Source organism: Humulus lupulus, chromosome 2, assembly GCF_963169125.1.
Source record: "Humulus lupulus chromosome 2, drHumLupu1.1, whole genome shotgun sequence".
Classification (NCBI taxonomy): domain Eukaryota; kingdom Viridiplantae; phylum Streptophyta; class Magnoliopsida; order Rosales; family Cannabaceae; genus Humulus; species Humulus lupulus.
The window spans coordinates 160,340,928-160,485,106 of NC_084794.1; the positions used below are offsets into that span (position 1 = coordinate 160,340,928).

The window sequence follows — 144,179 nt, forward strand, 5'->3', positions numbered from 1 at the left end:
TAGTGAGAATATTAAGTACTAACTAGCAAACCATGAGAAAAAAAGTGGAAAGTGAGATGGAGTATTCTTCTTTATGCCATTATAGATTATAGATAGCATAGAAAAAATCCAATTTGGAATATAGTTATAATAAGTCAAAACCAGAAAACAAGGGAGAACATTCATCAAATCTGAAAATGACATGGACGTATAAGCACAAAACATAAATAAGCAAAATATGAAACAAGTCAAAGCATATAATGTCAGGACAAGGCTTTCTATTTTTAATTTTTTATTATTAATTTTGTCGTTGAGCCAATATGTTGAGATCTTTCATTTCAAGTCTGTCTCTCCTAAGTTCATTGTATACCCACCCTATATTTTTAACAACCACTTGCAGTTTCTCCCAAAATAGATGAAAATTTCAGTCACTGCATTTTTGGCTTCTTTATAACAGCTTAAAGCAGCTGACTAATGGCATTAAACATCTCCAGCTATAGGACCTCGGAGGTACTTAAATATGACCCCATTCTTTTAGGTGTTTCAGTCGAAGGAGTTTCTAATTGAGAAGTCCCAGATGATCCCATGTCATGCATTTTCAAAGCATCATTAGATCTTTTAGAATTGGTAGTTGCCACTCCTTTTACCACAAATTTATTTGTATTAGAAACACCTGTTAACTTGCAGCATCTCTATTGTGGTGCAATTGTCCACCATCAGCAGTTTGTCTGTTTTCCAATTTGCAACTAGTATTGTCATCTTTATGATCTGCCAAAAGTAAATAAACGTTATTCTTTGCATAAGATGTTTTGTTATGTGATAGATTTTTCTTAGGTAAGAATAATTCTATCTTAGTTTCCAAATCCAATAATGAAATTTCTCAAGAACAACTTTATTAATAACAATGAAAGATTTACAAATGAGCATTAGAGTGGCTCAAACTCTCCTAGCACAGCCTTTCAAGAGGGTTGATCTCTCCACCAAAGCTTAAATTATAAATCAAGTATCTTTAAATCCTTGGTTTTGAAATTTTAACCACTAAGCTTTAAATTTAAACCACAAGGCTTAAAATTTAAACCACTTGCCTTAAAATTTAAACTGCATGCCTTAAATAACTTAAAATATGAACCACTAAACTTAAATGGCATCAAAATTTAATCCACAAGGTTTAAGTTTTAATCATTTAGGCTTAAACCATAAACATAATCTCTTTAATCTATATAATGTAATGTGTAAGTCTAATCCAAAATCTTTATAATTTTAAACCAAATGGCATCAAATTTTGAACCACAATTTATAAATTTGAACCATAAGGCTTAAATGGCATCAAATTTAAACTACAATTTATAAATTTTTATCCATTTAGGCTTAAATTATAAATGAAGTATATTTAAACCCCTAGTTTTGAAATTTTAACCACTAAGCTTTAAATTTAAACCACATGGCTTAAAATTTAAACCACTTGCCTTAAAATTTAAACTGCAAGCCTTAAATAGCTTAAAATATGAACCTCTAAACTTAAATGGCATCAAAATTTAATCCCAAAGGTTTAAGTTTTAATCCTTTAGGCTTAAATCCTTTAAAATTTAAACCATGCATCTTTAAAATCTAAACCACAAACCTTTAAAATGTAAACCACAACCCTTTAAAATTTAAGCCTCAATCATTTAAAATGTAAACCACGATGCTTAAAATGTCAACTACAAGGCATAAAATGTAAAACACGTCTCTTTAAAATGTAAATTACAATCCTTAAAATGTAAAGTACAATCTTTTAAAATATAATCCATAAGCCTTAAAATGTAAACCCCAACCTTAAAATATAAACCACTACACTTAAAGTGTACCCCACCAGCCTTAACATGTAAACAACAAGCCATTAAGATTTATGATTTTCTCTTCAAATCACTATTAAGGCAGCAAAAGTTGCAAAATTGTCATCCATTTTATTGATAATCGCCCTTATAGTGGATTTTTGGCTTGGACTCTTGTATAGTTTAGTTAGTTATGAGCAATTGTCTACACTGTTTGTAAATTTTATATTAGAAACATTGATAGATATTTGGTGTTTGTGAGACTCATCATTTCTGTAATAGAAGCAAGACTACTTGTAACTCTCTTTGTTGTACTTCCTTATTCTCCAAGATGATTTTGAGGTTGTTCTAGGGTCAAGAATTTGGTCTGAATTAAGTGAAGCTTTTGCCCTTTTAGTATGTGTTTGTTCTTTTGTTTGTTGGTTCTTCACAGCTAGTATCATTCAAGCTTTCAATCTTGCTTTGCTCCTTATAAACTCAATCCCAGAAACTTAAAAGTGTATTTGATTGTCTAAATTAGGAAATGGTATAATTCTTTTAGCATTTGACATCATAAATATTGTTTTTGTTGACAAAACAAGGCAATTATAATGGTTATATATGCATAAGATGACAGGTCATGTCCCATTTGCTCATGAGTATATTATTTTAGCATACGATATGTGCTTGATAAAAGTAATCCATTTGAAAAAGGTTTATACTCCAAAAAATAGTGTAGATAAGCAAAATATAGGATTCCAAACTAGTATGGAAGAGAGTAGCTATAGCCTATTTCTGTAGCCATACATATAATCCAAGTGTTTTTGAACCTTAATGTTTTAAATTTAAACTACTAAGTTTTAAATTGTTGGCAACTTGGTCTTATAGAAAGAAAATAAATATTTCTACAAGGCAGACATATGTAGAGTTTTTTTTTTTTTTAGAAAAATAGAAGTGCAATTAGAAGAAAAACAAGTCTAAGAAGTTTCTCCTAGGAAGAAATAGAAACCTGCTGAACCTTCTAATTTAAGAAAATACCATGAAAGTTCAGCTTAGTATTAGAGAATAATAGTAGTATTATGTGTACCGTTTTATACTTATATTCCTAATAAGTTTATTTATCCTATCTTTTTTCTTTGGTATAGTTGTGCATATTTTTCTAGCTTTTTCATGTTGTTGTTTTTTATTTTAATATAAAGGATGGTGGCTGTTTTGTTGATTTTCTTTCTATATTTTCTTCAAGGAAGTTTATTTTTTCTTTACTTATCAACGATTTATTTAAATATATATGTATTAGGAACCAACCACTAGGAAGAGTTAGGATCTATCTTTGCCCCAATTTGAAATGGAATTCTTGGTAGATTGTCTCATATTAGTGTCGAGGCTAGCTAAATTATCTGAGTTCCTTCGATAATAGATTCAAATGTTAAAGCATTTAAATTTAGTGTGTAGTCAGTTTAATCTCAATTAGATATTGGCCTTTCTTTAAAATTTTATTTTTGATGTTGACTTTCATTTTCTTGTAGGGAGTTGCTGAATTTATGTTTTGTTTACATAATTAAAATTTTGGGGATCTTATTTTTATAGGAGGAGGTTTTGAGGCTTAAATATGGAAGAGTTGATGTAGTTCCAACTAGTTGGGTGATTTTGGATTCCCTTATATATCTTAAGAATTAGCACCATTATGCTTTGTTATTGATTTGGTTTATGTCTATTAGAGCAGGGAGTTTTAAATTAGACAATTAGAACTTTTATCTCCCTAGAGAATCTTCTTAGAGAACATACTTGTAAAAAGAGCTTAGGTACATACTTCTTCTCTCTTAGGTAATGTTTTTTTCTTACCTTTTCCGAAATGAATGGTCAAGCTGAGGTCTTGAAAAATATGAACATCTTGTCTATGAATACCTGTTTCTTACTGTTCATTTGTTCAAGTAGTTTTATTATGCAAAATAAAGAATAATTGAGTAGCTCAAATCATTGTATGTCCTTCTATGAATTCTTGTGCATGTGGTTTAATTTTGATATTTTTTTATTAACAAATTTTTATTATTGTTTATGTTTCATTGCATTTGTTTTGATTGAGCATTATTTAATCAGTAATGTTAGATACATATTTATTATTATTGTTATTTATTTATTTTATTTTATTATTAATTGTTTATTTTTGTTTATGCATATTTCATAAATGTCTTCCAAATCTTCATTTAACAAAGATAAGAAATCATTATCAATTGTTCATCCAAAATCAAACGATATGTTTCAAGTAAGTATTTTTTATGGTTTTTTACGTATTTAAAAGTTTTATCATCTGTAAATTTATTTTTTTTAAAAAAAATTTTGTTGCTATTAATAATTCTTTCTATAATTAACATATGTTTTTTCATTTTCATTTATTTGTGCAGTATTTAAATGAAGAGAAATTAATTTTTGTGCATTCCAATATTCGAGCTCAATGCTATTGGAGTGATATTGGATGCATTCAAAGTTTTCTTAGTAATGAACTAAAACAATCTTGCCTTGGGTTCATTCTAGACTTGGATGCATTACTTGAGCCATCGCATATGATCATGCATTCTCTTCTTCTACATGAGGATGGCAGCTCTAATGGGAATGAGCTACATCTAAATTTTGGAGGTAACAAGACAAAATTTGGCATTGAAGAATTCATAATTATAACAAATTTAAATTGCAATGAAATTCATGCTGACATGGGGTTACCAATGATAATAATCGATTACTTGTTAAATATTTCAGTGGAAAATCATCAATATCTAGAAATGAGTTGAAAGATTTCGTTAAATCTAGAAAAATAGATATTGATGCTGAGGATACTGTTAAATTAGTGAAAGTATATATTGTGGAAAATATATTAGGTAGTAAAAGAGGAGATAGGTTAGTAGAAAATTTTGTCATGAGTTTAGTTGATGAAGATCAAAAGTTTGAGGCATATCCTTGGGGTCACCGATATTTTAATGAAACAATAAAATACCTCACAAGCGCCCTAGATTCATCAAAGACAGGGTATGAGCTATGCGACTTCCCTATATTTGGGGGTTTGAAGTTATTCCTTTGTTGGCGTCATCATTTGCCGTTCATGTTGGTTCAAAGTTCCCCAGAATTTTGAACTGGAAGACAGGGAAGAAGAGTTGTCATTTAAAGACAATTTGGAAAAAAGTTTTTAAAAAATCAAAGGTAAAAAATTTGTTTTTATTTCTTATTTTTTTTAACTTTCTCTCTTATTTTTTAGAATTGTTGTATTAATTTTTTTTATTTTGTTTTATGTATAGGTTTATGCTCCTTTAAACTTTTCTAATGATGAAAGAAATTCATTTCATCATGATATGTTTTGTGTCTCTTCAACTTCTAAAAGAGGGAGAGAAGAATATGATCATAATTCGAAAACCAAAAAGAGCAAAAGTTATACTTCAAGTAGTTCTAATGAAGAAGTTATTTCTTTGTTGAAGGTTCGTTTTTTATTGTTTCCAACTTATGTCCTTATTTTTGTTTTTTGTCTAGTTTGCATTTTGAAAATATGTTGTTTACAATTTCTTATATATTTTACTTTTTTCTGTGTTGTTCATTATATATTTTTGCCCTTCTAATTTTTTTCAGGCAATCAAAGAAGATAATATTTCTTTGTTGAAGGTTCGTTTTTTATTGTTTCCAGCTTATGTCTTTGTTTTTGTTTGTTGTATAGTTTGCATTTTGAAAATATGCTGTTTACAATTTCTTATATATTTTACTTTTTCCTGTGTTGTTCATTATATATTTTTGCCCTTCTAATTTTTTTCAGGAAATCAAAGAAGAAAATATTTCTTTGTTGAAGGTTCGTTTTTTATTGTTTCCAGCTTATGTCTTTGTTTTGCATTTTGAAAATATGTTGTTTACAATTTCTTATATATTTTAGTTTTTCCTGTGTTGTTCATTATATATTTTTGCCCTTCTAATTTTTTTTCAGGAAATCAAAGAAGAAAATAATTCTTTGTTGAAGGTTCGTTTTTTATTGTTTCCAACTTATGTCCTTGTTTTTGTTTTTTATCTACTTTGCATTTTTGAAAATATGTTCTTTACAATTCCTTATATATTATAGTTTTTTCTGTGTTGTTCATTATATATTTTTGCCCTTCTAATTTTTTTTCAGGAAATCAAAGAAGATCATATTGTAATGAAAAAAGATATTACTGATATGAAAACAAAGGTGAATGACATTGAGGAGGGAATGAAACGTTTCTTTGATTTTATGGAGGTTTTTATGAAGAAACATGATGCAAACAAGGAAGTTCCTGGTGAAGGGCAAGGAGAGGGAAAAGAGGAGAAGGTGAAGAACAAAGATCGGAAGTCTTCTTCTCAAGAGGAGAAATTCTTATTTGAAGATGATTTGCATCAAAGTATGAATGTCTTCAACACTGTAGAATGTGTTGCTCCTTTAGCAATTATTCCGGTATGATTTTTAATCTATCTTTGAATTGAAAAACCTTTTATTATTTTGTGTTTTATCTTTTTACAAAATGTTTGTTTATTTTTCTTAAGTTGTCTGTCTAATTCTTATTTTTAGGTTTTCAATGTGGAACCAATTCAAAATGATCTTGAAGAATTTACAACAAATAAAATTGATATTGACCATGACAAAGATTTTGAGACCACTCCAACTTTCAATATTTTATCCCAATCATCAGATGACCATCATGAGGTTAAGAAATTATACTCAAGAAAGAAAAGGGAAAGGAAACCAAGCAAATTTGTTTGTTCTCCATATACCCATAATTTGTCAGCAATTGTTTTTGCTTTGTCCAATGAACGAAGAAAAAAGAAAGAACATTTCATTGGACAATTTCCTTTTGAGAGCGAATTTGATGATATGCCTTCAAAGGAGTTGGAAGAAAGATTCATGTCATGGTATAAACTTGGTCTTAAGAAGTATAGGTAAATTGGTTTACTTATTGAGTATTTACGTTAATTATATTGTTTTATATATTAATACCATTTGTTTTTGTTTTGTTTTTTTTAGGTCTAAAAAAGAACCATTCTATCCATTTTATGCAACAATGCCTGGGTTTGTATATGGCGATCAATGCATTAATTATAAGAAGTGGTTCCATGATCTATATGACAAGAATGGCCTCCTTGATGATAGTGTAAGATTAAATTTCATTTTTATCCTATTTTATACTTTATGAAAATTTGTATTCTTTTTTATACTTTTTATGATTTTTCTTGTCCTTTGTTTTTCATATTGCAGCATATTTCAATATCACTTTATTATTTGAGAAGGAAGGCTATTTGTCATAGTTGCTTGCCTTCATTTCAAAACTGTACTACATCGGACTACATTTTTGATGCATTTCTTAGGCAAGTAGCAGCTAGTGAAGCTGAAATAGAAAATTTTAATTGGAGTAAGGAAGTGATTATAATTGATAGAATACTTGGCAAATCAATCTCGTGTGGGAAGTCATGGTTAGATGTCGATTTTGTATATCTGCCATTTTTTATTTTAGGTGGAACTCACCTAAATCATTGGTGCTTAGGTGTTCTTGAGATTGATAAACGAAAAATCTTTATTTATGATTCTTACTACCAAGATGGTGATGAAAGCGTAAGAAATCATGTAAAGAAATATTGCCAACTTCTTCCATATATTTTCGACTTCTTATGTTTCCATGAAAAAAGAAAAGGATTTACTTCAGGTTGTCAGGAGTTTGAGTATTCATGGGAACAATCTCCATTTCAAGTTAATATGTAAGTTTTTAAAATATAAATTAGTATTATTAATTGTGGTTTTTATTTATTATTAAAAATCTTCTGATATGATTTTATTTTTTATGTTTGCAGGACTAATTGTGGCATTTATCTCATAAAGTTTGTTGAATTACTGATGGCGGGGAAATCAGTTTTTGAAATTGGACCAAATAAAGCATTTTCTATGCGGAAGAAAATGGCAATAGAATTGTGGGTTCATGGAAACGTCAAGTACATGAATGAAGGATACGAAACTCCGACTGAAGATGTATGCATAGGTTAATTATAGAAATGCACCATTGGTTTTAATTTCAAAGATTATAGATTTTAGAGTTTTTCATTTTGTTCAAACTTAGAGCTTTGTAGTTACAAAATGTAAACAAACAAAACAAAAAATACTTATAGTAATTCAATGGAAATTTTTGCCTATTTATCTTTCATTGAGAAGTATAATTGCTGCATAATAATTGTTTCGGAAAAAAAGATAATTATCTATTATAATTAAAGTATAATGTTTGAAATTTAAACCACTAAGCTTTAAATGTTGAACCACACAACTAAATGACATCAAATTTTGAACCACAAGGCTAAATGATATCAAATTTAAACCAAGATTTATAATTTTTTATCAATTAAGCTCCTTTTGTAATCCAAGTATCTTTAAACCCCAATGTTTTTCATTTAAACCCCTAAGCTTTAAATTTAAACCACTTGCCTAATAATGTTGAAACACAAGGCTAAATGACTTCAAATTTTGAACCATAATTTATAAAAAAAAAAAATCCATTAAGCTCTAATTATAATTCAAGTCTATTTAAACCACAATGTCTTAAATTTAAACCACTAAACTTTAAATTTAAACCCCTAAGCTTTAAATTTAAACCACTTGCCTAAATTTTTAAACCGCAAGCCTTAAATGACTTAAACTATGAATCATTAAACTTAAATAGCAATTAAAATTTAATCCACAAGGTTTAAGTTTTAATCCTTTAGGTTTAAATCATAATCATAATCTAATTAATAATTTCATTTAAAGTTTAAATCCTTAGCCTTTAATTTTAAGTAAATAGGCTTAAATTTTATTCCAAGTTTCTTTATTTGTCAAAATTTTAGAGCTCATGTTATGATTGGCAAGAAAAAAAAAATTATTAAAATAAATGTATGATCTGTGCACCGCGGCCCTAATAAAATAGTGCCGCGGCGCGCAGAGAAAACAAAATTCAATATGTCCTTTTTCCCTGCGCGCCGCGGCTCTGCTGTTTCATAGTGTCTGTGCGCCGCGGCGCCACCCCGAGCCAGTTTTTCATATATATTTGAATATCTCATTTCTCTATTATTTCAAAACATCTTATTTTCAAATTCTATTCTTTTATTCTATACTTTTGATCATTCATCCATACAAATTTTGAACGGAATTTAAAAAAAATTATCCATTAAGTACTATTTTTAATTTTAGTCCTTTTCAAGTACAATGTTTTAAATTTAATCCAATAAGCTTCAAATTTTATCCCCTTGCCAAAAAATTTAAACCACAATTTATAAATTTTTATTCATTAAGCTCTATTTATAATACAAGACTCTTTAAACCATAATGTTTTAAATTTAAACCCCTAAGCTTTAAATTTAAACCACTTGCCTAAAAATTTAAACCCCAAGGCTACGTGGCATCAAATTTTGAACCATAATTTATAAATTTTATCCATTAAGCTCTATTTATAATTCAAGTCTCTTTAAACCCCTAAGTATTAAACTTAAACCGTTAATCTTTAAATTGAAGCCACTTGCCTAAGTATTTAAGCCACAAACCAAATGGAATAAAATTTTGAACCCCTAGGCTAAATGACATCAAATTTTCAACCACATAGCTAAATGACATAAACTTTTGAACCAAAATTTATGAATTTGTATCCATTCAGCTCTATTTATAATCCTAGTCTCTTTAAACCACAATATTTTAAATTTAAACCACTAAGATTTAAATTTAAACCCCTAAGCTTTAAATTTAAACCACTTGCTTAAAATTTTAAACCACAATATAAATGGCATCAAATTTTGATCCCCAATGCTAAATGGCATCACAAATTTTGATCCATAAGGCTAATTGGCATCAAATTTAAACCAAAATTTATAAATTTTTATCCATCAAGTTCTATTTATAATCCAAGTCTCTTTAAACCAGTGAGCTTTAAATTTAAACCCCTAAGCTTTAAATTTAAACCACTTGCCTAAAAATTTAAACCATAAACCAAATGACATCAAATTTTGAACCGCAAGGCTAAATGACATTAAATTTAAATCACAATTTATAAATTTTTATCCATTAAGCTGTATTTATAATCCAAGTCTCTTTAAACCACAACCTTTTAAATTTAAACCACTAAACTTTAAATTTAAACCCCTAACTTTAGATTTAAACCAATTGCTTAAAAATTTTGAACCACAAGGCTAAATGCATCAAATTTTGAATTACAAGGCTAAATGGAATCAAATTTTGAACCATAATTTATAATTTTTTATCCATTAAGCTCTATTTATAATCCAAGTCTCTTTAAACCAAAATGTTTTAAATTTGAACGCCTAAGCTTTAAATTTAAACCACTCGCCTAAAAATTTAAACCCCAAACCAAAATGACATCAAATTTTGAACCCCAAGGCTAAATGGCATCACATTTAAACCATAAATTTATAAATTTTTATCCATTAAGCCTTAATTATAAATTAAGACCAATTAATCCACAATATTTTAAATTTAAACCACTAAGATTTAAATGTATACCACAAGGCTTAAAATTTAAACCACTTGCTTGAAAATTTAAACCATAAACCAAATGGCATCAAATTTTGAAACACAAGGCTAAATGGCATCAAATTTAAATCACAATTTATAAATTTTTATCCATTAAGCTGTATTTATAATCCAAGTCTCTTTAAACCAAAACCTTTTAAATTTAAACCACTAAACTTTAAATTTAAACCCCTAACTTTAGATTTAAACCAATTGCTTAAAAAATTTGAACCACAAAGCTAAATGCATCAAATTTTGAATTACAAGGCTAAATGGAATCAAATTTTGAACCATAATTTATAAATTTTTATCCATTAAGCTCTATTTATAATCCAAGTCTCTTTAAACCAAAATGTTTTAAATTTGAACGCCTAAGCTTCAAATTTAAACCACTCGCCTAAAAATTTAAACCTCAAACCAAATGACATCAAATTTTGAACCCCAAGGCTAAATGACATCACATTTAAACCACAAATTTATAAATTTTTATCCATTAAGCCTTAATTATAAATTAAGACCACTTAATCCACAATATTTTAAATTTAAAACACTAAGATTTAAATGTATACCACAAGGTTTAAAATTTAAACCACTTGAATGAAAATTTAAACCACAAGCCTTGGATGGCTTTAAACATGAGCCTAATGGTTTAAAATTTAGACAACAATTTTTAAATTTAAATATCAAGGCTTAAATGGCTTCAAATTTAAACTACAAATTACAATTTTTTTATCCTTTTAAGCTTAAATTATAAACCTTGTATCTTTAAACCCCTAAGTTTGAAATTTAAACCACGAGGTTTGAAATTTGAACCACTTGCCTTAAAATTTAAACCCCTAAACTTAAATGGCATCCAAATTTAATCCTCAAAGTTTAAGTTATAATCATTTAGGCTTATATCATAAAAATTGTCTTTTTAACCATTATGTTTAAAATTTAAACCAACACCCTCTAAATTTAAAATTCTACCCTTAAAATTTAAAACATATTTTTTTATTGGTTAAAAATTTAGACCCCAAGTTGTGATTGGCAAAAACAAAAATAAAAAAAAATTATATATTTTGTTATATGTGTTCAATGTGTGTCGCGGCCCATATATATACGAGCCGCGGCGCGCAGATACATGAAATTGCTTTATTTTAAAGCCACCTGCGCGCCGCGGCGCTATAATTTCTTTTTTGCTGCGCGCCGCTGTAGAGTCCAAGAACTTTACTTAGCTAATTTTTTAGTAGTATTATAGTATGTTTAGCGTTATCTTTGTTACTATGGATTTTTGGTTCAGACCGGGAATTATTTGGACACTCATAGTAGTACTTATAGATCTTCTAAGTTTAACCTATAGTTTAAGAATATTAAGTATAACCTAAGGTTTGATTAATGTGACTGATATTAAGGATTATATTTACTATATTATAAGGTTTAGACATCAACCAATAGGATTTTAAGCACATGTTATGAATGGTGATTAAGGATTAAAGATTTTTGAGGATTAAATATAATAAGGAGTAAAGTTTGAATGTTATAGGGTCAGTCAGCAGCTTTGAGTACGTTGAGGGCTTAGTCAAGGCTGTTTACTCCATTCAAACTTAGCTAAAAATGTTTAATTTTGTGTTTAAATATTCAGCGTGTGCCGATATATCGCAGCTATAGGGGGCGATATATCGCAGCACGTAGATACGGAAAACACGAGACGATGCACGGTCGCCTCGGGCATACTGGCCCAGGCGATATATCGCCTACAGGGGGCGATATATCGCCTCCTTCAGCATGGATTCAAACTCTTTTGAATTCATTTCCTTTCAGCCATTCAAACTCCTTCAATAGTCCAGCATCTTTTGAACGAGTCTTCAGCCTCTGCTGAACGATTATTCAAATGATTTTTCACCTAAAAAGCCATTATTTTTATTCAAGTAAAATCAAGATATTTTCATTCCCAAACTCTATAAATAGGACCTAGTACCCAGCCATTATTCACCATTTGCTCTAAGTTCAGAAGCTGCTAGTGTTAAGTGAGTGTGAGAGTGTAAACACCTGGTTTGGGGAAAAACTATAAGCTTAAACATCATAAGCTTATCAAACACTTTGGGAAGTGAGTTCTATAGTATTTCGGTGAAGGTTAGATTGATCTTGCAATCTTTGAGGTAAACCCAAAACTCTAGTTCCTTTCTGTATTTTATGTTATTTCCTTTCTCAAAACCTTCTACTCAGTCCCCTAACCTTATTCTTATTTTGGTTAGGGAATCCAAGCTCTTAAGCATATAAGTCGGTAAGTATGTTTTTTTTTATGGTTTAGTCTTTCCATCTCTTTCATTTCATCTCCTTTCTTAGACTCACTCTTTCTTATGGTTTTAGGAGTGTTCCAAAAGTCCCAACTCAGTCCATAATCCCGGTAACTTTGGTAAGGAAAATAGGCTAGAATATATATGTTTATGTTTATGTTATCTTATGTGTTATGATATGATATGGGTATGTTATGAATATGTTGTGCATGTGTATGTTGTAGGCTTGGGCATATGCCCTATTTGACTAACAAGACCCCAAAAAGATTGTGGGCATAAGCTTATTTAGCTAGTAGGACCCCACTAATCTCATGGGCATAAGCTTGTTTAGTCTATGGGACCCCAAGTAATAATGGCCATTATAATAAGTGAATTATGTGTTATGATATGTCTTTACGTTATTATGAAATTATGTTTATGTTTATGACTATGTGTTAGATTTTTCCTTGCTGGGCATTAGGCTCATTCCTTTCTGTTTATGTGCAGGAAATAAGCTTTAGAGGTGGGAAGATTCGTGACGCTTGGAGGATGTGTATCGATGGTGAATGGAGTCAAGGGGCCGAGCGTTATTCGATTCGAGGATGTAGTCTCCTTTTAAATTTTTATGATTTTATGTGTATTTTCCGCAACAAATATGTAATGTCTTTCATTTTTAAATCATCTTTTGTTTTAAAACAATGGGATCCCATAATCCTTCTTAGTATTCTGTTTCTTTGTAAATAACTCTTATTTTTCAAGTTACTCAATAAATTATGGTATTTTTGTAAAAATGTAAGTTTTATGTATAGTTTCAATAATGGTCCAATTAGTCTAGATTAGTGGGTCATTACAGCCGCGGCGCTATGTTTAGACAAAAAACCCACGCCACATTCTTCCCATGCCCAAAGTGTGTATAACCACTTACGTATTTGTATTATTTTCATATTTTCAAGTGCTATTTTAACCTGTAAGTTTTCCTATCCCAACTTCAGTGTTTCCACAAATCATTCTTAGCTCTAAACTCATTATCTTCTTCTCCATTTTCAACATTTCATTTATAGCTTTGGTTCGACCCTCCGTTTATGAGGACAACCATTATTCTTTTAATCGTCCATATTCGAAGTTATTAGTCTTAACTAGAGGAATTTGAGATGAAGTTGAGCTTCTAACAAGGTATTTTCAATGTTTCCTTGCAAATTTATTCTGTGTTTTTTTTTTGCAAGCTTAACTGAAAATTAAAATTTAACAATGTTAACAGATGCAACTAACAGTAAAATATATTCTGTATTCTTTTCATTGTATATATATGTATTCCTTGTTTCAGTTAACTTATCTATTTTAATGATTTGATTTAGTTCATTATCATGCATTGTATCTGTTTTACAAAATATTTCAACTAAAATTCAATTGTATAGTATTAAGAATAAGGATTTTTTTATTCTTTTGTTGAATTGATTTTCATGCCTTGTAAGTTTTTGACAAAATGTCTTAACTAAATTGCAGTTTGTATAATCCTGAGAATATGCGATTTTGATTCAATATTATTATATTAATAGGGCATTAAATTCCATGATTAAATGTATGAAAATGTATTTAATATTATGTGTTTTATTTATTCTTTTTTTTTATATATATACTTTAAAGCCGGAAGTGTTATTTTAAAATCATGTTGTTTATATCTTTTGCTTGTTTTTTATGTAAGATATGGCAAAGAAAGCTCGTATCATGAAGAAGAATAGGAAATCAGGTTATTATTATAAAAAATTGAATGTTTTCAAGGTAATTTTACATTGTTTATTTATGTTTCTTTTTTTGCTTTTAAAAAAAGGAAGATAATGTTTTGGATTTAATTATTTGTTTTTTTTTATGTGCAGAATTTAAGTCCAAATAAGATGATTTTTGCTAAGAATCAAATGAAAGTTAATTTTCAAGATCATCAACTAAATTTCCGTTGTATTGAGAATTGTCTAACTGATGCTCACTTTGAAAAGTTAAAGGATTCATGCTTGGGATTTCTCTTAGATATTGATAGTAACCTATAACTTTGTTCCATGATTGTTCATTCTCTAATTCTTCATGAGGCGGGTAACTCTAGTAGACAAGACATCGAAATGAACTTTGGAGGGAAAAGAGCAAAGTTTGGAATTGAAGAATTTGCTCTAATAACTGGTCTAAATTGTTCCCAGCTTCCTACTGATGTTGATCATAGTGTTCAACCCAATAGATTAATGGAAAAGTACTTCTCCGGGAAATCATCAATCTCAAGAAATGACTTGAAAAACCTTCTCATGTCTTCAAAAATAGATGACGAAGATGCCATTAAGATAGCTAAAGTACATATTGTGCAAAACATTTTAGAAAGTAAAAGAGGTGACAGGTTTGTTGATGATTTTGTTATGAAATTGGTTGATGATGAACAAAAGTTTGAGAATTATCCATGGGGTCGTCATTCATTCAATGAAACTATTGGGAGTATTTCAAGTGTTTTGGATTTGCAAAAAAACAACTATGAGTTATGCGGCTTCCCTGTGGCTTTCCAAGTGTGGGGTTATGAGGTTATTCCATCATTGAGATCTTTGTTTGGCGCTCGTGTAAGTACAAAAATCCCTAGAATCTTAAATTGGAAGTCAACTAAGGTGAATAATCTCTGATCAATTTGGTCTAAAGTTTTCCAAAAATCAAAAGTACGTATTCATATATATATTTAATATTGTTCTTCAATTAATTTCAATTGTTGTACTGTTAACAATTTGTTTTGTTCATTGATTTTCTTATTTTTATGTATATAGGTTGATTATGTTTGTTTGTCTCCATCTAGTACGGAAAAAGAGTCATTACACCTTAATGGTGTGTTTACTAACACAGTAATTCTTGAAAGAGGAATATACATGGATGCAAACAATCCCCCCTCAATGATGAGTAAGAAGACAAAAAGTAATTCAATTGATGAAGAAATTATTTCAATATTGAAGGTATTTTTATATTATCTACTATTTTTTCATAATTTAATGATGTATGTTGTTTTTTTTTTCATTTTTGTTTAGGACTTGCTGTTTATATTTTAGTATATTTTTTTTTCTAATTTGTTCTATCACCTATGTTTTGTTTCCTAGGAGCTCAAAGAGGAGATCATTGAAATAAAAAAAAATATATTGTTGAAATTAAAAGTGGAATTGGTCATATTAACATATGCATGGCACAAATTGATGAGAGAACGAAAGATACATATGCCATGAAGAAACAAATAGAAGATTATGAACAACTAATTAAGAAATTTGTGAAACAAAATGATTTAAAGAAATGCATACTTGAAGAAGGAGAACAAGTGAAAGAGAGAAGCAAAAAACGATTGAAATATGTGCAAGATTCCAAAGTTTCAGAGAAAACAAGAAAGTTATCTGCGCAAGAGGATTTGCAAGCATGCATAAATGATTTGTTAAGTGGTGAAATACTTCTAAGTAGTCCTGAATGTGTTCCTCAACCAAAGGTACAAATTTAAAATATTATCTATTTTTCAATAAAGTTTTGTGTTAAATTTCATTTAATTATCATGTTCTTAATTTTCATCTTTTATTATTTGTAGGAATACATGAATTTTGCAAGCAATGCCCCTATTGAACAAAGAGAAAATTATAATAAGAGGAGCATACATGGCAAGCAACCACCAAATATTTCTAAAATTTTAGAGAAAATAAAAAAAAACCTTCTACATTGTTGAGATCAACTGGCGAGATTGTTCCTAGCAATCCAAAATGCATTCCTCCTTCTCTGTCAATTGTAAAAAGTGCCCCACAAGTATAAACTTTGAATTTGATTAAACTTGCATAAACATGTGTTAATTTTTTTTTATTTTTAATTGTAGTTGCTGATTTTTTTTCATATGTAGGTTGTCAATGAAAAATTCTATCAAAAGGAAGAAAATATTGCAAAGAACTTTATCGGAACAGAAGAACAAAAAAAAGAAAAAGAAGTGAAGCAAATGAAAAGTGATCATGACGATTCAAGTGCAATCATGGCTTCCCCCCCATCTATGACAACTATTGTGGAACCAAGTGAATTGCTTTGTTCTTCTGTGAACTCTACAGAAGCAAAGAATACTTGTCATTTCTTAGGTAGATTTCCATTTGAGAGTGAATATGAAGTTATGCCTGATCCAGAAGCAATTTCATTCTTCTTGGAGTGGTACACTCATGGTATGAATAAGAAAAGGTAAATGAATTGCGTTTGTGTTTTCTTTTCAATTTTTTTTATTATTTTATATATATCTTTTTATAAATGTCTGTTGATTTTGTAGAAGTAAATCATCTCCATATGCTGCATTTCATGCCAAATTAAAATCACCTTTATCATTGGGAGGAATAGAAATTGACAACAAAAAGTGGTTCTTTGATTTGTGTGATGCAGAAGGTCTCATCAATAACGATGTAAGATTTTATACTATCTAGCATTTATTATTATATTGTGCATACTTAAGATTGTTTTCATTTTCAATTTTGTTATGTTATATTTGGATTATATATTTTATGTTTTTTTATATATTTTTTTGCAGCATATTGATATATCTTTTTACTATTTGCGAAAGAAGGCATTGTCTCATACTTGTTATCCTTCATTCCGGAAGTGTACTACAACAAGTTGTGTTTTTGATCACTACATGACCCTAATTAGTTGTGATGAAGCTCATTTAAGTAAGATGATTTCAGATGTAAAAAATAATGATCAACATAAAAGGATAAAGCATCCATGTCCCAAAATGAAGGCTATTATTATTGATTTCATTCTGGGAAAAATATTGAAATTTGGAAAGTCATGGTTTGAAGTTTACTTTGTTTTCATGCCATTTCTTATTCCACAAGGAAGGGGGATTTATTTAGATCATTGGAGCTTAGGAGTTTTACATATAGATAAAAAAATTATCTATATCTATGACTCATTTAATAGTCCCAATAACGAAGATGTTGAAACACACGTGAAGAAATATTGTAGAATTCTTCCATTCATTTTGGATTATTTGGGCTTCCATGAAAAACGTAAACATTATGCCCCTAAGTGCGAGGATTTTAGGTTCTCATGGGTTGAAACTCCTTTTCAGAATAACACGTGAGTTTGTTAAGATTCAATTACTTTGTACGCCGCGTTTTTCTTTTCTCCTCAATTTTTTTTGTTGAATTTTGTTTTTACCAATTTGCAGGTTTGGTTGTGGTATTTACGTGATAAAAATGGCTGAGTTGTTAATGATGGGGATGTCTCCATTCAAAATTGGTCCAAACAATGTTGTTGATATGAGAAGGAAGATGGCCTTAGAATTTTGGGATCATGGGTACAAGAGGAAGCACGGTCATGAAACTCCAGCAGAGAACTTGTGTCATGTGTGATCACAAGAACAAAATATGATTCTCAATACTTTTTGTTTTAAGAAAGTTTTTATTGCTCACTGACCCTCGAAATCAAGAGTTGTCGAACTCTGACCCACTTATATGTTAGGTAGATATAGTTATTTTTCAATGATAATGGTAACTTTGTTCTTGTCAATAGAAAGTTAGAGAAGATATGGGAAAGGTTTAGTCACGCCCCACTGACCCTTTGCTACTAACATAAGTATTGGAAATGGGAGATGTGGTCTCTTCAAGGGACTCAAGTACCAACTTTTGTAGAGGAAGGATTCAGCTTTTTTTGCCGAAAGATGGGAATTTTTGTGCTTGATATCATAAACTTACCATATGAGTTTACCAATGAGAATTACTTCCAAAGTGGTACTATTAACGCCAAGTCTTCAAGTGCTTTTGTAAGCAACTTGTCTTTAATGAATGAGGTAGTTTATATGTATCCATATTTAATAATGAGATGTTTATGCCAAGTGGAGCAGAGAATGCTTATAGTGAAAACTATATTACGATATGATTATCAATTGTGTAAATTTCTTCTCAAACCAAAATCTCAAATTTGACAGGAAGAAGCATATATAGACTAAACAACAATTCCTTCTTTAAAATTTTGTCTTCTCTGTTCTCCTAAACAAGAAACATTGCATAATGCTAGGGTTACTACTAGTTATAATTCAAGTCTCTTTAAACAACAATGTTTTAAATTTAAACTACTAAGCTTTATATTAAAACCCCTAACCTTTAAATGTAAATCGTTTGTCTGAAAATTTAAATAGCCATTATTTTTCTTGAACAAGTAACATTGTAAACTCACTAAGGTTTAAATTTAAACCACTTGCCTTAAACTTTAAACCACAAGGCTAAATGGTATCAAATTTTTATCCATTAAGCTCTATTTATAATCCAACACTCTTTTTAACCAACTATGTTTTAAATTTAAATCCCTAAGCTTAAAATTTAAACCCATTGCCTAGAAATTTAAACCACAAGTCTTAAATGGCTTAACCTATGAGCAACTAAACTTAAATGATATCAAAATTTAATCTACAAGGTTTAAGTTTTAATTCTTTAGGCTTAAAACATAAACATAAACATTCTCTGTTTAATCATTACGTTTAAAATTTAAACCCATATCCTTTAAATTTAAATCAGAAGTTGTGATTGGAAAAAAAAAATAATAAACCATTAAGCTTTAAATGTAAACCACTAAGGTTTAAATTTAAACCACTTGCCTAAAACTTTAAACCACAATTCAAAAGGCATGAAATTTTGAACCACATGGCTAAATGGAATCAAACTTTGAACCACAACTCTAAATGGAATCAAATTTTAAACCACAATTTATAAATTTTTCTGTTAAGCTCTATTTATAATCCTAGTCTCTTTAGACAACAATGACTTAAATTTTGAACCCCAAGGCTAAATGGCTTCAAATTTTGAACCATAATTTATAAATTTTTAATCATTAAGCTATATTTATAATGCAAGTCTCTTTAAACCACAATGTTTTTAATTTAAACCGCTAAGCTTTAAATTTAAACCACTTGCGTAAGAGTTTAAACCACAAACCAAATGGCATCAAATTTGAAACCCCTTGGCTAAATGGCATCAAATTCTGAACCCCTGAGCTAAATGACATCAAAATTTGAACCACAAGGCTAAATATCATCAAATTTTGATTCACGATTTATGAATTTTTATCCATTCATGTAATGACCCACTAATCTAAACTATTTGGACCATTAACGAAACTATACATAAAACTTACATTTTTACGAAAATACCATAATTTTATTGAGTAACTTGTAAAAATAAGAGTTACTTACAAATAAATAGAATACTAAGAAGGATTTGGGATCCCATTGTCTTTAAAAACAAAACACGATTTAAAGGAAAAGAATTACATAAGAAGATGCGGAAAATACATATAAAACCATAAAAAATTAAAATGAGACTACATCCTCGAATCGAATAACGCTCGGCCCCTTGACTCCATTCACCATCGATACACATCCTCTAAGCGTCACGAATCTTTCCGCCTCTAAAGCTTATTTCTTGCACATAAACAGAAAGGAATGAGCCTAATGCCCAACAAGGAAAAATCTAACACATAGTCATACACATCAATTTCATAATAACGTAAAGACATATCATAACACATAATACACTTATTATAATGGGCATTATTACTTGGGGTCCCATAGACTAAACAAGCTTATGCCCATGAGATTAGTGGGGTCCTACCAGCTAAATAGGCATATGCCCACAGTCTTTTTGGGGTCTTGTTAGTCAAATAGGGCATAAGCCCAAGCCTACGAACATACACATTCATAACATATTCATGACATAACACATAAGATAACATAAACATAAACATATAGATTCTAGCCTATTTTCCTTACCAAAGTTACCAGGATATGTGGACTGAGTTGAGACTTTTTGGAGCACTCCTAATAACCATTAGAAAGAGTGAGTCTAAAGAATAAAAGAGATGAAATGAAAGGGATGGAAAGACTAAACCATTTGAAAAGCATGCTTACCGAAACTTATGTGCTCAAGAACTTAGTTTTCCTAACCAAAATAAGAATGAGGTTAGGGAACTGAATAGAAGGCTATGAGAAAGAAAATAACATAAAACAATGAGCTAGAGTTTTGGTTTACCTCAAAGACTTGAAAGACCAATCTACACCTCAACCGAAATACTATAGAACCTCACTTCCCAAAGTGTTTGATAAGCTTATGATGTTTAACTTATGATTTTCCCAAACCAGGTGTTTACACTCTCACACTCACTTAACACTAGCAGCTTCTGAACTTAGAGCAAAAGGTGAATAATGGCTGGGTACTAGGTCCTATTTATAGAGTTTGGGAATGAAAATATCTTGATTTTACTTGAATAAAAATAATGGCTTTTTAGGTGAAAATCATTTGAATAATCGTTCAGCAGAGGCTGAAGACTCGTTCAAAAGATGCTGGACTATTGAAGGAGTTTGAATGGCTGAAAGGAAATGAATTCAAAAGAGTTTGAATTTATGTTGGAGGAGGCGATATATCGCCTGGGCCAGTATGCCCGAGGCGACCGTGCATCGTTTCGTGTTTTCCGTATCTACGTGCTGCGACATATTGCCCCCTATAGCTACGATATATCGGCACACGCTGAATATTTAAACACGAAATTACACATTTTTAGCTAAGTTTGAATGGAGTAAACAGCCTTGACTAAGCCCTCAACGTAATCAAAGCTGCTGACTGACCCTATAACATTCAAACTTTACTCCTTATTAAATTTAATCCTAAAAAATACTTAATCCTTAATCACCATTCATAACATGTGCTTAAAATCCTATTGGTTGATGTCTAAACCTTATAATATAATAAATATAATCCTTAATATCAGTCACATTAATCAAACCTTAGGTTATACTTAATATTCTTAAACTATAGATTAAACTTAGAAAATCTATAAGTACTACTATGAGTGTCCAAATAATTCCCGGTCTGAACCAAAAATCCACAGTTACAAAGATAATACTAAACATACTATAATACTACTAAACAATTAGCTAAGTAAAGTTCTTGGACTCTACAATTCAGCTCTATTCATCATCAAAGCCTCTTTTACCCTCAATGTTATGAATTTTAAACCATTAAGCTTTAAATGTAAACCACTAAGGTTTAAATTTAAACCACTTGCCTAAAACGTTAAACCACAATGCTAAATGGTATCAAAATTTTATATAGTAAACTCTACTTATAATCAAACTCTATTTAACCAATTATTTTTAATTTTAAAACCCTAAACTTTAAATTTAAACCTAATTTCTTTATTGGTCAAAAATTTTAGACCAGAAGTTGTTAGTGGCAAAATATGTATATTTTTTATTTTAGGTATGAACTGGGCGCCGCGGCCCAAATAAATTAGAGCCGCGGCTCGCAGTGACATTATTTGCCATTTTTTGTTACATTCTGAGCGCCGCGGCTCTAATATTTAAAGGTTCTGTGTGCCGCGGCGGGGTAAATGGCACCAAATTTTAATCGCGATTTTAAAAAATTTATCCATTAAGCTCTATTTATAATCCAAGTCTATTTAAACCACTAAGCTTTATGTAGAGTCCAAGAACTTTACTTAGCTAGTTAGATAGTAGTATTATAGTATTTATATCATTATCTTTGTAACTGTGGATTTTTGGTTCAGACCGGGAATTATTTGGACACTCATAGTAGTACTTGTAGATTTTCTAAGTTTAACCTATAGTTTAAGAATATTAATGTTAACCTAAGGTTTGATTATATGACTGATATTAAGGATAATATTTATTATACTATAAGGTTTAGATAAGGACCAATAGGATTTTAAGCACATGTTATGTATGGATGATTAAGGATTAAGTATTTTGAGGATTAAATTTAATAAGGGTAAAAGTTTGAATGCTATAAGGTCAGTTAGCAGCTTTGAATACGTTGAGGGCTTAGTCAAGGCTGTTTACTCCATTCAAACTTAGCTAAAAATGTGTAATTTCGTGTTTAATTACGGAAAACACGAGACGATGCACGACAGCCTCGGGCATACTAGCCCAGGCGATATATCGCCTCCTTCAGTATATTTCAAAAGTTTTTGAATTCTTTTTCCTTTCAGCCATTCAACCTCTTGATAAGTCCAGCACCTTTTTGAACGAGTCTTCAGCCTCTGCTGAACGATGATTCAAATTATTTCCACCTAAAAAGCTATTATTTTTATTCAAGTAAAATTTAGATCCTTTAATTCCTAAACTCTATAAATAGGACCTAGTACCCAGCCATTATTCATCTTTTGCTCTAAGTTCAGAAGCTGCAAGTGCTAAGTGAGTGTGAGAGTGTAAACACCTGGGTTGGGGAATCATAAGCTTATCAAACACTTTGGGAAGTAAGGTTCTATAGTATTTCGGTTCGAGGTTTAGATTGGTCTACAAGTCTTCAAGGTATTTCCACACTCTAGTTCATTGGTTTTATGTTATTTTCTTTCTCATAGTCTTCTACTCAGTCTTCTAACCTCATTCTTATTTTGGTTAGGAAATCTAAAAAACTTGCTCATAAGTTTTTGGTAAGTATGTTTCTCAAAGGTTTAGTCATTCCATTCCTTCCATTCTTTTCATTACTTTTTCTTCAATCTACTCACCCTGTTAATACATGGTTTTAGGAGTGTTCCAAAAGTCCCAACGCTGTCCTCTTATCCCGGTAACTTTGGTAAGGAAAATAGGATAAAATCTATATGTTTTATGCTTATGTTATCTTATGTTATGAAATATGTTATAAAATATGTTATGAATATGTATGTTTGTAGGCTTGGGAATATGACCCATATGACTAACAAGACCCCAAATAGATTATGGGCATATGACCTACTTAGCTAGTAGGACCCCACTAATCTCATGGGCATATGACTTGTTTAGTCTATGGGACCCCAAGTAATAACGACCATTATAGTATGTGTATGTAATAAGTGTTATGTTATGTCTTTATGTTTATTATGAAATTTATGTATATGAAGTATGTGTTAGATTTTTCCTTGCTGGGCATTAGGCTCATTCCTTTTTGTTTAAATGTGCAGGAAAATAGCTATTAGTGGCGGTAAGGTTCGTGGATGCTTGGAGATTGTGTATCGATGGTGAATGGATTCAAGGAGTCGAGAGTTCGATTTTCGAGGATGTAGTCTTGTTTTACCCTTTTTATGGTTTTACATGTATTTTTCCGCACTTTCTATGTAACTCCTTTTCACTTTAAATTATGTTTTTTTTTTAAAGACAATGGGATCCCATATCCTACTTATTTTATGAAAGTAACTCTTATTTCTACAAGTTTCCAATAAAGTTATGGTATTTTCGCAAATGTAAGTTTTATTAAGGATTTGTATGTATAGTTTCGTTAATGGTCCAAAAGTCTAGAGTAGTGGGTTATTACACTTTAATTTTAAACCGTTTTGCTTTAAATTTAAACCACTTACCTAAGAATGCAAACCACAAACTAAATGACATCAAATATTGAACCACTAGGCTAAATGGTATCAATTTTAGAACCACAAGGCTAAATAACATCAAATTTTGAACCACAATTTATGAATTTTTAAACATTCAGCTCTATTTACTATCCAAGACTCTTTTACCCTCAATGTTTAAAATTTAAACCCCTAAGCTTTAAATGTAAATCACTAAGGTTTAAATTTAAACCACTTGCCTAAAACTTTAAACCACAATTCAAATAGCATCAAATTTGGATCCCCAATGCTAAATGACATCAAATTTTGAACCACAAGGATAAATTGAATCAAATTTTTATACATTTAGATCTACTTATAATCCAAATTTCTTTAAACTAAAGTTTTTTAATTTAAACCACTAAGGTTTGAATGTAAACCATTTTCCTAAAACTTTAAACCACAATGCAAATGGCATCAAATTTTGGACCACATGGCTAAATGGAATCAAATTTTGAACCACAAGACCAAATGGCATCAAATTTTTATATATTAAGCTCTATTTATAATCCAACTATCTTTAACCAACTATGTTTTAAATTTAAACCACTGAACTTTAAATTTAAATCACAAGGCTTAAAATTTAAACCCCTTGCCTAGAAATTTAAACCGCAAGCCTGAAATGGCTTAAGCTATGAACCAATAAACTTAAATGACATCAAAATTTAATCCACAAGGTTTAAGTTTTAATCCTTTAGAATTAAATCATAAACATACTCTCTTTAATCATTACATTTTAAATTTAAACCCCTATTCTTTAAATTTAAATTTAAACCTAATTTCTTTATTGGTAAAAAAATTAGACAAGAAGTTGTGATTGGCAAAAAAAAAAATTATATATTATTAAGGGTACTAACTGTGCGCCGCGGCACAAATGCATTAGAGTCGCGGCGCACAGTGATTTAAATTGTCATTTTTTTCTTTCATTCTGAGCGCCGCGACTCTACTGTCTAAAGGTGCTGTGCGCCGCGGCGAGATAAATGGCATCTAATTTTGAACTCAAATTTAAATTATTTTTATCCATTAAGCTATTTTTATAATCCAAGTCTCTTTAAACAACTAAGTTTTAAATTTAAACCGTTAAGTTTTAAATTTAAACCACTAAGGTTTAAATGTAAACCACTTTCATAAAACTTTAGACCACAATGAAAATGGCTTCAAATTTTGAACCACATGCCTAAATGGAATCAAATTTTGAACCCCAAGGCTAAATGGTATCAAATTTTTATCCATTAAGCTCTATTTATAATCCAACTCTATTTAACCAACTATGTTTTAAATTTAAACCCCTAAGCTTAAAATTTAAACCCCTAAGCTTTAAATTTAATCACCTTTCCTAGAAATTTAAATCGCAAGCCTTAAATAAATAAGATTAATTGATAAATTTGTCATAATTTCTAGATGATAATCTATCATCTTTTATAACCTTTTTCTGTCAAATTCATCTCTCACTAATATCAATTCCTATTTTTCATAAATTAAATACATAATAATACAATAAAAAACAAGATGTACTTTAATAAATGTATAAACATTCTTATCCACAAGTCCACAACGCAAAAAATATGTATAACATTGCATCTTTATAGTCTTTAGACTACAACAGATAACAACAGTTCATGCTTTCATGCATGATGCACTGAACTCAAGGACAATAATCAATCTCAATGATCATGATATGTATGCAATTCACAACTCAATGTTATCCTTCTTTTAGAATTGGTTGGCTTTTACAATTCTTTCTATTATGTCCCAATGTTCCGCAATTTCCACACTTGACTGTTCGAACATGCTTGGGAAATTCTCCTGTTGACGGAATTCTTTTTTTCTTGGGACGTCCTTGTTTTACTTTGAATTTTAGAGCTTTCATGCTATCTCCTTTAATTTCATCTGGGACACTCCAATCAACTTTATCTGGAAGAGGATTAATTGATCCTGCATATGTCTGTTTCAAAACAGAATTTTTATACCAATTTGAGCAAAATTTGTACTTGTCCAAGTACTTGCTTTCAATTGTTGCAATAGCATGTGCACATGGAATTCCCTCTAGTTGAAATTCATTACATGTGCACATATGTTGTTCCAAGTCGACAACAAACACTTGATCACCATATGTGACACTAGATTTCATTGCATCTACCTGTGAAACAATACAATTATTAAGCAATAAATTTAAAAGCCGAACAAAAAGAAAATAAACGTAACTTTAATAACATACCTTCATTCGAAATGCCACATCAAGTTTGATCTCTATTTCATCATTTGCCCATTTTGTCACCTCAACAAATTGGTTGATTGCTGCTTCTTTTCTTGTTGAAAACCATCTTTGAAGCATCTCTCTTATAGCTTCTATTAACGACATTATAGGCAATTCTCTCGCATGCACAATTGCTGCATTTATAGATTCGGCAATGTTACTTGTAAGAATGTTATACCTTTTCGTCGGAAAGAATGGCCGAGCCCATTTTTCTGGTTTTGCTTCCAAAAGATAAGTGGTCATTTCAGGGCTAATTTTCTGTAATTCAGCCATGGCAGAATAATATTCTTGAGCTGAGTACGCTCTTGAAGCAGTTTCAAATATGGCATGCACATGTAATCTCCTAAACTTAGTCCTTAGATTTTGCTTCAAATGATAAAGACAAACTCCATGATACACCAGGATACACTTGTTCAACTGCATTTTTGATGCTTTTATGCCTGTCAGATACTATGCACAAGTTTTCTCAATCTCCTATTGCTTCTTTTAGTCTTGTAAAGAACCATATCCATGCATTGTCATTTTCTGAATCCCCAATTCCAAAGGCGACCGGAAAAATTTGATTGTTTCCATCTTTAACACAAGCTGCATACAGTGTACCTCCACATTTCATCTTTAAAATGTTCCATCTACCACTATAACTGGTCTACATTGCTTCCATCCATCCAATGAAGCACCAAAAGCAATAAACATGTATTTAAATCTGTAAAATTTAAAGAAAAAAACAACCAATTCCTAGAGATGTAAGATATGGATTGTAAACAGTTAAGCCCTGAATATAGGAATGCAAATCATAAATATTATTCATACCTGTTTTCTTCATCTTTACATACTCTTGTGATAGTTCCAGGGTTGGCCAACTGTAGCATATACAAATATGAAGGCAACAATCCATAACTTTCCTCATTTGACCCTCTAACACCATCAGCTGCAAGTGTTTTTGCTCTCCATGCATTATTGTACGTTACACCTACCCCATGTTCATCTCTCATGTCTCGTATTATTTGCCTTGGTCGATAGGTTGATCCTGGGTCACGAAACTTCTCTTTGAAGTAACTACTGATGACTTTTGCACTTGCTTGTCTATTTTCAAAATTTCTGTGATTTAAGGAGCATGTGTGGTGTTTATAGTATTTGATAACTCGAAAGTAGTCTGATACTTTTGAGCTTCTTGCACGTACATACCAGCCACAATTCTCATCTATGCATTTTGCCCAAAATGCTTCTAAACATGATTTTTGAATTCTGTACTGAAAGTGTTTCTTGATGGCTATTTTCGCAAGTGTATGTTTTAGATCAGTCTTATTCTTGAAAACATAATTGACTCTTATGTCTTCAATCTCCATATTCGGCAACACATGCAGAGGTGATTGAGCTTCTTACCCGTGTTCTGTAATTTTGTTGGATTCTTGTGTTGAAGCGCTCTTCATCTTGCTAGTGCTTGCAGTATTCGTATTGGGGTCTATGAGAGTCAAACTGTGACTTGTTGCATTGCTTGCTAAAGCAGATGGAATGCTAGCTTCTCTTGGCAAAGAAATGGTTTGATTTCTCTATTATACTTCAACGATGAGAGGACATTTTTTCAACTCTTCCACAGTCTTGTTCAAGTTTAGATAAACTTGTAAATTCTCATCACTTTCTATCTTCATTCCTTTGCTTGTATCCATATTTGCATCAAAAATCAAGTTTGTTGAAATCAATCTTTCATTCAATCTGAGCTCTTTGTATATCTTGTTTACCAGTTCCACGTACTTGATATCCTTTTCCACCATCAATATTTTCACTTCATGATCAATATATTTGTTGTTTGCATTCCATCTTCCGTTAAAAACTACAAATAACATTATCTTATCCATTTCCTGCAATAAAAAATAACACAACCATGAGAGCTTATTCCTTTATCTTGGATAGAAATTAAAAAAAAAAATCAATTCAATATACTTTTTGCCTTAACTTCACTCAACTCAAGGCAAACACAATTTTTGCAAAACTAAGTGTCAATAATATTTGTGACTCAATAAGAAGAATCGAAGTAATGCAAAAGATGTTTATCGTGAAGATGAAGATAATAATGTTATTTTACAACAAAATTTAAACCTCAAACATTCAATGGCTAAAAATTTAAACTAATACTTTCATAATTTACAACATTGTTCTTAAAATTAGGATTCAATTTGTTGAACAACGAAGACATATTTTGAGGATGCTGGAAAAATCTTTGGCAAGAGAATTGGATCTCGAAAAGAAAATGACAGCATTAAGACAAGTTGACGAAGTGCTAAATCAAAGGTTGGTCTCATCAGAACAAGAAGTATACTACATGGGAGATGAAACAGAAGATGTTCGGGAAAGATTGTTTGTGGTGGATAATATGGCTGTGGTTTCAGTGGGAATTTCAAAAGAGCTGTTCGGTCAATTGCAGACACTCCAGCTAAGTTTGAAAAGTTCAGCTACTCGGCTGAGATCAAAGCTCGAAAGCAGCAATGCAAAATTTAATGACTTTCTTGTTGCATAGACAAACGAACTAAAATCCAATTTGAGAGATGCTGAAGATAAAATAATTCTTGCCAATTCAAATGTAATGACCCAACTACTCTAGACTTTTGGACCATTAACAAAACTATACATACAAACCCTTAATAAAACTTACATTGCGAAAATACCATAACTTTATTAGAAAACTTGTAGAAAAAAGAGTTACTTCCATAAAATATCAAGTAGGATATGGGATCCCATTGTCTTAAAAACAAAACATAATTTAAAATAAAAGGAGTTACATAGCAAGTGCGGAAAATACATGTAAAACCATAAAACAAGACTACATCCTCGAAAATCGAACTCTCGACTCCTTGAATTCGTTCATCACCGATACATATTCCCCAAGCATCCACGAATCTTACCGCCACTATAGCTATTTTCCTGCACATATAAACAAAAAGGAATGAGCCTAATGCCCAGCAAGGAAAATCTACCACATAGTTCATATACATAAATTTCATAAGAAACATAAAAACATAACATTACACTTATTTCATATACATACTATAATGACCATTATTACTTGGGGTCCCATAGACTAAACAAGTCATGTGCCCATTAGATTAGTGGGGTCCTACTAGCTAAGCAGGTCATATGCCCATAATCTATTTGGGGCTTGTTAGTCATATGGGTCATATGCCCAAGCCTACAACATACATATCATAATACATATCATAACATAAGAAAACATAAGATAACATATAATAAGGACATAACATATAAATTCTATCCTATTTTCCTTACCAAAGTTACCGGGATAAGAGGACAGCGTTGGGACTTTGGAACACTCCTATTAACCATTATGAAAGGGTGAGTCTATAGAAGAAAAAGCCAAATGAAAGGAATGGAAGGACTAAACCTTGAGAAACATACTTACCAAAAACTTATGTGCAAGTTCTTAGATTTCCTAACCAAAATAAGAATAAGGTTAGAAGGCTGGTAGAAGATTATGAGAACTTAAAGAAAATAAAACCAATGAACTAGAGTGTGGAAATACCTTGAAGACTTGTAAGACCAATCTAAACCTCGAACCGAAATACTATGAAACCTTACTTCCCCAAGTGTTTGATAAGCTTATGATGATCAAGCTTATGATTTCCCCACCCAAGTGTTTAACTCTCACACTCACCTAGCAACTTGCAGCCTCTGAACTTAGAGTAAAAGGTGAATAATGACTGGGTACTAGGCCCTATTTATAGAGTTTAGGAATGAAAGGATCTTAATTTCACTTGAATAAAAATAATGGCTTTTTAGGTGAAAATAATTTGAATAATCATTCAGCAGAGGCTGAAGACTCGTTCAAAAAGGTGCTGGACTTATCAAGAGGTTGAATGGCTGAATGGAAAAAGAATTCAAAAACTTTTCAAAATATACTGAAGGAGGCGATATATCGCCCCCTATAGGCGATATATCACCTGGGCCAGTATGCCCGAGGCAGTCGTGCATCGCTTCGTGTTTTCCGTATCTACTTGCTGCGATATATCGGCACACGCTGATTATTTAAACACGAAATTACACATTTTTAGCTAAATTTGAATGGAGTAAACAGCCTTGACTAAGCCCTCAACGTATTCAAAGCTGCTGACTGACCTTATAGCATTCAAACTTTACCCCTTATTAAATTTAATCCTCAAAATACTTAATCCTTTAATCACCCATACATAACATGTGCTTAAAATCCTATTGGTTCTTATCTAAACCATATAGTATAATAAATATTATCCTTAATATCAGCCATATTAATCAAACCTTAGGTTAACATTAATATTCTTAAACTATAGGTTAAACTTAGAAAATCCACAAGCACTACTATGAGTGTCCAAATAATTCCCGGTCTGAACCAAAAATCCACAGTTACAAAGATAATACTATAAATACTATAATACTACTATCTAATTAGCTAAGTAAAATTCTTGGACTCTACATCAAAAGCCTTTACTTTGGGTGAAAAGGTCAGATTGCTTGATAAAGAGCTGAAAGAATTTGTGTTTCTGTTGCTGAATGCAAAGTATTCTGCAGATGGGAGTTAGGAAGAGCTTAATGCTCTATGTTCCATAATCAATGAAGTACCATCTTGCACTTCTATAAGACCAAGAAAATCACTAGCAAAAAGTATATATATTGTGTAGTTGGGAAACAAAGAAAATCGTTAAAACTCACTTACTCATGACATATCTATAAAAGGAATTAAGAATGCACTTTCGAGTGAGTTGTAAAGAATCATATAATAGTTTTTAGTTACCATTATTATTACATATAATAAAAATAGTTTATGATCTTCCAAAAGTAAATAGATGTTATTCTTTGCATAAGATTTTTTTGTTATGTGATAGATCTTTCTTAGGTAATAACAATTATATCTTAGTTTCCAAATCCAATAATGAAATTTCTCAAGAACAACTTTATTAATAACAATGAAAGATTTACAAATAAGAATATGAGAGGCTTAAACTCTTGTACCCTAGCATTTCAAGAGGGTTGATATCTCCACCAAAGTTTAAATTATAAATCAAGTATATTTAAACCCTTAGTTTTGAAATTTAAACCACTAAGCTTTAAATTTAAACCACAAGGCTTAAAATTTAAACTACTTGCCTTAAAATTTAATCCGCAAGTCTTAAATAACTTAAAATATGAACCACTAAACTTAAATGGCATCAAAATTTAATCCACAAGGTTTAAGTTTTATTCATTTAGGCTTAAATCATAAACATACTCTATTTTAATCTATATAATGTAATGTGTGAATCTAATATAAATCTTTGTAATTTAAAACCAAATGTCTTAAAACTTAAACCACTACTTATAAATCTGAACCACAATGCTTAAATGACATCATATTTAAACCACAATTTATAAATTTTTATCCATTTAAGCTTAAATTATAAACCAAGTATCTTTAAACCCCTAGGTTTGAAATTTAAACCACTAAGCTTTAAATTTAAACCAGAAGGCTTAAAATTTAAACCACTTGCTTTAAAATTTAAACCGCAAGCCTTAAATGGCTTAGATCAAATGTTTCATGGCATTTGTTTGGTCAATTGCAGACACTCCAGCTAAGTTTGAAAAGTTCAGCTACTCGGCTAAAATCAAAGCTTGAAGGTTCCAAGGAAGAATTGAAGGCTAAAGAAAATTCTTTGAGCAAGCTGGAAAGGAGCAATGCAAAATTTAATGGCTTGCTTGTTGCATAGACAAACATACTAAAATCAAAATTGAGAGATGCTGAAGATAAAATAATTCTTGCCAATTAAAAAGCTTTTACTTTGGGTGAAAAAGTCAGATTGCTTGATAAAGAGCTGAAAGAATCTGAGTTTCTGCTGCTGATTGCAAAGTATTCTGCAGATGGTAGTCAGGAAGAGCTTAATGCTCTATGTTGCATAATCAATGAAATGGAAAATGTAATTGCAAATTCTGAAGTGAGGATATGTAAAGCAAAAAGTAAAGCTGAAAATGCTGAAACCAAGTGTCCAATATGGGGATTAATGAAGAGCTGGGCCTTCTTAAGAGTGGTACTCATGCCTCTGACAAGGTTGATTTCCTTGAGAGGCAGTTAAGAGAGTCTGATATTCAGCTACAATGTGCAATAATATATGCCAAAGCTAGTCAAGACAAACAAATCCTTCTGTATTCTACAATAGCTGAGCAGTGAGGGCAGAGAAGCCAGACAAAGGAGTTTTCATTGGAGGGGCGGAATATTCTTCCACTGGAGCATTACTGTGAGAAGTGTCGAAAGGCATTGAAGAATAAAGAAAGTAAAAGAAACAAGAGAAAGCTGAAGAAGAGGATTGATGTTTTTGGCTGATAGCATTTAAAGAATAGAAAGTGTTTGATAAAAGCTCTGATCAAGTAATGGATTGAGCTACTGAGCTTTGTATTTATAGTGTTTCATTAATACACCAAAACAATATTTTAATAGCTGTATCCTTACCCAGTTGTTCATTTAGGTAAACAGTTACATAAAAACAAACTCTAAATTAATTTAACAGAACCTTAGTATAATATCTAACATAATCATGCCAATCAAAGTTCAAGCTACAGACCTTCAACTTTAATGTCAGGATAAAATCTAATTTTTTGTTCAAGTGGCAGCAGGTGTTTGTTCAAGCTACAGACCTTCAAGACCTGCTCTATCAAGTACAAACCTACAGAAAATATAAAATCAATTAAACCAACAATTTTGGACAAATAGGCACAAGAATAATGATCCCAGAAATGGCCAGCACACATGTCAAACATCAGACAAGTTTAAGAATTTATTCCAGTATATTTAATTCCAAATCAAAGAGCCAAATGTAGCATTAAAATAAAAATATATAAATTTGTAAATCATATAAACAAAGATCAACAAACTCTTTTTTATACCAGAAATTTATAGTTTACATAGAGGCATTTTATCAACAATCTCCTAGCACTATAAATTTGTGAAAATGAAGAAAAACTCTCCATGATAATGATAATGATCCCAGTGGCAGATTTTTTGCAATAACATAGTCACAGTTTTATTGAGTAATTTTAACAAACACTTAGGAGGCATTTTAAATTATGTATAATATGGAATATTCAATTTCATTTAACTTCACTAAATTTTTATATACATATGAATGTTAATTTATATGTACGATTGCAACAAACACATACAGTTCAAAAAATTAAAAAAAAAAAAATTGAGGAAGCAAGAAGAGAGAAATTTAGTCTCAAAAGAAAGAAGAACTTACCAAGCAGATTTGAGTGGCTGTGGCTGTGGCAGAGGAACAGAAGGGGAAAATTGATGAACAACAGTGTAATGGAGATGGTGGAACAGCAGTGCAGTGGAGATGGTGGTGAAAAATCGATGAGAGAAGGAGAAATCAATGGTGGTGGAAAATCGATAGGAGAAGGAGAAATCGATAGTGGTGGAGAAATTGATGGGAGAGGGAGAAATCGATGGTGGTAGAAAAAATTGATGGGAGAGGAAGATAACTATAAAAGCGGTACGAGTAAGAGAAATATAGGAATCACAAATATAAAATGGTGTATATTTACTTAAGAGTTTGATGCTGGGTATATTTAGTTAAGTATCTCTACAAACGGGTATATATGAAAAAGACCCTTATTGCGGCCAATTTCATCTCTCGTTAGCTGTGTTGCTCATTCGAAAAGCCCACTATATTTCGCGATTCGACGGCGTTCTATGAATGAGAAATTGCCGACTGCTGGTACTCTAACTCAACAGAGCTGCGAAAGAGAAATGGAAGTCACCGACAACCACGGCGCCAAACGCAAACGGCATGAAAACGAAACCATTTCCTCAAACGACATCGACCTTTCCCTTTTGGAGGCCGTCGAGAAATCCCAAGGCTCAGTTGAACTTCTCGATCTCCGAAGCCTAAAGAAGCTCGTCCTCTCCTTCGAGCGCCGTCTCAAGGACAACATCGCCGCCCGCCTCAAGTTCCCCCAGCAGCCTGACCGCTTTGCCGATTCAGAGCTCGAACTCCATGAAGAGCTTCATAAGCTCAGGGTCCTCGCCGGTGGTCCCGAGCTTTACCCTGACCTCGTTAGTCTCAATGCCATCTCTTCGATTCTTAATCTTCTTGGCCATGAGAACACCGACATTGCCACCGATGTCGTTCAGTTGCTTCAGGAATTGACCGACGAAGACGTTCTTGAGGACAATGACGAACCTGCTCGGGTCCTTGTCGATGCCCTAATTGAGAATAATGTTCTTGAGCTTTTGGTCCAGAATTTGCATCGGCTTTCGGACACTGATCCTGATGAAATGGCGGCTGTTTACAGAACCTTGGCCACGATTGAGAATTTGATAGAGGTAAAGCCTGCCGTGGCCGAAATGGTGTGCGAGAGGACAAAGTTGCTGAAGTGGCTTCTGGGGAAGATAAAGGTCCGTGAGTTCGATGGTAATAAGCAGTACGCGTCGGAGATATTGGCCATTTTGCTACAGAATAGTTCGGCAAACCAGAAAAGGTTGGGGCAAATGAATGGCGTCGATGTTTTGCTTCAGGCGGTGGCCATGTACAAGTCAAAGGATCCTAAGAACCCCGACGAGGCCGAGATGTTGGAGAATTTGTTCGATTGTTTGTGTTGCTTGTTGATGCCATTGGAGAACAAGGAGAGGTTTGTGAAGGCTGAGGGGGTGGAGTTGATGATTATTATCATGAAGCAGAAGAAGTCAGCTTATGGGTCGGCCATAAGGGCGCTTGATTTTGCTATGACTAAGTACCCACCTGTGTGCGAACGTTTTGTTGATGTTCTGGGGCTGAAAACGGCATTTGCTGCATTTATGGGTAAGGCAAGTACTTTTCCTTTGCTAATTCGTCCTCTTCTTATGGAGTCTGTTTAGTAGAAAAGAAATGAAAAAACAGAGAGGTAAGAATATAGGAATTATGTTGTAATTTGTATTTGAAGTTATGTTGTCTCGTATAACATAATCGTAGATTTTATTGTGCATTTGTTGTAAAAAGCACAAATAAACTTTGGCTATATGATAATTGGATTAATTATGCCAGAAAAGAGGTAAATTCAGCGGAGAAGCTCTTGCTATAGAATTTCTTATACATATATATTTACATATATACTAAAAATTTGTATATATACTTTCTTTTAAGGGATTTTGCCGATCCCTAAATTCTAATGTTTATTTAGCAGCTACGTATGTTTTTCTTCCTTGTAACAATGTTTGAGACGGGAATGATGTTATCTAGTAGACTAGTTGCTACAGTTAAAAAATCGATTTCCTTTTTTGATTGTCTAGCGAGTGAGTTGTCCTTTTAAGCATGTGCTGTCATATTGCATTGACATACTCTATCTTCATATGGGTAGAACTGAGAATTATATAATTCAACTTTTTGAAAGGCAGATCTTCCATTGTCGTGAAGTTGTATAATAATATGTAACCAGTAGACCATATTGGTAAACTAATATCTGTTTTGCTTTATCAAGTTCCCATTAGTGCCATTTGGTTGTCCTTCATGAGAAATGTTCTTTGGGAAGAGATGGATGTCGACTTTGAAAGTTGGAAATTGGTTACGGGAACATTACTAGGGGATTTTAGTTATTTTTAAATTTTAAACCTAAGATTGTAAAATAGAGCTTTATTTGGCTAATGACTACAAAGATTTCATTCTCTGTTTGATGTAAAGGAAATTAAAAATATTCCATTCTCTATTTTATGCAGGGAATGGCAAAATTTTATGTAATTTTATTTTTGTTTCTTTCCTACTGTCTGCATGTAATGTTTTTCATTAATACAAGCAGAGGCTTTGTTTCAAAAAAGAATGACTTTGATTTCCCTGTGAGGTTCTTATGTTGGAGGGTGATTTTGAGTAATTATGCTGTCCAAAGTAATACTTGGACTTGGGATCCAATGGTGCTCCCTATAGGTTTCTCAAGATGCCCTTAGAAGAGTCTTTTAACTGCTGCCTTAATTTTATAAATTTGCTAGGCTTTTGGTGGGTGTTGGGACATTTGTTTGTTTTTGGGAATGTAATATCTTCCTTCACATCGTGCTACACAGTCCTTTATTATCTCGTTAGCGATTACAATTTATCTGTGTCTTCTATCGTGCTTTATTGTGTCTGTGTCTTCTATCATGCTTTATTGTGTCTGTGTCTTCTATTCATGCTTTATTGTCTATTGAATGGTTGATAGGGTGATTCATGTATTATTGATGGGTTTACCGGCTTGGTGCATTTTGGCATTGTGCGTGCTACAGAATCTAGACTGTATTGGAAATAAAGGATGGGGATAAGCAAGAAGGTTTTTTACACTTTAAAAAAGAAAAGAGTCTCTTTAGAAAAACAGTCCTGTTTTTTTTTTTTTTTAATTAATCTAGCGACTTTGTTTTTGCTTTTTGATTGATTCTTTGTCCATGATTTTGGTGTTTGCAAGCTATAATGAACATTAGATAAGGAAATTAGTGTAGAACATAGAGATTTTCATTTTAAAATTGTGGATTATGAAAATCTATTCTTTGTTAGTGAGGAATAGAAAAGCTACATATGAACTCCGTTGGATTTAGGAGGAGTTGCTTGGTTATGCGATACTATCAAGGTCGCAGTTATGGGAAGTTCATGGGATTTAAGAGGTAAATTCAAAGGTGTTAATTATGTTCTTTTGGTAGGGATTCTAAATAATAAAAGGGGACCTCTTTTGGAAATTTAAAAAATTCAAGGAAGAAACTTTAAGAATAAAATTTTCCTAGGAGAGAAAGAATGCCACGATTGGAGGGAAATGTTAAGATGCCTTCAGGGATTTTTATGGAGTTTTCCAGTACAGTCAGGGATTGTGGAAGCCATCACCCAGGCAGTACTCACTTTAAGAACATTGATATTTAATTTGAAGATACAAATACAAATTAGAAAAGATTGTATTAAATATTAGGGAAATGTTGGAGACTCCTTGAAGCATAGTAAACAAGAAACTGAGTGGGAAGCAAAGTAGAATAGTCCAAGTGATTATGCATAAATAAGGTGACTTTGTGATGTGAAAACCATTTGGAGAAGATGAAGTTGTTGAGGCACGAGAAGTGCTTTCTTTCAAATTCCAAATTTGTAAATATTACGGAATGGAGATCCGGGGTTTAGAGAGAAGTTTCTATGAAATTTGGGTAGGTGTGAAAGGAGTACTCGTAGACCCTTGGAATAGGAAGACCTTAAAGCATTAGGAGAAAAATTGGGAAGCCTCTTGGAATTAGTAGATGATATTCTTCATATATCATTTTTTCAACGTGCTAAGATCAAGGTTCAGAGCTTTCACCCACTTTTATTTACATTTATGTCTTTTTTAATACGTTATTACTACTTTTAGTATAGCATTAAATGTAAATAAGGACTTTTTATATAATTAGATTTTTAAATAATAATAAAATAAAAAGGAATTTATTTTTTATTTTTTCAATAAATATTAAATGAGCATATTAATAAAAGATTTATATTTGCATCAACTATTAAGCACAATTGTAAAAGTTGTGCCAAATATATCACAATATTTACATTTTTCATTGGAGATGTTCTAAACTGGATTAACAAATTGTAAAATATTAATAAAAGATTTATATTTGCATCAACTATTAAGCACAATTGTAAAAGTTGTGCCAAATATGTCACAATATTTACATTTTTCATTGGAGATGTTCTAAACTGGATTAACAAATTGTCATTTGTACTTTGCAGATTCCCACTAACAAAAGGAACAAGAAAGGGCGCTATCATGAGGACTTGGAAGAAAGACTTATTTCACTGATTGCATCATTATTTGGTAAGCAGGCAAGTAAACTTATATGTATTTAAAAAGATTAAGCAGGCTCGTGATTGGCAAGTTTTGCCACCTTTGCTTTTGCTATTGTATAACTTTATTTTTTTTTCCCGTAAAATGATAACAAATAACCCTTATTCTCTATCATTCATTGTTTAATCTCTAATAGCATGATTAAGTTAAATGAATCTTCATTTGTTGTTGCAAAGTCAATAAGTTTTGTTTTTTATGATTTGATTTATGCGATGCCCTTATTAGTGTGAGTGAGATTGATATTTATCTTAATTATTTGGACCTCTTTCATTATGGGCTACAAGGAATAAGAGAGGCTAGTGTTTTTCAGAAAGATTTTGATTAGCTATGTACTTTACAACCGCATGCCCACATTAAGTTAGCTTTCATATAATTTTGAATATATGTGAGAAGCATCAAATACAATTGAGGCTTCTAAATGTCCAAATCCAGTTATATGAGATGAGATTAAAAATACTATGCCAAGTATCTCCCTTTTTCCTCTGTGCTACTATTATTTTACATCTTTGTGATCTCTCCATGAACTACTTAACATTTCTATTGTCGCGAATTTTTTGTATGTTATGATAGATCTTTACAATCTTGCTTGCCTTCACATTCCAGGTGGAATTTTGAGGGGTTCTAGAAGAGAAAGATTACTTGGTAAGTTTGTGGAAAATGAGTGTGAGAAGATAGACAGGCTTATGGAACTCTATATGAGGTGGAGTGTCTCATTAATTTCTCTCGTTTTTTTTAAAATTTTTGGAATGAGATTTTTATTTTTTTAATTTCTGTCCTTTTTAATTCTGTCTTTCAAGATATTCTGATCGAGTTAAAGTAGAGACTGAGCGCCTAAACAACCTTGAATTTGATGATTTAGAGGTTATTTTTCATTTTAACTCATTATTTCTTATGTGAACATTATTTAATTTTTCATGAGACATAGGTATGATTCTTCTAAGTTGCAGATGGATGAAGAAGAGAAGTACAACATGAAGCTAGAATCTGGACTTTACACTCTTCAGGTATGTATTTGTTACTTACTCTGATTTTTCTTTTGGGAAACTGGGCTCCTTAGAAGCAAAAGCCAAATTGTTTGAGCTACTACTCTTGAGTACTGTGATGGTTTCTTTAATACTAATGTGGCTACTTGATCTTCACCAAGAGGAGAAATAGAGTGGAAATGTGGGAGATATGAGAAATATTTGATTACCATATCTCTTTAAATCAAATTCTTGTGAAGATTCCTTTCCTATAAATTCTCTCATCTCCTCATGTCCATGATAAGAAACTCTTGATCATTATGATTGGCCACCTATCAAATATACTCATGTTAGATGTAGCAAGAACAAGAATGATGTGGACAAAGGGTTTTAAATGTATGAAAACATAGTTTTGTTAGGAAATATTTTGTTATGTTGCAAGAGGTTAGGTTCAGTTGTTGGTATAAATAAATTGACAAAAAAAATCTAGGATCTATGGCCCCAAGCTCATAGACAAATACATTATCACTAGTGAACATTAGGGCATAACATGAAGTGAAGACCACCAGACTCGTCCACATTATAGTCACACATTATTTGATGTGAGAGAAAGGATAGTTATCGTCATGATGAAGAGTACTCTCCTGGCCATGTTTGTAAAAATCAAAGCCTGCAAGTGCTCATTTTCGGATGAAAATTGCCCGATTGATTAGCTAAAAGGTTGAAGATGATTTGGTTGAGATGAATAAGTGGGAGAAGATTGAAGGCTCTGTGTTGCTTTTCATGAACTCTATGGTTTGAATTACTTATCCCCGTACTATGAAAATTTGTGGAGAAAATGGCCCATAACTAGTAGCGATATTGGTTGATTGTGGGGCAACACATATGATAGGGTATTCCTGTAACACAAAAACAGATAGAAGAAGGAATAAGGGAATAATTGCATTTTTTAGGATCTCAAGAGCCTGAGTCTCCTAATTACAACTTACTCCAACAATCCATTCCTCTCCATAAACTCTCACTCTCAAGGGTACACCATACAAGTCTTTACCTCAACCTTAGTTTACCCCAGCCCATACAACAACTTACGTGCTTCTTCCCCTCCTGTTGCTGACTGAGCAACCACCTCACCATTCCTCTTCCCACGTGTGTACACATAGGTAAGTGGAGGCCTATCCAATACCCACTGCCCAGTCTCACCTTGTCCTTAAGGGTGAAATTGAGGAACTTGTTGCTGGATGGTCGGAAAGTCTTCCCAAGTTGCTTCAAACTCCGGGAGATTAGTCCATTTGACAAGGGCCTGCGGTGGGGTCTTGTGTGTCCCTAGGCGCACATCCAATATCTTCTCAGGAGTCAAGATCCACTCCAAGTCTGCTCTCAGTTCTGGCGGTATAGCTGAAGCTGGTTGCTGCGGTCCCTATGCAGCACGAAATAAGGATACATGAAACACTGGACAAATAACCGAGTCTAGAGGGAGCTGGAGGCGATAGGCAGCTGTGCCAATGCGTGCAAGAATGGGAAATGCTCTGAAAAAACGTGGTGCTAGCTTCTCATTTCGGCATTGCGCAACTGATTTCTGTCGAGAAGGACAGAGTTTCACATAAACCATGCTCCCTAGTGAAAATTGGATGTCTCGGCGCTTGCGATCAGCTTGGGATTTCATCTTCTGTTGTGCCCGTTGAAGATTAAGTTTGAGTAGTTCCAACACATCATCCCAAGCCTTGAGATGGTCTTCAACTGCTGAGACTTTCGTGCTACCATGCTCAAGTCGGATCAAAGGTGGTGGGTCTCGGTGGTAAGTGTTTAGGAAAGGGGTCATCCTTACCGACGTGTGGTACAAAGTATTTGTAGGAAATATTATTGGGTATCACTTTTAGAATAAGAAACCTAGCTGTATATTCTGTATAGTTTCCTGTTATCCCCGTTTCTTTCCGGGTGTCCAGATCCACACTCTATGCTCGTGGGTCGCCCGATTGAGAGTTAAGGCCCAGATCGGGCCCATTTGACGAGAGGAAAACGGATGTTGGCAGTCCAAGTCTAGGCAAGGCCCAAAGGGCAACCGGGAGTGCGGACCGGGACCACCGTCAGGGCAGGTGGTATGAACCCGGGGCCGCTCACCACGGTGTCCATCGAGGTGCGGCAAAGAAGGTCGCGGCTCCCAAAACCGAAATGGGAGCCGGGATCGCTATGGATAGACTCGGATCCTAGTAAACGGTCCAGGACCTTGGTGGACGGAGGGGGACGTTGGTAAACGAACCCAGGTCGTTTGTCCGAGTTTGGCGAGATAGAGTGTCCAAGATACTGACATCGTCCCATGAAGTGTGGGGGTTGTCCCCACGCTTAACCTGCAGAAGAGACTACCTTGGGATTGTACGCCGTTGGTTCAGACCTGCGCTGCCACTACTCTGACCGATCTTGTCCCCCAAATCTTCTTCGTAGCCCCGAATACCCAGACTGAAACTCCAGTTTGTCGCATGTCTTAGAATAAGATATTATTTGGTTTGGCCCAATGGGCTTTGATTAATGTACGTTTCATATTTTAATCCTTTGTATTGGGCTCCCATCAGAGAAGCTAATGATATTTACGCCCTTATTGGGCCTGGGTTAGCTCGGCACAAGCCCAGTTTACTCATATGCCTATAAATACGAATAGTGGTGCACTGAGAAGGGATCCCCCAAATTTTTCTTATAAACAGTTACTCTGCTCAAACTTATAGAAAACTCCATTGTCAAAGGTTCTCTAAGCTCTAATACAACTGTCTCGTGGACTAAGGTTCATTAACGCCCTAACCACGTAAAAATCTTGTCTTTATTCCTCAAACCCTTTCTTCTAGGTTCTCTAATCTTCTATTATTCTAGTTTTCGAAAAACTCTCTAAATATTTCCATATTTAGATTTTTGTAGGCTTATTTTGTTACCCTATTATTTGCTGTAATTATGCTAGGATATTCGGTATTAACTACCAAATATCTTCTTATTCTCTGTACAGAGCCTATTTAAAGGCATAACTCTAATTCAATAAAATATAGAAGCATTATTTCCACATGGTACCAGAGCCTAAAAGCCTAGCCCTAAAGCTGCCATTGTTCTCTGTCTGTCTTGTTTTTTCAGCTTCTTTCTTCCCTCATGGCCACTGTAACCCATCCAAACACTCAAAATCCCATTGCCTTTGTCACTGATGACACCTCAGCCGATTCCATTATCAACAAAACCCCCTCTGATGTCTCTTCCACATCCTTTGATCACCAAAACTCTCCAAATTACCATACACAAGCTGAATGGTCAGAACTTTCTGCAATGGTCTCAATCCGTGAAGATGTACCTTCGAGGACGTGGACACTTGGGATATCTCACTGGTTTTATTCCTACTCCTCAGGCTGATGATCCCTCTTATGCTAAGTGGGAGTCCGAAAACTCTCTCATCATGGCCTGGCTTATCAACTCAATGAAAGTGGACATTGGTAAGACTTATTTATTCCATTCTACTGCTAAAGAAGTGTGGGACACTATTCAGGAGGCTTTCTCGGACTTGGAAAATTCTGCCCATGTTTTTGAACTCAAATCCCGACTTCAGGGTCAACGACAAAATTCCCTTACGGTAACACAATACTATGACATCCTTTATAATTTTTGGCAAGAAATAGATCTTTTTTATGTTCCTGAATTGAAATGTTTTGCTGATGCTTCTTCTATAAAATAATACTTGATCGAGAGAGACTTTTTGACTTTCTCCATGGCCTTAATCGAGACCTTGATGAGGTGCGTGGACGTCTCTTAGGCAAGAATCCTCTTCCCACCATCCGTGAGGTTTTTGCCAAGGTTCGAAGGGAGGAGAGCAGGAAGAGAGTCATGATGGGACCCCAAGTCGCTGCTGAAACTGATCAATCTGCTCTTGCTGCCCGACACATTAAGGATGGTGTTGACCCTCGTGGAAACTGACTTGAATGTCCATGGTGTTCCCACTGCAACAAGGTTGGTCATACCAAGGAAAAATATTGGCAAATCTATGGTAAACCAGCTGATTGGAAGCCTCGTCCCTCAAATCGTCCCAACTATGACAGTCAAGCCTTGGTTGTTGCTCCACTAGAGCTTTTTCCATTCACTCCAGCTTAGATTACTCAGCTCCATCAGCTTCTAAGCACTGCTCTTGCTGTCCCTGCAGTTGATCCTTCGTTCTCCTCCAATCCAGGTACTTCTGCTGCCTTCAATGTTCAAAATACTGCTTAGATTGTGGACTCGGGGGCCTCGGATCACATGACTGGTCAACCAAATCAGTTCACTACTTATACTCCTTGTCTCGGTACCCAAAAAATTAAAATTGCTGATGGTTCCCTTTCATCTGTGGCTGGTAAATGAACTATACAATTATCTCCTTCTCTTGTTCTATGAGATGTTCTCCATGGTCCTAATCTCTTTTGTAATCTTCTTTCTGTCTGTAAAATCACTCATGACCATCAGTGTTTTGCTTCTTTTTCACTGGTTTGTTGTACTTTTTAGGATGTGTCCTCGAGGAAGACGATTGGGAATGCGAAGGCATGTAATGGGCTGTATTACCTTGATCCGTTTCCTCCTGCTCAAGTTAGTAAAGCTTTTGTTTCTGGTTGTATTTCTTCTAGTGACAATGATATTATGAGGTGACATTATAGATTAGGCCACCCTAGTTTTTCATATTTAAAGTACATATTTCCTAAGTTGTTTTGAGATAAAAACTTGAGTTTATTTCAATGTGAAATTTGTCAATTGGCCAAACACGTGCTGCTTTTTATTCTATACCCTACAAATCCACCCAACCCTTTACTCTTATTCATAGTGATATATGGGGATCATCTCGAATAACAAATACTACAAATACTAGATTGTTTATTACTTTCATTGATAATACACGTGTTAGTTGGGTATTTCTCCTTAAAACTAAATCTGATGCTGCCATGACATTAAAATTTTTTCACTCAGATAAAAACTCAATTCAATGCAAATTTACAAGTCTTACACACAGATAATGGGACTGAATATTTTAATTTAATCTTGAGTGATTGTCTTTTATCTCATGGCATTGTGCATAAAAGCTCGTGTGCAGGCACACCTTAACAAAATGGGGTTGTTAAACGCAAAAATAGTCATCTTTTGGAAATTGCTAGAGCCCTAGTGTTTACAAATTTTGTCCCAAAACATTTATGGGGTGAGGCTATTCTTACAGCCGTATATCTCATCAATAGAATGCCCTCTCGAGTGTTAAAATATAACGCTCCTCTCTCAGTGCTTCTTAAAAAATATCCATATACACCACTTGTTTCCAATCTTCCCTTAAAAACGTTTGGATATATCTCTTATGTTCATGTTCTTGGTCCTAATCGTTCTAAGTTTGATCCCCGAGCTCTAAAATGTGTTTTTTTGGGATACTCTTCTACCAAAAAAGGTACAAGTGTTACCTCCCTTCTACTCGACGTATGTACGTCTTCTTAGATGTTACATTCAATGAAGAACAACCTTTTTATGCCAACTATTTACTTCAGGGAGAGATTGTAAGTGATGTTTCTAGTTGGGATACTTGTCTTCCTAAGACTACTCTTGAATTCTCTTCTGAGCAACAACCCCAGCCGTCACAACCTCAGTCGCCCAAAACTAAGGAACTCCTAGTTTACCCTCGGCGACCAAGAAATCATCAAGTAATACAGTCAACTACTACTTCAACATCTCATGACTTTGACTCACAGACCAATCCTGATGTAAGTAATTCTCCACTTGACCCTATTGAACCTGATATTTCTAATATTGAGTCTTCCAGTATGGTAGAACCTGAGTCTGAGTTACCAATTGCCAAAAGTAAAGGTGTTAGAAGTTGTACTCAACATCCAATGTCAAGATATGTCTGCTATAGTAGACTGAAAGTTTTATTTTTAGCAAAAGTCGAGCAAGTAGTGATTCCCAAGACTATTACCGAGGCTCTCACACAAGAAGACTAGAAGAAAGCTGTGTATGAGGAAATTGGGGCACTAGAAGCCAACATGTTGTGAATTTTCTAACGATTAAAATATGCGCAAGTATACACAATCGACAACAAGTAATACAGTGATAATGTATCAAAGTTCGTCTCCACAGGGACTTTTCAACTAAATTAATGTAAAATCAACCAAAAACAACTTATAAAATAGTAACCAAACAAAGGAAAGAGTGGGTAATTAACTCTGAAAATAATTTTAGACAAACAAAGGAATTAAACCAAAAATCAGAGATTAAAATGACAAAATACTGGGTGGTTTTCAGATATAAGAAAAATGGGTTCGGGTGATTAATTCCCCTCGGTTCGTTCCAGTTGTTACAGCAATGGGTTAGCAATTATGACAGTGTTAACAAATTTCGTAAAACCCAGCAAGTTTTTCCCAAAACGTGCAATCTAATGTCTATACTCCCCTTCTATACATTCCTGCATGAAACCAGATTATAAACATTCAATTAAGCATCAAATCTGACGTTATGCAAGGTAGCAAAACATTCCTATTCTACTACTCACAATCACCTAAAACTAGATGAATCTCTTGCATCAATTGAATGGGTTCAGCTAGACTTCCCTCTTCCAAGTTAGATCTAGCTTAGCACATGCTAAAAATGGCCAATAATTAACATTCAATAACAGTAAAGCACATTCAATTGAACAAAGACATAATCACTTAGCCATTGCATTTGTATATTGAGTTCACACTTGAGGGTTCATAATCACCCTAGCCCTTAAGAAATTAGTTCATAGTTGCAAACTTAAACATGAAAATAATACAGAAGTAATCCATGGAGTTTGCAGAAATTAGATGAAATTAATACAAAAAGAAAGAGATGGTGTAGGACGAATGAGTTGTGAGCTCAAATCCCCCTTATGGCATCAACCTTCTTTCTTCTCTTTTGGTCGTACTCTTCTCAAATCTTCTCCCTGAAACCTCCTCTGTACTTAGCCAGAAGTTCTCTCTCTTTCTAAAATGGTCCAAATCCCAGAATAATACGGCCCCTCCTTTAATTCTAGGGTACTTTCCTTTACCCTAATTGGACAATCCAGATCATTTGCCTACATGTACTTTGTCCCACATACTCAGCTGACTCAGTACTCAGTACACTTGCCACCTTTCTACTTCATTTAATCCAGCTGGAGCATTGTTTTCACGAAGTCCTTTTTCTCTAGCTTCAGTTTAATTGCTAAGACTGACTGCTACAGCATTGTTGAGTTAGCATCCTCCCCTTTTCAGCAACATTTCCCTTTGATTTACAGTTCCCTCAGCTCCTGTTTTGTAAGCTTCCCTTTCCTGATTAATACAACACAGAAATTTACATAAAAAACACTGAAAAATATGACAATGCAAACACAAGGTCCCTAGCTACACAGACACACTAAATTGAACACAATTACAAGAAATAAAAACTCATTACTCTTTTGTTTGGTTCAAAAATTAAGTTTAAAGATGTGAAAATAACTCTAAATCCTAGAGTTATCAACACCCCAAACTTAGCCTATTGCTCGTCCTCGAGTAATGATGACACAAAAATAAACACAATAAACAAAATAAAATACACAACTTAACAGATGAGAGATCCAAAAGATTCAAAATGGCCTAGTGAACATGTTGCTCTCAGAAAAATGGAATTAAGTGGAATAGCGAAGTGTTTCTGCCTTAACCGTATATGCTGCCCTTCTCAAATTTAGCTCACTGGATATCACTAATATCTCCCCAAAGTCACCTAATCAATAGTGTATACAAGTGCATCCCACCTAACCTTGAATTTCTCTACAACTACCCTTTGATTTTTTCATTCATTATAGCTCCATAAGTTGAATTAGTGCACTCCTCTCCACTAATGTAGTCTAAACTTATCCCCTCAATCAATAGGACTTTACTAAGCTTGTAATGTAAGGCTTGGGCTAGGGTATGGTAAAGGATGTCTTTTACTAGCTTAAACCTAACCACCTCACTTGTCAAAAACCGAGCCTCTCCCTCATGATTTATCTCTCTTGAATTACTTCCCTAAACGTTTTCTACTCACAAAGACATGTTGTTGTAATATAATTCTCTTGCTATTTTTATTTTTATCTCTTTTTTTTTCTTTCTTTTTCTTTTTCTCTCTTTTTTTTTTTTTTTTTTGATATTTCATTTACTGTATATTTTGTTTTTATTTATTTATTTATTTTTTTTTTGACTAAACATATTCAAAACAAGAAAGATAACACTATAATACAATTATATGATAGATAGCAAGAGAATATGCTTGATAGTATATAATGGTACGCCTTGTGAGCTAATTCCCCACCCCAAACTTACAACCCAACATTGTCCCCAATGTGGCTAAAATGGTAATCATGAATTAGCTCGCCACAAGCTACACTCACCACACTCACCCCAAACTTAGCATGAAAATCAATTTCTGACAAGTGAGAGCAATTAAGTTGGGACATGTATGGAAAGTGTATTGTAGGGGTAATGGGTATGCATGATCGGGTTGAACACAAAAATAGGCTAATTGGCTCAAAAATTGGGTGACTAAGGGAAAATATTCGTATAAGGGAGGCTAGAAAGGCTCAAGCGTCCAAAGATGGCCTAAATCATTTCTAAGGGATAAGTCTAGCTAGGATTTCGCCTCAAGGAAATGCACTAACCAATTCTAGATGCTAATATTACATATGCAGCAGTCATTTGAAAAATTCAAAGTATGGTGGGAAAACAAAAGTATAAAACTATTGAGGAGAGACTAAAAGGAAACATCCATGATATCCAGCAACTTAACAAGCAGAGGCAACATATAAAACCAGGCAGCAACATGCATGGAATGAATGGAAAGTATCATCATCGAGCAGAACACTAGGCCAAAGGAATATATTTTAAATCTCTCAATGACACACTAAAACACACAAACAACAACAAGACAACACAGAAACATAAATCTAACAACAAAACCTACACAGAACATAAAACTAAAACAACATAACACAGAACAAAAACTGAAAAAAAAAAAAAAAAAAAAAAAAATAGTTAATAGGAAAGGGAACCCCCTCTACTCGGAGTCCTCATCGGGGGCTTTCGGATTGGGAGCAGGGGCTGAGTATTCCGCCCATGGGTCGAGGAGCTGCTGCGGGAACTGCGGGAACTGTGGAACCATCCTGGGAGTTAGCTTTTTGAATGTACGCTCCACAACGCCGTCTCTTTGCTGCTCGTACTGCCAAAATGCTTGCATTCTGTCACATAGCTCGCTCTGCCGATGATGCATTTGGTGCTGCATCATCTCGTACTGAGTAAACCGCTCCATGAGGGCACTGTCGACAGGGGCAGCAGGGTCATGCACTGAGGAGGAGGCAGAGGCACGATGAGTCCTCGAAGCTCGAGCCGGGCCAAAACTCACTGCTGCTCTAGGATGCAACAGCCCCTCTTCGGGCCATACCGGGACTCCAGCATCGCGACATAAGGCAGTAATAGTGGCTGGTAAAAACAGCTTCCCTTTGCCCCGCTGCGCGCACTCAAAAATTTCCCGTGCTAGGACTGTGCCAACATCCACTGGCAACCCCTTCCGAAGGCAGTATAACATGAAAGCTCGGGCTTTGCTAACAGTGGAATCGTGCGAAGTTGGGCATAAAGTGGTCTGCACAAAGGAATAGAGACACTTCAGCTCGTGCTCTAAATCCGTCCGCCTAAGCCGCAGGTTGTCCTGTTCATCGACATCCCAGACATCACCTGGAGCGACATTTTCCATTACTTCAACCAACTCATCCCCCCGAATCTCTCCTCTGTTCTTGGAGAACACACACTGCCCTGTCTCGAGCCCAAACAGGTTATTAATTGCCTCTGCAGTGAATGAGACTGGCACTTCACGCACTATGACAATGGTGGGCCATTCTTGAGATAAGAAATTCGCGTAGAACTCGCGAACAACTTCGGTGATAGCTGGCTCCGGTGTCATAACAACTTTAGCCCAACCCCTGTCAGCAATTGTTTCCTGTAACCATTCGGGTAACTCTTGAAGGCCCTCTGAATCTGCCACAAGGCCCCGCTCCACGTACAACTCACGATGAACAACCTGATTGTTGTACTTTGCCTCTGCAGTTGGGCAATAGAACTTGGCCACTTCAGTAAACTGCCTCCTCTTGCCTTTCTCTCTGTTAGCAACTGATTTAATTCTCGGCATTTGTGGATGGTGAAAGAAAATAGCTTCGGCTGGGTTGAGGGGCACGCAATTGGTTCGGGCAGAGGGCTTGATATTGCTGGGTTGAGGGCACCCAATGTTGGGTTGATGATTGATTTCTGGGTAATGTTGGAAATGAATGGTTGTGTATGGTAGTTAGGCTGAGAATGGTTCGTATGTTGGGACGAGTAAACAAGGGAAAACGACTTACTGAGTGGTGGAGATCGATTTAGTACGGCAAGAGGCTCGGGTGTACGTCACTGGGCAGAGGCGGCGTACGACTGGGATCTTGCGGCTGTGAATGCGTGTGGTGTTTTCGCAGCAGCTGGCTCGGTCTGCCTGGTTTGCCGGAAGTGGCCGTGTGAGTGGTCGGGTTGTGGGGGATGTATGGGCGGTGACTGTTGATGTGAGGTGGTTCGTGGTCTGGGTCGGGTTGAGGACGGTGGATATGGCAAGTGGGTCGAGGGATGTGGTGGTTCGGGTTGATGCGACGGAGCTGGATGTGGAGAGGGGCGGCTGCTGTTTTTGGTGCCAAGGGAAGAAGATGCAGAAGGGTATGGTGAAATGTAGTGGGCCACGGCGTATGTCAGGGTCAAAGTGGACCAGGGGCCCAGTTGACTTATCCAAGCCAGCCCAAAAACCCAATTCTTTGGTCTGGCCGAATTGAAAATGTATGGGGCCCTTTTTGACTTGACTAATTACTTCCAAAAAAAAAAACAAAATTTCCAAATGGACCTCTTTTTGTCTTGATTCTTTAATTCATTGACTTCCACGGGCCATTCCCAAAATTGCAAGAAGAGAAAAAAGGCTTAGGTAAATGGTCCCACTAATTCTTTAAATAAGCCCACTGATTGACTACTTATCTCCCAATCATTGGCTCACTTAAAATGTCTCTGTCTTTTCGATCACGTGCCCTTTAATTCACACAGCCCCAAGTACCCCAGCTTCGAGCCCGAGACTTCTCGCTTTTGAACCCAGCTTTGACAAATTGCTGCCCAGCAATTGCTAAACGAATTGCTATAGCAACTGGGCAATACTTCTACACCCCAAACTTAATATCTTTCCCAGATTCCAAATTTTCCAGATCCTGACTTCCTTCCAGAATTTAACTTTATTTATTTACAACTGTCTCTTTCACTCATGGGTTGCCCAAATGTGCTACAAGAAATACATGGCAACCCATAGCCTATCTCCTTCAAACATCCTTCAGATTGACGGAGGTCTTTTCTCTGTCAACCTCCCCACCAAAATAATGCTTCAGCCGCTGTCCGTTAACTGTGAACTCCCTCCCAGACTGATCTTCGCGAATTAAAACAGCTCCAAAGGGGTAGACTTTAGTCACTGTGAAGGGGCCCGACCAACGGGATTTTAGCTTGCCAGGAAACAGTTTCAACCTGGAATTAAACAACAAAACCTTCTGGTTCTTTTCAAACACCCGCTCCTTAATTCTTTGATCATGCCACCTCTTTGTTTTCTCTTTATATAGCTTGGCGTTTTCATAAGCAAACAGCCGCATCTCATCTAATTCATTCAGTTGCAACTTTCGTGCTTCTCCAGCCACTACAAGATCCAAATTTAACTTCTTCAACGCCCAAAACGCCTTATGCTCTAGTTCTACAGGAAGATGACATGCCTTCCCATAAACTAGGCGATAAGGGGACATGTCTAGTGGAGTTTTATAAGCTGTCCGGTAAGCCCAAAGTGCATCGTCTAGGCGCTGGGACCAATCCTTTCTGCTTGGATTTACAACTTTCTCCAAAATGCCTTTAATTTCTCGATTCGATATTTCAGCTTGCCCGTTGGTCTGTGGGTGATAGGCAGTGGCAATTTTATGTTTAACACTGTACTTTGCCAAGAGGGCAGCCAAGACTTTGTTCACGAAGTGTGTTCCCTCATCGCTAATCAAGGCTCTAGGTGTCCCAAACCTTGTAAACACATGTTTATGAAGGAACTTCATAACCACTCTAGCATCATTTGTCGGACTAGCAATTGCCTCTACCCATTTCGATACATAATCCACCGCCACTAGAATGTAGAGATTCCCAAAAGATTGCGGGAAGGGACCCATAAAGTCGATACCCCACACGTCAAACAATTCCACCTCCAAAATGCAATTAAGAGGCATTTCATTCCTAGCGGAGATATTGCCCACTCGCTGGCAGCGATCACAATGTTGAACAAAATTATGGGCATCCTTGAAAATAGAAGGCCAATAGTATCCTGACTGAATTATTTTGGCAGCAGTTCGTTGCCCACCAAAATGACCACCATAAGGGGCTGAATGGCAGCTCTCTAAAATGCTGGAAACTTCACTTCCTGGGACACATCTTCGCATTATTCGATCTGGGCACTGTTTATATAAGTAAGGTTCATCCCAACAATAGAATCTGACATCATGTAGGAACTTTTTGAGCTGCTGTTTGGTAAAATCTGGTGGATACACGCCCCCAACTAAAAAGTTCACGATATCCGCATACCATGGTACTTCCTCTTGTTCCACAGCCAGCAATTGCTCATCAGGAAAAGTGTCTTGAATCTGCAATTTTTCCTCTGAATTGCTGCTGTAAGTGCTTGATTCCAGCCTTGATAAATGGTCCGCTACTTGATTTTCAGTGCCTTTCCTATCTTGGATTTCTAAATCGAATTCTTGCAGCAAGAGAACCCAACGTATGAGCCTCGGTTTAGAATCCTTTTTGGCTATCAAATACTTGATAGCGGAGTGGTCCGTGTACACAATAACTTTAGTCCCCACAAGATAGGAGCGAAATTTTTCAAAGGCAAAGATCACGGCCAGCAGCTCTTTTTCTGTTGTAGTGTAATTAATCTGGGCATCCACCAATGTTTTGCTTGCATAGTAAATAGAATGAAAAATTTTGTTCTTCCGCTGCCCAAGAACAGCCCCAATAGCGAAGTCGCTAGCATCGCACATAAGTTCAAAAGGTAGAGACCAGTCAGGAGCTGTGATCACTGGTGCTGTAACAAGGGCTGACTTCAATCTCAGAAATGCCTCTTGACATTCATCAGTAAAATCAAAAGGCCTATTTTGTTCCAGCAAGCTGCATAAAGGTTTGGACACCTTCGAAAAATCCTTGATAAAACGCCTGTAAAAGCCAGCATGACCGAGGAAACTTCTAATGCCTTTTACTGTGGTAGGGGCTGGTAGTTTCTCAATAACTTCCAGTTTAGCCTTGTCAACCTCTATCCCCTTGCTAGACACTTTATGCCCCAACACAATGCCTTCTTGCACCATGAAATGGCATTTTTCCCAGTTCAACACTAGATGAGTTTCTTCACACCTCTTTAAGACTTTTTCTAAATTCTCCAAGCAACCTTCAAATGAATCCCCATAGACGGAGAAATCGTCCATGAATATCTCCAAAATACTCTCAGCCATATCTGAAAAAATCGCCATCATGCACCGCTGAAATGTGGTCGGTGCATTGCACAAACCGAAAGGCATTCTTCTAAAAGCGAATGTGCCGTATGGACAGGTGAAAGTGGTCTTCTCTTGGTCCTCCGGCGCTATAGAAATTTGATTATACCCAGAATATCCGTCAAGAAAACAGAAGAACTCCTTTCCCGCCAAGCGGTCCAACATTTGGTCGATGAAGGGCAAAGGGAAATGATCCTTTCTAGTGGTCTTGTTGAGTTTTCTGTAATCCATGCAAACCCGCCATCCGGTGACTGTACGAGTGGGAATAAGCTCATTGTTATCATTAGTAACTACTGTAACGCCCCCTTTCTTCGGAACACATTGGACAGGACTCACCCACTTGCTGTCAGAAATTGGATAAATAATCCCATAGTCAAGCCACTTAATGACCTCTTTTCGAACTACATCTTTCATTACTGGATTCAAACGCCTTTGCTGCTCCACAGAACTAGTACAATCAGATTCCAGCAAGATTTTATGCATACAAAGCGCTGGACTAATCCCTTGAATATCAGCCATTGTCCATCCAATCGCCCTTTTATGCTGCTTCAGCAGTTTCAGCAATGCCTCTTCAGCAACAGACTCCAGACAGCTAGATATTATCACAGGTAAAGTATCATTGTCGCCCAAGTACACATACTTTAAATGACTTGGCAGTGGCTTTAACTCCAGCTGGGGTGGTTCTTCAACAGATGGTTTAGGGGCCTGAAAGTGCTTTTCTGGCAGATTTAGAGTTTCAAACACCTTACTAAATTTCTTGGTTGGTTGGCAAGAATCTACCCATGTAAGCATCTCTTCATCTTCACTGCTATACTCCTCCTCATCTCCAAAAATCTGGGTTCCCATAGCAGCTTTTTCCACCCTTTTATTGAACTTCTCAGCTACCAAAGTATCAACAACGTCAACTCTAGAGCATTCTTCCACTTCATCCTGGAATTTCATAGCTTTAAACACACTAAAGGTGATTTGTTGGTCATTCACCCTCATGGTAAGTTCACCATTTTGCACGTCAATAAGAGTACGCCCTGTAGCAAGGAAAGGCCTACCCAAGATTATAGGCACCTCTCTATCCGCTTCATAGTCTAAAATGATGAAATCCGCCGGAAATATAAATTTATCCACTTGAACTAACACATCTTCAATCTTGCCCTCGGGATGAGCCATAGATCTGTCCGCAAGCTGTAATGTAACGGTAGTGGGTCGTGCTTCACCAATACCCAACTTTTTGAAGATTGACATAGGCATAAGGTTGATGCTAGCGCCCAAATCGCATAATGCTCTTCCAACATCTCTACCTCCAATAGAACACGGAATCGTGAAACTGCCAGGATCTTTTAACTTAGGAGGGATCTTGCTTTTCAACATCGCGCTACATCCTTCTGTGAGAGCCACAGTTTCAAACTCCCCCAATCGCCTTTTCTTTGTCAAAATATCCTTTAAGAACTTGACATAATTCGGCATTTGCTCCAATGCTTCGACCAAGGGGATATTAATGTGCAACTGTTTCAGTACATCCAAAAACTTTCTGAACTGACCATCCTGTTGTTGTTTGCGAAATCGCTGCGGAAATGGAAGGGGCGGTTTAGGACCAGAATTTACTGGAGCAGTTTGTTGACCCCTTGCTGTAGCAACTGGGCCAGTTTCAGCAATTTCCTGGGCAGTTTTGTTACTTGTTTCTCCTTCACTTTGGATTGAAGTGGGCTCTCCACTACCCTGTATTTCCTCAGAATTTCCCAGATTTTTACCATTCCGCAGCTGAATAGCTTTACAGTGTTCTTTCCCATCTCTCCTTGGATTTTCTGTATCACTAGGCAAAGATCCTTGCGGCCTAGTTTTCATTTCATTGGCTAGCTGGCCGAGCTGCATCTCAAGATTACGAAGAGAAGCTGCTTGGCTCTGTATTACTGCATCATTCTTAGCCATATACTCCCTCATTAGATTCTCCAAAGAGTTCGGCTGGGAGTTTTGAACATGTTGTGAAGGTCTTGGCTGCTGTGAAAAACCTGGTGGATATGCTTGTCTTCCTTGTGCTGGTGCTGTGCTTGAACTTGCTCCTTGACCCCCCCATGACAGATTAGGATGATTCTTCCATGCTGGATTGTAAGTGTTCGAATATGGGTTGTTGTTGCGGTTGAAATTCTGATTTCCCACATAACAAACTGAGGCTGGATTTGAAGGGCAATTCTCAAAAGTATGCCCGTCCCCACAGTACACGCATGACACTTCTGCACTTTGAATGGCAGCAGCTGGCTGAATACTTCCTCCCAAACTCATATTCTTCAAGATGTTGGTCATTGAGGCCATTTGAGCTGTTAGAGCCGTTAGTGCATCTACTTCAAGAACTCCCGCCACCTTCCTACTTGTAGGAGCTCTAGTGTTTGACCATTGATAGTTATTACTTGCGATCCTTTCCAAAATCTCAAATGCTTCGTTGTAAGACTTGGAAAGAATGGCTCCATTGGCTGAAGCGTCCAATACCATTCTAGAAGCTGCATTGAGGCCATTATAGAAGGTCTCCATCTGTATACAGTGTGGGATACCGTGGTGTGGACATTTTCTTAAAAGCTCTTTGAATCTTTCCCACGCGTCACTAGTGGACTCATCTTCCAGCTGCTGAAATGACATAATCTCACTTCTAAACTTTGCATTTCTGGTGGGAGGGAAATATTTGCGCAGAAACTTTTCAGCAAGATCATTCCAATTTGTGACGGAATCAGGAGGCAAAGTGTTGAGCCATGATCTAGCTCGGTCTCTTAATGAGAATGGAAATAGCTTCAGCCTTAATGCTTCTTCACTCACTCCTTGAAGCTTAAAAGAATCGCTCACCTCCAAGAATGAACGAAGGTGAAGGTGAGGATCCTCCGTTGGAATCCCGCTGAACTGCCCCACGGTTTGGAGCATTTGAAACATGACCGGCTTGAGCTCGAATTGAGCTGCTTGTATTTCCGGCCTCACAATGCCTGGATTTAACTCATTAAACATGGGGGCAGCGTATTCCCGTATTGCTCTGGCTCTGTCATCCGCCGAAACAATGGGATTAGTAACTTGCTGGCCATCCCCCTCATCTTCAACACGTTCAGCCATAGTGCCTCGACTTTTAGCCTTTTGATCTTTTCTCCTTTTTCTGAAAGTGCGTTCGATCTCGGGGTCAATAGGAGCAAGTTCACTGTCCTCTTGCTGGTTCATACACTGTAGGTACCTGAGATTTCACAACCCGAACCAACAAGGTTAAAAACAATGAAAATAAATTGTCAAATAGTTGATAAAACAGAATTTAATTTTAAAGTCCCCGGCAACGGCGCCAAAAACTTGTTGTGAATTTTCTAACGATTAAAATATGCGCAAGTATACACAATCGACAACAAGTAATACAGTGATAATGTATCAAAGTTCGTCTCCACAGGGACTTTTCAACTAAATTAATGTAAAATCAACCAAAAACAACTTATAAAATAGTAACCAAACAAAGGAAAGAGTGGGTAATTAACTCTGAAAATAATTTTAGACAAACAAAGGAATTAAACCAAAAATCAGAGATTAAAATGACAAAATACTGGGTGGTTTTCAGATATAAGAAAAATGGGTTCGGGTGATTAATTCCCCTCGGTTCGTTCCAGTTGTTACAGCAATGGGTTAGCAATTATGACAGTGTTAACAAATTTCGTAAAACCCAGCAAGTTTTTCCCAAAACGTGCAATCTAATGTCTATACTCCCCTTCTATACATTCCTGCATGAAACCAGATTATAAACATTCAATTAAGCATCAAATCTGACGTTATGCAAGGTAGCAAAACATTCCTATTCTACTACTCACAATCACCTAAAACTAGATGAATCTCTTGCATCAATTGAATGGGTTCAGCTAGACTTCCCTCTTCCAAGTTAGATCTAGCTTAGCACATGCTAAAAATGGCCAATAATTAACATTCAATAACAGTAAAGCACATTCAATTGAACAAAGACATAATCACTTAGCCATTGCATTTGTATATTGAGTTCACACTTGAGGGTTCATAATCACCCTAGCCCTTAAGAAATTAGTTCATAGTTGCAAACTTAAACATGAAAATAATACAGAAGTAATCCATGGAGTTTGCAGAAATTAGATGAAATTAATACAAAAAGAAAGAGATGGTGTAGGACGAATGAGTTGTGAGCTCAAATCCCCCTTATGGCATCAGCCTTCTTTCTTCTCTTTTGGTCGTACTCTTCTCAAATCTTCTCCCTGAAACCTCCTCTGTACTTAGCCAGAAGTTCTCTCTCTTTCTAAAATGGTCCAAATCCCAGAATAATACGGCCCCTCCTTTAATTCTAGGGTACTTTCCTTTACCCTAATTGGACAATCCAGATCATTTGCCTACATGTACTTTGTCCCACATACTCAGCTGACTCAGTACTCAGTACACTTGCCACCTTTCTACTTCATTTAATCCAGCTGGAGCATTGTTTTCACGAAGTCCTTTTTCTCTAGCTTCAGTTTAATTGCTAAGACTGACTGCTACAGCATTGTTGAGTTAGCATCCTCCCCTTTTCAGCAACATTTCCCTTTGATTTACAGTTCCCTCAGCTCCTGTTTTGTAAGCTTCCCTTTCCTGATTAATACAACACAGAAATTTACATAAAAAACACTGAAAAATATGACAATGCAAACACAAGGTCCCTAGCTACACAGACACACTAAATTGAACACAATTACAAGAAATAAAAACTCATTACTCTTTTGTTTGGTTCAAAAATTAAGTTTAAAGATGTGAAAATAACTCTAAATCCTAGAGTTATCACAACACAACATGGAAAATAATCAAACGGCCTTGAGACAAATATGTGGTGGGGTGTAAGTGGGTCTTTACAGTCAAACACAAGGCAGATGGAACTATAGACCGGTACAAAGCAAGACTTGTTACAAAAGGGTTCACTCAGACATATGGGGTGGACTATAATGAGATATTTGCTCCGGTTGCCAAGTTAAATACAGTAAGGGTATTATTATCTGTTGCTGCCAATCTTGATTGGCCCTTACAACTTGACATTAAAAACGTTTTTCTCAATGGATATTTGGAAGAAGAGGTTTTCATGAAGATTCCTTTAGGGTTCGAAGGAAGATATAGAACAGAGAATGTCTGTCACTTGAAAAAGTTACTCTATAGCCTAAAGTAATCTCCAAGGGTGTGGTTTGAAAGATTTTATCAGGTGATAAGAAAGCATGGATATAAACATAAACAGGCTCAGTCAGATCATACCCTATTTTTCAAGCACACACAAGAGGGGAAGGTAACTATCCTCATTGTCTGTTGATGACATGATAATATCAGGTGATGATTATAAAGAGCAAGGAAGACTCGAGGGAGTGCTAGCCCAGGAATTTGAAGTTAAAGATCTTGGGCCAATGAAGTACTTTCTTGGAATGGAGGTTACAAGAACAAAACAAGGTATTTTGGTATCTCAGAGAACATATTCTGTATCTTGTCAAAGAAAGTGGAACGAGTGGCGGTAAACCAGATGCAACATCGATTGAACCAAGAGGCAAGTGCAAAAAGGAAAAATGGAAGACAGTCGACAAAGGTATGTATCAGCGACTAGTGGGCAAATTGATATATCTCACACAAGACCTGATATTGCATTTGCTGTAAGCTTGGTTAATCAATACATGCACAATCCTTTAGAAGAACACTTGGAAACTGTGTATAGAGTCTTGCGCTATCTAAAGAAAACACTAGGGACTGGGTTATTGTTTAAGAAAAATGAAGAGCGAGGTGTTGAAGCCTTCACAGATGCGAATTGGGCAGGATCAGTTGAGGATAGAAGATCAACAACTGGTTATTGCACTAAAGTTTGGGAGAACTTGGTTACTTGAAGGAGTAAGAAGCAACTAGTGGTAGCTCGAAGTAGTGCTGAAGCAGAATTTAGAGCTCTTGCTCAAGGAGTATGTGAATTAATCTGGATTAAACGCATACTCGAAGAACTAAAACTTCAAAGGACTGCTCCGTTGAAGTTGTATAGTGACAGTAAATCGGCCATTAGCATCGCACATAATCTAGTTCATCACGACAGAACTAAACATGTTGAAGTGGAGAGACACTTTATCAAAGAAAAAATTGATGAAAAAGAATTGTGTTGTCTACATTCCCAGCAAGCATCAACAGGCAGATGTACTGACTAAGGGTTTGTCTAAAGAAAGTTTCAATGAGTTAGTGTGCAAGCTAGGCATGTGGAATCTCTATGCACCAGCTTGAGGGAGGGTGTAGGAAATATTATTTGGTATCAATTTTAGAATGGGAAACCTAGATGTATATTTTGTATAGTTTCTATATTTAGATTCTTGTAGGCTTATTTTGTTACCTTATTCTTTGCTGTAATTATGCTAGGATATTCGGTATTAACTACCAAATATCTTCTCATTCTCAATACAGTGCCTATTTAAAGGCATAACTCTAATTCAATAAAATACAGAAGCATTAAGTCCACAGTATTGTACCAAAATTCAGCCCACGGTAACCATGTTACCCATTGCTTAGGCTTTGTGTTGACAAAACATCTCAAATATGTCTCCAAATATCTGTTAACAACATGATTCATAATTCATAGTGGCCCTCCAATGTCGAGCTGTACACCAAAATATTGTCAACGAAAACTAAGAGAAATTTGCGTAGGTAGTCTCGGAGTACCTTGTTCATGAGTGCTTGAAAGGTGGCAGGGGCATTTGTAAGATCGAATGACATGATTAATAATTCGTAGTGGCCGGAAAGCAGTCTTCTCAACATCATTAGCACAAACTCGAGTTTGGTGATACCTCGAATTGAGATCTAACTAGGAGAATACCGTAGCTCCATGCAACTCATCCAATAATTCATCTGTGACTGGAATTGGAAACTTATCAACCACCGTTACTCGGTTCAATGCCCTTTAATCAACACAAAATCGCCAACTCCCATCCTTTTTTTTCACCAAAAGAACTGGACTTGAAAAAGGGACTGGTACTTGGCTGCACAATCCCAGCCTGTAGCATCTTAGCCATGAGCCTCTCAATTTCGTTCTTTTGCGCTTGCACATAACGATACAACCTCAACTAATCAGACCAACTCCTTTCTGCAAATAAATCGCCTGCTCCCTTGTCCGTGTTGGTGGTAATCCCTGTGGCATGTGGAAGATAAAGGTGGCGGCACGAGGCTAGTGCTTGGCTCCGTTTCTACAGAAATTGCCCCAAATTCGACCCAAAATCCTTCCCCCTTCTGCTGAACTGTGTGAATCATAGCCCCTTAACGAGATTTGTGATTTGCAAATGCTAGGATCACCCCGTAGAGTCACCCACGAACCTCCTACTTTGAACTTCATTACCATTGTGTGCCAGTTAACTTGCATATTCCCAAGTGTCTCCAACTACTTAATCCCCAAGATTACATCTGCTCCTCCGAATTCCGGGGGTAAGAAATCAGTGACCATCCGAAGTGTGCTCAAATCAAGCTCCACGGAGCTACAAATCCCATCAGTGCGCACTTTGCCTCCTGTCCCCAACAGAACTCTGTTGCAAAAAGTTGCTATAATTGGTGTGTTGGTTTCCGAGACGATGTCCATGGAAATGAAATTATGTGTCGCCCCATTGTCGATGAGTTCAGTGATCGGTTGTTGCCCAATTTTACCCGCCAACTTCATTGTATTTGTTGAATCTGGCGTGGGTGGTGGTGACTCCTATGGACTACCTTCTTCATCCATGACTAAAATCATCTATAGCTGCTTCTGCTCACATTCATGCCCTCGATGCCATTTCTTTTCACATTTAAAGCATACTCCCCTAGCCATATGGTCTTGGTACTCGGCCTCTGAAATATGTTTCATCGGCGGAGCCTTGAGAGCCGCTGCCTTATCAGTCACCGATTGGATTGGGGCCGTAGATGCCGATGATGAGAAGCTATGGGTTGAGGAGAAGTTATGGGTCGACGACGTTTGCTGGACCACGAAGAGAAAGACGAACGTGATGGGATAATTGGGTTCAAAGACAGTTTTGTGTTTATCATACGAGTTGTTTGGGTCGAGCCTCCCAACATCTGGTGGCCCTTTTTTGTTCGTTGGGCCATGTCCATGACTTGAGCTAAGCCCAGGGGCTTCAAAATGTGAATAGCACCTTGACAAAATTGCCCTCAACGTTATGCTCGGGCACATCCGGTTGCTGAGAAGCTAGTGCCTCCCAATGAATTCCACATTCCTTCACGGTTCTTTGGCCATTAACATTAAAAATGTGCGTTTGGTCAAGAGGAGCTTGAGTATTTAGGCCATGTTTTCCTCAAAGGGTGTTGCAGCCGACCCTAAGAAAACCCCTGCTATGGTGGGGTGGTTGGTTACTACAAACTTGAAAGAGTTTAGGTGATTTTTTGAACTCATAGTCAACCATCAAAAATTGGTCAAGAATTATGGTTATACCACCACAACTCTTACTGATGAATTCAAAATTTTGGATGGAATGAGCCAGCCAACCATGCATTTGATGATTTGAAGATTGCTATGTCCATGGTTCTTGTCTTTATCTTTACCCAATTCCCACCCTTTGTATTGAAATGGATGCTTTGAGTGTAGAAATTGGAGCGGTAGTTGTGCAAAATCAGCAATCTATATTACAGTTCAGCCAATGAGCAAGGACGAAGTTCAGTCTATGAACTAGAGTTAATGGTCATGCCATGGTCTTTGCCATTAAAAAATGGTGTCCTTATCTACTAGGATGCAAATTTGTTGTCCTTACTGATCGATGAAGTTTAAGATACTTGAGCAATGAATGTTCGCCGAAGAACAACAAAAGTGGATTTCTAAATTGCTGAGATATAATTTTGAGATTGAATAGAAACTGGGAATTGAGAACAAGGTTGCTGATGCTCTATCAAGAAAAGAGAAGTGTGAATTGGCTCAAGAAGAACAACTCCAAGCTGAACTAGATGTTGGATCATACATGTGGTTCCATAAAAAGACAGCTGCTGCAATGGTCATATTCTATTAAAAAATTCAGCTTACAACAAGAGAATTCGTTGTACAAGGGAAGGCCTTTTTGTACAATGGTTCCATAAAAAGAAAGCTGCTGCAATGTTCTATTCAAAAATTCAGCTTGCAACAAGAGAATCCGTTGTACAAAGGAAGCTCTTTTTGTACAATAGGAAGGGTGTCAGACACTACTATAATAATCTCTCAATTACTAGAAGAGTATAATGGCAGCAAGACTAGGGGACCTTCAGGGGTCTTTAAATTGTATCAGGGGCTAGTTAGAGATGTATTTTTGGCATGGAATGAAGAAGCAAGTGAAACATTTGTGGCTGAATGTGTAGTTTGTCAACTTTATAAAGGTTAGTGTTAACACTAGTTGGGTTACTATAGTTGTAACCCATTCCAGATCGACTTTGTGCCGAAGCTCTATCTGCCTCAAGAAGTTTATGAATATCCAAGAGTCGCTTGTTTACTCACGCTAGTGGTCCTGCCACTCATCCCTCTAGTACACTTGTTTTGTGCAACACCTTTCTCTCCACATTCAAAGCAATCTTCATTGCCCGGGTCACACTAGCTAGTTCTTGAATGCAAACTTCATCAAATTTATGGCTCAAGTCCATTCAAGAAAGTAGCCAAGGCAACATCGTTAGAAATGTTACTCAAGGGTGCCAATAAAATGAATATATTCCCTTTTGTATTCAGCCACAATGCTTTCGTGTTTAACGACAAGGAATGGGCATGTAGAGAACCAATTTGAAGGTCCTTATTGGTGCAACGACTTGATTCTCAAATCTCCCTCCCATAAGTAAATTGGACCCTTCATTTCGTATTGGTACCAAGATAGTGCACCACCACCTTGAAAGGATACCATTGTTGTCTCAATCTTCTCTACATTGGACAATCAATACAATGCAAAATATCGTTCAGCTTGGAGTAACCATCTGACTGGGTTGTCTTCATCAAAGGTCGACATTTTAAGTTTCTTCAAATGGAATTCTGATCGTCCTTCATGGTCTCATTCTTTTTGCAGCCATTTGACCTAGGATCACCTTTCCTGGAGGATTCCACGAGTACCATTCATTTTTTTTTTGGAACAATCCAATTGCACGTTCTCCGATTTCTTGGAAGAATCTGGCTGAATATGAATGAAACAAAACTGTCTTGAAATTTATTAGTTTGTTCAAGTTCTTATTGATTTCTTGAATTGCCTTCTCCATTGAGAACATCTGATCATCCATTACTTGTACTTTGTCTTGCATCGTCCCCAATCCACTTCGCACTTCATTAGCCTCATCTATGACATATTTCCACTTGTGGAAAAAGAGACTTTTTTTTTTATATTTTATTCATGAGGAATAAGGCCTTTAAATAGGCACTAGGCACTGTACAACCCTAACAAATCTGGTAGTTAATACCAAATATACAAAACATAATTTCAAATATTCTAGGGCAAATCAATTAGCCTAATCAGAATAATCTAATTATAGTATCAAGTTGTTGCATAAAGATTCCACATGCCCAGCTTGCAAACTAACTCGTTAAAAACTTCTTTTGACAAACCTTTGGTTAACATATCAGATTGCTGCAGTTTACTAGGAATGTACACAACGCATAGCTCTTTTCCATCGATCCTTTGATAAAGTGTATCCACTTCAACATGTTTGGTCCTGTTGTGATGAATTGGATTATGTGCTATGCTGATTGCTGACTTACTGTCATAGTACAGCTTTAAAGGCTCAGTTTGTTGCAGCTTTAATTCTTCGAATATTCGTTTGATCCATAATAGTTCGCAAACTCCCTGAGCAAGGGCCCTCAATTCTGCCTCTGAACTACTGCGAGCTACCACTGGTTGTTTTTTACTCCTCCATGTGACTAAGTTCCCCCATACTTTAGTACAATATCCAGTTGTTGATCTTCTATCTTCAACTGAACCTGCCCAATCTGCATCTGTAAAAGCCTCAACCCCTCTTTCTTCATTCTTTTGGAACAGTAATCCATTTCCTGGTGTTCCTTTTAGGTATCGTAGTATCCTATAGATTGCCTTCATGTGTTCCTCTAATGGATTATGCATGTATTGACTAATTAGGCTCACGACAAATGCAATATCAGGCTTTGTGTGGGATAAGTAGATCAGCTTTCCCACTAATCGTTGATACATTCCCTTGTCAACTGTATCTTCTTTAATTAACTACTTGTATTTGCTCTTTGGTTCGACTGGTGTTGCTATATGTTTGCAACCACTCATTCCAGTTTTTTAGAGTAGATCAAGCACATATTTCCTCTGAGATACAACAATTCATTTCTTTGTTCTTGCAACTTCCATACCCAGAAAATACTTCATTGATCCAAGGTCCTTTACGTCGTCAAACTCTTGGGCTAGCAGTCTTTTGAGTTCCACTTGTTCTCTAAAATCATTTCCTGTTAGTATCATGTCATCGACATAGACTATAAGAATAGTTATCTTACCTTATTGTGAATGCTTAAAGAACAAGGTATGATCTGATTGCGCCTGTTTGTACCCATACTTTTTTACCACTTGATTAAATCTTTCAAACCATGCCCGTGGGGATTGTTTCAAGCCATACAAAGATTTTTTTTCAGGTGACACACCCTCCCTTTTCCATATCTCTCTTCGAACCCTGGAGGAATCTTCATGTAGACTTCTTCTTCCAAGTGTCCAATAAGGAAGACGTTCTTTATGTCCAGTTGTTGAAGTGGCCAATCGAGATTTGCAGCAATTGATAGCAGAACCCTTATAGTATTTTGCTTAGCAATAGGTGCAAAGGTCTCTTTGTAGTCCACTCCATATGTTTGTGTGAACCCTTTCGCAACTAGTCTCGCTTTATATCGATCTATAGTTCCATCAGCTCTATGCTTAATAGTAAACACCCATTTGCATCCTACCACATGTTTATCCTCAGGCTTTGTAACTATCGTCCATGTAGTGTTGTTCTCAAATGCCCCAATTTCCTCGTAGACTGCTTTCTTCCACTCTTCTCTCGATAAAGCTTTGTTATATCTCTTGGAACCACCTCTTGCTCAACTTTTGTAAGAAAAGCTTTGTATTGAGGAGTGAGCTTACTATAACATACATATTTGGACATAGGATGTACAGTGCAACTACGAGCTCCCTTTCTTTTGGCAATAGGTAACTCAGCTTCATGTTCCCCCATACTGTTAGGAATTTCATTAGGTAGTATAGAATTAAGAGAAGGGTTACTTGCATTAGAAGTAGTCCGAGAGTCGGACTCATGAGGTGGAGGCTCGGTAGTTGACTGTATTATTTGATGGTTTCTATTTCTTCGATGGTATACTATCACCTCTTTTGTTATAGGCTGAGATAGTGGCTGCTGAGATGACTGAGATAGTGGTTGTTGAGAGGATTGATCAAACGAGGGATGAATATCAAAATCAGGAATAGCCTTAGGCAGACAAGTATCCCAACCAGAAACTTCACTCACTGTCCCTCCCTGAAGTGAAGTGGTGGGATAAAAAAATTGCTATTCATTGAAGGTGATATCGTATGAAACATACATACGACGAGTAGAGGGGTGATAGCATTTATACCCTTTTTTGGTAGAAGAGTAGCCCAAAAAAACACACTCAAGAGCACGTGGGTCAAATTTTGAGCGATTTGGATCTAAAACATGCACATAAGAGACAACCAAATGTCTTCAAGGGAAGATTATAAATAAGGTGTATGAGGATGAGTTTTAAGAAGGATTGAGAAAGAAGTATTATATTTTAATAGTCGAGAAGGCATACGATTTATGAGGTAAACAGCGGTGAGAATGGCTTCTCCCCAAAATATTTTTGGCATAGAAGCAGTAAACATGAGTGCTCTAGCAATTTCCAATAGATGTCTATTTTTTCGTTCGGCAATCCCATTTTGTTGGGGTGTGCTGGGACAAGAACTTGTATGAAGAATACCATGAGATAAAAAATAATAATTTAAGATAGAGTTGAAGTATTCAGTTCCATTATCTGTATGAAAGACTTTCAGATTTGCATTGAATTGATATTTAATCATAGAATGAAAATTTTTATATGTCATGGCAGCATTAGATTTATTTTTGAGAAGATATACCCAACTAGTTCGTGTGTGATCATCAATAAATGTGATAAACCAGGTGGTATTCGTAGTATTTGTTATCTTAGATGGTCCTTATAAATCATTATGAATAATAGAAAAATGGTGAGATGCTTTGTATGGAATAAAACGAAAAACAACACGAGTATGTTTAGCAAATTGACAAATTTCACATTTAAACAAGCTTAAGTGTTTATTTTTAAATAACATAGTAAACAAATATTTCAAATAGGGAAAACTAGGGTGGCCTAGCTTATAATGCCACCGCATAATATCATTATCACTAGAAGCAAGACAACCAACAACAAGAGTTTTATTCACTTGAGTAGAATAGATAGGAAACAGATCGATGTAATACAACCCACTACATGCCTTCGCACTCCCAATCGTCTTCTTCGAAGACGTGTCCTGAAATGTACAACAATTAGGTGAGAAAGATGCAACACAATTCTGATCTTTTGTGAGTTTACTAATAGATAGTAGATTGCAAGACAGTTTTGGAACGTGGAGAACATTTTTAAGGGTAATTGAAGGAGATAAATAGATGGACCCTTTACCAGCTACTGAAGAGAGAGTACCATCAGCTATTTTAATTTTTTCGTGACCTGAATATGGCGTGTAGGAAGTAAACTGGTGTGACTTACCAGTCATATGATCCTAGGCACCTGAGTCCACAATCCAAGCAGAGTTTTGAGTAGTAAAGGTAGCGAAAATACCTTGTTTTTCAGAGGTAGAAGGATCAGGTGTTGTTGGTGCTGTTGAGGAAGCATTAAGCAGCTGATGGAGTTGATATATCTGAGCTTGAGTGAAGGGAAAAGAGTCAGCTAGTGCACCAGTAACAGTGAGAGCCCGACTTCCAGAAGCAGTCTGGTTAGATGAGCGAGGTTCCAGTTGGTGGGCTTACCATGGATAACCCAACAAGTTTCTTTAGTGTGACCAGCCTTACTACAATGAGTGCACCAAGGTCGTTCTTGACGAGTATTAGGACGGCGGGTAGCAAGAGTAGATTGATCTGTATCAGTAGTAGCAGAAGAACCCAACATGACTCTCTTGCGACTCTCGTCCCGACGGACTTCAGCAAATGCTTCTCTAATGGAAGGAAGAGGACTTTTTCCCAACAAGCGACCACGAACCTTATCAAGCTCACGGTTAAGGCCATGGAGAAAGTCAAAAAGTTTCTCACGATCAAGCATTTTTGGTAGGAAGATGCATCATCAGAACATTTCCATTGAGGGATATAAACCATGTCAATTTCTTGCCACAGATTATAATGTATATTATAGTATTGGGTTACCGTGAGAGAGTTTTGACGCTGATCCCGAAGTTTTGATTTTAGTTCAAAAACTTGTGCCGAGTTCTCCAAGTTAGAGAAGGCTTCTTGAACAGTTTCCTACACCTCATTAGCCGTAGAAAGAAATAAATGTCTTACTGATATCTACCTCCATTGAGTTGATTAACCAGGCCATAGTGAGAGTTTTCTGCTTCCCACTTGGCATCGGAAGGATCAGTAGCATTTGGAGCAGCAACAGTTCCAGTCAAATAGCCCAAGCGTCCCCTACCGCGAAGATACATCTTGATAGATTGTGACCATTGAAGAAACTTTTGGCCATTCAGTTTGTGGATGGTTATTTGGAGAGAGTTTTGATTGTCAAAGGTAGTAGGAGAAGCATCAGAAGGGTTTTTTAGGATGGATGAACCAGCTGAATTATTTTCTGAGAGGATGGATTCTGAGGTTTTTTCTTGAGGGGCGACCATGAGTAAGAAAAGAAAGCTGAGATTGAAAAAGATTTTCGGAATTCTAAGGGCTGGCTCTGATACCATGTGCAAAAATAGATTTTTTTTTTATATTTTATTCATGAGGAATAAGGCCTTTAAATAGGCACTAGGCACTGTACATCCCTAACAAATCTGGTAGTTAATACCAAATATACAAAAAATAATTACAAATATTCTAGGGTAAATCAACTAAGCCTAATCAAAATAATCTACTTATAGTATCTACTACAATTATACAGCTATACTAAATAAATGCTAAAAATAGAATGCTTTCTACACCACTTTTTCCTCTTGATCCTTTCTCTTTTTGGCGTCATGTCTGCAGCTCACCACACGAAATTGTTAGACAAGAATTTCCTTGCTCTTTATTATTCACCCCAGAAAATTACAAGAACTACCAAGCATTCGAAAGGCTTGGAGCTCTCCCAAAGAGCAAAGCCCTACCAATTTGATAGGAATTTCCCGACAAGTTAGATTAGAAATAGCAAACAGAGAAGATGGGGAAGAAAATAGGACTGATTTTGAGCTACACAGGATTTCCTTAAAGAGACACCGAATTGTTAGACAAGAATTTCCTTAAAGAGAATTTCCTCGCTCTTTATTATTCACCCTAGAAAATTACAAGAACTACCAAGCATTCAAAAGGTTTGGAGCTCTCCCAAAGAGCAAAGCCCTACCAATTTGATAGGAATTTTCCTACAAGTTAGATTAGAAATAGCAAATAGAGAGAAGATGGGGAAGAAAATAGGATTGATATTAAGCTACACAGGAGTTCGAGAGCTTGGTTCTCTCCCACAAGGGTTACACCCACTTAGTTTTTGCACACCCTATGAAGTGACTCCCTCTCTCTATTTATTCTACTCCCCAAAAGGGTACATAGTAATATGTGCACCTTACTCTTACTCAAGCTAGGCTCTACCCTAAACTCTATGCATAACTAACTCTATGTAGGCACATTCCCTGTTGCTAACTTGGCAGTCCCCTCCTCCCTAGTCCTCCATGTATACACATGTGAGGGGGTCTATCAATACCCCTGCCCAAAGTCACACCTTGTCCTCAGGGTGAAAGTGAGGGTACTGTTTTTGAATGACACTGAAATCTTCCCAAGCACTTCAAATGCTGGAAGGTTAGTCCACTTGATGAGAGCTTGGGGTAGCACTTTATGTGTGCTTGGACGGACGTCCAACACCCATTCTGGTTCCACAAACCATTCCAAATCCTCTGTCAAATCTGTAGGAAGAGCGGTGGCCTGTTGGTTTGGTCCCAAAGCTGCATGAAGCAGTGAAACATAAAAAATGAGGTGGATTTTTGCATCCGGCGGTAGCTGAAGGCGGTAGGCAGTAGCTCCTATGCGTGAGATCACTTGGAAAGATCCAAGGAATAGGGGAGCGGGCAAGCTTCTCATTATGGCAATTGGCCAAGGATTGTTGTCTATGAGGCTACAACTTAACATAGACTAAATCACCTGTAACAAACTACACATCTCTTCTTACTTGATTTGCTTGCAGCTTCATTTAAGTTGTGCTCGATGGAGATTCAACTTAAGCAAGTTGAGTATGTCATCTTGCATTTGGAGGGTTTGTGCCACGACCGACATGGTGGTGTTGACAGATTCAAAACGAACCGAGGGTGGAGGGGAACGGTGGTAGAGAGCCGTAAACGGTGTCATGCTTGTGGTAGTGTGATAGGAAGTGTTATACCAAGACTCAGCCCATGGTAACCAAGTCACCCACTTCTTGGGTTTAAAGCTCAAAAAGCAATGAAGATAAGCCTCTAGACTACGATTCACCCCTTCAGTTTGGCCATCCGACTGAGGGTGATATGCTGTGCTATGCTTGAGGGCCGTGCCTTGTAGTCGAAAAAGCTCCTTCCAAAAGAGACTAATGAAAATCTTGTCATGATCAGATCAGATTAGACACAATTAAATGAGGAATGCCATGGAGTCTAATAACCTCTCGCACAAACACTTGGCCACAACAATAGTCGAGAAAGGGTGACGAAGAGGAATGAAATGGCCATACTTAGTGAGGCGATCCACCACGACAAATATTGAATCCAAGTCATTAGAAATAGGGAGACCTATAAAATCCATGGAAATGTCCTCCCATACCTGCTCTAGAATAGGCAGCGGTTGTAGCAGTCTTGCTGGAGATTGTGCCAAGTATTTGTGTTGCTGGCATGTTGCACACTCAGCAACAAATCGCTGGACATCCTTGCGCATTCCTGGCTAGTATAGGTTGGCTGCACGGTGCTGAAAAGTAACACCCCTGAATGGCTGCCCATATGACTGTTGTGGTATTCTTGTAATAGTAGTGGGATAAAAGGCAACGATGAAGGTAGCACCAAACGACCTTTGAACTTCAAACAAGCCTGAGTCAAAGAACATTCCCCACAATCTTGTCCCAAAGTCAAATCCTGTATTATCTTAGATAGCGTTGAGTCAATTGCTACATGAGCTTGTAAATCGGGAATTGGAATTACACTGGGTATCGAAATAGTTGCGAGTGACACCTCTTGGTGCATGTGGATAGGGCATCTGTGGCCTTATTCTCAAATCCTGGTTGGCATCGGATATCAAAGTCATATCCAAGAATTTTAGTCGGCCAATTCTAATGTTCGGAAACAACCAGCTGTTGTTCCAACAAATATTTCAAGCTTCGTTGATTCGTACGAACCTGGGAGGAGAGGACTTGGCTGTAATATGTAATGGGTCGTTGGTTTTGCATCAACACAGTTCCAAGACCTGACCCCGATGCATCAGCCTCGATGACAAATTTGTCAGATAAATCCAGTAAAGCCAACACCGAAATGGAGCACATAGCTTTCTATAGATTGATAAAGGCTTCTTGGGCAGCGATAGACCATTTGAAAGCATCCTTTTTAAATTGATTAGTAAGGAGGCGAGCGATATTACCACACCCCTTCACAAACTTATGGTGGTAGCCTGTAAGTCCCAAAAATCCATGGAGCCCGCGTATCGATGTCGGAGTAGGCCACTCCTCCATGGCAGCTAGCTTACTAGGATCTGTTGAAACCCCCTCAGCGGAGATAATATGCTCAAGGCACTCCAAACTAGCTTGTGCAAATACACTTTTTTTGGTTGGCGTAAAGTTGATGTTGATGGAGCCTCTCCAACACCAACTCCAAGTGTTGCACATGAGTGACCATAGTTGGGCTATAAACCAATACGTCATCAAAAAATACCAACACGAACTTGCGCAAGTAATTCAAAATACCTCATTCATAATAGCTTGGAAAGTTGCTGACGTGTTAGCGAAACCAAAGGGCATAATGAGAAATTCATAGTGTCCCTTGTGTGTTTGAAATGCCGTTTTCTCAACGTCTTGAGCACAGACCCTAATCTGGTGTAGAGGCAGAATACAAAGTCATGACCCATGGAGTATGTGAAGCAATATGGCTAAAATGATTGCGAGAAGAATTAAAGATTAAATACGAAGCTCCTATTCAACTAAATTGTGACAACCAATCCGCTAACAGAGTTCGTAACCTTGTACATCATGACATAACAAACCATGTGGAAGTGGATCACCACTTTATTAAAGAAAAGATTGATGGAGGATGTTCGGATCAAATCTTCCGAGCAACTTATGTTTCCCAAAATGGATACTTTGATTTAGAATCTTTCCCAATCTTTACTATGCTCTCTCTTGAATCCCTGTTGACTAAATCAACTTTTCGCTCCTCCTGTAATCAATCTTGACAAGGACCAATGGTGGGAACCTGCAAGAAAAGCCCCCTCCAATGCTTAAGTTAGTTCTCTTTATATATATTTTGACAGAGTAACGGTATAGCAAAGATTCAGAAATAGAATCCTTTATCTATGATAGAACCCAGCTATTTATAGCAAAAGAACAAAGAGAAGGTTTAGAAATAACCTATCGCCATTGGTCCACGTGTCCCCTCCAAGTTCCCTTTCCTCGCCTAGTTATAACTGACTACTTCTCGCTTCATTAGATTGTTTGTTACTTTGCATAGGCTCGAGCCTCTGCCTTTGTTTCTCTCCTCGCAAGACCCATTGTTTGGTGTCGCCCTTTAGTGAAACGCCGTTTTGATACCCCTCTGCAAACAAATCAACATCTTTTGCTACCATATTAGCCACGTGATCTGTGTTAGCCACTTTTTGGGCCTTATGGCTAGAAAGAAATAATAGAATTTTCGAAGATATTTTTAATTCAGCAGAGACTATTTGGGATAAGATAAAATTTTGGGTGGCTACTTGGGTGTATAGAAACAAATGTTTTGCGGGGATGCCTTCTGTGACCTTATTAGAGATTGGGGCAACTTCTGGATTTAATTTTTGGGGGTGGGGTTTGTTGTGGGGTTTTATTTTTGTTCTAGTTTGTAACCACGGTTTTCCTCCGCCATAAGTGAGGGCTCTCAATTTTATTGGGAGGGAGTCAGCCTTTTATGACCTCTGTCTTTTTAAAAAAAAAAAACGTGATCTGCACTTTTTTTTCACAATATACAACATACATAATTTATATCATTTTTAGAAACACATGTAAAAGGAAAATGATAATTTCGTGGGCAAAATGCCCTCACAGAGAAGTTACCACTATTGAATATGTGCACACTAACCAATAGCTGGCTGATATTCTCACAAAGGGATTATCAAAATGAGTATTTGATTTCTTTGTAGACAAGCTTGGAATCATCATCAATAGTCAACGGGGGAGTGTTGACATGTATGAAATCAAATCATAGAGATTTGATAGTAACTGGCTTTTTTGTTCTATTGTACATACTTTCCTTATTTATTGGATTGGATTTTTTTTCTTACATTTATGTAGATTATTCTCTGTAGTCCTATATAGTGTACCGATTCTTATTCATAATATACAATCAATTTTTTCCAATTCTATTACTTGTTTATATATAAATAATGAATAACTAAATACATTTGAGAGATAAAAAACACTTATTTTTCAAAAAGTAGCAAAGCTAAAAGCTGGGTTGTGTTTACGAAACACCTTAATTGCACATAATTTTAGCTTTTCTAAATGCTGTACCAAACTGGCCCTAGGTTTTCTACTCTGGATAAGCACCATAAGCTTTCATATGCACCCTAGATAATATTGCATCAAAATTTGCTTGGTTTCAACTAAAAGACATTAGATTTCACTTGCAACCTTTGATATAATTTTGTTTAAATGTAGGAATCTGATGAACTAATGAATCTGATACACGTTTTCAGTTCAAGATAGTTTATTTAGTTTTGTTTTGTGAAGGCTTAATTGGAATTCCCCTCTTTATTTTCTGATGCAGTTGATAGCTGTTATTCTAGGTCATATTTGGTGCTCCGAGTAAGTTCTTGTCACAAAGTTATATACATAAAGCAAACACAATCATAGACTCTATGGAGGAGGTTTATTTAGTTTTGCATGTTAGCTTACTTCTGTTGTATGTATGCGCAGGAATCATCAAATGAGATCAAGGATTGAACTGCTACTGAAACAGCAAAAACTTACTAAGAAACATATTAAGGATATACTCCAGGTATGTCTACTCTAGTCAGATATGTTCAATTTTTATCAACACATTATCCAAATGTCTTGTAAAAAAGTTTAGTGCACTTTTTGTGTTATATTTCAAGGACGATACTTATAAGCAGTCCTTGCACAAATTAGAACAAACCAGAGAACACAGAAGCAAGAAAAGTGGAAATTGGTGTTTGTATTGAATCTATCAGGATTTCGAGAGCCCCATACGAACTACCATATTCTTCACACCCCATATTGACTAACATTTCCGAACTTATTCTATTACTGGCAAGTACACCATAATACCGTATACCTCTCTCACACACAAGTCACTCTCCTCTGACTAATTCTTGGCAGTGTCCCTATTGTCTGCTGATATGTCAATCTCCTTTCCTTTCCCTCTTCTAGCGCAAACATAAGTGATGGGAGGCCTATCAATACCCTTGCCCAAAGTCTCACCTTGTCCGCAAGGTGGTAATGAGGATATTGGTCTTGAATGACTTTGAAGTCTTCCCACGTAGCTTCAAATGCAGGCAGGTTGGACCTTTGAATGAGAGCTTGGGGAGGAGTCTTTTGTGTACTCGGTCGGATATCCAAGAGGCATTCTGGTTCAAGGGACCATTCCAATTCAGCTGTCAACTCTGGTGGCAAGGCAATTGCTTGCTGTTGTGGGCCCAATGCAGCACACAAAACTGAAACATGGAAGACGGAATGGAGCAAGGAATCCGCCGATAGCTGGAGCTTGTAAGCCACTGAGCCAATGCGTTTGATGTTTGGGAAAGGACCAAAGAATCTGGAAGACAACTTCTCATTGCGACGTTTTGTCATAGATTGTTGGCGGTATGGTCTCAGCTACACATAGACCAAGTCTCCTTCCTAAAATTGGAAATCACGACATTTCTTATCAGAATATCATCCCGAGCCTTTAGATGTTCTTCAATGGCTGAAAAAGAAGAACGTGTGTGCTCAAAACGAACCAGAGGAGGGGGTTCTATGCAATAAACAACCATGAAAGGAGTCATTCTTGTTGAGGAATGAAAAGACGTATTGTACCAATATTCTTCCCAGGGTAACCATTTCGCCCACCTTCTCGGTTAGGAACTCACAAAGCATCGAAGATAGGTTTCCACAAACACCTATTAACGATCTCTGTTTGCCCATCGGTTTGAGGGTGATAGGATGAGCTGTGCATGAGCATGGTGCCCTGCAAACAAAATAATTCCTTCCAAAAGAAGCTTAAAAAAATTGTCCCAGTTCGACACAATGGAACGGGGAATCCCATGGAGCTTGACAACTTCCCTTACAAACACTGTTGCCACAATAAGCGTTGAAAAGGGATGACGAAGTGGAATGAAATGCCCATATTTGTTCAAACGTGTGGATTTATTTCAGTAATTAGTTAGTTGACCACAGCTGTAAATAGGGATCAATTTGGTATTAATACCAAATATTTTGTATATTTATTCTTTCTAAAATTAGGGGATTTTACAGTTGTACTTTCTAGAATTAGTTATTTGTATTTATTAGGTCAGATCCTAGGTTGTATATATATTCCCTCTCTTTGAGATAATAATATATAGAAAAATATTCAAATAATCACATGGTATCAGAGCTCTCCAATTTTTTCTCTGCCTAGCTCTCCAATATATATATATTTTTTTCCCTTTTCTCCGTGTGTTTCTGTTCTTCTTTCCTGATTGCCATGACTGCTGAAAAAGACAGCTCCATCTCAGAGGTAACCTCCAAGACCTCCTCACTAGATCAGCCCCTCTCTACTCCAACTTCCTCTCACGACAATGAAGCTATCTCCCTAGTTACCAGTCACAAATTCAATGGGCACAATTATCTTCAGTGGTCCCAATCTGTGGTGATGTATATTGGTGGAAAAGGCAAGGAGGAGTATTTCACTGGTGAAATCTCTGCTCCAAAACAAGATGATCTTGCCTTCAAAACTTGGAAATCTGAGGCCCTTCAGCAGCTTCTAAATCAGTCCTCCACATCGTTGACTGCCTCTCATGGTACTGGAATGTTGGTAGAACGAGGTAATAAATCAATAGCTTATTTTGTCAATAAAAGAACTACTAAACCTTGGATTCTTGATTTTGGGGCGTCAGATCACATGACAGGAGATGCATCCAATTTTTCTGAGTTTCACATGAGTACAGGAAATCAAACTGTCAAAATTGCTGATGGAACACTATCTAAAGTTGAGGTGTGGGTTCAGTCATCATAAATAAAGACCTAACCCTCACATCTGTACTCTATGTACCAAAATTGGATTGTAATTTACTTTCTATTAGTAAATTTACTCGTGACCACCATTGTGTGACTAAATTTTTCTCAAATCTTTGTGTGTTTCAGGACTTGGATTTGGGGAAGAGGATTGGCAGTGCTGAGATGTGTTCTGGTCTGTATGTTCTAAGGAATGAAACTCAATCTACTCGCACAGCCCAAAAATTTAGTTTGCTTTCTTTGAATAACCAATCCATTTCTTGTTCTAATAAAGATAGTGATATTATGCTATGGCACTATCGTCTTGGTCATCCAAATTTTTTGTATTTGTCAAAAATGTTTCCCTCTTTATTTATTAATAAAAATCCAAACTCCTTTTGTTGTGAAATTTGTCAGTTTGCAAAACACACTCGCAATAGTTATTCTAGATCAACATATAAACCATCCAAACCTTTTTCATTAATTCATAGTGATGTTTGGGGGCCTTCGCAGGTCAATACTATAACGGGAAAAAGATGGTTTGTATCTTTTATAGATGATCACACGAGATTAACTTGGGTGTTTCTCATGAAAAATAAATCAGAAGTGGGTGAAATATTTCAGCGCTTTCATTCTATGATTCAAACACAGTTTCAAACTAAGATTCAAATTCTCAAAACCGACAATGCCAAAGATTTCTTTAATTCTATTCTTGGTCCTTATCTGATACAACAAGGCATCATTCACTTAAGTTCTTGTGTTGATACTCCTCAGCAAAATGGAATTGCTGAACGCAAAAATCGACATCTCCTTGAAGTTGCTCGATCTCTCATGTTTGGGACTCATGTTCCCAAATTTTTCTAGGGTGATGCCATTCTTACTGCTGCATACCTCATCAATCGAATGCCATCCAAGGTGCTAAAATTTCAAACTCCTTGTCATACTCTTTTGCAACTATTCCCTCATACTCGGTTCATTAGTTTTGTTGACCCTAAAATCTTTGGATGCATTGTTTTTGTACATATCTATTCACAACATCGTAGTAAGTTGGATCCTAAGTCTATCAAATGTATCTTTATTGGTTATTCCTCCCATCAAAAGGGTTATAAGTGTTATTCTCCTACAACTCGAAAAACTTATAACTCTATGGACGTAACCTTTTTTGAAAAACATGCTTACTACAAATTTGAGATTCAGGAGGAGAATGTAAATGAATCTCATCTTTGGGAGAGTATTCCAGGTACCCATACTGACATTATTCCAGGTACTCATACTCATACTCCACCTCTCGATCAATTTTCCAATCCAGTCAAAGACACTTCTTCGACCTCTTCAGTCATGGAAAATCAAGGTCCATCTAATTCTTCTCAAGTCATAGAAAATCAAGATCCACTCATGACTATTGAGTCTCAACAACAAGAACCTAAAGAGATTCGTGTCTACCAAAGAAGGAAATATTCTGACAAAGAATTAAAAGATCAAACACATCTTGAGTGCCGCCATGAATCGGAACTGGATCCACATCCTCCAGAAATACATTCAGGTTTGAGTAATCCTAGTAGTGATAATGTTATTGATATAAATGATGACCTGCCTATTGCTTTAAGAAAAGGTGTTCGAGCTTGTACTCAACATCCTATTGGCAACTTTGTGTCCTACAAAATCTTATCTCCATCCTATCAGGCATTTGTTTCTACTCTTGACAGTGTACAGATTCCTCTTACAATTCAAGAGGCACTAACTGATCCTAGTTGGAAAAAGGCTATACAAGATGAGGTCAACGCCCTGGTGAAGAATGGTACTTGGGAAATCACAAAATTGCCAACTGGAAAGAAACCCGTGGGATGCAAATGGGTATTCACTATTAAGCATAAAGCAGATGGTAGCATTAAGAGGCTTAAAGCTCGCTTGGTTGCCAAGGGTTTCACTCAGTCTTATGGGATAGATTATCAAGAGACTTTTGCACCCGTTGCTAAACTCAACACCATCCGTGTCCTTCTCTCTCTTGCTGCAAATCAGGACTGGCCACTACACCAACTAGATGTTAAGAATGTTTTTTGAATGGTGACCTTGAAGAAGAAGTCTATATGGATATCCCACCTGGTTTTGAGAATTCATCCAACCACGATAAAGTATGTAGACTCAAAAAATCTCTATATGGCCTTAAGCAATCTCCACGAGCATGGTTTGGAAAATTCACTAAGTCAATCATTCAAAATGGCTATACACAATGTCAGGCAGATCACACATTGTTTGTCAAACTCGACTCAGATAAAAGGATAGCTATCCTAATCCTTTATGTTGATGATATAATATTGACAGGTGATTACAAGGAGGAACTAGTAATGTTGAAAAGTTTCTTATCAAAGGAATTTGAGATTAAAGATCTAGGGTATCTCAGATATTTTCTTGGCATGGAAATTGCACGATCAAGACATGGCATTTTTGTTTCTCAACGTAAGTATGTTCTTGACTTACTCAAAGAAACAGGAATGCTTGGGTGTAAACCAGCCTCAACTCCAATGGAATCAAACAAGAAAATTGGCTCTGGGACTGATCAGACACCTGTGGACAGGGGCAGATATCAAATGCTAGTTGGACGTCTTATTTATTTATCTCACACTAGACCTAACATTGGTTTTCCTGTTAGTGTGGTGAGTCAATACATGAATAATCCAACAGAGGAACACATGGAAGCAGTTACAAGGATCCTGAGATATCTCAAAGATGACTCCAGGAAAAGGTGTGCTTTTCAGGAAGAGTGAAAATAAGGAAATCAGAGTGTACACTGATGCAGACTGGGCAGGAGATATAACAGACAGAAGGAGTACTTCAGGTTACTGTTCTTATGTTTGGGGGTAATCTAGTAACATGGAGAAGTAAGAAACAGGCAGTTGTTTCTAGAAGCTCAGCTGAAGCTGAGTTTAGAGCTCTAGCTCTCGGTATTTTTGAGGGAATTTGGCTGAAAAAGTTACTTGGCGAACTGGGAGTATTTACAAAAGAGTCTATCCAAATGTTTTGTGACAATCAAGCTGCCATTGCAAAAAATCCTGTACATCATGACAGGACTAAACATATTGAGATAGATAGACACTTCATCACTGAGAAGATTGAGAATGCCATTGTTCAAACCGTTTATATTCCATCAAGATTTCAAACAGCTGACATCCTCACTAAAGCTCTCCCAAGAACCAGCTTTGAAGATTTAATTTGCAAGCTTGGGATGTTTGATATATACAACCAAGCTTGAGGGAGTGTGGATTTATTTCAGTAATTAGTTAGTTGACCACAGTTGTAAATAGGGATCAATTTGGTATTAATACCAAATATTTTGTATATTTATTCTTTCTAAAATTAGGGGATTTTACAGTTGTACTTTCTAGAATTAGTTATTTGTATTTATTAGGTCAGATCCTAGGTTGTATATATATTCCCCCTCTTTGAGATAATAATATATAGAAAAATATTCAAATAATCACAAAACGATCAATCACCACCAAAATCGAATCAAAACTATTGGATAGAGGCAACCCATCAATAAAATCCATGGACACATCCTCCCAAATCTGTTATGGAATCGAAAGATGTTGGAGCAAACAAGCTGGAGGTTGAGTTTAGTACTTGTTTTGTGATAGGTCTCCTTTGACATATGTGTATGCCCGTAAGAGGAAGAGTGGTGAGGTGACTGCTCAGTCAGCTGTAGGAGATAAAGAATCAACAGGGATGTGATTAGTGAGGGAGTTAGTTATATGGGCTGAGATATTCTGTATTGGGGTACAGGGAATACTTGATGGACTACCTTAGGATATTAATAGAGAAGTCCAGAGAGATTAGAGGGTGTGGAATGTTCGAGTAAACTGTAATTCAGAGAGACAGATGCTCTCAAAATCATGTTAGTTCAATGAATTGTGCCCCTTATTCTGGTTTCTGTTCTATTTCTCTGTTATTGTGATTGTAATTTGGCAGGGTTACCTTTATAATTTGTTGGCAAATTGTACACTCAGCCACATACTGTTGTACATCCTGCTGCATATTTTGTCAATACAAGTCTGCTGCCAGCCGCTGAAACGTCTTGCAAACTCCTGAATGGCCCCCAACGCTGTTGCCATGGTACTCTTGCAAGGGTATTGGAATGAATGGTGAAGACGAAGGCAATACTAAACGTCCTCGAAACTTCAAACAACCTTGCTATAATAACTTATCAACGACCGAAAAAGGGAACTTATCAGCCACCGTCTCCCTATTTAGTGCCCTATAGTCCACACAAAAACGCCAACTACCATCCTTTTTCACCAATAACACCGAGCTCGAAAATGGGCTTGTACTCGACTGAACTATACCAACTCGTAACATCTTTGCCATCAATCATTCTATCTCGTCCTTTTGCACTTGAGCGTACCTATAGGTTCTGACAAATACCGGTCCCACCCCCCCTGCGGAGTGTAATAGTGTGCTCTATAGCTCGTGCAGGCGGCAGCCCCTGAGGCATATGAAAGTCCTCATCGAATTTGTGCAACAACGAACCAATCTTTGTTGGTATTGATAACTCATTGGCCTTGGTTTCTACAGCCAACGCTCCTAATTGAACCCAAAAACCACGACCTTCATGTTGGACAGAGTGAGTCAAGGCTTTTAATGAGATTTGGGATTTGCGCAAGCTCGAATCACCTTGCAAACTTCATTACCAATGTTTTCCAATTAGCCTGCATGTTGCCGAGAGTTTCAAGCCACTTAATGCCCAAAATAACATTAGCTCCACCCAATTCCAAGGGCAGAAAGTCAGTGACTACCCTTACTGCTCCGAAATCCAACTCCACTATGCTTCTGATTCAATAATTCCTGAAAACAACATTTATCCTAAAAAAATAAGGCGGGAACGTGTAAGATCCCTTCCATGAGATTCCGCTGAAAAGCATGGTGTAGGTCGCCAACTGGTTCCACCTTATCCTGAAGAAAATGGAAAGCTTCCTTTATATCTATATGTAGATTTGTGTGAATAATACTTCTAATCTTATTTTATTGATAAATAGTATGGCCTATATATAGGCTGAATACAAAGAGCTAGACAAAAAATACAACCTAAACATAGCTGTCAATTACAACCTAAACATAGCTGTCAATTACAATCTAACTTAGCTGTAAATTACAACCTAAAATTAGCTGTACAAAATGTATTTACAAAGATATTTCTACACTCCCCCACAAGTTGAGTTGTATATGTTATACAAACCCAGCTTGGAATATTCTTCAAAACTTGTTCTTGGTAGTGCTTTTGTTAGAATGTCGGCAATTTGTTTCTTTGTATGAATGTAGTTGAGCTCAATGATCTTTGAATTCACCTTCTCAGAAATGAAGTGTTCGTCTATTTCAACATGTTTAGTTCTATCGTGGTGAACCGAATTTTTAGCAATACTAATTGTTGCTTGACTATCACTGTACATTTTAAAAGACTTAGGAGAGTCAAACCTCAATTCATTCATGAGTCTTTTGATCCACATCCCTTCACAAATACCCAAGGCTAAAGCACGATATTCTAACTCTGCACTACTCCTTGAGACCACAGACTACTTTTTACTACGCCAAGTAACTAAATTACCCCATACATAGGTGCAATAACCACTAGTTGATCGTCTGTCAGTCAGCTCTCCAGTCCAACTAGAGTCTGTGTAAACTTCCAAGTCTCGGTTGTTGTGTTTTTTGAAGTGCAAACCAAGACCTGGTGTCATTTTCAAATATCTTAGAATACGATACACTGCTTCCAAGTGCTCCTCACAAGGATTGTGCATATGTTGACTAACAACGCTGACAGGGAAGGCGATATCAGGTCTGGTATGAGAGAGATAGATTAGCTTTCCTACTAATCTTTGATAGCTCCCCCTCTCTACTGGAGTTGAATCCTCTCTTCGATTAACTTTCAAGTTTGGATCCATGGGAGTGTCAACCGGCTTGCTCCCAATCATTCCAGTTTCCTTTAGAAGATCTAGGATATACTTTCGCTGAGATATAACAATTCCTTCTTTCGATCGGGCTACTTCCATACCAAGAAAGTATTTGAGGGTTCCTAGATTTTTGATTTCAAATTTGGAGGCAAGAAGTCTTTTGAGATCTGAAATTTCTCCTAAGTCATCTCCAGTTAAGATTATGTCATCCACATAGACAATGAGAATTGCTAGCTTCCCAGTTGAAGAGAACTTGAAAAATAGAGTATGATCAGCCTGACTTTGAGTATATCCATGTTTGACAACTAACTTTGCAAATTTGTCAAACCATGCTCGAGGTGACTATTTCAAGCCATAAAGAGATTTGAGAAGTTTGCACACTACTCGACCACTGGAGTGTTTCTTCATACCTGGTGGAATTTCCATATGGACTTTTTCTTCGAGATCCCCATTCAAAAAAGCATTCTTCACATCCAACTGATATAAAGGCCACTCACAATTTACAGCAAGTGATAATAAAACTCTTACTGTACTAAGTTTGGCGACAGGAGCAAAGGTCTCCTGATAGTCAACACCATATGATTGAGTGAATCCCTTGGCAACTAATCGAGCCTTGAATCTGTTGATACTCCCATCTGAATTATATTTGACGGTGAAAATCCACTTGCAACCAACTGTCTGTTTTCCTTGAGGTAACTCAGTGAGAACCCAAGTACCATTTTTCTTAAGAGCATTCATTTCTTCATCGACTGCAGTCTTCCATTTTGGATCTTTCAAGGCTTCATAAATATCTGTGGGAATTTGAATAAGATTAAGAGAAGAGACAAAAGCTCGGTACATAGGTGTTAGTTTCCCATAAGCAACATACTTTTCAATGGGGTGATTGGTACAAGTTCTAACACCCTTTCGATGAGCAATAGGTAGGTCGAGATCATCAATAGTAGGAGAAACTAACTCATGAACCACAGAATCCTTACCTTCATGATTTTCGAGGTTGAGAGGGCTTTGATGAGTGTTTGAGCAGTTCTTGTCTTGCATGTTGACCACTATATTTCCAACTTTTCTCCTACTATAAACACGAAGTTCTTTGTTACCTATATCAAATTGTGCTTGAGTTTGAGGTGGTGGTAAAGTTGAAGGAGTGTTTGGGTTTTCTGAGGAGAAAGGTGAGAGTGGATTGACTATAGAGAAGGACGGGTTGGGTGTGTTTTCTGGACTGATATCTGGTTGGATAGGAAAAGTGGGTAAGGAAGGACCAGTTGATTGATCTGGTTGGATAGGCAAAGAGGGCAAAGACTGTGTCACAACATTGGGTTGAGGAAATGCAGCTTGATGATCCTGAAGAGTTTCCCAAAACTGATATTCCTGAGAATGCTCCCCCTGAATACCAGATTTGGGAAAGAAAGATTGATGTTAAAAAAAGGTGACATCCATAGTGTTATAGATCCTTTTTGTAATTGGGGAGTAACATTTATACCCTTTTTGAGTGTTGGAGTACCCGATGAAGAGACACTTGTGAGACTTTGGATCAAGTTTGGTTCGTTTGTGATCATAAATATGGACGAAAGCCGTACATCCGAAGACTTTAAATGGAAGATCGGAAGAGAAAGCTGAGATATGAGGGAATGTGGCAAGTAACAGATTTCTGGGAGCTTTGAATTGTAGTACACGGCTAGGCATACGATTGATGAGATAGGTGGCTGTGAGTAAGGCTTCCCCCCAAAACTGTTTAGGAACATGATTTGAAAACATGATGGATCTAGAAACTTGAAGAAGATGTTTGTTTTTTCGCTCAGCCACTCCATTTTGTTGCGGAGTATCAACACATGAACTAATGTGAACAATACCTTGATCTAACAAGTATGACCAAGAATGGAGTTAAAATATTCCTTTCCATTATCAGTTTTCAGGATTTGGATTTTTCAGCAAAATTGATTTTGAATCATGGAATGAAAATTTTTAAAAATAGAAGCAGTATCAGATTTTTCTTTCATAAGGAATGTCCATGTTGTCCTAGTATGATCATCAATAAAGGATACAAACCATCTAAATCCATTAATATTAGTTACTCGTGTGAGGGTCCCCAAATATCACTATGTATCATCGAAAAAGATTGTGAAGGTTTGTAAGGAAGACTGGGATAAGAGTTTCGAGTATGCTTAGCAAGTTAACATACTTCACAATGAAAATTTTTTGGTCTTTTGTGGACAAATAACTGAGGAAATAGTTTTTCAAGATAACTAAAATTTGGATGTCCTAGTCGAAAATGCCACAACATAACATGATTTTCATTCGAAACAGACACAGAATTGGAAACAGAATCTAAATTGGAATGATTACCACAACTGGATTTGTGAACTTGTTTACTTTTAGGAGAATCCTTGAGAATATAGAGCCCATCATGCATTTCAGCACTGCCAATCACCTTCTCCGAGCCCTCAACCTGAAATTCACAAAGATTTGGATAGAATTTAGTTACACAATTAAGATCTCGAGTAAGTTTGCTTATTGAAAGAAGATTGCAATTTAGTTTTGGGACAAATAAAACAGATGAAAGGCGAAGTTCATTTGATAAAGTTACAGAGCCGGTCCCTATCACTTTTGAGAGAGAACCATCGGCAATTCTGACGGTGTGGGATTCATCACATGGTTTGAAGGTGCTAAAGACTTGTAAATCACCCGTCATGTGGTTGGAAGCCCCTGAATCAACAATCCAAGTACCTTTGTTGGAGTTTGCGGTAAATGTGTGAGACGTAGAACCCTGATGACACATTATGCTGACATTTGCCTCGGTTGAAGATGGATTTGGCTGCTGCATACACTGCCCAAGAGGTGTTGGAGTTACATTGATTTTGTCCTTTGAGAAGTGGCTAACTTCCAAGTCATGAAAATAGAGGACTTTATGAGAGGAATTGGTGACAAGAGCAGCTGATTGAGGTGTGGGTTTGGCTGATTGGAGAAGTTGAGGAGAAGCCATTGATTTGAGAAGGTGATATGTTTGAGATTGGCTTTTAGATGAGGAGTTGGCTGTAACAGCCATGGATAAGAACAGGGAAATGCAGCAAGGAGTGCCGAGGAAGACGTTGTCGGAAAAAGCTCGCCGTCGGGGTGCTGCACGCGCCTACATGTGCCACGCGTGTGGGAGATGGGGCCGGAGATGGAGGCGGCGCGTGAGGCTCATTCGCGGCTCTGCTGGGTGTCGAACTTCAGGGTTTGGCCGACCGGAGGTGCAGGAAGCTTTCCTGTGAAGGAGGTGAGAGTAGAAGATTGCTCTAAAATAATTTTTTAAGGGTGAGCTAAAAAGTGCAAAACCCTAATTTTTTTACTGAAAGAGGGCAGAAAAGATTGGCTCTGATTTTTAGACTACAAATGGCTCTGATACCATGTAGATTTGTGTGAATAACATTTCTAATCTTATTTTATTGATGAATAGTATGGCCTATATATAGGCTGAATACAAAGAGCTAGACAAAAAATACAACCTAAACATAGCTGTCAATTACAACCTAAACATAGCTGTCAATTACAACCTAACTTAGCTGTAAATTACAACCTAAAATTAGCTGTACAAAATGTATTTACAAAGATATTTCTACACTATATCTCCGGTATCAAAGAAGTCCCGGTCGAGAGACTGCAAATACTTTCGGTTCGAACCTTCCCTCCCGTGCCCAACAAAACACCATAACAAGAAGTGGTTGTGATGGGTAGTTTTGTTGTCGTTACCAAGGTTATAGAAATAAAATATGAGTAGCGTCGCTATCGATAAGTATAGTGGCGGGATGTTGTTCAATATGGCCCGACAACTTCATAGTATGGGCGGAAGTAATGCCCACTAACGAGTTCAATGACAATGTTGCCAAAGTCTCCTTCGCTATGCTCTCATTGGAAGAATTTGGTGTGGTGGGTGGGGATTCAATCACCGAGAGCAATCCTCATCCATCATCAACATAATTTGTAATGCCTTCTGTGGATTTGTGGTGGTCAAACTCGAACTTGCTGAAGCTGTAATCGGTGCCAAGGACGATGAAGTGGTGGTCAACTTTGTTGAAAATGGCGTGAACGAAGGCTTGGGTGGAATGATAGGGTGCAGTGACGATTTCAGGCCTGCAAAACGAGTGGGCTTGCCCGTTGAAGCTAGCTGGTGACTCTTTTCCACTCTTTGGGCTGTTTCATGATGTGGGTCAGCCCACACGTTGTAAAATGTGCAATGCCCCCTTGATGTCCTCCTTCAACCCCTTGATGAAACTCCCCTCCAAAAACTGCTTCGACACCCCAGGGACTCGAGAAGCGAGTGCCTCCCATTTTACCCGATAGTCCTTGACCATTGTTTCTTGTTGAAAAGAGAGCAGCTCCTCCGAGAGAGAACCCATAGGCACTGCGCAAAACCTTAGTAAGATAAGGTTTTTGAGAGTAGCCCAAGAAGAAATAGGACGCCTTCGATGTTACCACTGAAACCAGGTAAGAGCATCACCTTCAAGCCCAATTATGGCAGCCTCCAACATGTGCGCCTCAGACAAGCGATTCAACAAAAAGTATCTCTTTGCTCAGAAAATCCATCCATCTGGGTTGTCCCCTGAAAATTGAGGCAGATCCAAACGAGGAGCCTTGTAGTCGCATCCAAATTGATGTCCATACCCAAACAAATCAGGTGGAATCGGCTGTGGCGGTGGCGATTGGTCATGTGAAGAGTTCGCCGAAGTGATTCTGTGCTGTCAACGACGCTTCTTTGGCGGTCGCTGCTAGCAACGATGACCTCGAGGCTGAACGATTGGTTGACTGAAGCAATTGAGCAAAGTGATCCACCATGAAATCGATCTTCTTCTCCAAAGTGGGAATCCGCTGCACATCGGACTTCAGCAATTCAAGCTCCTTTGTAAATTGTTGCTGATCGGAACAAACCTCCCTCACCTCCCTGTGTAATTCTGACTGAAGCAATTCAAACTTCTCCAATATTTCTCCCCGCGGATCTTTCTTTGGTCCCATGATAAATCGTGCTGGCTGCTGATACGAATTGAGAAGCAGTGATACCAATTGATAAGCAGTCCCTGGACAGATTAGAACAAACCAAAGAACACAGAAGCAAGAAAAATTGAAATCTGTGTTTGTATTGAAACTATTAGGATTTCGAGAGCCTGAGTTCTCTCCAAAGTCTACAGACTACCACATTCTTCACACCCCATACTGACTAACATTTCCCAATTAATTCTATTACTCTCAAGTACCCCATAATACTGTATACCTCTCTCACACACAAGTCACTCTCCTCTAACTAATTCTTGGCAGTGTCCCTATTGTTTGCTGATTTGTCAATCTCCTTTCCTTTCCCTCATCTATCGTAGACATAAGTGATGGGAGGCCTATTAAATACTTCACAATTTTAGTGCATCGCATATGCTCAAATTTGATGTAGTTTCAACCAATTTGATTGTAATACAATACAAATTTTAATTATTTTTTGTTCACGCTGGTGTAAGTGGTTGGATGTATGAGTTTGTCGGATGGAAAGAGGTTATAGTCCCCATTATGTATTAATTTATTATATTTTTAGGTTTGTCATATTGTGGAACAGAAAAGAAAGATAACGCCTTTGGGGTTCTGAAGCCATATTATTTTATTTTCCTTCTTAAGTAATAATTACTGAATCTGGACTTTCAAACTAGAGAACCTTGCTTCAATTCTAATTAATGTTAACCCTTTTTGCTTTTCTACCTGGTATATGCTTGTAAGAATTCGCATTTAAATAAAACAATAAATTGATATTAGCAGGAGCATTTTTTATTTAATAACAGTCGGACTGGGAGTTACCGATTGCTTTTGGAGAATAACCCTGGATTTTTCAGCACCATTCTGACAAGCGTCCAATGGGAATGACTTGGAATTTTCAGTAGCATTTAATGGCTTATTATCCACAAAACAGTGGTCAGTTAAAAGTGGTCAATCAGTGTGTTGAAACATACTAATGTTGTTTTTTGTGTGGAAAAATATACTCTTGATTGTTATTTTTACTTCTAAAGATATAGCCTTTAAATAGGCTGAGTACAAAGGAATATTCTAGGTATAAACTAATTTACATTAATTACACTTTAGCTGTAAAATAATAATTCAAATTATTTCTACACTCTCCCTTAAGCCGGTACATACAAGTCCCACATGCACAACTTGCACACTTGCTCATCGAAGCTTTCTTTTGATAATCCTTTTGTTAGCAAATCAGCAGTTGTTTGCTTGGCACATAAACGACACTTCTTTTTCTTCAATTTTTTCTTTTATGAAATGACGGTCCACCTCCACATGTTTGGTTCTATCATGATGAGCTGGATTGTGTGCTATACTAATAGCTGATTTATTGTCACTGTTTAGTTTCAAATGATTCGCTCTTTGAAGTTGTAGTTCTTCAAGAACTCGTTTGATCCAAATCAATTCACATACTCCTTGAGCAAGAGCTCTAAGCTCAGCTTCAACACTGTTTCTTGCAACAACAGGTTGTTTCTTGCTTCTCAAAGTAACAAGGTTTTCCCGTACCTTGGTACAATATCCAGATGTTGATCTTCTGTCCTCAATTGAACCTACCCAGTCTGCGTCAGTGAAAGCTTCTATGCCTCTTTCTCCATTTTTTTTGAATAACAGACCTTTTCCAGGTGTTTTCTTTAGATACCGTAATATCCTTGCCTCCAAGTATTCTTCAAAAGGGTTGTGCATATACTGACGGACCAAGCTAACTGCAAAGGCAATGTTAGGTCTAGTGTGAGATAAATAGATCAATTTTCCCACTAGTCGTTGATACATCCCTTTGTCTACAAGTTTCTCCTTTTCTTTCTTCTTGTACTTCCCTTTGGGTTCCACTGGGGTTGCTACTGGTTTACATCTGAGCATACCGGTCTCTTTGAGTAGATCAGTAACATACTTACGTTGAGAGACTGAAATCCCCTGTTTGGTTCTTGAAAACTCTATACCTAGAAAGTATCTCATCTGACCAAGATCCTTTACCTCAAATTCTTGGGCTAGTAGTTTCTGAAGCTCCTCCATTCCATTAAGGTCATTTCCAGTTAGAATCATATCATCAACATAAATAATAAGAATTACAATCTTACCATCTTGTGAATGTTTGAAGAATAGAGTACCCATGCTTCTTGATCACTTGATTAAACCTCTCAAACTATGCTCGTGGTGATTGTTTCAAGCCATAGATAGATTTCTTTAAGTGACATGCTGTTTCTTTTCCATATTTTCCTTCGAGACCAGGAGGAATCTTCATATAGACCTCTTCCTCTAAATTTCCGTTTAGAAATGCATTCTTAATATCAAGTTGCTGCAATGGCCAATCAAGATTAGCAGCTATTGATAGGAGAATTCTTACTGTGTTTAGTTTTGCCACTGGTGCAAATGTCTCTGTGTAGTCCACCCCATAAGTTTGAGTGAACCCCTTTGCAACCAGTCTCACCTTGTATCTCTATAGTACCATCAACTTTGTATTTCACTGTGAATATCCACTTGCATCCTACAACATTTTTGTCTTCTGGCTTAGCAACTATTTTCCAAGTACCATTTTTTTCCAACCCCTTATTTCTTCTTCAACCGCTTTCTTACACTCAGGAATGGACAAGGCTTCATCAATATTTTTTGGAATAATTGTCTGCTCAATTTTGGCAGCAAAGGCTCTGAATTTTGGTGTGAGTTTGTTGTAGTACACATACTTAGATATAGGATGTAAAGTACAATTCCTCACTCCTTTCCTTTTTGCAACGGGTAGATCTGATTCTATCACACTCGAACTTGGATTAGAATCAAATGAAATTGGACTCAAAGAATCACTTACACTGGGATTTGTCACTGGTTCAAACTCATGGGAGATGAAATCCGTAGCAGGCGGTATTACTTGATATTTGTCCCGTCGTCTAGTATAAACCAATAACTCTTTTTCTAAATTTATTTGGTTTGTCTTTTCCATTTCAAAAGTGTTTTGTTCAGAATTTAGCATAAAGTTAGACTCAATTGGCGGACTAGACTCAGTTGGTGGATTAGATTCAATGGGTGGACTGAATTCAGGTCCTATCATTGGTAAACAGGTATCCCAACAATGAGTATTCTTAACAATCCCTCCCTGAAGCCAAGTGTTGGGATAAAAAGGTTGCTCTTCATTGAATGTGACATCTGATGAGACACTAAGGCGACGAGTAAGAGGGTTGCAACATTTGTAGCCCTTTTTGGTGGAAGAATACCCAAGGAAAATACACTTTTGAGAACGAGGATCAAGTTTGGTCTGATTAGGTCCTAAAACATGAACTTAGGCGGTACAACCAAACGTTTTTAGTGGAATATCTGAGAGTAGGTGAGTCTGAGGATAAATCTTAGGAAGAGAAGATATTGGAGTTTGATAGTGTAAGGCATTCTATTGATTAAATAGGTTGCTGTCAAAATAGCTTCTCCCAAAAAAATCTTAGGAACAGAAGTAGTAAACATGAGAGCCCTAGCAACTTTTAACAATGTCGATTTTTCCTTTTAGCAATCCCATTTTGTTGGGGAGTACAAACACATGAACTTTGATGGACAATGCCATTAGAGAAAAGATAATCACCTAAGATGGAATTAAAATATTCTGTATCGTTATCAGTGTGCAGAACTTGGAGATTAGCTTGAAATTGATTTTTAATCATTGAATGAAATTTTTTGAAGGTGGCAGCGACATTAGATTTGTCTTTTAAAAGAAACACCCAAGTTAAATGAGGATGTTCATCTATAAAGGATATAAACCAGCGAGTATTAGAGATATTTGTAACCCTGGATGGCCCCCACATGTCACTATGAATGAGAGTGAAAGGATGAGATGCCTTATAGGGGCGAGAACGAAAAACACTTCGAGTATGTTTTGCAAATTGACACACTTCACATTGGAACATGTTCAAGTGTTTGTTTTTTTAAACAGACTAGGAAACAAATGTTTTAGATAGAGAAAACTAGGATGTCCTAATCGATAATGCCATCGCATAATATCAATATTAGAAGCAGTACAACCAGAATGCAACATTTTATTACCTTGAGTAGATGAAGGGTCAACATCAGAGTAGTACAGACTGCTACATTCTCTCGCACTTCCAATCGTCTTCCCCGAGGTCAATTCCTGGAAATCACAATGTAAGGGTGAGAATTTTGCAATACAACCTTGATCAAGGGTAAGTTTGCTAATTGAGAGGAGATTACAAGATAGATTTGGCACATGGATGACATCTTTAAGAGTAAGGAGAGGAGTGGTAGACTCAACCTGCCAAATACACAGCCAAACAAGAACACAGCAGAGAAATAACAAGAAAATAGGCAGAAAATGAATCAATAGTTCTGGATTGATTCCTAGGAATTCAAGAGCCTAGTCTCTGCCCAAAGGGTTACACCCTACCAAATTCTCCACACCCCTAATTGAGTTCCTCTCCTTGTATCTGAGTACCTCAGCTGGTACCCTACACTCTATTACATAGTAGAACCACTCACATAACAGAATGCTAACCTCCTCAACTAACTATCCCCTATAGCCCCCCCACTGTTACATTTCCTACCCCTGCGCTTGTAGACAAAAGTCAGAGGTGGTCTATCAATACCGCCGACCAGAAGTCTCGCCTTGTCCTCAAGGTGGAAATGGGGAAATTGATCCTGGATAACCTGAAAATCTTCCCATGTTGCTTCAAAAGCTGGTAAGTGTGCCCATTTGATTAGTACCTGTGGTGCTGCCTTGTGCGTACTTGGCCTCACTTCCAACACAGCCTCTCCAAATTCGCAGACAACCCAGGAGGAAGCACAGTAGCCTGCTAGTTCGGACCAAGAGCAGCTTTGAGCATGGAAACATGAAACACTGGGTGGATCGAAGCATCAGGTGGAAGCTGAAGTCGATAAGTCGTTGCATCTATTTTGGCTGTGATTGGAAAGGGTCCAAAATAGCGAGGGGACAACTTCTCATTCAATCTTTTTGCTACTGTCCTCTGCCTATATGGCCTGAGCTTGACGTAAACCAAATCGCCCACCTCAAACTGAACATCTCGTCGCTTTGGACCGGCCTAAATCTTCATCTTTTGTTGAGCTCAGTGCAAATTTTGCTTAAGCAAACTGAGTATGTCATCCCAATCCCTCAAATTCTGGTCTACTGCAAAAATCCGAGTGCTTGCAGCCTCAAAACGAACAAGAGGAGAAGGGTCACGGTGATACAAGGCCTTAAATGGTGTCATACCCGCTGATGAGTGGAAAGCTGTGTTATACCAATACTGCCCACGACAGCCACCTAGACTACTGCTTGGGCTTGGTACTCACAAAGCAGCGAAGGTATGTTTCCAAACAACGATTAATTACTTCTGTTTGCCCATCGCATTGAGGGTGATATGCTGTGCTATGTTTAAGAAGTGTGCTTTGCAAACAGAATAACTCTTTCCAAAAAAGGCTCAAAAAAATCTTGTCTCTATTCGACATGATGGAGCGAGGAATACCATGCAACTTGACTATTTCTTTGACAAAAATTTTAGCCACCGTAACTGCTGTGAGTGGATGCCTCAGTGCAACAAAATGCCCATACTTCGTCAAACGATCCACTACCACCAGAATGGTATCAAATCCATTCGAGATTGGTAAACCTTCTATAAAATCTAATGAAATATCCTCCCACACTTGCTCCGGAATAGAGAGGGGCTGCAGCAATCCCGCGGGAGACTGAGCCATATACGTGCTTTGTTGGCCGCACATGCCGCGACAAATTTTTGGACATCTTTTTGCATCCCCGACCAATACAAATCTGCTGCCAATCGCTAAAAAGTCTTGAAAACTCCTGAATGTCCCCCCACCTTAGTGCCATGATACTCTTGAAGAAGCAACGGGATGAATGGAGAGGTGGCTGGAGGTACTACTCTGCCCTTGAACTTTAAACAGCCTTGGACCAAGGAATATCCCCCACCATCCTGTCCTTTCTCCAAATCCCAAACCACTTTAGACAAGGCCGGGTCCGACGCAATGTGTGCTTGTAGATTAGTCATGGATAACACACTAGGGATGGAGATAGCAGCCAAGAAGCCCTCACTGTACACCCTCGACAAAGCGTCAACTGCTTTATTTTCCAATCCGGGTCGGTATTGTATATCAAAGTCATAACCAAGCAGCTTGGTGAGCCATTTCTGATGTTCCGTGGCAACTAATCTTTGCTCTAGGAGGTACTTAAGACTCTTTTGATCTGTTCTGAGTAGAAACTTACGTCCCAATAAGTATGGTCACCATTTTTGGATAGCTAACACAATCGCCATCAACTCGTGCTCATAAACCGATTTGGTCTTAGCCCGAGGACACAAAACTTGACTGTAAAAGGCTATTGGCATCTGGTTTTGCATCAGAATAGCGCCCAACCCCGACCCCGAAGCATCGACCTCCAACACAAATGGTACAAAAAAATCTGGTAAGGCTAAAATGGGTACGTGACACATGGCATCCTTGAGTTGAATGAACGCTTCATGCGCATCCGAAGTCCAGCCAAAGGCATCCTTTTTCAATTGGTCTATTAGAGGCCGAGCAATATGCCCATATCCTTTGACGAATTTCCTGTAGCATCCAGTGAGTCCTAGGAACCCCCTCGGTTCCTTAATCGACTTTGGAACAGGCTACTTTCTCATCGCCTCGAGCTTACTCGGATCCGCTGCCACCCCTTGAGCTGAAATGACATGGCCAAGATATTCCACACGAGCTTGGGCGAATAGACACTTCTTCATATTGGCATATAAGCCATGATGATGCAGCTTCGTCAAAACCAACTCAAGATTACTTAAGTGTTCCGCCAAAGATGAGCTATAGATCAAAATATCGTCGAAAAACACCAAGACAAATTTCCGTAAGAATTCCCGAAAGACCTCATTCATGAGGCCTTGGAACATGGTTGGGGCATTTGTGAGGCCGAAGGGCATGACTAAAAACTCGTAGTGACCCTCATGTGTTCGAAAGGCTGTCTTTTCGATGTCCCGAGCAACAATCCGAATTTGATGGTACCCCGATTTCAAATCCAGCTTAGAAAATACTTGTGCACCATGAAATTCATCCAACAATTCATCGATCACTGGAATAGGAAACTTATCTGCCGCCATTTCCCTATTAAGTGCTCGGTAATCAACGCAAAATCGCCAACTCCCATCTTTCTTCTTGACTAACAAAACTGGGCTAGAGAAAGGGCTTGTACTTGGCCGAATAATCCCTGCCTGAATCATCTCCTTTACTAGTCGCTCAATTTCATCCTTTTGTACCTGTGCATACCGATAGGGTCTCACCGAAATCGGCCCCACTCCCCTTAAAGTAATGGAATGCTCTTGGACTCTACGAGGTGGTAAACTAGCCGGCGTGTCAAACACATTGTTATACCGTTGAAGTAAATCTGCCACAGGCCGCGAATACTCTTGCTACCCGCTCGCTTCTTGGAGCCTCACAGCCCCCAATTGGACCCAAAACCCCATGCCCTCATGTTCCACGGTATGAATCATTGCCTTTAACGATATAGGGTACTTGCATAAACTTGGATCTCCTTGTAAAGTAACCTAAGCTCCTGCCATCTCAAAGCACATAACCATTGTTTTCCAATTAACTTGCATATTTCCCAATGTCTTAAGCCACTTAATGCCTAGTATCACATCCGCACCTCCTAATTCCAAGGGCAAAGAATCTGTGACTACCCTCAATGCGCCCAAATCCAATTCCACTTGAGCACAAATTCCTTCAGTCCTTGCGTTCCCTCCCGTCCCCAAAAGAATACCGTAACATGTCGTTGGAGTAATAGGGATACCCGTAGTTGTCACCATTATCTATTAATACCGTGACTGGCTACTGCCCAATGTGACCTGCCAATTTCATTGTGTGGGCAGATGAAATTCCCACTAGGGAGTTCAAGGATAAAGTAGCCAAAGTCTCCTCCGAACTCAATGCTTCCTCGGAATCGGGGGTTGGTGGTGGTGATTCTGATGGTGAAACGGGCTCTTCCTCATCCATAGTTAACAACACTTGAAGCGACTTTTGTTCACACTCATGCCCACGGAAAAACTCCTTGTCACACTTGAAACAAACCCCCCTTGCCTTATCTTGATATTCTGCCTCAGTTAGTTGGCGGAACGGTGTAGGCTTCATTGCTTTTGAGACTCCTGTGCTCGATCCCGTGGAAAAAACCGAGGTAGTGGCTGGAACTGGCTGCAACGGTTTGGTGCTGAGCAGGTTCGGTACAGTTCGACCAGTTATAATTGGACTGAATTGTGTCTTAGCACCCGAGACCTTTGAGCCCTGGCCCGTTGCAAAGAGTTGGTGCCCCTCGTCAATTCTTTGGGCTGTTTCCATGATTTGGACCAAGTCGAAGGGCTGCAAAATATGTAAAGCACCCTTAATCTCCTCTTTGAGACCCCTCACAAAGCTCCCTTCCAATATGTGCTCGGGCACATCCGGCACCCGCGAAGCCAATGCCTCCCATCGGAGGCGGAAATGGAGAAGAATCCTCTGCTTGAGAGTCGCCCAGGACGTTACAGGCCTCCTTTGATTCTCCCACTGTAACCATGTTAGGGCATCGCCTTCCAACCCGACCACTGCTGCCTCCAGCATTTGCAATTCCGATAACCTGGTCAGCAGGAAATACCTCTCGGCCCTATAAATCCATTCGTCAGGATTTTCACCAGAAAATAGCGGAAGTTCCATCCGAGGTGGCCGAAAATCCATTCCATATCCTTGAGTTGTGAACCCTGAGTTCGGCGAAACCATCGGTGGTGATGGAATATGATTTGTTGCCGGTGAAGTCGAAATCCTTGGGGCAGCTGGGATCGGAGGTGAAATCGGAGTGGGTTGTGATGAAACCTCCCTTCGACCTCATGTCGCTGGCGATCTGCACTCGTCGCGGTCAAATCCGTCGTCGGCTTCCCCGTAGCTTGCCACATCTGAGCAAGATGACCAACAATGGAGTCCATCTTCTTGTCAATCGCCGGTAGTCGCTGAACTTCCAATTTGAGAGATTCAATCTCCTTCGGCAGCTGCTGGAACTCCGTCCGAACTTCTGTCAAGCCTCTCGTAAATTCCAATTGGACAGCTTCCAATTTCTCGTCTAAGACTTCCATTTGTAATTGCTGCTTGGGTCTTATATGGATGATGCTCTGATACCACTTTGGTAGACTCAACCTGTCAAATACACAGCCAAACAAGAACACAGCAGAGAAATAACAAGAAAATAGGCAGAAAATGAATCAATAGTTCTGGATTGATCCCTAGGAATTCGAGAGCCTAGTCTCTCCCCAAAGGGTTACACCTTACCAAATTCTCCACACCCCTAAATGAGTTCCTCTCCCTATATCTGAGTACCTCAGCTGGTACCCTACACTCTATTACACAGTAGCACCACTCACATAGCAGAATGCTAACCTCCTCAACTAACTATCCCCTACAGCCCCCTCGCTATTACCTTTCCTACCCCTGCGCGTGTAGACAAAAGTCAGAGGTGGTCTATCAAGGAGATAGATAAACGGGACCTTTACCAGCCATAGTTGATAGAGAGCCATCAACAATTTTTATTTTACTAGTACCTGGACAAGGACTACAAGTAATGACCTGATGAGATTGACCAGGCATGTGGTCAGGTGCGCTAGAGTCGACGATCCACGGCGAAGTTTGAGCATTAAACGTAGCAAAAGTGTTTGGAGTGGAGAAAAATCCCTGAGAGTTCAGATCTGGTGCGGAAGTTGACTTGAGCAACCTATGGAGTGGAACAATCTGATCTGTGGTGAATGGGAATGTATCACGCTGAGCAGCAATCATAGCGCGCCCTTTAAAATTGTTTTCAGCAGCTGAGTGGTGAAGATTAGGCTGTTCAAAGTGATGGGTAACAACCCCATAGAGCATTTTTGAGATTTCAGTGATGGTGGAATTATCACAAGCGGTGTTGAGATGAATTGGAGAAGTAACCATGGTCGATTTTCAATGGTCAGAATGGAAAAATCAGAGGAAAGGTGCTGGCTGGGTAGAAAAAAAAAATAATCTGTGAATAGTGTCGCGCGTGAACAGTATTTTCCTGTGATCTGGAAGGTGGACGCTGGGGTTTCGTTGATAAGAGGCTGAGCAATCTCTCTGTGGTGGAGGTGAAAAGAGCAAACAACCCCAAAATAGTTTTCTAAGGTTGAACCTCAAGAGTACCAATCCCTAATTTTTGAAGAAAGGGCAGAAAAAATAAGCTCAATTTGGAAAAAATTCTCAATTTTTAAGCTCTTAAAGCTCTGATACCATGTGAAAAAATATACTTTTGATTGTTATTCTTACTTCTAAAGGAATAGCCTTTAAATAGGCTGAGTACAAAAGAATATTCTAGGTATAAACTAATTTACATTAATTACACCTTAGCTGTAAAATACTATGTAATAATTCAAATTATTTCTACATTTCTCAATTGGTTTCAGCATTTGTAGACTAACTGGGTGTCTTGGTATGAGTATTGGTACAATAATACTTTTCACACAGCTACAAGATATACCCCCTTTAAGATTTTGTTTGGAAGGAATCCACCATTAACTTACATTATGGTAGCTCTTTTACTGTGGTTTTGTATTTGAATAGACGAGTGAGAACAGGTGTTAGACGAGTTCAAGTCTCTGTTAGGCAGATGATTGTGGAGAATTTGGAGTTTGCAGTAGGTGAGTTGGTATTTCTTAATCTGCAGCCTTATTATTGTCTTAAGACTTTAGCCAAGAAGGTGAATGAGAAGTTTGCTCCAAGATCATGCCCTCAAATGAATTGATGAAGTCACAAATAAGTTAGACATGCTTCCCATGGATGCCATTCATCTCAGATTTCAACTTTTGCAGCTACACTGCGCTGTTGGAACTACCAGTCATCACTGCAGCGGCCGGACTAGCTCATTTGTATGAATTTGAGTTGCAGGCACCAGAAGCTGTTTTTGGTGTAGTACTGGAAGCTATACGAAGTACATGCATTAAAATGTTGATTACAGGTAGGGATTTTCATATTCTGAGGCTATTTGGGACTCATTTGATCTTTAACAGCAGTTTTCATGTTTCCACCTTGTGGACGGGGTTGCTGGTTGGCAGGGAGTATTGATAATCCTCTGATTGGATGACTTATGTTAGAAAGTGGTTTAGAAATAGAAAAGATATATATTAGTTGGAGAGTTTATTGTGTTAGAAGTTTGGGAGATTGAGAAGAACTTGGTAGTCATTGGGAGTGGGGAGCCTCTCAAATTAACTCAACCTTTGTACATTTTAGTGTTTTGGTCTATGACCAGCCCTGTGATTGAATAACACAGGAATTTCACTTGTTCTTGTCCGTGTTTCGTGAGATAGGATACCTAGAATCCTATCACATTTCTAGACATGTAATTCAGATTCTTTGTCAGGTCATTATTATAATCACTTGGGGCATTTTATTCGGCTTCTCATTGACACTATTATATTGGAGCCTAGGGTTTTAGGTGAATTGGCCTTCCAAAAGTTTGTATTTCTGTGGTTTTGATAGTTAAAAATGATTGAGATTCGTATTAGTACAAGGATCGTCTTTCCTACGTGATGTATTATATATTAGTGTTTTAGCCAAAATATGAGTGACTTCTGTATCGATATTTGAAATTCTCGCTCAATGTACATAGTACATCTACACAAGGAATCTTGTACATAGCTATTAGCTAGAGAGAGATCGCTGCCTGTAATTTCCTAGTCTCCTTGCATTGTTGTTTGATGTGAAGTTTTATGTATTTCTGTCGCAGGAGTATCATGACAACATTGGTGATATGGATGGGCTTGAAGAAAAGGAACGTGCACAGACAAAGATTCAAAAGTTCATTTCAGCATTTTGATAGCTGGATGATATAATGTGCTCTACAGAGCTTAAAATTGTATCGTTTAGCAAATACGCCCTCAACATTGACGGGTAACTGCAACATTTGTTAACATAAAATATATTTTTAGGTAGATATCAGTTGACTGAGTTAAATACAAAACCCCAGAATTAGGTTCTTGTTCTTTCCCCAAGAGCTGTCAGACGGACGCAGCTCATATAAAGTTGAGCATAAACATGCTTTCAAGCAGTGCCTCTTTTGTAATGAAGCATATACAGTAGAAGGTTTAGTGGAGGACAAGAGAAAATAATAACTAATATATTATTAAAAGAAAATATGTTTTGATTGGTAAACGTTTCCACTTGCCTCTGCCCTTGCTTATTACATTTTTTGCTGGGTATGTTTAACATGGGAAAGTAATTAAACATTTTATGGTAGATAACTATTTATTATCTTGTGTTTTATCGAAATAAATATAATTATGTACGATTTTAAATTACAAGGTGTTATATGAGTTTTACATTATTAAAATTATAAGGTATTAAGTCTGTATTCATCTAATTTTAAATGGCCAAAATAGTAGCATGATAGTGTGATGGAAACCAACTTATTTAGAAGATAAATTCTTGTGTTCTGCTATAATATGAGGCAAGTGATGGAAACCAACTTATTTCGAAAGATGGGTATGGGTATTGTTCAAAATTGATTTTGAGATAAATTATGGGAGGAATGAAATCATAAATGTGTCATCAGCTTCCTATAAAATTTTATTTATGTAATGACAAAAGGTAAGCTTTAAAGGGACTAGCGGTCATAGAGGTGAAGGATAAAAAGAGATCCTTTATCTTCTTTATCTTTACTCATTTTTTTTATTCTTGGAACTCTCGTGTATATTTTACTGAGTTACATTATCTATGAAACATAAAATCAAAATTTGTACATTTTAACTTTTTTTATTAGAAGTTTCAGGTTTAAGAATTAATCTGAATATGTTTTTATTTAAAAGGAGATGTAATCTGAATAAAGCTAGATGTTGATAATTAATGTGGAAGAGAGTTGGATTTCTGTTTTAGTCAAATCTAATAGGGTGCTTAGTATGGAAATTTCATGTTATAGGCATGATAACTTAGTGAAATTTTTAATATGCCAAAATAAGTTATTATTCTAAATATAAATAATTTCAATTTTTTGGACAAAAGTGCTCTTAATATTCAAAAACTCATTTTCTCTCCCAGTTCAAATTCTCTCTTGAACATCTCATTCTTTAACTTTCTCTCTCTTTCTTATTCTAATCTTGTAGATCTCGAAAAAATACCAACATTTAAAAAGAAATCATCTGAAACAGATATTTGAGTGAAAAATATATGAACTTCTAAAGTTTTTGTTAAATTTCAGTGCAGAGCATCGAAAAATCATCGTTTTGGCCAAAAATCAAGTTTTCATGATTGGATCGAAAAAACATCGAAATACCATCGATTTTGAATTGAAACGCCATGGGTTGCATCGAAATTGTATTGATTTTGCATCGAAAAAGCATCGTTTTGGCAAAAAAAAAAACAAAATTTCATGATTGCAACGCAAAAACATCGAAACACCATTGATTTTGCATTGAAAAAGCATCGTTTTGGCCAAAAATAAAGTTTCATGATTGCATCGCAAGAGCATCGATTTTGCATCGAAAACTCATCGTTTTGGCAAAAAAAAAAAAAAAATCAAGTTTTCATGATTGCATCGCAAGAACATCGAAATACCATCGATGCTTTTTCGATGCAAAATCGATGGTGTTTTGATACTTTTGCGATGCGATCATGAAAACTTGATTTTTGGCCATGCTTTTTTGATGCAATTTTATTGCTCTTGCGATGCAAACATGAAACTTAATTTTTGGCCAAAACGATACTTTTTCGATGCAATTTAGATACAAAATCGATGGTGTTTCAATGCTTTTGTGATGCAATTATGAAAACTTGTTTTTTGGCCAAAACGATGCTTTTTCGATGCAAAATCGACGATGTTTCGATGATTTTGCGATGAAATCATGAAAACTTGAATTTTTGCAAAACCGATGTTTTTTTGATGCAATTTCGAAGATGTGCACTGAAATTTGACGAAAACTTTGGAGGTTCATATTTTTTCACTCAAATGTTTGTTTCAGATGATTTTTTTTTTTTATAAAATTTTGGTATTTTTTCGAGATCTACAAGATTCAAATGAGAGAGAGAAAGAGAGAGAGAGAGAGAGTAAGAGAATGAGAGACATTAGAGAGAGATAGAGAGTGAGAGGGAAAATGAGTGTTTGAATGTTAGGGGTATTTTTGTTTAAAAAATTAAAATTGTCATATATATTTGGGATAATAACTTATGTTATCATATTGAATTTTTTACTCTGTTATCATGCCTAGAACATGAAATTTCCCTTTGAGAATATGCATGCTAACACTTTTTATTTTATTTTTTCATGCCTTCTTTTACAAAATTTGAAAATTTTGCTTTTTGATGGTTTATTGGACAAAAATACCCTTAATCAAAACATCTCTCTCCCTCTCTGTTGAGGTATATGTGTAGTAACATATTTAACTTTGGTCCGTGTGGTGTAGGAAGCATGGTAGTATCATATTTAAATTATTTTGCATAACTTTGGTCCTTGTGGTGTAGTCTCGGCCAAGGCTTCTCATTTGGGGTGTATGTTTTTGGGATCATTTAATTTTTATTGATTTTTTTGTTTGCATGCTAATTGCAATATTAAAATGCATAAAGTGTAAAAACATAGGTTTGTAACGTCCCAGAATTTTAAGACTCAATAATGCAGAAATATAAATGTTTTCATTTAACAAAATGACTAAACCTGTATATAAAATAATCTTTTTAAAGTCGTATGACCATACTTAATATTCAATACAAATATAGTTTATGAAAAGTAAATTGAGCCTTGTTAATGAAAATAAAACAACATTTCCAAAAAAGCAGCTTCCCAAAAGGTCGGTCCATATGTACATCCACAAAGTAAACTCCAACGCTCACTGATATGCTTTGCCCTTGTTCTTACCTACAACAGGAAAAAACTAGGTAAGCGAAAACACTTAGTAAGTTCAAATTTAAAACAACAACATGTAGAGAAGACAAGTGGTCACTGACCACTGGTAACAATATCTCAATAGAATTAGGGTTCCAGATCCATCCAGACCCTAAACAATCAATTTTTAAGAACGCAAAAGCGTCCTAGAAAACTTATGGTCATGCCTAATAACCAATGACAACTATTTCAGATAAACAGATAAATCCCTACACTCAGAAAATCTCAGAGCAAACATATATAATATATATCAAAATAATTCGTGACCAATGCTAGACAATTTCCAAATATTCGGGCGTACCACGCCCTCCAACATTTTTGCTAATCAATAGGGGAGAACCGAGTCTCAACACTAAGATTTAGCCAATAAATATCCCCATCAAGGGTAACTATCAAGTTACCTAGGGCAGCGCTACTTATCCAAAAGTAAAATCCCTCATGAGGGTAGCCATAAGGTTACCTAGGGCAATGCTACTATTCAAGAGTGTAATCGAAGTTACACAGGTTTACAGAGACTTCTATGTTAATCAGCGGTGCTGGCGAGCAGTTGCCCCTAGGGTATTCAACCTCACTCAAACTTGGCAATCCCTAGTATCTCTAGGCACTCTCACTGAATGGCCAATATTCACGGCTGCTATCCAGGAATAACTTATTAGAGCACTTGCTCGGTATCTAACCGTTCAATGAAGTAAGCATGAGGGCCCCTAGGTCCCATTCATTTTGGCGCCCCTAGGTTTAAACCAGCAATCCTCACCTCTTGGCCACTCGTCCTAGTAATGAACCTGTAACGCCCTGGATAGCCAAGACCGCTACACTATGTATTTATAAAGGTGTGAGACTTGCTAAACAAGTCGTTTATCCAAAGCGTGTCATTATCTAAAGTGTTCTAAGGCTAAAAGACATTTTGGCCTCAAAGAAACATTTTATAAACTACAAACAATTTACAGAAGGGATCCCCAAAAGTACAATTGATGAGGACACCAAGACTCAAAATCCAAGTCAAGTTCCAGTTGATCCAAGCCAAGAGGGGAGGAATGATGAGGACACCAGTTTAGGAGCTTGATCAATATTTAGCTTCTTGTAATGAGTCTTTTTATTTTTAATCACGTTTTTTTAGTCTTTGTTTATTTTGTGATAAGTCAAACACTTGACTTGTGTGAGTCCAAGAGTCCTTTTTGTCTTTAATTTTCGGTTTTTATTAGGAAGACAAAGGGTTGTCTTTAAATTTCGGTTTTCATTAGGCAGACAAAGGGTTGTCTTTATTTTTCGGTTTCATTAGAAAGACAAAAAGGCTTGTCTTTAATATTTCGGTTTTTAGGAAGACAAAGGGGCTTGTATTAATGTAATTTTCGGCTATATAAGGCCTTGAAAACATTTGGAAAAATCAGATTATGTTGAATGAAATTGTGAGTTTATTTCTTCTTGAGTTCTTGAAGAAACTTTTGAACTTATCAAGGAGATTCCTTGTGGCGTTCATCCTGACTTATCAAACGGATTCCATCCCCGTTTGTGGCGTCTTCCTCATACCAAGGTTCGTGCTTGGCTAAGCATTGGGTCGCGGTTCCATTCCAATCTCGTGTGTTCTTGGTGGCTGTTCCATATTTGGTATCGGGTTTCGTCACACTTGTTGGCGTGGTTCGTATCAACAATGTTTAAAAACTGGTTTACAAAATTCAACAGTTAAGAGTAAACATTAGCCATACTAAGGCAAAATACAAGGTTCTGGTCCTATCGTCCCTGTAATCTCCTCAACCATGGCGGCTGAGCGGCCTGACATGTACATTTACCCTGCAGAGCTCTCCAATCATGGTTGGTCAATCTTGCCCTTGCCTTTACCTACACCACACAGCACCCGTGAGCCAAGGCCCAGCAAGAAAACAACATATACAATACAATCAATGATAACAGACAGTTAATTCATTAAGCATGTACTCTCATCCAATAATCCACATCAGTACCATTCAGCATATCTTTAGAGTCATGGATGCAATCAAACACTTATAACATTCATATCACATAATAGTCATTACAATACTCAATTCATACAACAACTAGGGCCGACACCTTAGGCCGCACCCTCTGTTTAACCCACTGACTTCGACCTGCTTAAACCGAGCTCAGTGCATAATAAGCTGTCCACGAATACCAGTGTCCGAGCCGCGCCATTTGCGCAAGTTAACCGTGGCACGCTTAGGCCTTTGGTTCATAATTTACATGGCATAATACCATTCTTTCAGTCATATATATTAGGGAGCCCTTAGTCCCGTTCAAATATTCATCCGGGTGTAGTTTTCTTACCTTTGGCTTCTAGATGAACTAGTTACGGGCGATACTCCTTGAGCGCGATCCGATCCCCGAGCCCTAGCTTAGCACCTAGTTACAACCATGATGAAAGATGCCATTAACAATCTTAAATGAGTTCCTAAACCAAGTTCTAGTCCTCGGAACATTGAACTTCACCAAATACGGTAAAATACTCAACCTCGAGCACCCTAGGTTAAATTCCCAAGCCTAAAATCTCAAAATCCCAAAATCCCTTAAGGGCCATCCATGTCGCGGCATGGGCCATCCATGTCGCGGCATGGCCCCAGACAGAACCCTTCATGGGCACAAAAATAGGTAAGGGCCGCGGCATTGCTTGGACCATGCCGCGGCCCGCCCTCCTTCCTCAGCACAACTCAACTTCCAAGGGTCACGGCTCACCAAGAACCATGCCGTGGCCCGACCTGTAACGACCCAAAATCGCTAATAAGGCTTAAGAGCCTTGATTAGTGTGCCAGGAGGGCATTAATGGAATAATTGTGATTTAAATGAGTAATTATGTGTTTAGTAATGTTTATATGATAATTGATGATATTATGTGGTAATGTGATATGAAATAAATATGTGATATATGTGAGAACCACATTATTATGTGGACAGGTTCACAGAGCACGACTCAAGACGATTCTAGGGTCAGATAGCGAGGAAAGTCACAACGGGGCTTAAGATATGACTTTGAATAAGTCGGGGGTATATTTAGATAGCGGGTAGTGATTTGGACTATCGGGTCATGAAAATAAATATATGGAGATATATTTGAGGTTAGGATGTCTAGGCGGGAATATTGGGGGATTTTACCATTTTGGCCTCGGGGATGGTTCCGGCACCCCGAGCCTCGGGATTAACTTAATGTGTGAGATAGACATAAGGAAGCCTTTAGAAAATACAAATCGACTAAACACTCTTATCTCAGCTTTCTCTCACGCTCAAGGAAAACAAAGGGGAAGGAAGGAAACACAGAAAACTAAGGGGAACAAGCTGGAATTTCTGGGATTTGTGGTGAGGATTTGGAGGTTTAGCTCAGGAGTAAATCAAGAACTAAAACAGGGATTAAGGTAAGCATCTAATCTTCTTTTCTGTGGTTGAATTCTGAGTTCTAGCTGGGTTTTGGTTAAGTGTTGAAGTAAACATAGTTTTGATGTCTTAAGGCAGAATTAAGAAGGAAACTTGGAGATTAGCTTGGCTTTGGCTTGGTGAGGTGATTCAACCGAAGAGGTAAGTTACAACTCATGGCTTAGAGGTTTTAAATTGGGTTTGAATGACCGGTTTGAATGTTTATAGCCCTTGAGTTTCAGAAATTGAAAGGAGAAAATTAGTGTGTGTTGGGTTGAATTTTCTATGGAATTATGTTGTTTAGATCATGTTAAAGGTGTTGGGTTTGTTGGGTGTTGGAGTAGGGAGCTTAAGGGTGGTTGTGGATGAGGTTTTGAGCCTTGAAATGGTGTAAATTCTGGGTTCGAAGGGGAGGGCCGTGGCTCTGTTCTAGAGCGCTGCGGCCCTAGCATGCAAAAGAGCCAAGAAGGCTCGGTCATGGGAGGCGCCGCGGCGCCCAAGGCAAGGGCCGCGACGCGTGTGTGGTTCAGCATGAGTGTTGGTTCTGTTTTGGGGAAGGGCCGCGGCTAGGCTTCAGGGGCCGCAGCCCTTGGTTGCACACATGAGTTTTTGAGGGTTTTAGGCACGGGAAAGTGGTCTAGTGTGCTCGGGTTTGGTTTCACCACCGTGCTTGGTGGAATTTGGAATCCCGGGAGTTAGTTTTGTAACTAGAAACCTATATTGGAGTAATAATGGAACCCTATACCTTGGTTGTGACTAGGTGATAAAGGCTTAGGCTCGGGAACGGATCGTGCTTGAAAGGCGTTGCTCGTAATTCAATAACCGCGCAGACCAAAGGTAAGAAAACTGCACCTGGTTGAATATATGTGACGAGACTAAGGGCTCCCTATTGTAAATGCTTGAAAAGTTGGTATTATGCCATGCAAGCCATTTAGTCAACCAGCGACCTAAGGGTGCCAAGGGTTTCACTAGCGCACAGGGCGCGACTCGGCCACTGGTAGCCGAGGACAGCTTATTATGCACTGAGCTTGGTTTAAGCGGGCTAGAGTCAGTGGGTTAAACAGGGGGTGCAGCCTAAGTCGTCGGCCCTGAATATTATGTGATATGAGTGTTATACGTGATAGAATGTATCTTGAATCTGATTATATGCACTGAATATCTGTTGGGGGTTATTTGATGGGAATACATGCATAATGAGTTAATCGTCTGTTCTCATTGATTGAGTTGTTTAAGATGTTTTCTTGCTGGGCCTTGGCTCACGGGTGCTACGTGGTGCAGGTAAAGGCAAGGGCAAATTGGACCAGCCTTGACTGGAGAGCTCAGCGAGCGGAATGTACATAGTCAGGTGCTCGACCGCCACGGTTGAGGTTTAGGAGGTCTAGGCAAGGACGAGAAACCTGAAGTCTGTTTGTTCAACTCATTATGCATGTATTCCCATCAAATAACCCCCCATGTTTTGCCTTACTCATGTATTTTTGGGAGTCTGTAAACTTATTTTAACGCTACTTTCTTATGGGATCCCGTGTTCAATACAGCTTAAATATATGAAATGAGTCTTTTGAGACCAAAACTGTTTTAACCCTAGCTCTTACATGTTCAGTGACACGTTTTTAAAATGTTGACTTGATTAGCGAGTCTTGCACCTTTACATGTACACAGTGTAACGGTCTTGGCTATCCAGGGCGTTACAACTTGGTATCAGAGCATCCTAGGTTTAAGGGTTCTTGAAGACAGCCTGGATATGTACATTCGCTGCTGGAGACAAGCTCAAGTCAGGGTTCGGTAACGTGTGTATGTGTGTTTATGTGCCTGAGATGAGCTATATATGTGGTTATTCATTGAATTGCTAGGAAGCATGAGATACTGATAGGGCCTGGCCCTTGACTGTTGTGTGAAAATATTGAGGCATGTTTATTAACATTTTCGTGCATGTAAATGAGTATATGGATGATTAATTGTATATAGCGTATGGATGCTTATATGTGTTGGCTATTTGAGGTTGGTTATGTTCTATTGATGAGTTTTGGAGAAGCTTTTACCCTGTCATTGTGGTCTGACCGCCGAGTCAATATTTGCAGATTGACTTGGATAGCTATGCGTCCAAGAAAATCTTCACGACTAGTCGGCACTAGGTCCGGGACTAGAAGTGATGACTAGGGCCAGACTCCCCCGCCAGTCCCTGAGAACTGGCAGCAGTTAATGGCTGAGATGCAGGCTCGATTACAGAGTCAAGACGAGCAGATCCGTATTCTACAACAGCAGGCTCCATCAGGGAGTGCTGCCCTTGCTTTACCACCTGCAGTGGTACCAGCTGTGCAGCCTGGGGAGGTTGTTAACAAGTGGGAGTCGTTATATGAGCGGTTCAGGAAGCAACAACCCCCAATATTTGAGGGTGGACCAGATCCGTTGAAAGCCGAGCAGTAGCTAACCATGATTACAATAATTCTAGATTTCATGAGAATTGAGGGACAGGATAGAGTGGCCTGTGCCACTTATATGTTGAGGGAGGATGCCCGCATTTGGTGGGAAGTGGCATCGCAGACCAAAGATGTTGCCACTTTGACTTGGGAAGGTTTCAAGGATTTGTTTGGCTAGAAGTACTACAATGTTGCGGTCAGGGCAACAAAGGTCAATGAGTTTGTGAGTTTGGTACAGGGCAATATGACTGTTGCTGAGTATGCCCTGAAATTTGATAGACTTGCGAAATTTGCACCAGATCTTGTGCCTACTGACGCTGCTAGACAATATCGTTTTATCAGGGGGCTTAATGCTATGATAGCCGGTTAGGATCACAACGGTACATGGAGGAACCACTTATGCCCAGGCCATTGAGAGGGCTCTTACCGCTGAGGAAGCGGAGAACAAGATATGGAAGGAGAGCGCAGTGAGGTATGAGGGCCGCAGGGTGGTGCCTCCTTATATAGGGGTAGGTAGGGGCGGAGGCCCCAATGACTCCAAGAGGAAGACTCCTGACACTTCGGCCGCTCCTGGTCCTGATAGGAGGGGTCGGGGTGGTCAGGGTGGCCGTCAGGGTGGTGGTGAGGCATGGCAGACCTATCCAGAGTGCTCGAGATGTAGAAGACGCCATCTGGGCGAGTGCCGGGCTAAGGCATGTTTCGTGTGTGGGGCAGTGGGGCATCTCAGGAAAGACTGCCCAACGGTGAAGAAAGGTGAAGCGGGAAAGGTGGATAGCTTGACTCCAGCTCGAGTATTCACCTTGACTCAAGCGGAGGCTGAGGCTAGTCCCTCAGTAGTGACAGGTCAGCTTTCTAGTGTTGGCTTTCCTTTTACAGTATTGATTGATTTTGGTGCTACACATTCTTTTGTTTCTAGTAAAGTGATTGATAGACTGTGTAGACCTAGTGAGTATCGGACTGCAGGGTTTGAGACTCTGTTGCCTACAGGGGAACTGGTAGTTTCTAGGAGATGGATTAGGGCACTACCAGTGATGGTTGATAGTAGGGAACTCTCGGTGGACTTGATTGAATTAGATTTGGAGGACTTTGATATGATCTTAGGGATGGACTGGTTGGCCAGATTTGGAGCTACGATTGACTGCAGGAAGAAGATGGTTACTTTTGAGCCTGAGGGAGAGGACCCTTTTGTCTTTGTGGGTGCGGTGTCTGGACCCCGCGTACCTATGATTTCAGCATTGAGGGCCAGGGACTTGCTGTAGGGGGGATGCATAGGCTTTCTAGCTAGTGTAATGGATACTGCTAGAGTTATGCCGGCAGGGCCGGGAGAGACCAGGTTGGTGTGTGAGTTTTTGGGTATCTTCCCTGAGGATTTGCCAGGGTTGCCGCCGCGCAGGGAGATACAGTTTGAGATTGAGTTAGCACCGGGGACAGAACCAGTATCAAGGACACCGTACAGGATGGCACCAGCAGAACTGAAAGAATTGAAGATACAGCTGCAAAAACTTCTGGATTTGGGGTTTATCAGGCCTAGCTACTCTCCATGGGGCGCTCCAGTGTTGTTTGTTAAGAAGAAAGATGGGACTTTGAGGATGTGCATCGATTACAGAGAATTGAACAAGTTGACTATTAAGAATAAGTACCCTCTACTAAGGATTGATGACTTGTTCGATCAGTTGCAAGGTAAGACGGTGTTCTCAAAGATTGATCTTTGATCTGGTTATTACCAGCTGAGGATCAAGGATGAGGATATATCGAAGACAGCCTTCTGGACATGATATGGGCATTATGAGTTCTTGGTCATGTCTTTTGGTCTGACCAATGCCCCGACAGCTTTTATGGATCTGATGAACAGGGTGTTCAAAGACTTTTTGGATCAGTTTGTCATTGTCTTCATCGACGACATCTTGGTATACTCCAGTTCAGAGGCAGAACATGAGAAACATCTCCGACAGGTTTTGCAGAGGTTAAGGGAGCATCAGTTGTACGCCAAGTTTAAGAAGTGTGAGTTCTGGCTACCAGAGGTGAATTTTCTTGGACATATAGTTGGGGCAGAAGGGATTAAGGTGGATCCGTCCAAGGTAGAAGCAGTTAGAGATTGGCCGAGGCCGAGGCCGAGGAATGCCTCGGAGGTGCGGAGTTTCCTTGGGTTGGCTGGTTACTACAGGCGGTTTGTAGAGGGGTTCTCGAAGATTTCTTTACCGATGACAGAGTTGACAAGAAAGAATCAGAAGTTCATCTGGTCAGAGAAGTGTGAGAACAACTTTTAGGAGTTGAAGCGACGAATTATTTCTGCGCCTGTGTTGAGTCTTCCTTCAGAGGAAGGGAAGTTCGTGGTTTATTGTGACGCATCGAGGTTGGGTTTAGGCTGTGTGCTGATGCAGAATGAGAAAGTTATAGCCTATGCATCTCGACAGCTGAAGGAGTATGAGCAGAGGTATCCAACTCATGATTTGGATTTAGCGGTAGTGGTGTTTTCGTTGAAGGTATGGCGTCATTACCTGTATGGAGAGAAGTGTGAGATATACACCGACCATAAGAGTCTGAAGTATTTCTTCACCCAGAAGGATCTGAATATGAGACAAAGACGTTGGTTGGAGTTGGTTAAGGATTATGATTGTGATATCCTTTACCACCCTGGGAAAGCCAACGTGGTGGCAGATGTGTTGAGCCGGAGGGGCCTAGGACAGTTGTATAGTTCTACTCATATTTCAAGGGAATTGGCTGATGAGATGGTCAGGGCAAAGATAGAACTGGTGGTGGGCCAGTTAGCCAATATCACTTTGCAATCGACCCTGTTAGAGCATTAATGACCGCTTTGGTACCAATTGTTGGTAACTCGTTTACCATGTCTACAGTAGAATGCACGGGGTGGTGGACCCAGGGATTTCAAAAGTTTTTATTTAAACATACTTTTAAATAACTGGATCCCTTAATATGCGTACATTAATCAATGAGAAAGAAAAAGATAAGGAATTTATGATTTGTAGAACTATCAAGATTCCTCACTATCTTTTTGTATCTCCCACGAACATCCAATCCAAAACAGTCTCTAAAATACTCAGATGTATCTCTACACCTTAAGACGCGTGTGGGCATGTAGAGTTATGGTGGAAATTTTGTGATTCACAAGATATTCTCAACACATTAGATCTTGGAATTTTCAGGTTCGAGACAATTTTCAGGGATAGAGAAAAATAATACGATATATTTTTCTCTTTTTGAAAAGCTTTAGAATTCTCTAGAATCTTTTGTTTGCTTCTTAAAAACTAATTTTCTATTAGATAGATTTATAAAAGAATAATAAATTCAAAATATAAACCAATTATTAATTAATTCATTAATTAAATAAAAGAAATAACCAAGACCCGGTCTTGGACCTTATTACATGCCAATCACAGTGCAAGCAATGTGATAGGGGTGTAGCACATCCCTTTTTAGGGAATGTGTCTTACCACTTTTATTTAATTATTATTTAATAATAATTTATTCAAAATTATCTAAACGTGATAACTAATCTTATCAGATTAATTAATGAAAAAATTGCAAATTGATTCAAACCAATTTTGAATCATTTGAATTATCTTTTCACATTATTTAAATAAATAAAACTAATTAATTCAAAACTAACCATCTTAAGTATTTAAATGCCAATTTTAAAAATCACTATTTTAATTAAAAATTATTCTCGAAAATTATATTAATTTTTTTTATTAATTACGAAAATTAATATATTAATTAATTTGTCTCATTTACATATTTGACCTCGAAGAACAAATTTCTTCCAAATATGTCATTTCCCTAATTTTTCCCAGTTTCAACTCTTACCATAAATAGTGTTGATATAGCCATCTCGAAGACCTATGAACCTATAATTTAAAGCTCCAATACATTTAGATTATTAATTAAAACTCTTTAATATAATAACCTCAATTTATTAATCTCAATATTATTCCATTAAAAATTATATATATTTTTTTAATGATAGACATTTATTTATTTAGTACCCTTTAAATATAATAAACATCCATCGATTTAATCATTACATAAAATTCAATCCTCAAATAATGGTTCATAATTAAAGTAGATATAAGATACTGTTTTACCTCTTTCATTATATATTGTTTCCTTAAGTACCATTAACTTTACTAGTGAAGGTCAATTCATAATTTTTTTTTTTTTTTTGAATTTGAGCTCAATAACCTTTCAGTTCCAAAAGTTGACCCTTAAGATAATCATTATTCAATTCCTCTCGGAAATGTATAGATTCTATATCTATATATTATGTCCCCAATAATTCACATCAATGAGTTCCAAAAATAAAAGTTTTCAGCCTAACCATTTTGACAAACCATAACGAGTGAATCAAAGAACCCAAATGACATAAACATGAGTTCATAATAACTTCATGATTAAGATCAATTTGTATATGATCATCTTATTGATATGTTTAATTAATACTTATAAAACAAACGATATTCCGTTAAATATTAGTAACATATCAGGTGCAGTTCATGAATAACCACTTTATACAAAGTACCTCCACTAAGATGTCCTACTATATCAGTATTCCAGATCTAGATTATATGTATTCATTATACTAGTGAATCGTACTTACAGTATTTGTGAATACCGAAATTCCGCTTGAACGAGGCCCCGCCTCGTGACCCTCAAAATATAGGTTTGGGATGGAGATTGCCTCGCCCACACGCCCCTGCGTCTCGTGCCAAGGGGCTTCGCGGACATTGTCTCGCCCACACACCCCTGCATCTCGTGTGGAGGGGCCTCGCAGATACCACCTCGCCCACACACCCCTGTGTCTCGCGCCAAGGGGCCTCGCGAACACCGTCTCATCCACATGCCCTTGCGCCTCGCACCACAGCTCTGTCTCGGGCACAGGGGCTCAGCACCACGACATCGTCTCGCGTACAGGAGCCTCGCGCCACATCCTTTTCTCGCACGCAGGGGCCTCGCGCTACGGATTCGTCTCACACCACAACCTTGTCTCGCGCACAAGGGCCTTGCGCCATGACTTTGTCTCGCGCGCAGGAGCATCGTGGCACAGCCTCATCTCGCGTGCAGGGGCCTCACGCCATGACTTCGTCTAGCGCCAGACAAGTAGTGGTCATACGCGCAAGGTACTTGACATGGTCCTTCCCAGCTAGCTTCTCACATTGGTGCTAAAAATATAGTGGAGGTACAACCAGGTGCTAGAGTTGAGGTGTACCCGCAGCCCTTGGTGTGTAGTGGAGCCGACCACTATGACCTTGACACCACTACCATCTGTAGGCTGCATATGCAGGGATGTGTCCCCAGGGACCATGTACAGTGAGCCTGTAACGCCCTGGATAACCAAAGCCGCCACACTGTGTATTTTAAATAGTGCAGGACTTGCTAACCAAGTCATATAGTTGAAACCGTGATCCTATAATAATAAACAGGTTAAGTTTTAAAATATTTTGGTCATAAACAGATAATCTTCACTAAAATAATTATTTAGTCCATGGGATCCCAAAAACATGGTTTAAATGTCATGTTTACAAAAATTCCAAAAGTTATAAACAACCATGGCCACTCTAATGGAAAAATATACAATTTTAGGTTCCGTCCCTGTACAAACCCTTGACCGTGGCAGCCGAGCAGCTCAGAATGTGCCCCAGAGCTCTCCAACTCATGGCCGAACAACCAAATCCTTGCCTTTACCTGCACCACGAAGCACCCGTGAGCCGAGGCCCAACAAGAAAACATAATATCATAGCACGATCAATATCAATAACCAAATATTCCACAAAGCATAACCAAGTATTCAACAGTTCATAACATTCACCTATCCAGTGATAACAATCAAAACAAGTTAACAATTTGGCTTCCAGATAACCAACATATCATATTCATCAGATTAACAACGATAATCACATTCATAATCAACAGTTATTGAAACCATTACACAATATTCAGGGTTGGCACCCTCTGTTTAACCCACTGTCTTCGGCTCACTTAGGCTGCCCCTAGTGTTATAACCACTGACTCCGGCCAGCTTAACCGAGCTCATTGATAAATAAGCTATCCTCAGCTACTAGTGGCTGAGCCGCGCCTTGTGCGCAAATATTGATTCCACTCTTAGGTCGTTTATCACATGTCCCCATGGCATAATACCATCTCATGACATTATACATATATAGGGAGCTCTTAGTCCCAACATATTCACATGGTTTATCACAATCATATAACAGTATATACAAATATAGGGAACACTTAGTCCTAACTTATCCACAAAAACGGGTGCATTTTTCTTACCTTTGATCCCAATAGTTTAATTAGTGAAATCAACCTTCAAGCACGATCCCATCCGAGCCCTAGCGTATACCTCGTCACAGCCATAAATTAGAACCATCACTAAACTTCAATTCCAAAACCTAACCTAAGGACCAATCCCGAGCCCTCGAGAAGCCCTAATTCCACCAAACGGGGTGGTGGAATCAAACCCCGAGCCCCCAGGCAAAAACCCTAAGTAATAACTCAAAACCCACTTCTGGAAACAGGGTAGCACTATAGCGCTACAAACGAAGCCAAAAATCCCTCAGACAGTCAAGCCTAGCATTGTAGCGCCATAAGGCTAGCACTACAACACTAGTTACAACACCAACAACACACTGATTTTCTCCTTTGAATTTCCTCGAGCCAAAACTCTCCAAAACCCCTCCAAACTTCAAACATACAGCAAATTAAGCCTATCATCATCTACATCTTACCCCATATAGCCCAACCATATAGAACTTAGATACATGCACCCCAAAACAAAGAAAAAGCCATGCTTGAGCTTGAAGCTCAAAAACTCAACAGAAACTCAGAACTTCAAAGCCAGAAATGGTTACCTTCAATGGAGAAATTTGACCTTAGGTTATCACCATGCCCCTCTAGCCTTAAGCTCCTAAATTCCCAAGGCTCAAATTCCTCTAATTTTCATTCAAAGTTCAATATCAAAATCAATTTCCTCAAAGTTAGAAAGTTCAGACTAAACTCTGAAAATTTTACCTGAATTGAGTATAACCTACATCTGAACCTCTAGCCACCTCAAGGATCATAAACTCAAGTCTTTGCTTAGGCCCTCCCTGAGATTCCAGCTCCAAAAATCCTCAAGAGATGGTGAAAAATGGCCAAACCGACAGAGAGAAAGAGACCCCTGTTTTTCCTTCTTTCTTTCCTCCTTCTTTTCTTTTTCTTCAGCTTCTACTTGTTTCTAAACATTCCACCAAGTCTGATAAGGCTGAAAATAACTTATCTCTTTTAGACCAAACGACCATATTGCCCTCCCATTAAAATCGAAACCTTAAAACATTCTAAGTGCATTTTGGTTATTGCTCCCAATTCCCACTAATTCTTCGAGTGTCTCTAATGATTATTGCTTAAACCCCGACACCTAACTAATCACCAATTATTTTCCTCAATATCAAATAGTTTCCAATATATATCCTAAATTGCCAGAAATACCCCCAGGCTCACCCCAAGTCGGGAATAAATCCCCACTGTGACTTTTTCGCTAAACCGCTCACTAGGTTCACCTCGAGCCACAAGCTGCAAATATATCCACATAATAATGTGTACTCAACAATTTATCACAATTATTTACATTTATGCCCTCAATGGGCCAAAATTACAAACACACCCTTAAGAACAATACAGGGCCCACATGCATATTCAATACTCATAAACATGCATCTAATCATATCTATATACTCATCTAATAATCATGCATGCCATATAATTATGCATTTAATCATTCATTCACATAAATACCAATTATGCCTCCCGGGCACATTAATTAAGGCCCTTAAGCCCTAATAGAAATTTTGGGTCGTTACAACTATCCCCTCCTTATAACAATTTCGTCATCAAAATTTATTCGAACACCCATCAGGTAATAATTCCCACATCTCTGACCCCAACTCCAGAGTCCATTTCTTTATCTTTAATCCTTCAATAACACTCTTACTAGAGCGACAATATTGTTCCATAAGATCTTATCTTATAACTGTATTCTCATTAACCTTTTCTTGTTTAAAAAACTCTGATGAACCCCAAAATCTACTCATCTCATCAACGATCATTTTCCTTCTTGTTATTGACACCAATAAAATCTATAAGCCATTACCCACACCAGGGTAAGACAAACTTGTAGGCCTGTGGCCTAATTCTTGGTACGATCTCAGAATTCTTGTTAAACCGGGAGTCAAACTCCCTTTTTTCTTCCTCATACCATCATACTCTTTCTTGCCTGCACTGCTTGGAGACTTACAAGTCTCCTGTCCTGGAATTTCGTGTCCCGACACTTGGTTCTTGCGAACCCTTATGTCCTTTCAGATAGGCAGATGCTCCTGCCTTAATGATTCTCACAACTTCGTTGGTTTTCCCCCCGAACCAATACTGAACCATAATACTCGTTGTCTTTCATTTGCTTACTTAGAATCAGCACCACATGCCTCCTATCTTACCATATCTTATACCGTGTCACCTCACCCGCAAGCTAACATTCATCACTGTGGCTGCTCACCAAAAGACTATACTTTTCTTAATATCCCAAACACTACACATTCATAAAATAGTCATCAATCCTAAGATCCAATCCTATCCCCTTCGTTCTCTAATTTCTTTCCAGAACCTGGAGAATTAAAGAGTCTTAACCCGTTATCATCAATTGTCACACATGCCACCCATTCACACGAACCTAAAATGTGTTAACTCAATCTGTCGAGTTACAACCTTTCATGTCCAATTATCCTACTTGTATTCCAATGTGGTCCACACCAATGATCCACTACTATACCATGTTACCTCTAGGATCTTCACCTCAACATCGGGTTCCATCAGATCACTCACCCGATCTTCATTTCTTAACTCATATCACAATGGTAGGTTTCTTAACCATTCTCATATAATCCTCTTCCTGAACTTCTTTGCCCATCGAGACATATACCTATCCACAACCCATCACTGGTACCATACCAATCCCCATTGTTATTTTATATGACCTAGCTATAACCCGCGACGTCCTGTCCAATCGGCATAGACCATCCCTAGTAAGAGATCAACTCCCAAATTAATTTCCCTCTTCTGCAATCAAAGATTTCCAACGTAAATTACCCAGTAAGATTTACCTGATCTTGGTCTCAGGATTAATCCTTTAAAAACAACCAAGTGCTCAACTCTCTTGTGCTCTACATTTACTGTCAACTAAGTATTCTCTGTACACCGACCACGTTCCCATTCTTTCACCTACCACGAGGCTCATACTATCATCTCTTCAGTCTATATCTGGGCTCGTCTTAAACTTGATGCGCCGCTTACAGCTTCATGTTTTTAGAACAAGATTAAGATCCCTCATACTACCCTTCTATAACCATCTACTACGCAAAAATTTCTATATTACGAGGTGTTACCCAATCCTTATTCCGTCTTCCGAAAATCTGATACAAAGTTGTCCATTTAGTCTACCCTTAGGTTCTTTTATCATTCTAATCTCTGATACGAACATCCTCCAAATATCTTTGTGTGGTAGAAGACATGTTCACCAGTCTCACTGTGCTTCTTATCCTTCAGACATTCTTCAATAATCTCTCTATGGCTTCTGACTGAACCTCTTCATACTTGATCCATTCTCTTCTTGTAGCATGACCTTGAATACCATTGGCAAGATTGAAACCGACACCTTTTGGAGCCTTACCTGTTACCCTGCTTCTTCAGTCTTAGTATCGTCAGTGTAGGAGTCGTTCACATTTTGCTTCTAGCTGGAAAGTAGGTCAACGCATCCTTGATGAACCTAGATATGACTTATTCATATCCTTCCTGTACTCTCTGCTTGTTAAACTTACCTGTGTTGTTAAAGCTTACGTCAGTCAAGAATCTTTACTGGTAATCCATCACAAGCCACTTGGTACAAGTGATAATTCTTGAAATATCTCTTTCCTTGATCCTCAGCTGGTAATAACCAGATTGAAGATCAACTCCTGAAGACATTGTCCTGTCTTGTAATCGGGCATTTAAACTCTTCATCCTTAACATATGATAACAACATATTCCATGGTACAACACTCTGTCCAATCCATCCCTAAGTCAGATACTCCCTCCGCTGAACTAGTAATTCTTTCTGCCAACATAATACCATTCTTCACACTGTCCCTGATACTAAATCTGCCCATACCCGACTACTGAAGCGTACTCAACAACTCCTTACATACCCATCTGAATCCCTATTGATCACTTCAATTTCTATTCAATCCAACTTATATAATTCAACTAATGTCCCTCGAAATCCATGGTTGTCTCTTAACAAATTAGCTCTCACTCAGGCTCACAACAAGGCTCTCATATGACGAGCTCAATTACTTTCACCACGAATCTCTTTATCAGTTACATTCCAACTCTTGTCTTAGAAGTTTCTAGGTCATCCCCAATAAACACTAATACTTTCAGCCATCTGCATAACAACCTCGAGGCATGTAATTCATATCGAAATCTTTTCTGGAAGATACGCAACACCGTACTCTTTCAACCCATTATGTAACCAAGAACGAGGATTATCAAGTCAACCTGTCTCCTCTGAGGAACTATCCTCGGACTTCAAATGTAACAAGACATTCTAGTCTTCCATTCTATAGTCTTGGGAAATCCCTAATCGACCCTAACGTATTGAACCATTTCATATAGATAATGTGCCCTTATCTTGCATCTTTCCAATTGGCGTCTCATGCATCTGGTACATACTGATTAATCTTCACTAAACCTTATCACTGTCCTGATGGCTATCCTGTAAATTATACCCCTTCTTGTCAAAACAAAAAGAGAAAGAACTGTCAGAGGTTATTTTATTTCGATTACTGAGTATCTGCCCTAACCAAGTTCCACCAAGCCCTTCGACACTCATGCTCCATACTTCATTCCTTATATCTCAGATACCATTGCCGTCCCTGCTGCCCGACACCGATGGAAACCTCATGCACTGGAGCGGCCCTGATGCTCTAGGTCATTCCAGAGTTTAATCCTTAAATGAGTCATCATTTCTGGTTACATCCGCTTGTGTCAACTTCGAAAGAGGATTACTCACCAAACTTGTTGACATACTCTGTTGTTGTCTTACCATTCCAAACCATATTCATAAGCTTATTAGTCCCCATAGCTCCAACCACGTCATAGTAACCTCCTCTATCACATCTCAGTCCGAGTTTCTCTCCAACCCATCATGCTAACACTTCGGGTCTGGGGTACCATTTCTGTGCATCCTTTTGCCACAACTACTTGACACAACCGCTCTGCCACGACCTATCACCTTCATGTAATCAAGGATGGGATTAGATATGCTCATCCTTTAATCAATTTCGGGGTACATCCAAAACCTCCTCATAACCAGGGAGTAATGCCCCTAAAACCTTCCCTTTAGCACTCCTGAATGTCTATACCTTTAAGTCAACAAACACTGGTGCCCCTGCTGTTACACTATACAAAATAACTCTTTTCCCAGAAGAACCCGCTGTTTTTCCCTTCTAGTCTCCTCTATCAGACCTCACAACTTACCCACTTACCAACAAACATTTACTGCAACCTTCAGGGGCAGACGGAGGGTTCCAATCCCTATTTATCATTTGTAACTCCTACCATGTCATTACCAAGTCCATTTAACCATTCCGAGCATAAACAGTCTGAATTCACCTGCCATTACTGACTAAACCCCTCAACCTTGATGTTCATATCCAGAACCATTCCACGGGCAGGTCCAAACAATCAGAATAGCCATACACACATAAAGCATAACAAACATCAGTCCACATTACTATGCCTTATTTCACAATTTCATCGCTACTAAATATAATCATGTTCATCATGCTTTCCATATACCAATAGACAGATAAAATATGTAAATTCCATTTAACTAATTAACCACATGTAATCAATATACAAACCGTTATTCAGATATCCATCCACATGCAATAGCAATGCTAATCAGCACGCCTCGATATCATTACACAGTAGTTAAGGGCCAGACCCTATCATAATCTCATGCTTCCTATTGCTCACACAAATTAATGCATTCATATTCCACTCAAGCACTTAAGCATATAATCTCATGTATTCAATTACGGAACCCTGAGTCCAGCTTGTCTTTAGTGGTGAATGTACATGTCTTGCCAGTCTTCATGAACCCTTAAACCTAGGACGCTCTGATACCAATTTGTAACACCCTAGATAACCAAAGCCGCTACACTGTGTATTTTAAATAATGTAGGACTTGCTAACCAAGTCATATAGTTGAAACCGTGATCCTATAATAATAAGTAGGTTAAGTTTAAAAGATTTTGGTCATAAACAAATACTCTTCACTAAAATAATTATTTAGTACATGGGATCCCAAAAACATGGTTTAAAAGTCGTGTTTACAAAAATTCCAAAAGTTATAAACAACCATGGCCACTCTAATGGCAAAATATACAATTTTAGGTTCTGTCCCTGTACAAACCCTCGAACGTGGCGGCCGAGTAGCAGACAATGTACACCTCACCCCATAGCTCTCCAACTCAAGGCCGAACCACCAAATCCTTGCCTTTACCTGCACCACGAAGCACACGTGAGCCGAGGCCTAGCAAGAAAACATAATATCATAGCATGATCAATGTCAATAACCAAATATTCCACAAAGCATAACCAAGTATTCAACAATTCATAACATTCACCTATCCAGTGATAACAATCAACAAGTTAACAATTTGTCTTCCAAATAATCAACATATCATATTCATTAGATTAACAACGATAATCACATTCATAATCAACAGTTATTGCAACCATTACACAATATTCATGGTTGGCAACCTCTGTGTAACCCACTATCTTCGACTCACTTAGGCTGCCCCCAATGTTATACCCACTGATTCCAGCCTGCCAACCGAGCTCAGTGATACATAAGCTGTCCTCATCTACCAGTGGCTGAGCCGGCGCCTTGTGCACAAATATTGATTCCGACACTCTTAGGCCGTTTATCACATGTCCCCATGGCATAATACCATATCATGACATTATACAAATATAGGGAGATCTTAGTCCCAACATATTCACATGGTTTATCACAATCATATAACAGTGTATACAAATATAGGGAACACTTAGACCCAACCTATCCACATAAACGGGTGCAGTTTTCTTACCTTTGATCCCAATAGCTTGACTAGTGAAATCAACCTTCAAGCATGATCCCGTCCGAGCCCTAACGTACACCTAGTCACAGCCATAAATTAGAACCATCACTAAACTTCAATTCCAAAACCTAACCTTGGGACCAATCTCGAGCCCTCGGGAAGCCCTAATTCCACCAAATGGGGTGGTGGAATCAAACCCCGAGCCCCTGGGCAAAAACCCTAAGAAATAACTCAAAAACCCACTTCTATAAATAGGGTAGTGCTACAACGCCACAAAGGGGGCGCTATAGCACTACAAACAGAGCCAAAAAGCCCCCCAGACACTGAAGCCTAGCGCTGTAGTGCCCTAAGGCTAACGCTACAATGCTAGTTACAACACCAACATCACACTGATTTTCTCCTTCGAATTTCCTCGAGCCAAAGCTCTCCAAAACCCCTCAAAACTTCAACCATACACCAAATTGAGCCTACCATCATCTACATCTCACCCCATATAGCCAAACCATATGGAACTTAGCTAAATGCACCCCAAAATAAAGAAAAAGCCATGCTTGAGCTTGAAGCTCAAAAACTCAACAAAAGCTCAGAACTTCAAAGCTAGAAATGGTTACAATCAATGGAGAAATTCGAACTTAGGTTATCACCATGCCCCTCTAGCCTTAAGCTCCTCCATTCCCAAAGCTCAAATTCCTTTAATTTTCATTCAAAGTTCAAACTCAAAATCAATTTCCTCAAAGTTAGAAAGTTCAGACTAAACTCTGAAAATTTTACCTGAATTGAGTATAACCTACAGCTGAACCTCTAGCCACCTCAAGGATCATGAACTCAAGTCTTTGCTTAAGCCCTCCCTGAGATTCCAGCTCCAAAAATCCTTAAGAGATGGTGAAAAATGGCCAAACCGACAGAGAGAAAGAGACCCTGTTTTTTCCTTCTTTTCTTTTCCTTCAGCTTCTACTTGTTTCTAAACATTCCACTAATTCTGATAAGGCTGAAAATAACTTATCTCTTTTAGACCAAATGACCATATTGCCCTCCCATTAAAATCCAAACCTTAAAACATTCTAAGGGAATTTTGGTCATTGCTCCCAATTCCCGCTAATTCTTCGAGTGTCTTTAATAATTATCGCTTAAACCCCAACACCTAACTAATCACCAATTATTTTCCTCAATATCAAATAGTCTCCAATATATATCCTAAATTGCCAGAAATACCCCCAGGTTCACCCTGAGCCGGGTATAAATCCCCACTGTGACTTTTTCGCTAAACCGCTCACTAGGATCACCTCGAGCCACAAGCTGCAAATATATCCACATAATAATGTGTACTCAACAATTCATCACAATTATTTACATTTATGCCCTCAACGGGCCAAAATTACAAACACGCCCTTAAGAACAATACAGGGCCCACATGCATATTCAAAACTCATAAACATGCATATAATCATATCTATATACTCATTTAATCATGCATGCCATATAATCATGCATTTAATCATTCATTCACATAAATACCAATTATGCCCTCCCGACACACTAATTAAGACCCTTAAGCCCTAATAGAAATTTTGGGTCGTTACAGAGCCAATAATGCTCCCCTATAAATATGACCTCCCTTCTCCTCAGAAGGGGGTCGAATTTTTGGAGAATTTGGTAACCAGTTATTGCTAATGAAAATAGATATTCAACATTCTCTTTATTTTTCACTCCAGAATTCTAGCATTTACATTTTGTGTTATTGAAATCATAAGGAAGTTTGCTTGAAGTTTAGTCAGTTTAAGTTCTCTTCTTTTACAACTCAAAAAGTTCTTGATCTAACTTGGTTGACAAGTTCTTACCATCAACATTATTTAATCCAAAGATTCCATATAACTTTGTTTTACTGCGAACTATTTAAATTCGTTCCCTACAATCTTAATCCTCTTGTACCAATACAAGAATGTAGTCACAATGATGAATTAGGAAATTTTCTGATATTCATATAATATTATAATAATTATGAACAATCAATATATGCAAAAATTTATTTTAATTATTTATTTCATAAAACATTACCCAATACATATGCTTTCGAGGAAAAAATTCCCAACATAATTCCATGTAGGGAAACGTCCTTTCATGGATTTTTTTTATAGAGAAACGTTCAAGTACCTTATCTATGTAGGCTACTTGAGATAGCGCCAAGAGTTTGTTCTTTCTATCCCTAATGATCTGAATAACTAGAACTACTTATTTTACATTGTTTCCCTTGAGTAAGATATCATATACCTAAAAGACTAAGAACACCTCTATGTCATTTTCCTTTAGTTGGTAAACACAAGGCTCATCGACATTTTTTTCAAAGCCATAGGTTTTATTGATCTCATTAAACCTTAAGTGCCAAGAGCGCGAAGCTTGCTTAAGTCAATAGATTGACCTTTTAAGCTTGTAGACTTTATTCTCTTGTCCAGTCACTTTAAATCCTTTTAGTTCATTCATATAAATGGTCTCATCAAGAAAGCCATTTAGAAATGTTGTCTTGACACCCATTTCCATATCTCACAATCAAGAGATGTGGCTATGGATAAGAGTATACAAATAGATTTTAACATGGCTGCCAGAGAAAAAACTTCCTCATAGTCAACTCCTTCTCTTTGGGTATAACCCTTTGCCATGAGTCGAGCCTTGTATGTCTTGACCTTTCCATCAGATCCTCTCTTCTTCTTGTAGATCCACTTGCACCCATGGCATAAAGTCCAATGGTCCTTCTATAAGATCTGAAACTGAGTTAGAGTACATAGACTCCAGTTCTTGCTTCATGGCCTTGAGCCAAAGATCATTTTTAGAACTATCCATTGTCTGTTTAAAGGACAACGAATTATCATCATTTGTGTCCCCGACCAACATGTTGGTTTCACTATCCATTCCATAGTGTATTAGGTTCTGATAAACCCTCCCACTATGACGAGCGTCTGTGATTGTATAAATTGGATTAGCGGTTTCTAAATCTACCCTATTTTCATCGAATTGTGTCGATGAGGAAGGAATAATAGTAATAGTCAAATCTTACCGCATTTCCTCCAATACTATTTTGCTACGAGGTTTGAAATTCATCATACAGTCGTTCTCTAGAAAAGTAGCATTTGTCGAAGGAAACACTTTCTTGTATATTGGACAAAAAAATAGACCGCTCCGAGTTCCTTTAGGATAGCCAACAAACATGCAAACTTCAGTTCGCAGTTCAAGCTTGTAATGTCCTGGATTTTTAAGACTTGATAATGCAGAAATATAAATGTTTTCATTTAACGAAATGTCTCAAAAACCCGTATAAAAAATCATTTTAAAGACGTATGGCCATACTTAATATTTAATACAAACATAGCTTAAGAAAAAGTAAAATGAGCCTTGATTATGAAAATAAAGCAACATTTCCAAAAAAAAAAAAAAACAGCTTCCCAAAAGGTCGGTCCACATGTACATCCACAAGTAGAATTCAACACTCACTACTCTGTTTTGCCCTTATTCTTACCTACAACAGGGAACAACTAGGTAAGCGAAAACACTTAGTAAGTTCAACTTTAAAACAAAAGTATGCAGAGAAGATAGGTGGTCACTGGCCACTAATAACAATAGCTCAAAAAAATTAGGGTTCTTCATCCATCCGGACCCTAAGCAATCAATTTCAAGAATGCAAAAGCATCCTGGCAAACTTATTGCAATGTCCTCCTAATCCAGGACAGTTATACTGTGTACTTTAAATAGTTCTAGACTTGCTAATCAAGTCATTTGGTTATAAACATGTAAATAAGGTTAACGTCAAGAGTTAGGGTTAAAATTTTTGGTCAAAGGAACTGTTGACTTTTCATACATACATGGGATCCCAAAATATTACAAATAACTGTTTAAAGAGTGTATATACATCAAAAGTTACAACCGGCCGACCTAAGCGGAAAAATAAGGGATACAACTCTAATTCCTCTGCGATACCCTCATCCATGGAGGACGACCAGCCTCATATGTACACGCCGCATACCATCAAGCACCTGTTGCTAGTTTTTTGGAGTTGGTGGTGGGGCCTGGCCGTGGTCATTCTCTTCCCTGGCCTGTGTCTCTTGGCTAGCCAACCTCTCTAACCTTCGAGGAATCATACTGATAACTAACCCACTCTGTAGTGATCAAATCGACCATTAGGTAAGTAATAACTATACCTCTTGTCGCCTGACAGTCCAAGATCAATAGACAAACAAACAGATGCAATGCTAATAAGCATGCCAACACATAATATACTAAATCATGGTGCTAATAAGCAATTCCTGATATTCATCGTCAAATAACAATGCTAATAAGCATTTTTAGCATTCATAAGAAATTAACGATGCAAATAAGCATGTTCCAATATTTATACATGCATAATAATGCTAATAAGCATGCCCTTTAATTCCTGCCAATATTAACAGTGCTAATAAGCATTTCCTGGCCTATATGCAAATAACGACGCTAATGAGCGCGTCTTGACCTACATGTTCACATAATAATGCTAATAAGAAATTCCTTTGCATTCACAAGTAATCACAATGCTAATAAACACATTCCTCATTATTCATGCAACAGTCAAGGGCCAGACCCTATCAGATTATCTCATGCTTCCTAAATTGGCATGCAGGCATTTATATCCTATTTAAGCAGTTAAACACATAATCACATAAATAGCTACCGAAACCTGAGTCGAGCTTGTCTTTAGTGGCGAGTGTACACGCCTGACCAGTTTTTAGGAACCCTTAAACCTTGGCAGCTCTGATACCAAGTTGTAATGTCCTCCTAATCTAGGACTGTTACACTGTGTACTTTAAATAGTGCCAGACTTGCTAATCAAGTCATTTGGTTATAAAAGTGTAACTAAGGTTAACGTCAAGGGTTAGGGTTAAATTTTTTGGTAAAAGGAACTGTTGACTTCTCACATAAAAAGTATCATACATACATAGGATTCGAGTAATTAGCCATAGAGCTAGCCAAACACTTTTTTTTTTCCAACGACCATAGGGTCAACCAACGTAATAGTACGTTGCTGATTTGGGCCTAAGCTTTCGACCAACACACTATTGCTGCCCTTGACTAATAAGTTAAGCCCTGAACCAGGTATTCAAAGTATAGATACATATATGCATACTTCAGACAATACAAGTATGCATACATATTAATCATATAACACCATCAATTAAATGCAAACAAAGTAATAACCATGTTCCCTAATGGGGACGAGCCCTAGCTACGCAAACCATGCGAATAATCATATAACACTTAGCTAGAAACAAAATATTCATGTATGTTTAATCAACAAGTGCAATCATAACTCAAACACGTTCATTCTTAGGAGCATGAGCCCTAATCAATGTTATAATCAGCAATCAGGCCAAGCCCTGTTCACATATATCACGTATTAGGTGCAATTTTCTTACCTCAGGTCCGAGTGCACAGTAAAATAAGAACAACCCTCGAGCACGATCCTAGATCCAAGGCCCTAGAAATAACCTAGTCACAACCATAATATAGGATTTCGTCAATAACAAGAAAATAAAGGCTTCTGGACTGAGTCCTAGCCTCTGGGACCTTGAGTTCTACAAATCCGAGTAGTAGAATTGATCCCGAGCCCTTAGGTTTAAATTCCCGTCACTCACCAGGCGGGTCGTGACTTTCCCCTAGGGGCCACGATGCGCCTCCCAAGTCAGAGGCCCCCTTCTTTCCTGGAATCAAAACACGAGTCGTGACTTGCCTTAGATGGTCGCAGTGCGTCTCCCAGACAGAAGCCCCCCAAAGGCCTTGGGTTCGGTTGGGTCGCGGCACCCCAAGAACAGGGTCACGACTTGACCCTACAAACCCAGAATTCTATGTTTTTTTCTTTAGCCAAACTCAATCGAAACCACCCTAAATCCATCCTAGAACCACAATTCAATCCCAGAATCGATTCAGCATAATATCATCAACAAAACCCCAGCTCAACACATTGAAAACTCTACCCAAAACTCAAATTCACAACCTTGAGCCTCAAAGCTCAAGAATAGTCAAACTTAAATAGAAAATCAATGTAAAGCAAAATCTAAAGATTACCTCAACTAGCAGTTTATTTCCCCTAGCTGCAACAAAACCAATCCGCCAAGTTCAAGCCTTTGATTCCCAAGTTTTCAGCCAAAAATCCCTTGGTTTCCTCAAGCAATTCACTTAGAAAAATGAAAGAGAATAAGAGAGAGAGAGAGAGAGAGAGAGAGAGAGAGAGAGAGAGAGAGAGTCGGTTGAGTGAGCTGATAAAGTTTTTGTTGTGTTTGTGTTTTGTTTCCTCAAGGCTTAAGTCACTTAAGATAATCTCGAGGTTCGGACTACCAAAAACGTCCCCGAGGGCAAAATGGTCAAAATTCCCGACCTCCCCTCCTAATCTCACTAAATCTAAATATATCCTCAAGTACTCATTCCCGTCACCTGATAACCCCGATACTGAGCTAGATACCCAAAATACCCCTTGACTCGCCCCGAGTCGGGTATTGGGTCCCGTTGTGACTTTCTTGTAACATTCTCCCTAGGATCGTCTTGTGCCGAGTAATCCAAATAAACCCACATAATAATGTGGTCTCTCACATATATCACATATATGTAGATATATAAAATTATGCCCATAACGGGCCAAATTACAAAAATTGCCCTTATAATAAGAAACGAGCCCACGTGCATATTTAATACACCTAAACATGCACATCTAATCATATTAACATATAACTCACATAATCACCCAATTATACACAAATATAACTCATATAAGCATATAATTCCATAAATTGTCATCCTGGCCCCCTAATCAAGGCCCTAAGCCTTATTAGGTAATTTGGGACATTACACTTATGGTTATGCCTGATAACCAATGGAAAAATATTTCGGATAAACAGATAAATCCTTACACTCGGAAAATCCTAGAGCAAGCATATATAATATATCACAATATAATTTGAGACCAACGCTCGACAATTTTTGACAATTTGGGCGCCACGCCCTCCAACATATTTACTAATCAATAAGGGAGAACCGAGTCTCAACACTAAGATCTAGCCAATAAATATCCCCATCAAGGGTAGCTATTGAGGTACCTAGGGCATCACTACTTATACAAAAGTAAATCTCTCACAAGGGTAACCATCAAGTGACCTAGGGCATTGCTACTATTCAAGGGTGTAATCGAAGTTACACGGGTTTACATAGATTTCTATGTTAATTAGTGGTGCTGGTGAGCAGTTTCCCCAAGCGCATCCTCACTCAAACTTGGCAACCCCTAGTATCTCTAAGAACTATCACTGAATGGACAATATTCACGGTGACTATCCGGAAATAACTCATTAGAGTACTTGCTAGGGTTTTAACCGTTCAATGATTAAGTAAGCATGAGGGCCCCTAGGTCCCATTCATTTTGGCACCCCTAGGTTTAAACCAGCAATCCTCACCTCTTGGACACTTGTCGCGGTAATGAACCGGACATAATGAAGTAAAACAAGCAGTGTGACGGGGATCAACTGTCTAGGATATGATGGATATCTACCGATCATTTTTTTTAATCAGTACCTACTAGACTAACGTCTCTATGTAAACTTTCTACGGTAGTGTATACATGTGCATGTGTCTCTATACTAACATTGTTGACGCGGTTCTTCGCCAACATGTAATTAAAAGAAGAAGAGAAAGAGATTAGTGCTAATAATGAACCAAAACAGATATATGATCTTAGCAAATGGAAAGGTGACTCAAGACACGGTTTTTAAGTGGTTCAAAGGTTAAAATCCTTCTACTCCACTAGTCAGTATTATTGCTCTATACTGGGTATTTAATTACAGGGCCTTTTTTACAATTGAGAGTCCAACCTCTATTTACTCCCAGGGTCTCCATATTTATAGGAGAAGGCACCTGGGAGTTGGTAAGAAGGTCATCCTGTAGAGTCCAAGAACTTTACTTAGCTAAGATAGATAGTAGTATTATAATATTTATAGCATTATCTTTGTAACTGTGGATTTTTGGTTCAGACCGGGAATTATTTGGACACTCATAGTAGTACTTATAGATTTTCTAAGTTTAACCTATAGTTTAAGAATATTGATGTTAACCTAAGGTTTGATTAATATGACTGATATTAAGGATAATATTTATTATACTATAAGGTTTAGATGAGAACCAATAGGATTTTAAGCACATGTTATGTATGGGTGATTAAGGATTAAGTATTTTGAGGATTAAATTTAATAAGGGGTAAAGTTTGAATGCTATAAGGTCAGTCAGCAGCTTTGAATACGTTGAGGGCTTAGTCAAGGCTGTTTACCCTATTCAAATTTAGCTATAAATGTGTAATTTCGTGTTTAAATAATCAGCGTGTGCCGATATATCGCAGCTATAGGGGGCGATATATCGCAGCACGTAGATACGGAAAACACGAGACAATGCACGACAGCCTCGGGCATACTGGCCCAGGCGATATATCGCCTACAGGGGGCAATATATCGCCTCCTTCAGTATATTTTGAAACATTTTGAAATCTTTTTCCATTCAGCCATTCAACCTCTTGATAAGTCCAGCATCTTTTTGAACGAGTCTTCAGCCTTTGCTGAACAATAATTCAAATTATTTTCACCTAAAAAGATATTATTTTTATTCAAGTAAAATTAAGATCCTTTCATTCCTAAACTCTATAAATAGGACCTAGTACCCAGCCATTATTCATCTTTTGCTCTAAGTTCAGAGGCTGCAAGTGCTAAGTGAGTGTGAGAGTGTAAACACCTGGGTTGGGGAATCATAAGCTTGATCATCATAAGCTTATCAAACACTTTGGGAAGTAAGGTTTTATAGTATTTCGGTTTGAGGTGTAGATTGGTCTTACAAGTCTTCAAGGTAACCCAAAACTCTAGTTCATTTCTGTACTTGTTCTTTTAAGTTCTCACAATCTTCTACTCAGCCTCTAACCTTAATCTTTATTTTGGTTAGGAAATCTAAGTTCCTGAGCAAAAAGGTTTTGGTAAGTATTTTTCTCAAGGTTTAGTCCTTCCATTCCTTTCAATTCTTTTTCTTCAAATCTACTCACCCTGTTAAATATGGTTTTAGGAGTGTTCCAAAAGTCCCAACTCTGTCCTCATATCCCGGTAACTTTGGTAAGGAAAATAGGATAGAATCTATATGTTATATGCTTATGTTATCTTATGTTTTATGCTATGAAATATGTTATAAGATATGTTATGAAATATGTATGTTTGTAGGCTTGGGCATATGACCCATTTGACTAACAAGCCCCAAATAGATTATGGGCATATGACCTACTTAGCTAGTAGGACCCCACTAATCTAATGGGCATATGACTTGATTAGTCTATGGGACCCCAAGTAATAATGGCCATTATAGTATGTGCATGATATAAGTGTTATGTTAAGTTTTTATGTTTCTTATGAAATTTATGTATATGAACTATGTGTTAGATTTTTCCTTGCTGGGCATTAGGCTCATTCCTTTTGTTTATATGTGCAGGAAAATAGCTATAGTGGCGGTAAGATTCGTGGATGCTTGGGGGAATGTGTATCGGTGGTGAATGGATTCAAGGAGTCGAGAGTTCGGTTTCGAGGATGTAGTCTTTTATTTATGGTTTTACATGTATTTTTCCGCACTTGCTATGTAACTCCTTTTATTTTAAATTATGTTTTGTTTTTAAGACAATGGGATCCCATATCCTACTTATTTTATGAAAGTAACTCTTATTTCTACAATTTTCCAATAAAGTTATGGTATTTTCGCAAATGTAAGTTTTATTAAGGATTTGTATGTATAGTTTCATTAATGGTCCAAAATTCTAGAGCAGTGGGTCATTACACATCCCGTGACCCTCTTACCTATCGTATCAACTCTGTGACATTCATGATTAATTCCTAAACCTGACACATAAGTGTGGTCAAATCAGTAGGTAAGGAGATAATGGGCCGCACGGCCCAACCCAGTCGTGGGTGTCTGAATACGCACGTTCCTGCTGCGTGTCCAAGAAGTCAGGGGGATATCAGACACGTGATGTCTGATATATGCACGTTTACCTTGCGTGTGTAGACTTTACAAAGGATCATAGCCTCCCTATCTAGCTCGTACCACGAGCTGCATACTTGACTCGACCTTCGGCCTTCAGAGTCCTTCCCCCAGCCTTGGGAAATCTTGGCGAGCCCTTGGGGTCTTCCCGAGCTAAGGAGGTACGACCCCGAGATAGAAGCTCCGGTGTTGGGGTTGTTCATGAGGTAATCATGGTTAGGCCCCAGCTCGGCTTGCTAATCAGCCCGTAGGAAATCCAGGGCGTACATCTGCCCCCCAAGCTCCTGCTCATGGTACGCCACATCGTATTGGACCACAGTAGGGGCTTGTAGGCTTCCCCATGAACTCTTCACATCTCACCCCTTACGCAGGCGCCTGATACGTGGAACATCATGGTTGGTGACGGTACGTCTTACGAGAACCGCATTTAATGGCTTAGCCTATGCCCAGCCGTCGTTTCGTATTTTGAGTGGAGGGCCTTGGATCCCTCACCAGGGTCATCCAACGGCCATCTACACGTGATCCTTCACGTATATAAAGGGGGTGGCCACCCTACGCATGGGCCACCCTTTCATTCGAAATTTTTCCAAACTTCTCTCCTCCTTCTCTCTTCATTTCAGAAGAACAAACCCTCTTCTCTGTGGCTGCTACTTTCAGCGTTCAAGAAGCTCAGACGCATGGATTTATTCAAAGCTTTGGAAGCCAACACACCGACGCAGCTTTCACCAAGGCGACACCTTCACCCACCTTCCAGCCAAACACTGTAAGTTTCCTGACCATGTGCGTTTTGAAAATATATGTCACTGTAGCTTAGGTAAAAATTTCACTGTAGCCGCATGCAAGGGTTTATTGGGTTTTGTGGATATGGAGGGTGAAAGCCCTTTTAGGTTAGGGTATCTTTGCTGTAGGAAATCACTTAAGAGTATGGTTCTCAGGATGCTTTTTCTGGGGAAAATTTCTGGGTAGGAGTTTTGGAACTTTGGGGTGAAAAACCGGGTAGCTTAGGGAACACGCCTCACAGGCGGTTTTGCAATGTTTGCCTACTGAAACTTTTCCCCCAAGGAAAATTCTATCCTGACCCTCCTGACACATGAATTCTGAGTAATCGGGGATCTGTTGGGAGCACAGGCGCGTGTTCATAGAACCGCGTGGTCTCACTCTCCACGGGCTGGGCTTACCTCAGCTTGTGCAATTAACATTTGATTTTTCCCTCACGCTTGGGTCGCCTTTTCTGAAATGTTTTCTTTTGTTCGTTAGGCGACCAGATGGCACCAAAAAGGAATGCCCCACAGAAGACCGTTGGAAGCTCGGCCTCCCAGCAGGACAAAGGCAAAGAGGTGATGCCAGACTCCTTGATCCCCCGCTTTGGGCCGGAAGTGGAGAAGGAGCTCGAGGTGGCTCCTAATGCATTTTTTGAGGTGGAGAGGATCGTCTCAAAAATGACCGACCAGGTGAAGATCAACAAGATCTTCCTTTCCCACAACATCGCGTTGGGGAAGGCGTCTGTGGTGGCCCGACCTGCTGCAGATGGCGAGCGGAGCTGTGTGCCGCTAGACGAATCGTTCGCGGCCTGGAGCGGCGAACATTTTAAGGCGGGGCCTTCCTCCCACTGGATCAGTATTTTGCTGATTTCCTCAATTATGTGAGGTTGGCACCGTTTCAGCTCCCGCCCAACTCTTACCGCTTGCTGGCAGGGTTGAAGTATTTGTTTCAGAAGCACGAGTGGGAGGTCCCCACTCTTGCGGACATTTTATATTTTTTCTGCCTCAAAGCCAGCCCGGACCAGCGGGGGCGAGGCGACGGGTTTTACTACTTAACCCGATTCCCCAATATGGCTGCGGTCATCGAGCTGCCCAGCCACCCCAACGACTTCAAGGATCAATTCTTCATGTCGACGGGGTTCAGGAATTGCGAGCTCCACTACTTCAATCATCCTCGTAAGTATCTTTTCTCCTTAGCTCGTAAGTTAAGTGTCGTTTTAGCTCCTCCCGTACCCCTTTCTGACTTAGGCTATTTCTACAGCCATTTTCGTGAGGACAGAGAAATCTGTGACCCTCGGGGCCCAATACGAGACGCTGGTGGGCTTGCCCCCCAGCGAGAAGGATTATCGCGTGCTCGTAACAGACGAGGCGATGATAGCCTGCAAGCTGATTTTCCCAAATCAGACTTTAAACCTCAGGAGGCCTCGGGGGCTTCCCCCAGCCTGCGACACCAGACCCATCGTCGTGGAGGAGGTCGCGGAAGACGAAGATGAGGATGAGGGTGATGAAGTTCCGCTCGTGAGGAATAGGAAGCGAACCTTGGAGGTCGTCCCGGTGATGGGCGAGGAGAGGATCCAATCCGAAGCAGCCGCGGGTCCTTCTGGCCAAGGTAACCCTTACTTGTTTAGGAGTCTAGAGCGCCACAACAGACCCCCAACTGGCTAGGTTCAATCCTAGGAAGATCTTCCATCGTCACCGAAGGGATCCGGACCTGAACACGACCCTGCTCCATTGCGTCGATCGGCTTGTGCTGGATTACCAAGATAGCCGACCTAGGGGTACCGTAGTAGTAGATAACACCCTAGCCTTTAGGTCGATCCTATTCGAGGAGTATGGGACCAACCTTCGAACATGGCCATCACTCCAGAGGGGTGACGTAGCTCCGGGGCTTAGGCAGTATGTAGACGAATCTAGCCCCGAGTCAGACTCGGGCCCAGAAATTGCGCCAACTCGGGAAGTAATCGACTTAGATTCTTCCCCAAGCTCGGGGGGTAGGATTCCCTTAGTATTCATATACTTTTTACCTCTTAGTTTTTGTATTTGTATGGTTGCTAACTCTTACTAACCATGCTTTTGTTTTGACAGACGAGATGTCCCAGCCTGAGGAGAGCCTGCGAGGTGCGGTCTTCGGGGGAAACCCCTCAGCTGGGCCGAGAATGAAAAGGCTCCGGACGTCCAAGAATGCCGCCGGGACCCCCACCAAGTCTCTTGGAAAGGAGAAGGATCAAGCCCTAGCTTCACAGGTTGCAGGAGCGGTTCCTCCTGCTGCAGGGGGAAGCAATATGCCTCCACCGGCTCCACGAGCTCCACTCACCGCCCGGGACGCAGTAACGGAGGTCGGGACTTCGTCCATTGTATCCTCTGATGTGAGCATACCAGTCAATCCCCAGGACCTGGAGAAGATCCCCGAGGCCTTTCGAACTACGCTGTCAGCCATATATACAAGTTCACCGAGAAGGAGCTCCGGGCCATCGAGACAATGAGCCCGGTGGGCTTGCTGGAGTCTTCACTAGGCATGGCCATGACGGTAAGCCAACCTTAACTTTTGTGGTTTTTTACTTTGTTATTCTTTGCCCTGCTTTTTCCCAAGGCAATTGTCTTTCCGTCTTTGCAGAGCGTTGTCGCCCTTCACCGGAGCATCGTCAAGACCGAAACTCAGCTCGGGGACATGAGGGACGAGCATCAGACTACCCTGCAAGTGGCCAAGGATGCCTTGGCAGCCTCTCAGGTTGAGTTGGAGAAATCCCGTTCGAAGATCCAAGAGCTCGAGTCCTCCCTTGCCACCTCGAAGACGGACCTAGACGCTGCGAAGACTGAGGTCCAGGCTGCATAGGATGCCCTGGAGGCCGAGCGGACAACTTCAGAAAAGTCCATGGAAGATCTGTTCTACCATTGCTAGGTCTACAATCCAGACACGCAGACTTTTCTTTCATGTCGGCGAGTCTCTGGGTGTGCTTGCTGGTGAAGTTCCAAGCTCGCCTTGATAAAGAGGCGCTCTCGGAGACCGGGGATGGTTCTGGCGCAGCTGAGCAAGGCGAGACGGCGACCTCCAAGGGACCACCTGGCGGAGCTTAGGGCGTTTCTTTTCTTGTGCCCCCCCAATATAATACTCTTTCCTTTTTTTTTTATGTAACCTTTGCATGAGGTGCTTTCACCTCGAGACAATTTGCTTTAACGCTTTTAATTGATCTTCTCTTTTTTGCCTTTACGTATTTCGGTTACAATCTTTTGAAAAACTTAGTTTATGATGATCTTTATCCATATCTCGACCTCTTTAAGAAGAAGAATGATCAATAGATTTAAATCAACTTGTAAGTTTTATGACCCGGTTAAAACCATGAACTTAATTTGAAAACTTAGTTCGCATTAACTTTTATCCATATCTCGAGCTCTTTAAGGAGAACAATGATCAATAGATTTAAATCAACTTCTAAGTTTTATGTCCCGGTTAAAACCAGGAACTTAATTTGAAAACTTAGTTCGCGTTAACTTTTATCCATATCTCGAGCTCTTTAAGAAGAACAACGATCAATAAATTTAAATCAACTTCTAAGTTTTATGACCCGGTTAAAACCAAGATATGACTTAGTTATCGTTAACCCTTATCAATATCTCGCGTTTTCAAGAAAACAACGGTCAATCGATATGAATCAACTTCTAAGTCGTTAAGGAGACCTGGTTATATCCAGGTACCATATGCCCCCCAAGTAACTGGGAAAGGGTCTTTCGTGGTTACTTTATATTACACTTGCAAATATGCATAAAAAGTTGATTTTCATTAATACATAAAAAGTGGCCTTCCAAGCCTTACAAGTGAATCATTGATAATATTTCTTTAAGTGGATGGCGTTCCAAGTTCGCGGGACCGCCCCTCCATAAAGTCGAGCTAGCTTATAAGTTCCCTCCTTGATGACTTCGATGACCTGGTATGGTCCTTCCCAGTTTGGTCCCAAAAATCCATCTTTAGGATCTTTACCGTCGAGGAAAACTCTCCTTAGGACCAAGTCGCCACGCTAAAGGTGCGTTTTTTGACCTTGGTGTTGAAGTAGCGAGTGATTTTCTGCTGATAATGGGCGAGCTGGAGTTGCGAATCCTCTCGCCTTTCATCAACCAGATCGAGGGAATGGCGCAGGAGCTCGTGGTTTCGATCTTGGTCGTAAGACTGGACTCTATGCGAAAGAACCTTAATTTCCACGGGGAGGACTGCCTCACTCCCAAAGGTTAGGGAAAAGGGAGTATGACCCATAGGAGTCCGATGCAAAGTCCGGTAAGCCCATAGGACCTGGGGGAGCTGTTCTGGCTAGACCCCCTTCGCTTCATCTAATCTCTTCTTGAGGCTCGCCTTTAGGGTCTTGTTGACAGCTTCAACCTGGACATTAGCCTGAGGATAGGCCACGGAGGAAAAACTTTTTATAATTCCATGCCTTTCACAAAACTCGGTGAACAGGTCGCTGTCTAACTGAGTGCCGTTATCGGAGACGATTTTCTTGGGCAGGCTGAATCGACAGATGATGCTTTTAACCACGAAGCCAAGCACCTTTTTGGAAGTTATTGTTGCCAACGGCTCTGCCTCAGCCCACTTAGCAAAGTAGTCGATGGCTACCACGGCGTAACGGACCCCGCCTTTTCCAGTGGGGAGGGCGCCAACCAAGTCTATCCCCTAAACGGCAAACGGACATGGGGACGAGATCATCTTCAGCTCGACTAGAGGAGCTCGGGAAACTGTAGCGAATCGCTGGCACTTGTCGCAGTTCTTCACGTATGAGATCGAGTCTTTGGACAGAATTGGCCAGTAATATCCTTGCTTGAGAACCTTTAAGGCCAAGCTCTGCCCCCCAGTGTTGTCTCCGCAAAATCCTTCCTGTACTTCCTGCAGGATGGCCTTTGCTTCACTTGGAAGAACGCACCGGAGGAGAGGTAGGGAGTGCCCACGTCGGTACAACACACCATCGACTATCATATATCTAGGAGCTTGATACAGGACTCGCCGTGCCTCGTTACGTCCTTCAGGCAGCTTGCCCCCGACGAGATATTCAAGGATGGGGGTTATCCAGGTCGGCCTGGCGTCGATCATCTCGACCTCCGTCCTGGCTCCTTCTATACTTGGTTTTTCAAGGAATTGTACTAGTACCAACCCCAAGGTCTCCGTCTCTCCGAAGGTGGCAAGCTTGGCAAGAGCATCTGCATTAGCGTTCTATTCCCGAGGTATCTGTTCGATCGATCCTCGCTCAAATGCGGACAACTCAGATTTCACCTTTGCCAGATAGGCGGCCATCTTGGGTCCTCGTGCTTGATATTCGCCCAGAACTTGGTTTACCACGAGCTGGGAGTCACTGAAGCACTGGACAGAGCTCGCCTTCAACTCATGGGCTATCCTCAGTCCTGCCAGCAAAGCTTCATATTCGGCCTCGTTATTGGAGGCTTTGAATCCGAATCTCAAAGCCGAGTGGAATCTATGTCCCTCGGGGGATATCAAAATGACTCTAGCCCCAGAGCCGCTTTCGTTTGATGGAACGTCCACAAAGATCCTCCACAACGATTGGGGCGAGGTGGCCCGGGGTGAGTCCTCTGCTGGATCCTCCTGGAATCCCGCGCACTCTGCCACAAAATCGGCCAGGGCCTGACTTTTTATAGCAGTTCGCGGAGTGTAAAAAATCTCAAACTGACTGAGTTCGACTGCCCATTTTAACAAACGTCCCGATGCTTCAGGTTTTTGCAAAACCTGCCTTAGAGACTGATCGGTCATGACGCGTATTGAGTGGGACTGGAAGTATGGCCTGAGCTTTCTCGAGGCCATGATAAGGCAGAACGCCAATTTTTCCATCAGTGGGTATCGGGATTCCGCCCCGAGAAGTCTCTTACTAATGTAGTAGACTGGCTTCTGAACTTGATCCTCTTCTCGTACCAGCACCACACTAGCTGCATCCTCAGTGACAGCCAGGTAGAGAAAAAGAGGCTCTCCTGCCTTGGGTTTGGATAGCACGGGCGGCTCAGCCAGATGTGCCTTCAAGTTGAGGAATGCACTTTTGCATTCTACTGTCCATTCAAATTTCTTGTTTCCTCGGAGCAGGTTGTAGAAGGGCAAACACTTATTGGTGGACTTGGAAATAAACCGGTTGAGGGCTGCCACTCTTCCTGTCAGGCCTTGGACATCTTTCTGCGACCTGGGCGAAGGAAGCTCGAGCAATGATCTGATCTTGTCGGGGTTTGCCTCGATTCCTCGTGTATTGACTATGAACCCCAGGAGTTTCCCTAATGCGACTCCAAAAGTGCATTTCTGTGGATTGAGCCTCATGCCATATTCCCGTAGTATCTTAAAACATTCTTCTAGGTCGGAAAAATGGTTATCGGCAGTCTTTGACTTGACTAGCATGTCATCAACGTACACTTCCATGTTTTTTCTGATCTGGTCCGCGAACATTCTATTTACTAGCCTTTGGTAGGTAGCTCCAGCGTTCTTTAGACCGAACGACATGACCTTGTAGCAGTAGACATTAGTCGGGGTCATGAAGCTGGTGTGTTCCTGGTCCGCCGGATTCATCGCGATCTGATTGTAGCCTGAGTACGCGTCCATAAAGGACATGAGCTCGTGCCCCGCCGTGGCATCCACCAACTGGTCAATCCTTGGCAATGGAAAACAATCCTTGGGGCAGGCTTTATTCAGGTCGGAGAAATCGATGCAGGTCCGCCATTTCCCGTTAGGCTTTGGAACTAGCATGGGGTTTGCGACCCAGACTGGAAACTTGGCTTCTCAGATAAAGCCACATTTTTTGAGCCGGGCTACTTCTTCTTCTAGGGCTTCAGCCCGAGTTATTCCTAAACGTCTTTGCTTCTGAGACTTGGTAGCAATGCTTTTATCCAGAAGAAGTGTGTGCATGATAACACTCGGGCTAATCCCCACCATGTCCTCATGCGACCATGCGAATACGTCTAAGTTATCTCGCAAAAATGTAGTCAGCTCCGCCTTCCTCTTGCCGTAAAGGTTTTTCCTGAGCTTGATTATCCGCGACGGATTCTGCGGATCAATGTTCACCTCCTCGAGCTCCTCAATAGCCTGGAGCTCGGATCTGTCCTCGCCTATTCGGGGGTCAATATCCTCACTTAAGACGACATTTTCCCCCTCGACGTTTTGAGGTTTTTCAATCTCAAGATCCGCTAAGGGTTCCTGAGATTCCTCATCGCCTTGAATGGCCATTGCCAGCTGCCCGGGTTTAGATTTTCCCTTCATGGAAATGCTGTAGCATTCCCTGGCAGCGAGCTGATCGCCCTGGATAGTGCAGATTCCTGTTGAAGTAGGGAACTTCATTGCGAGGTGTCGAATGGACGTGACGGCCTCGAAGGCTATGAGCATAGGTCGGCCCAAAATGGCGTTGTAGGCAGCGGAGCAGTCAATATCCACAAACTCAAGTAGTTTGGAGACTGTCCGAGGTCCTTCACCTAGGGTGATCACCAGCTCGATCATCCCTATCACTGCTGATCCTTCTCCCGAAAAAACATACAACATCATGGAGGTTGCCTTAAGCTCGGCGACAGTCAAGCCCATCTTCTCTAAGGTGGATCGGAATAGCAGGTTCACCGAACTTTCGTTGTCTATCAGTACCCTCCTCACTCTCCGGTTGGCAAGCTGGACTGCTACAACCAAGGGATCATTGTGAGGGAACTGGACATGGCCTGCATCTTCCTACGTAAAAATGATTGGTTGCCTCTCCAATCGCTGCTGCTTTGACTGACGCTGTTCCGGGACGAACTCCACTCCGTTATGAGCCTTTAGTTCGTTCACGTATCTCTTTTGGGCGCCTCTGCTCATGCCAGCCATGTGCGGACCTCCAGAGATGGTGGATATCTCTCCTCCGACCACGGGAGGAGGGACATCCTGATCTACCCGAGACCCGGGCTGACTGGCTGGGGCTTCTGGAGCAGGTCGACTCACCGTAACCCTGTTCCGTGAGTATTGAGCCAAGGGGCCGGCTCGGATGAGAGTCTCGATTTCATCTTTTAAATGCCTATAATCTTCGGTATTGTGGCCCACGTCGTTATGAAAATGAAAAAACTTGGAAGTATCTCTTTTTCCCTTGTGGTGCTTCAATGGCTCCGGCCTCTTCCAGGGGACTCGAGTAGAGTTGGCCAGGAAGATACTCTCCCTGGACTGGGTGAACTCGGTATACGTCGTGAAAACGGGCTTAAACTTGTCTACGGACTTACTCTTCTTTTGGCCGTGCTGACTGTTTTCACCATTTCCCTTTCTTTTGCCTCCACCGGGCTGGTTGTTCTGTGTGACGTTTTGGGTCGCTGCCACGACCTCCGTCCCTACTCCAGCGGGCTGATCGGGAACTTGGCTGGTTTCCGCAGCTGAGGCCTCGACTTCCTCCAAGTTTATCCATTCTTGGGCCCTGTTAAGGAATTCGTTAACCGAGCTGACTCCCTTCCTTTGTATATCCTTCCAGAGGTCTCCTCCGACAAGGATTCCGGTTCTCATGGCCATGAGCTTGGAGCTATCATCCGCGTCTCTAGCCCGAGCAGCAACGTTCGCGAATCTGCTTAGGTAGGCCTTCAAAGTTTCACCGGGCTGCTGTCTCACGTTTTCCAGGGAGTCGGCTTGGACACGGGCGGCCTGGGAGGCTCGGAATGCCCTTTTGAAGTCAGTTGAGAAGGTCTTCCAGGAACTGATTGACTGTCTTTTACTTTGCTTGAACCACTGCCTGGATGGTCCGGTCAACGTGGAAGGGAAGATTAAGCATCGCAGCTCGGGGCCAATGTTATGGGCCATCATCAGGGTGTTGAACATCCCTAAATGGTCCGATGGGTCTCTGTCCCCATTGAATTTTGACAAGTGAGGCATACGGAAACCAGATGGGTATGCTGTCGTTGCTATATTGGGTACGAAGAGTTCCATCTCGTCCCCTGAATCATATTCGTCTTTTTCTTTTTCTGACAGGAGCTTCCTCATCAGCTCCTCCATCTGAGTCAGGCGCTCGAGGGTTTGGTCCTGATGTCCTTGGTTATTCCGGAGTTGTTCAACAGCTCCGGATCCATTGTACACATTTGGTGGGTTATTGCCCCTCCTATCTTGAGATAGGTTATTTGGGACATTCCCTCCGTTACGTACTTCGGACAGAGCCCCCCCTGAGCGAGCCTGGCCATCCCCTCCTGCTCGACCCCCTCTATGGGAGTTGAGGCGATCTCGCAGGTCGCCTCCCTAGGTGGTCTGGTGACTTTGTGTCGAACTTAAACGCTGACGCAGATCTCCCCCAGAGAGATCACTCCGGCGACTGCCGGTCCAGTGGCTCCTGCTTGATAGGCTTGGAGTCCACCTTTGGTGGTGAGGATCTGAGCTTTCCCCTGGCGCCCTGCTACGCCGGGAAGGTCCAGCTGATTGTGGGTTTCTCCTACTACTCCCATAGGCCGGGATGTCTCGGACGGGTCGAGGAGGAGATGGATATCTGATTGGAGAAGGCTGGGATGTTTCTCCTACCACTAGAGCACTTGGCTAGAAACACCTTGAGGCTTGATTATTCCAGAAAGCATTTCCAAAATCTGTGAGAGATCCCTTAGTGCTTGAGTTAGGGGGACATAAGCTTTTGGACAAAGGTTTCAAACCTTGTTCAAGTTGGTGATCCCCAATACTCTTCACTTTGGTTGTGTGAGTGAGAGTTCTTTGTTCATTGTTCCTATTCTTGTTCTTTTATTATATTGCTTTTCTTTTCTTCTATTATTCACTCTTTTACATGTATCTTTTGTTTTAGAGTTGTAATCTCATCTATATCTTTTCATTATACTACTTCTAGTTTATTTGTATATTTTGTCTTAGAGTTGTATTTTCTATTTCTATCATCTTCTACCTCTTTCTCTATATTTACATGTACCTTTTGTCATAGAGTTGTAACACTTTTAATCAATCAATATTTATTTGTAATATATTGTCTAGAGTTGTAATATTATCTTACCATTTCCATTGAGGCAATATTATTTTTCCTAACACAAATATGAGTCCCGACACTCTTAGGTCGTTTATATCATGATCACATGGCATATGATAATCATATGAAATTTGTATTCAAATATAGGGAATCTCAGTCCCACACAACCTTGCAAAGGGTGCAGTTTTCTTACCTTGAATTCTGAGCGGAGGTAATAGAGCGTGTAACGCCCTGGATAACCAAGACCGTTACACTGTGTGTTTAAAATAGTGCAAGACTTGATAACCAAGTCATTCAGACAAAGTGTAAACTCTATACCATTATCAGAGTAAGAATAAAAAGATTTCGGTCACAAACAGGCTATTTCCATTAAAAATGACGGTTTAATGCATGGAGACTCAAAACAGGGTTTAGGTGTCTTAGATACAACAAATTCTAGAAGTTACAAATAGTTCAAGCCACTCTAATGGCAAAATATACATTTTAGGTTTCTGTTCTTGTACAATCTCTCGACCGTGGCGGCCGAGCAGCTGACGATGTACACCTCGCCCCCAGAGCTCTCCAACTCATGGTTGATTCAGCCTACCCTTGCCTTAACCTGCACCACGTAGCACCCGTGAGCCAAGGCCCAGCAAGAAAGCATAATAACATAGCAAGATCAGTAACACTTATCTAATATTTTACAATACACAACTAAGAATTCGATATTTCATATCATTTATCCAATCAGCAACAACAGTTTTTCATCCAAACAGTCAACCAACTATATTCATAACACAATATTCACATTCATAGCCAATAGATTGCCACAACCATCAAATAGCATTCAGGGTTGGCGCCCTTAGTCGCACCCTCTATTTAACACACTGTCTTCGGCTCATTAGGGCCGCCCCCAGTGTAATACTCACTGACTCCGGCCAGCTTAACCGAGCTCAGTGATAAATAAGCTGCCTCAGCTACCAGTGGCCGAGCCACGCCCCAGTGCGCAAATATTGATTCCAACACCCTTAGGCCGGTAATCGCATGTCCCATGGCATAATAACACCATCTCATGACATGATATACAAGTGTAGGGAGCTCTTAGTCCCATCGTGTCCACATGGTTAATCACATTCACATAACAATGCATACAAACATAGGGAATACTTAGTCCCAACCTAACCACATAATCAGGTGCAGCTTTCTTACCTTTCAATTCACTAGCTTTGATCACTTGACTCCTTGAGCACGATCCCCCTCGAGCCCTAGCGCTTACCTAAACACAATCATGGCCAAAGTCATTATAAATCCCCAAGTTCAAAACTTGGCCCCGGGGCCAATCCCGAGCCCCCGGGAAGTCCTAGTTCCACCAAACAAGGTGGTGGAACCAAACCCCAAACCTTAGGTCAAAAACCCTTGCAAACAACCCTAAAATTCACTTCAGGAAGCAGGGTAGCGCTACAACGCTCATGGGAGGGCGCTACAGCGCTACAAACAGAAGCCAAAATCCCTCAGCAAACTTGGCCTAGCGCTACAGCGCCCAAAGGCTAGCGCTGTAGCGCTAGTCACAGACAGATTTACACCAATTTTCCTCCTCTGCGATTTTCTCGAACCAACTCGAACCAAAACTCTTCCAACTCTTTCCCAATCTCAAAAACAACATCATGACCCTATTCCTCTCATCCCAAGCACCCCAAACATCTAGAACTCAAGCACATGCATCCACAAACTCAGAATTCACCATAGCCACTCCTAAGCTCCAAAACTCAATCAAAACCAGCTGAACAACAAAGTTAGAGTTTAGGCTTAATACCTTTGATAGAATTTCGACCACAAGCTGTCTCTAAACCTTCTTGGCTTGCCTCTCCTCAGCCTTAAGTCTGAATTCCTAAAGTTCCATCCAATTCAACTTAAGCACCATAGCTTAAAAACCAGAAACAAAACCAAACCAGCAACTGAAGAGATTACAGAACCTTACCTCAAGTGATGGCCTAATCCTGCTAACCCTTGCCAAATCCTCAATCTTTGCTCAGAAACCTTGTGGCTTAATTGGACTAACTTTCCTCTGAGTTTTACTCCAGAAACCCTCAAGAAATTGGTGAAGAATACATAAACCGACTTAGAGAGTACAGCTCTATTTTCCCTTCCTTTTCTCTTTTCTTTCTTTTTCAGACTTCTCCAATATCTACAAATCCCACTAACATAAAGCCCTGATATTATTTAACTTCTGTAAGCTAAATTACTAGTATGCCCTCCCCATTAAATCCAAACCCTTTAATCCACTTAGGGGCATTTTAGTCATTTTACCCAATTCCCGCTAACTCCTCGAGTGTCTCTAACATTTCCCACTTAGTTCCCGATACCTAACTAATCTCCAATTATATTTCTCAATGTTAAAAATAGACTCCAATATGCTCGCTAAATTCCCATTTATACCCCTAGGCTCACCCCCAGCCGAGTATAAATCCCCGTCATGACTTTCTCGCCAATCTGCTCACTAGGATCGTCTCGAGTCACAGATCACAGATATATCCACATAATAATGTGGTCTCAACATTAGCTTACCAAAATATACACAAGTATGCAATTACGCTCTCGATGAGCCAAATTACCAAAATACCCTCACACCAGAGTATATAGTCCCATGCATGCCTTTATCATCATATAATAATATGACCCACACAATCATGCATATAATCACATAATAGTACAATAAATCAATTATGGCCCTCCCGGCCTCCTAATCAAGGTCCTAAACCTTATTAGGAAATTTGGGTCGTTACAGAGCGGTCCCGAGCATGATCCTTAGTCTTGAGCCTTGGCGATAAACCTAGTCAAAAGGGCCATTGGTATCCATCAACTTCCAATCAAAATAAAATACCTAGAAGTCAGAAACTAGCCTCCAGGTCCTCAATTTCTACTAAACCGGGTTGTAGAAATTGTCCCAAGCACCTAGGTTTGAACCCCCAAGCCCTAACAATTCTTGAAACACTTCCAAGACTAAAATTCCTAGGCGGGTCGCGACTTGGCTCAACAAGTTGCGACTTGCCCCAAGTCAGAGAGTATCCCAAGCCAGAAAAGCCACACGCGTCGCGGTGTCCCCAGGCTGGGTCGCGGTGCGCTCTACGAACCTAGAGAAAACCTGGGTTTTCTCCTCCTTCTCCCAGCCAAGAACACTCAAACCTTGCCCAGAATTTTCCCCACTTATCCCTTCAATTCCACACCAATTTCAGCTACAAACTCAGACTAAACTACACATTTTAATCACCCAAATAAAACTTAGCAATTATACATAATACATATCCTAATTCCCTAGCCATAATTACTCCATAAATTCAGTCTAACACAACATAATTTCTAATACTCAAGAATCTATAGTTCACCTAAAATAATCCATTAAACTTCAAGGATTAAGGTCCAAATTCTTACCTCACTTTGGGAGCTCAATCTCCAGCTGAATCTTCACACTAACTCAACTCCAAAACTCTGACTTTTCCTCTGATTTCTAGTCACAATTCAAGCTTAATTTTCCTTCAATTTCGTCAAATATC

The 144,179-nt window shown here is 38.6% G+C and overlaps 3 protein-coding genes, 1 long non-coding RNA gene and 1 other non-coding gene across 5 annotated transcripts; 2 read left to right on the forward strand and 3 right to left on the reverse strand.

Moving 5' to 3' along the window:
• Positions 1-25,647: 25,647 nt before the first annotated feature.
• LOC133814880 (uncharacterized) lies at positions 25,648-26,625 on the reverse strand. The gene is made up of 2 exons (XM_062247786.1): positions 26,164-26,625; positions 25,648-26,085 (listed from the first exon to the last, which is right to left on the reverse strand). The coding sequence occupies exons 1-2, from the start codon at positions 26,623-26,625 to the stop codon at positions 25,648-25,650; spliced, it is 900 nt and encodes a 299-aa protein (XP_062103770.1).
• Positions 26,626-26,668: 43 nt separating this feature from the next.
• Positions 26,669-27,548, reverse strand: LOC133814881 (uncharacterized). Its single transcript, XM_062247787.1, has 3 exons — positions 27,013-27,548; positions 26,853-26,905; positions 26,669-26,787 (listed from the first exon to the last, which is right to left on the reverse strand). The coding sequence occupies exons 1-3, from the start codon at positions 27,546-27,548 to the stop codon at positions 26,669-26,671; spliced, it is 708 nt and encodes a 235-aa protein (XP_062103771.1).
• A 1,380-nt stretch (positions 27,549-28,928) lies between these two features.
• LOC133818658 (uncharacterized) lies at positions 28,929-33,618 on the reverse strand. Its single transcript, XR_009886011.1, has 3 exons — positions 33,456-33,618; positions 32,781-32,882; positions 28,929-29,121 (listed from the first exon to the last, which is right to left on the reverse strand). It is a non-coding gene; the product is annotated as an uncharacterized LOC133818658 (long non-coding RNA).
• A 151-nt stretch (positions 33,619-33,769) lies between these two features.
• LOC133818657 (uncharacterized) lies at positions 33,770-98,221 on the forward strand. Its single transcript, XM_062251672.1, has 8 exons — positions 33,770-35,023; positions 37,905-37,989; positions 38,623-38,719; positions 38,817-38,880; positions 38,967-39,023; positions 72,684-72,721; positions 72,833-72,914; positions 97,793-98,221. The coding sequence occupies exons 1-8, from the start codon at positions 33,911-33,913 to the stop codon at positions 97,880-97,882; spliced, it is 1,626 nt and encodes a 541-aa protein (XP_062107656.1). The 5' UTR covers positions 33,770-33,910; the 3' UTR covers positions 97,883-98,221.
• LOC133820099 (small nucleolar RNA R71) lies at positions 55,103-55,209 on the forward strand. The gene has a single exon (XR_009886533.1). It is a non-coding gene; the product is annotated as a small nucleolar RNA R71 (small nucleolar RNA).
• Positions 98,222-144,179: the final 45,958 nt, after the last annotated feature.

Bases quoted from the DNA above. Each gene is read 5' to 3' on its own strand.
- LOC133814881 (XM_062247787.1), bottom strand. From the start codon at position 27,548: ATGGAGATTGAAGACATAAGAGTCAATTATGTTTTCAAGAATAAGACT. The intron at 26,906-27,012 runs GTATGAATAATA...TAAATTTTACAG, and splicing joins TGTAAAGATGAAGAAAACAG to ATTTAAATACATGTTTATTG. The intron at 26,788-26,852 runs GTAGACCAGTTA...CACTGTATGCAG, and splicing joins ATTGGATGGATGGAAGCAAT to CTTGTGTTAAAGATGGAAAC.
- LOC133814880 (XM_062247786.1), bottom strand. From the start codon at position 26,625: ATGCAGTTGAACAAGTGTATCCTGGTGTATCATGGAGTTTGTCTTTAT. The intron at 26,086-26,163 runs GTATGTTATTAA...ATTGTTTCACAG, and splicing joins ATGTGGCATTTCGAATGAAG to GTAGATGCAATGAAATCTAG.
- LOC133818657 (XM_062251672.1), top strand. From the start codon at position 33,911: ATGAATGAGAAATTGCCGACTGCTGGTACTCTAACTCAACAGAGCTGC. The intron at 35,024-37,904 runs GCAAGTACTTTT...TGTACTTTGCAG, and splicing joins TTGCTGCATTTATGGGTAAG to ATTCCCACTAACAAAAGGAA. The intron at 38,720-38,816 runs GTGGAGTGTCTC...CTGTCTTTCAAG, and splicing joins CTTATGGAACTCTATATGAG to ATATTCTGATCGAGTTAAAG.